The sequence below is a fragment of the Nicrophorus vespilloides genome, unplaced genomic scaffold (genome assembly GCF_001412225.1).
Source record: "Nicrophorus vespilloides isolate i.1.1-1 unplaced genomic scaffold, Nicve_v1.0, whole genome shotgun sequence".
Lineage (NCBI taxonomy): Eukaryota > Metazoa > Arthropoda > Insecta > Coleoptera > Silphidae > Nicrophorus > Nicrophorus vespilloides.
The window spans coordinates 152440-296618 of record NW_017100083.1 but is presented as its reverse complement, the minus strand read 5'-3'; the positions used below and the strand labels follow the sequence as shown (position 1 = coordinate 296618).

The 144179-nt window shown below is 30.8% G+C and overlaps 13 protein-coding genes across 14 annotated transcripts; 7 read left to right on the top strand and 6 right to left on the bottom strand.

Moving 5' to 3' along the window:
- The first annotated feature begins 16956 nt into the window (after positions 1-16956).
- Positions 16957-25589, top strand: LOC108567041 (calcium-activated chloride channel regulator 4-like). Its single transcript, XM_017927231.1, has 5 exons — positions 16957-17470; positions 21732-22011; positions 22077-22233; positions 22299-23818; positions 23886-25589. Exons 1-5 carry the CDS (start codon positions 17309-17311, stop codon positions 25319-25321), a joined length of 3555 nt encoding a protein of 1184 aa, XP_017782720.1. The 5' UTR covers positions 16957-17308; the 3' UTR covers positions 25322-25589.
- Positions 25590-25793: 204 nt separating this feature from the next.
- Positions 25794-27383, bottom strand: LOC108566987 (facilitated trehalose transporter Tret1-like). The gene is made up of 4 exons (XM_017927158.1): positions 27338-27383; positions 27169-27272; positions 26895-27113; positions 25794-26840 (listed from the first exon to the last, which is right to left on the bottom strand). The coding sequence occupies exons 1-4, from the start codon at positions 27381-27383 to the stop codon at positions 25794-25796; spliced, it is 1416 nt and encodes a 471-aa protein (XP_017782647.1).
- A 1939-nt stretch (positions 27384-29322) lies between these two features.
- LOC108567019 (facilitated trehalose transporter Tret1-like) lies at positions 29323-30944 on the bottom strand. Of its 2 annotated transcripts, XM_017927201.1 has the most exons (5): positions 30902-30944; positions 30743-30846; positions 30471-30689; positions 29887-30418; positions 29323-29832 (listed from the first exon to the last, which is right to left on the bottom strand). In XM_017927201.1, exons 1-5 carry the CDS (start codon positions 30924-30926, stop codon positions 29342-29344), a joined length of 1371 nt encoding a protein of 456 aa, XP_017782690.1. In that variant the 5' UTR covers positions 30927-30944; the 3' UTR covers positions 29323-29341. The 2 variants fall into 2 exon arrangements, with proteins under 2 accessions (XP_017782690.1, XP_017782691.1); XM_017927202.1 differs by lacking the exon at positions 30902-30944 and having other exon boundaries at positions 30745-30823.
- A 3124-nt stretch (positions 30945-34068) lies between these two features.
- LOC108566996 lies at positions 34069-36551 on the bottom strand. Its single transcript, XM_017927168.1, has 4 exons — positions 35938-36551; positions 35687-35883; positions 35551-35633; positions 34069-35493 (listed from the first exon to the last, which is right to left on the bottom strand). Exons 1-4 carry the CDS (start codon positions 36266-36268, stop codon positions 34269-34271), a joined length of 1836 nt encoding a protein of 611 aa, XP_017782657.1. The 5' UTR covers positions 36269-36551; the 3' UTR covers positions 34069-34268.
- A 662-nt stretch (positions 36552-37213) lies between these two features.
- LOC108566998 (DCN1-like protein 3) lies at positions 37214-39196 on the bottom strand. Its single transcript, XM_017927171.1, has 3 exons — positions 38868-39196; positions 38647-38814; positions 37214-38592 (listed from the first exon to the last, which is right to left on the bottom strand). Exons 2-3 carry the CDS (start codon positions 38723-38725, stop codon positions 37727-37729), a joined length of 945 nt encoding a protein of 314 aa, XP_017782660.1. The 5' UTR covers positions 38726-38814; positions 38868-39196; the 3' UTR covers positions 37214-37726.
- A 396-nt stretch (positions 39197-39592) lies between these two features.
- LOC108566986 lies at positions 39593-42801 on the top strand. The gene is made up of 12 exons (XM_017927157.1): positions 39593-39767; positions 39823-40118; positions 40174-40361; positions 40416-41027; positions 41079-41239; positions 41293-41479; positions 41535-41651; positions 41709-41921; positions 41972-42011; positions 42065-42407; positions 42463-42575; positions 42631-42801. Exons 1-12 carry the CDS (start codon positions 39593-39595, stop codon positions 42799-42801), a joined length of 2616 nt encoding a protein of 871 aa, XP_017782646.1.
- Positions 42802-43107: 306 nt separating this feature from the next.
- LOC108566999 (E3 ubiquitin-protein ligase RING1) lies at positions 43108-44487 on the top strand. The gene is made up of 2 exons (XM_017927172.1): positions 43108-43777; positions 43834-44487. The coding sequence occupies exons 1-2, from the start codon at positions 43250-43252 to the stop codon at positions 44437-44439; spliced, it is 1134 nt and encodes a 377-aa protein (XP_017782661.1). The 5' UTR covers positions 43108-43249; the 3' UTR covers positions 44440-44487.
- A 727-nt stretch (positions 44488-45214) lies between these two features.
- Positions 45215-45812, top strand: LOC108567017. Its single transcript, XM_017927199.1, has 2 exons — positions 45215-45346; positions 45403-45812. Exon 2 carries the CDS (start codon positions 45425-45427, stop codon positions 45791-45793), a length of 369 nt encoding a protein of 122 aa, XP_017782688.1. The 5' UTR covers positions 45215-45346; positions 45403-45424; the 3' UTR covers positions 45794-45812.
- A 9961-nt stretch (positions 45813-55773) lies between these two features.
- LOC108567009 lies at positions 55774-98644 on the top strand. Its single transcript, XM_017927188.1, has 2 exons — positions 55774-56056; positions 97750-98644. Exons 1-2 carry the CDS (start codon positions 56049-56051, stop codon positions 98336-98338), a joined length of 597 nt encoding a protein of 198 aa, XP_017782677.1. The 5' UTR covers positions 55774-56048; the 3' UTR covers positions 98339-98644.
- A 3560-nt stretch (positions 98645-102204) lies between these two features.
- Positions 102205-114901, top strand: LOC108567046 (cilia- and flagella-associated protein 57). Its single transcript, XM_017927241.1, has 10 exons — positions 102205-102416; positions 102466-102739; positions 110229-111287; positions 111335-111578; positions 111638-111780; positions 112788-113387; positions 113445-114137; positions 114194-114322; positions 114390-114633; positions 114809-114901. The coding sequence occupies exons 1-10, from the start codon at positions 102205-102207 to the stop codon at positions 114886-114888; spliced, it is 3678 nt and encodes a 1225-aa protein (XP_017782730.1). The 3' UTR covers positions 114889-114901.
- A 37-nt stretch (positions 114902-114938) lies between these two features.
- On the bottom strand, positions 114939-116124 carry LOC108567048 (ankyrin repeat domain-containing protein 40-like). Its single transcript, XM_017927244.1, has 3 exons — positions 115815-116124; positions 115443-115759; positions 114939-115385 (listed from the first exon to the last, which is right to left on the bottom strand). Exons 1-3 carry the CDS (start codon positions 115928-115930, stop codon positions 115078-115080), a joined length of 741 nt encoding a protein of 246 aa, XP_017782733.1. The 5' UTR covers positions 115931-116124; the 3' UTR covers positions 114939-115077.
- A 212-nt stretch (positions 116125-116336) lies between these two features.
- On the bottom strand, positions 116337-119060 carry LOC108567047 (ribosomal L1 domain-containing protein 1-like). The gene is made up of 3 exons (XM_017927243.1): positions 117910-119060; positions 117657-117854; positions 116337-117596 (listed from the first exon to the last, which is right to left on the bottom strand). The coding sequence occupies exons 1-3, from the start codon at positions 118973-118975 to the stop codon at positions 116374-116376; spliced, it is 2487 nt and encodes an 828-aa protein (XP_017782732.1). The 5' UTR covers positions 118976-119060; the 3' UTR covers positions 116337-116373.
- A 208-nt stretch (positions 119061-119268) lies between these two features.
- LOC108566985 lies at positions 119269-120321 on the top strand. The gene is made up of 5 exons (XM_017927156.1): positions 119269-119323; positions 119377-119538; positions 119590-119737; positions 119787-120130; positions 120186-120321. The coding sequence occupies exons 1-5, from the start codon at positions 119307-119309 to the stop codon at positions 120319-120321; spliced, it is 807 nt and encodes a 268-aa protein (XP_017782645.1). The 5' UTR covers positions 119269-119306.
- Positions 120322-144179: the final 23858 nt, after the last annotated feature.

Below are 144179 nucleotides of genomic sequence, written 5' to 3'. Positions count from 1 at the left end.
TTTTTATTGGCCGTGTACTGTTCGTAATCTACTTTTATTATTACTATACGATTGCATTGTGCATGTCGAAAAGTCTTTAATTCTTTGTACCAGTTTTCGCAGAGTTCAGATAAGACGCGTGTAATTGCATCCATTATCGAATTCATTACACATTCCGACTTATCCGAGACCTACTTAAAATCTACTAAAAATCTAAATACTACTTCCACATTTACATAAACACTTCATTTGAAAAAGATTATACATATTTGTATATACATATTTTAAAAGTTCAGACACTAATCTTTTTTTTACAATTTACATACTTTTTAGGTATTTTCCGAGGCAAATTTTTATATTTGATCAAACAATTTCAATTGAAATCGTTGAAGTATATCTATTTACTCAAATTTCAAATGTATCAATTATTGAGTGTTTTTCTGTATGATGGTGAAATATTTGATTTTTGGTGGTAAATCATTGACAATTACGTGATTTTTGTAAATTTGTAGATCCAAGTATTTTGATATTAGATTTACTTGTCAAAATAATATTTTTGTTTATCCCAAAATCGATTTTTAGATATTAGATTTTTTACTGCTAAATCTTCTACAAATGTATCAATTATTAAGTGTTTATTTTTGTATAATAGTGGATCTGATTTGAAAATTAGATGAAAGTATTGCAATGTTAGATTTTCTTATTAAAACTATATTGGTCTATCTTTTGCATCTATTTATTTTTATTGCTACATTATCTAAAAAAAAATGTTATGTGATTTACAACTGTAAATCACAGTTAGATTTGCTTGATAAAACAATATGTTTCCTTCATTTGCATCTATTTTTATATAATAACTTATTAGTGCTAAACCATCTACAAATGTATACATTATTATATGATTTTTTGAATGTTAGTAAATCGAAGAATTTTTGTGATATATTTGCATGTATCAACATATTTCTATCTTTTACATATATTTAGATATTAGATTCTGTTGTGACCTATTTGTATGGTATACTTTTCGAGTAAATATAAATACAAGTACATTTCTTTAAAGAACATTAAACATATTTTATACACTGTAAAACTTTATACAAAATAAATAATCATACTTCATCTAAAAAATAATATGCAAATAATGAACAAACATAAAATGTTTCCTAATATGAAAATAATATACAACAGACATTTATAAATGGACTAAAAACGTGAAAATCTTGTAGTCTTGTCACGTGCACGAAGTAATTGATTTGAGAAAAAAGCGCATGCTTTTCCTTTGTGTGATTTATTTTTTTCAAGAGGAAGACAGAATATATTGATGATGTGGGTGTTATTGAAATGTGCGAGGGGAGTTGCCAAGACACCTTTTCAAGTGAGTAAAAGACACGTATTTATGAAACTTGAATAGTAGTTGAGAATCATTGTATAGGAAGATGATCAAAGTGATTATTCATACACGAATTTGCCTTTTAAAAGAGGATTATTACAATTCAATATTCTTTTAATATAAAACGAAGACGATTTGCAAATTTCATTTTAATATATTTTTAGAATCTTAACATATTTAAAAAAAAAAATGAACAGAAAAATGTATTTCATTATTTAGTACACAGTAAGACCTCGATTAACGCTGTTTTATTATAACGCTCAGTTAGAGTTTGAGTAGACTTAGAAAAGCTCTAAATGTACCTATTTACTAAATGTTAATTTGATTTCGTTTAACATTTTTTCATTAGCAATTAATGCATTTTTTTCAAACTAAATAGAATACAAATGCTTATAGAATTATAAAAATAAAACGTACTTTGAATTTTTGTGAAATAAAAACAAATTTAAAGGATTTTATTCAAATTTTATTAAAAATAAACAAAAATTTAAAAAATCTACAATAATTGTAACAAAAGTTAACAAACAATTTTCCATACATTAAATTTATACTTTTTAAAATTAATAAATAAATCATTAATATAGAATATGAAAATATTGTTGTATGTTAATTTCTTATGATTTATTTTCTATGTAATCAATACATATTATAATACATTTTACTAAAACTGAAGTTAAAAGTCACGAAAATATCCTGTTTCTGGTTGATAAAAGCCATGAGTTATTGAGTTTTTGGCAGATTTATTGCTATGCTAACATAATATCTTTTTGTCACTTTACATAAAAGTCAGCTTCTGTTTGAACTGATAATATGCACCAAGTTTATTTATATAAATTTTAGTTGTATAAAATTAGATGGTTTGATGATGTAAACAAGTTTTGTTATGAGTACCTACGATCTTTCATTATTAAGAAATAAAGTGCAATACTTATTCTTAATAATTCTGCTATCATTTATTCTCTAAATGGTTTTTATATGACACAAAATTCGATTATGTAAATAGATGGAACCTTTCAAAAGAAGGGAATGTCTCGCTTCTTCATCTTCTCAGCAGATATTTGTTGATGGTTCATGAATAACAAAGGGCATGTTTGATCAGGAAATGATCCTTGAGAGGCTAATTCCTCTTTCCCATAACGCCCCAACTTCCTGCATTATTTATTACGTCTAATTTTTTCCTTGTTTGCTCGCATATCTTCCCCCACGTAGAATCCCCACGTCTTCCAATTTTTCCCAGCGTCTATGAGAGATAGTTCGGAGTATCGCGCGCGAGGGTGTAAATGAACACACACAATTTCTACCTACCTACAGAAACCGAAAACAGATTCCTCATACTGCTCATCCTTCCGCCTGCTCCTCAAAGCAGGTGGAATATATCAAGATTAAAGCTCGGTTCCGTCCCGAAATGAATCTACCATATGGGAGCCGCAAATGGACCCCTTCGGATTTTAATGTCGACGCCTTCATCTTCCGCTCTCCCTTCACAATTTTTTTAATCATGAAAAATTGGACATCCTAAATCGTCATTTTGTATACTTTGCAGATGGGACAGACGTCCCAATAATTGTTGACTTATTCCAACTATAAGTCATGAATTAAAGACAATACTGTAATCATATCTTACTTACACAAATTACAGTTTCTGCTGTTTCCAGATGAGTCCACAAACTAGTTGATTAATTCACATAATAATTCAACTACTAAAATTACAATTGCTAAGATAATTTGTGCATTAATATAAATAAAATCACTCATTAATAATTTTTGTCTTTGTCCGAAAAGTTCAATTAATTATTTTGTGATGTGAAGTTTTCTGGTAGCAATAAGGAAAGAGAAAGAAATGATGCTGCAAGATTTATTTAATTAGTGAGCACTAATTAAGTGTAAATTTTTACCGAAGCTTCCGTAGGGCGCGAGATTAAACCCATAAATAATATGAGACAAGGAAAGGAAGGAAAAAAGACGAGAAAAGAAGGCGCTCAACCCTCGTGCGAGGGCGAAACCGAAACTCGCATTTTTTATGCAGCACTAATTTCAGATTTGGCTTGAAATGGAATCGTTCCTTGTAGGTTTTTTTTCTTCCTTTTTTTTAATTCCTTCCATTTGGCCGAGACGGAAGTCCATGAAACCTATACCAAGTTCCAATGCAGATGTTTTATTATAATCGTTTCAAGGTATAATAGTTTTTTTTTCAAGTTCTTTGATTTTTTTTTACTAAACAAAAAATTCTTAGTTTTCCAAATTGATTAAGTATCACAGTTTGGTTTCAGGTGACTTTACGTATATTGTACAGATGTTTTTCTTTAATATTATTCCAAATTTAAACATAAAAAATAAACTTATTAATAAATGTTATTATAATAAATCATATAATGTTTTTTTCAGTTGAAAATTAAACTTTTGATATAAATTCAGGGATTTTAATTATTTTTTTTGTTTGTTTATCAAATTGTAAGACTGCAATAATTTCCATTACATAACTACTCATTAAATATATTTTGATAATTTTATTGTTAGTTCACTTTTTAGGTCATTAAAACGAAATTATGTGAACTTTGCAAACGTATTATTACGTAAAAATACGAAATACAAACCATGTTACAAGAGTTCTTTAGAATAAAATATTATAACAATTTTTCTACAATTATATAAACAAATATTTGTCTATCTTCTAGACATTTTCAAACTATTCAATAAATTTAAATAATTTCAATTTTTCTGTTTACTTTTTTAATCAAAGTTGATGTAAACTATGAAGTTATTAAGTCATTGACAAAATATTAATTTATATATTTTTTTTTAAATAATTGCAATTTTTTATTTTTTTAAAGTTAAAGTTTTATTTTGTTATATAACAATTTAAAAAGGATATGGCACAAACGCAGATGTTTTCTCAAGGATAAAATTCCACTTAAAAAAGTAAAAAAAATACAGCTTTCTTGCGAATCCTTGACTTTGGTGATATTGAATATCCGCGTCTGGTGTCAATGATGCTGTAAACAAACTCCAGATCCGCTGTGAAACGGAATCGTTTATCCTATATATATTTTTGTACAACCTCTTCGTCTTATTTTTAATGTTGAGACGGAAGTACGTGCAACTAATACGCGTTTTGATGCAGATGTTTTAGTTCTATTTTTTATTCCTCCCTCTTAAGAAAAGAGCTGATAACAAAAAAAATGGTTGAAAATGAACGAAGGTAGAAGAAGCAGGAAACTCGTTTAACCCACATACAGATTTTTTTTATCCCATTGTGGGGATAAATGAAAATTTATGGGTTTCCGTCCTCCGGTCGAGAGGTTTCCTTAAATCAGGTACCGAAAAAGAGAAAAATGAGCTAATTGGAACCATAGCAGAAATGTTTATTCAACACATTCATTAGTGTCGGCGCGACTCATTTGTTCTCGGAAACACCAACAAAACACATGTAACTAGATGTTCATTTTCAATACACTCTTTTGTTTCGTTTCCAAGAAAAAGCGGCACGCGACTGAAAACATTCCGAAAATTAAATATTGCATTCGCGTTTCCGAATTGAAAAACGTGCTCCTCTTTAACCCGGTTAACAGTTTAAAAATTCCACCTGTATTGATCATCAATTCGAAACAAACAAAAAAACTAACCTATTTCTTCCTCTGAATAAATAAAAGTAGCGTTTATTTTAAACTAATCCTCCGACTCTAAATGCTCCAATAAGACTGAAACAATGGGGTAATTACGTAAATACGAAATAAAAAAAAATAGAAGGCGCACAATTGCAACTGAGGTAATTACCACGGAGAGATCTCGAAATGCAAATCGCTTGTACAGTTAAATCAATTTGCATGTGTAACGTTCGGGGAAGTAATTGAATTAAAAGATCCTTGCTGTTACCTTTTTTTGCTTTCACCAAAGTCCTGGTTACTATTTAGCTTTCGGTTATGTCACGTAATTTATTCGACTAAAGAACGTGACTCCTTAGTGGTCCTCACGGATCAAAACATGTAGTATATCCGAATCCATCTTCAACGCACGTCGACGAAGAACAAAAATAGTCGCAACAACAAAAACGCATCTATTTTCCTCTTTCCCCATTCAGATTTTGTTTTTTTTATTTCTCATTTTGTTCTCCCTCTTCCGGTGGCGTGAGTCGGTGAAAAGGAATTCTTCTCCGAATCACTGCTATCACTTTATGCTTAGTCGTGTGAACTTGCAGAAACGCTCACGGACTTCCTCCTTCGAATCGCGAAGGGGGAGTTCTCACAAAACAAACACTTTGGGAAATTCGCTCGGTGCTTCGAATGCTGTTCTAACTGCAACCAGATGTTAGTTAACCCGAAGATCGAACTAATATACTTTGCTCAAAATATTGGTAAACGTTGGTATAATGCTATACACATACAAATATATCAGTCTTATCAATTGCCATTGGTTGTTATGAAATTCGAATGAAATTGACAACTGCTGTTAGTAGTTAGTACACCTGTAAATATGTCATTTGTATAACTCTTATATTGTTTAATATAGATACATCATAAATGTACATTAGTTATACCAATTACTTTTGATGGTAATGACATTTGACTGAAACTGATAGTTGACAACTACTGTTGGTTATATGACAAGTATAGTTGGTACACCTGTTACCAAAATATTACTAGTTGTCATGGAAATCGACTGAAACTGACAGATTTATTGATAACTTGTAGTTGGTACACCTTTTAGATGTTTATGTTCCATAATGTCCCATAGTTTGGATCTTTCGAAATTATCAAATTCTATTGGTTATCATGAAAACCTACTGCAATTACGAGTAATAGTTGATACATTTGACAGAAATGTATGTCTCATATATAGTGGATACAACATAAATACATATCAGGTCTACCAATTCCTATTGGTAGTCATGAAAACCGATTAAAACTGATAGCTGAAATACAAGCAATAGTTGGTACACCTGATGGTTATGTAATTCTTACATATTACATAGTATAGATGCAATATAACTAAAATACGCAGATCGTTTCTCAAGATTTCTGAAAGCAATCTGCTTCGATCTTTTAACCAACATGATGGTATCTTCGTTCGCCCTGGCCCATTTCTAGTCGTTATCATTCTTTATCTTGGATATTCAAACATCCCCAATTTCACAACAACTTGCAAGATTTCCAAAGTTCTCATTTGTTAACTGACAGTAATATATTTTTCTCTTAATTTGTTCTTTAGCTTTTCCAATTAAATTCTATACAGGTGATTTAAAAAACATAATTATTGCTATTTAGTTTTTATACTCTTGTAATAATATAAAATTAAAAACCATTTTACTAGTATATATTTTTATGTTTAAATTATTATCGATCTGTTTCGTTTTAAACCTTTCCTCTAAAACTTTACACAACACCGTACCATAAAAATATTTTACTTGCGATATTTTTATAACCAGCTTTAAAGTGCTTTTTTATTACTTATTGTTTTTTTTTAACTGCTGGACGTTTCAGCATTTAATCCGTACGTATTTTCCAATCGAAATGTTAGTTTCATATATTTTGCTTTAAAAAACTTCAAATTTTTATACTTGAGAATAAAACTTTATATTGATCCACTGAAATGAACTATAAAATGTTTCGAAATCGAAAAATGTATTTTAGATATAAACAAACTTTATTAACACATATTAAAATAATTCAAAATTTCATTTCAAACTAAATAAAAATAAGTTGGACCTGAACAAATAGAGACAGATGAAAGTAAACAAAACTGGTATTTGTGAGGGAGGAAAGGGCTGTCTGTTCATTTTGAGGGAAAAAAGGGCCCATTCTGCTTGGATCATAAACATTACTCTCGGACGTATTAATATCTTATCAGATGAATAGTACGTACGCAGCGAAACGGCTTGTTTGTCCAACGAAATTATATAGCCGAAAGGGCCTTAAATCCCTTGGCGTCGCCGCCCATCAGAAGCCGCCCTTTGTGTGGGGGATGCGAAGGGTGGGCGTCGCGAAATACCAATTCGCTCGGCAAATTGCTGAAATTTGTTTATCGCATAGTTCGAGTGCAGACGACAAAAGGGGGGAAGGACATATGCTTTCGAAACGCAAATTAGCCATTTTCAACCCCTTCGGCGCGTATCGCCACCCCGCAGCTCCCGACAACAAACAACGCACTTCCGATACGATCGACCCCAAATATCCCCCTTTCCTCTTCACGTATCCCTTATTAATTACCAACCAGATTAATATTTCATATACCCACTTTGCACTCGCTTTTTGGATAGGGGTTAAAAGCACCTGCCCCTTCGACACCCGAATTTATTCACTCATGTAAATTACAAAAAAAAATACTACCTACACCCTTCTATTAACACCAGAATATTTGCTAAATTAGAAATCAAACTAACGCTTTTATTATATAGAACTGCACACTAATCTATACTTGACAAGTAACTTCAAGTACTTGCAAACTTCACTCTTACTGAACATATTAAGTCTAATGTGTTCACTAAGTGCGAAGTCTAATAATTAAGAGACAATACTTAAAAATTACTTGAAGTCAGTAATAATATACTCTAATACAGTAGATATTATTTAATGTATTGATGAATTTGATAATTGTTCAATTTTTTTTAATTAATTAGTTAATTTTCTTTAAAAATAACTGAAATAATTAATATCACAAATATTCATATTTAATGTAAAAATTTGAATCCTTCTATTGATAATTATTTTAGAAACCAACATTAATTTCATTGTGTTAAATAGAAAGTTAATAGTTCGACTGAGCATATGTTATGAATTATTATTTTCCATACAATTTCATTTCTTGTTCAACATCCAATAACAATGGAAAAAGCTATGAAATAATAACCCATTTATAGACGTTTGTCACGTTTCTTGTTAACCTACTATTATTAACTGATATTTTATCATGAATTGGATTGTTTACATTTCTTACAATGAATATTAATCATTAATAATATTAATTGCAATAAACATACATGTTTATATTTTTTTGTTGTTTGTTGCAAAGATTCCTATTTTTTTATTTCATACTTTATAATTTGTAAAATATAAGTAAACATGTAAATTAATTTTTAATTAAGATAAAATTGTGAAAAATCTTTTTATTTTAAATTCTAATTAAAAAAAATAATTTTTCACAACTTTTTACTTTTTTTTACCAATGGTTAAAAAAATTGTCGTCTCCATTTTAAGGTAAAATATTTACAAAATAATGTTTTTATCGAAAAATTTATCAATTGTTTTCTTCAATAGATTCTAATATGTCTATTTTTATTCGATATTAAAGTTCCCGATTAATCCGGTTTCAAACAGTCCAGGATATTAGCAGAACCGATTAATTTTATACAAAAATTTAACTACTATCGACTTTAATAACAATAATTTGATTATATAATACTGTTATTTATTGAAGCTAAAATTATTTTTTATTTTCATTGTTTCAAGTTATTAATTAATTTTTATTATATAAATCTGAAAGAAACCATATTTCAATTTCATATATTATATTTATTTCTGTTCTTACAAAATCATGGACCAATTTTCATGACGAATTTCCAGTCATGTTTTTTTTTTCTGTTTTTTTTATGAGAAATCCTCGTTCGGGCGTAGATAACGAAAACGAAGGTACGGTCTGTGGGTGCGTGCGTAAAAAAAAATGGTATTTCCTTTTCCGGTCACCAGATAAGCGACCCGTCAATGGATTATACGCATAGTTCCGTCTAGGTTAGGTACACAAAAATAATAGAGGACAACCGGAACGGAACAATACCGGCGTCAATGAAAACAACGAAGGTCCTGGAAAAAAAAAGTTTGATAAACCTTGTTAACTTTCTCCGTGTTGGGACAGGTAATTTCCGTCTAGACCAGAATCCTCGACGCAGAATTAGCATAAGATAAATTTTGGTACTTTTCTTTCTTCTTCGTCTTCTGATCTATAAATAAGATTTGGATTTCTTAGGATAACGTTTTTTGTTCTAAATTTTCTAGTAAAAGTAGTAAATTTAAAACAATATTATTATAAATATCAGAATTTAAGTTTTATAAAAGCTATGTCAACTTGAAGACAAATTTTAAAATTTAATTTAAAAGAAATTGTAATGATTTATGTTTTTTTCAATTTTTTTTTCTATACTAAGAAATGAATGTACGGTGGAACCTCGCTTAACGAGCAAAATTAATTGTAAGAAAAACGAGCAACGTTTCGCATAACGAGTGACGATGAGAAGTCCCGGATTGTACGCCTCCTACATCATTTTTAAAACTTTTGTTCACATATTATGTGTATTTTTTAATATGTTTCACTATACGAGTCAAAATCCGGAAATTTAAACTTGTTAAGCGAGGTTTCATTGTACACGAAAAACACACATTGTAATTTACATCTGTTTAAAAGTAAATTACAATGGAAATTGAATGGGAAACTTTAAATGAAATAAACGCCGAGTATTAGAAAATTAAACATATGTAAATCACTGAAAATAAATAATAAAATTGTACATCTCGCAGCGAAGATAAACGCTATTTCCATATGCAAGCATAAGCATGAATGTAGTTCGTGCTCTGAAAGGGTTTTCGCTCCCCAAGGGCTCTCCGGCATTACCATTTCCTCTATTTACTTTAATCTCCACGTAGATGTCTTCCACGCAGATAAAATTAGAATATTACAAAACACAAAATACCTACACTCAAAATTAAAATGAAGATTACGTTTTTGTCCTGATGTATATTTTTTTGTTGGATTGTCGACAGGATTTTTCCGTAGACGAAGATTATGATTGAGATGACACGAACACAATTAAACGCCTTTATTAACGCCTTTACACCGAGGATAAATCGGATGTCACGCAACGGATTTTACTAATGAGACGACCGTTCATGTTCTTCGGTTCTCTTCACACTTTGTCTTCTTTTTCTTTCCTTTTGCTTGGACTTTATGTGAGGAAGAAAGGCTTGAAGAGAAGCGCAGCACGAAGAGATGTATTATATATTAAAAAAAAGGGAGGAAGGAAGAAGGCAGACATAGCACGTGTTCTTCATTAAACCAATTATTTGGAGACATGCTATTACAATCATATAGCATTTCACACTTCATTAAATAAAAAAAACTTTAGAAGAATTCAGTGATGATGTATTTTCATGTAATTGACCAATCAATTATGATTTTTTTCCTATTTACTTATATAATGAAGAAACAAAACTTGCATGAACATAATTTATTTTTCAGTAATTTTAACATGAATATTCCGTTATTAATTTATGATAAAATTGTATTAAAAAATAAATTTGATGAGAAAACCATCTTTGAAAAGATTTTATTACAATTTTATAGCTTTTTAATTTAAAAAAATTGTTACAAGTTGTTATTAAATTAATGATTAAAACAGTATTTTGAATATACGCTATAGCGATTATATAAGAGTTATGCTAAATAAATATTTTCAAACATATATTTACTATAATTTCAAAATGATTTTTTTTTTTCAAAATTTATAAAAATACAATGAGACAAACATTGAACATTTTCAAAATTTCTCTTAAAATTATACAATAAATTAAGTGAATACATAGAATTATGTAACAATTAAATAAAAACTTATGATTTATTAAAAAAAAATATTTCAGTTTCTTCAAAAAAAATGAAATACATTATAAAATGTATATTTTCTATACTTTCTTCCTTATTATATTTGTAATATTGAATGCAAAGTTTATGGTAAATAAATAAATTTAACTTTGCATAGTTTTTCAGTGATTTTAATTTGATTATTGTGATTATTTTGTTTGATAAATGAATCTAATATTAATGCGACGACATGAAAAAAAGATTGATATTTGTAGATGTCTGTGAAAAGTGAATTGAAATTTGTACAATGGATGATGGAAAAGCGTGGAATCGTATAATCCAGCAACGGACATTTGCTTTCAACGATTCCACATGGAGATGAGCAGGTGATTCGTCCGAAGGGAATGCCAGTATTATAATGAAGACGGCATATTCATAGGACGGAATCGGATGGAATTAATCGCTGGATAACATTTCAATTCGCAGTGAATTGCGTAACGGTGCGCGCGTTACGTGCTGCTGAATAGCGGACGGTCCCAATGGAGAAACGTGTCCAAGAATGAACTCTGCCACTCATCGAATTCCCATATTATTTATTACACAATTTATTCTCATTCCTACTTTTTTTTTTTTGTCCTCCATCGACGCCAGTGCTAATACCCAATGGTCACGAGTTAAACCATATCGAAGATAAAGAAGCTTAAATAATTGTCTTTCTTACAAATTTTTGCTTTCAAAAAACAGGCAAAATATGAAAAGGGTAATTTTGCGCACGTTTCTTGAAGGATGACCATATTTTCCGGTGGTTCATAAAAGCACTTAACTTTTTCTTTCCTGGATGGTTGGGACCTGAGTCAATGGGATTAACCTTCAAAATTGGATTCAGGTTTATGGCTATTGCATTCTTATGCAGATAGGTCCCAATTTTAATATCGTTCATCATCCTGAATGGATGCGAGCATTTGCATGCACAAAACACTCAGATCGTGTCCACCGATGCGTGCACACAAATTAAGTAATTCCCTGGCAATTGTTTTCGCTAGTTACGTAATTGGTGACGGTCTACTAATTTCTCTTGTTTATTTTTTTTTTGTTGTTTTTTTAACAACCGTTCATTACTACAAGATTTTTCGTCATTCGCAACTTCGTGCATTGATAATGAATTATTTATAAGATATTAATTAATTTATATCATTATTTAAAAAAAATATATGTGACGTACATCAGTGTAAATGTCATTTAGCTGTCATATTTAAATATGACACATGTCATTGTCAATAGTAGTTGATTTGTTAGTTTCTTTTACAACCTTTACGAAAAGCTGTTCATTTCCACGATATTTTTCCTTATTTACATCTTTCCGCCCAATGTTATTCAATTTATATGATTATTTAAAAAAATGATATGTAACGTACATGTGTCAAGTGTAAATGTCATTCAGCTGTCATATTTAAATATGACAGATGCCATTATCAATAGTAGTTGATTTGTTAGTTTCTTCTACAACTTTTACGAAAAGCTGTTCATATCCACGATATTTTTCCTTATTTACATTTTTCCGCCCAATGTTATTCAATTTATATGATTATTTAAAAAAATGATATGTGACGTACATGTGTCAAGTGTAAATGTCATTCAGCTGTCATATTTAAATATGATAGATGTCATTGTCAATAGTAGTTGATTTGATAGTTTCTTTTACAACATTTACAAAAAGCTGCTCATTTCTATAATATTTTTCCTCATTTACATCTTCGTGCATTGATAATAAATTATTTATAAGAAATTAATTAATTAATTAATTTAATTTTATTCAATTTATATGATTATTTAAAAAAAAAGATATGTGACGTACATGTGTCAAGTGAAAATGTCATTCAGCTGTCATATTTAAATATGATAGATGTAATTGTCAATAGTAGTTGATTTGTTAGTTTCTTTTACAACATTTACGAAAAGCTGCTCATTTCCATGATAGTTTCCTCATTTACATCTTCGTGCATTGATAATAAATTATTTATGAGAAATTAATTAAATAATTGAATTTAATTTGTATCTGTAATGCTTTACGCAAAAAATGACATGTGACGTACATGTGTCAAGTATAAATGTCAGTTAACTGTCAAATTTAGTTTGTAAATATTAAACTGTCATTTTTACAAAGTAAATTTAACAGTTTATGACTTGGTGTTAATGCAGCTTTATAGAACAAATATAAAATGTCTTATATAACTTTAATTTATTTCTTTTAAACAATAGTTGTTACACTAATCGTGACTCAATGATCTGTAATTGCGGTTCTTAAGATCTCCATTGAATGATAACATAAACGAGCAGAAAACCATTTAATTATCATTATTAACTTAACTTAATTCGATAATGTTTCTTATCCTATTTACTTGCTTTACAAAAATAAAGTAAGAATTGAGCAACGCACGAATTCGTCGAAAACCACTTCAAGCAGTTTAAAAATACTAAAAAATAAATACTACAAAAAAAAATTGCGAGGATGATGGTTTACAGCGCCAGTAAACTGAAGAAAAAAAACGAAGCGTTCGAGTGTTTATTGGTTCTTCAGGGATAGGGACATTTTTATGGCATTCCCAGAAGACCGTCTGGCATTCGTTTTCCTCTCCTCTTTTTATATTTCGGTCGCCTCCGCAGACGTCTTTCAGAGGAAACAGAGAGCCCCGAAAAGCGAAAGATTTACCGTCATGCGAAACGGGATCATGTGCGTAAATAAATACTCATATTTTTCAAGGCACATCCCTCAAGAAACAGTCGATGCTTTCCTATTATGCACAAGAGCAGACACTGTCTCCTTCAGTGGTTATCGTCTGCCAACGATAAAAGCTGGAGTCTGTGGATGATAGTACGCGCAAATATTTGGTTCTGCTTAGCCACCAAAGATGTGAACAAATTGAAGAAAAGGTTTTTCTTAAACATCCTCGACCCGATGACAGATTGGTATTACGCAAGAGGTCCGCTTAGGTAGCTTATTTATGTAAAGCGGTCTTCCCACAGCGAATCCCCACCCTTATTCGAGAACTGAGCAAACCGTTTTTGGGTCTTCGGATGTTTGTTTAGGTCGGACGATGATCCTTCGATTCCTCTTGTTCTGGTCATGCCTTTTTTCTCGATTGCCTCAATAAAGAAATTAACTAAAATAAACTCCAGTTTCGAGTGCGCGTTCGAGTGCAATTCAGCCAATTCAGTGAGGGTGATTTATTGTCCACTTGCATCCCCCATACGCAATGGGAAAATCCCACACGTTTCATTGAAAAAAAAACGAAGACAGAATGTTTTATTTATATAAAGAGAGATGAGGAAACGTCCTATTGTGTCGAGTGGAGAATCTAGATCAAATATAAATAAGTGAAGAGATTGAGCGCAAATAAAGAGAAGCGATGATAGTTGTAAACCAGTATTAGCTCAGAATATCACAAAATCAGGAAATGATTTTGTTCTATTATTAATTCATGTTTACTAATAGTTTCTTAATACTAAAATTACTAATTAATTTTTGAAACCAAACTAATCAAGAAATAACTTTTAAAAACTGAACTAGATATAAATTTGTGAATGGAAATATTGATATTTCTTTGAAAACAACGATGATAAACATACTTTGCATTTAATTATGGCATCACTTCCAAGAGCTAATTCCGTACACTTGTTTACTTGTTATCCTCACGACGATTGTGTTTATTCGCTTTTTTTCCTCACTTCGCATCGCCTCGCGAGAATCGAAATATTAATTCTCAATGTTAATGAGCAAATGCAATACAATCACGTATGACGAAGCGCGTCATGTTTTTACACCTAAGCGAACAGAGGACCTTGAAAATAGATGATTCAGGTATGCGAGGATACAAATTATAATTGAGAAATAGGAGGATGTATCATAATAAATGCAAATCAAATTTAGAGAATGTCTGTCTCACATTGTTTCCGTTTGAATAATTCAATTAAAAAAATATATTTAGTGTACACGAAAAGTTAATCAATTGTTTGTAGTTTTACTGCGTAGTTTTTTATCAGTTTCTTAGTTTGACATATAATGACAGCTGTCATTACGTAACCCACAGGTTGAGAACTGTTGATCTATCAAATTTTTCATTGAATAGTTATGTAGTTTATACGAAAATTTAAGATATTTTATATCCAAAAAAACTAAACATATTTTTTTTTCTAATGTAAGAAACAAGAAACTAAAATATTTAAGAAAGTATCCGGAAATTTAAAATTTGAAAGTAAAATGCAATTTGTAAAAAAAAAATATAGTGAAGATGCTTGTAATCTCAGAGATTGCGAGGTCAAACTACAAACGTGTAGCTTCTATTATATATTTTTTATTATTAGTTTTGAGATTTCGAATTTCATTTTAGAATTTTCACTTTTTTGAATAATTCATAATTGTTTTAAAAAAATAAAAAATACCTATTTTTTGTACTTTTGTAGTGAAACTGTTTGGAAGAATATGAATAATAAGGTCAATAGTTTATAAATTCCATGGAGTGATGCGCGATAACGTATAGTTATGAAATACGACGTTGAAATTAATGCAAGGAACAGGAACGAAGAGCATCTGCTTCTCGTGTCTCTAGTTTTTATGTATATACATTTTTTGTACCTAGAAAATGACTCCGATCTAATTAAAAAAATAAGAAACAAGTCTTTTCTGCTGTCTCCTATAAATCATTTGGAAATTTGGAATATTTCTTGTATATTTAAATATTTAGTTTAAATACTTTTAGTAACGGAAAATTTTAAATCTGGAATAAGAGTTTAAAGTATCTTTAGTTTTTATATGTATTTCTTTTAGCTCTGTTATAAATCATTAAGAAATTTGAAATATTTCAAATATATGTAAAATCATGTAATTATTCAAAAAATTTATAATTTTTGTATAATAAAAATATTCTAAATTTTAAGTGTAAAAAAATTTCCTTTAAAAACTTTGAAAAATCAATCTAAGAAATAGGGGTTTAAAATGTTCAGGTAACTGAATAATAGGGTGACATCTAGGTGGAAAACGCTGAATTTATTGAAATTTGATTTGTAATTTATTTAAGATGGAAACAAATTATTGTTCATATTGGAAAAATTGTTTTTGTATTTGAATTCAATTTATTTCGCAATGCATTTGCTTTGTAATTGTTTATAATTCAATGAAAGTTGGAATTTAACACTACTTACATCACAGGTGATGTGTGTTTATAAACATCGCTGTTATTCAATGTAATAATTTGTAATAGCAATGTTAGTAGAAACAAATACAAGGCTGCGTTGACCAAAGCATTACAAACAAACGCAACAGATTTGAATCAATCTTCATATTTGTTAGAAAAAATAATATTTTGTTCACGAACAAACTTTAAACATTCTTTATTAATTTTGCATATTTTTATAAAAATTTAAATCTTTGTTTTAAACCATTAAAATTGTTGTTTTTCTACGATTATAGTATTAATTGTTATTAATAACTTTAATTCGATGAATCAGCAAATGAATAATATCTTGATTGATAATAAGCAATGAATTTGTCAAAACATTTGCAAATATCAGAGATAATAACAAGAAAACTTTCAATGGAAAATGCAAAACTCGCGGAAGCGAGAAATGCGGATAAGTAAACATGGCTTAATGAAAACAAGCGATTCATCATCGATATGAGGAAGAGCTAAGGAACAACTTTCCGTGGATTTTCAATCGTTTTGCTTTTTTTCTTTTGCTACGGTAAATGTGTCTTCAATGGATTGAGAGCAAATAAACGCTCGAAGATGGGTTTAATTAATCGATTAGGCCGGTATTGAAAAGACCTGAAGAAGAAGTGTTTAAAATGCGCCTCGAGGAATGTTGATGGGTTTGGTGATGGGCCGTAATCGCCCGAAGCGGTCCTGATCCTTGCTACTGCAGTTACGTCGAGTGCGCGTGTGTATGTGAGGGTGTGTGTGTGTAGTATTGTTGGTAAGGTACGAAGTGGTGGGGATGGCGAACCGAGTCGTCCTCATCAACGCTAGAAGCTCTTCAGTTCAGCACAGAAACTGGTAGAGCGAACGTGCCTCCTCCTCTCTCTTTATACACCCACGCAACAACCAATCCGCACTCCCACGCAAACAAACACAGCATTTGTTGCAACAGTAGTCCCATCACCTTGGTTACAAAACATACGAATTAAATCGATAGCAAGAAAAGTGGTTCGGGTCAGTGGTAGTACTATTTAGATAGAAGCTTTTCGAACAAAGTATTTTTTACCAAGTGCTTCTCTCAGTGATCGTTTTACCGGAAGTTTTTTTTACCTCCAATTGGAGAGGGATGTGCCTTTAAAGTTTAGCAACTTATTGCGAAGGACTAAACGCGACGACGACATACAGGATGAAAGGATTCGGATTGATTTCGACGGTCATCCTCGTCGTTTCCGTCATCGGTGGGAACCGAGGACTGGAAATGAAGAACGGAGCCTACGAGGATTTCGTGGTCACGGTCTCTGAGTCCGTGCCGGTTACCGATTGCGAAGAGATCCTCAACAATCTCGAGGTGAGTTCAGAAAATCTGAAGGAAGCGATAAAAGCATAGCTTTTATCGATTCTTAATAGCCCGTACGACAAATCGTCTCCCAATCTGTAATTGACCTGAACCAGTTTGGTATTACCATCATCAATTAGTAAAGGATCGATCCCGTTTAACACCTGTGCTACCACTTACGCACCTTCTCAAATGGATCCACTTTAAACACAAAATGTGTGAGAATTCTTTAAGTTTTCAATACTCTGTTATACGCAAACACATATCGACATAAAGGTATTTTTGTACTCGAAACATACGCGAATCGAATACTTAAACGCTCGATCACCGATGCAATTCGCAACAATACAAATTTATTTGAATTTACATCATTTTTTATATTGGAAATGCTTTTAAAATAAAAATTGAAAACTCAACTATCCAAAGATTTTGTTGCATTATATTTCGCTGATTCTTCGTTTAAGTAATAAAAACAACTGCTTTTATTACTTAAACGAAGCATTTTACAAGAAGCTTCATCAGCAAGTTATTCAATAAATACGTTTAGTTCAAGTAGAATTTAAATTTAAAATAATTTCAATTTAAAAATTACAAACATTTTTATTAATTTTTAAAATTGTTTAATAAAAGATTTTGTAATATAAATGACTGTACGAAATAGTTTTAATTTTGAAAGAATCGAAAGTTAATATAAAATTGCGCTTGACAAAAATAGTTGCGGTTGAATTGATCGATGATCACCGATGATGCACAATTTGCAACAATAGCTTGTCCTTCGGAAGATTCCGCGTTACATCATAGTTTTAAACAGAGAATAAAAAGAGAAGGTTTCTGGTATCCTCGAGATTTGATTAAAGCATTTCATTTCTGAATCTGCTGTTGCTTGTTTTTATTGTTGTTGTTCTACTCGAATTAAAGAGAAACCAATTTCACAGTGATGACTTTCATCATCGATTCCGTTGCGGTCGCTTATAAATAATTAAAAAAAAAACAACAAAATTGTTCGATTCATCGTCCTTATTTCCGATTTTTCGGCGTTTGCGGCAAGAAGTAAATGGGTCGGAGGAGGAAGAGGCGAAGAAATCCATCGTCGTTGTCGTCCCGGTATGGTCTTTCATAGTGGACTTTCACGAAACCGTTAAGGCGTTTTTACCGATGCGTAAAGCGTGTCATCGTGATTCCAAGAGGCTCGCGCCCGTTGAATCCTAATGGGTTCTTCTTCTGCTATGACCGGGACGATCCACCTCGGGTCATAGTGCGAAGAAGAAGGCTCCTCTCCGCTTTGTTTCGGGGCTCGGCAATAAGAATGTGCTTCGTTGATGCTGAGGCGCTCACCTTTCTCGACACAGCCTGTAATCATAGCGAAGCGTGAGAAAATCATACAGAGGAGTACACATCTGAAGAGCAGACGGAGAAGAGGAGTTCCTCTTCTCGGTAGAGTCGTGACGCGCTAAAAACCGTACACATACACTACAGCACAGCACCTACTCAACCTTTTCTCTTCGAAAGACTAATTACCAACGCGCATCTTCTTGACGTTCACCTCTTATTACTAAAAGCTCACCTTTTAATTTATACTCCGATCATCGATAATATACAGCTCTTACGCAACCTCTAACCCTAACTGAAGCCCTCATCTCCTTCCAAAATTGATTGGGAAACTAACCTCCACGGAGATGCCTCCATTATTTGCGTAACACACTTCGACGCGCTTTCACGTTTCGGCATCCTCTATTCATCAATTGGCACACCTCAAATAAATAAACACGGAAAAGAAAGAGAGATTATTCATAGCCAATTCCAGCTAAACCTCATTACGAATACAATTTAACGTCGCAAGATATTTGCATATTGGAATAAACCCATTTTCGTAGAACATGATGTGTTTTATTGTAACAGATTTTTAACCATTTCTGGATTGAGTTTAATGCCGTTGCCATCCAAGGCTTCGAACGTACTTGGCCTCATCCAAATAAACACAGAAGTGGAGAGAAAAATAAAAGGAGACCGCGCAAGAACAACAAGCAAAAAAGGTTTAATCTAAACGTGGAAATTGTTTTATGAATTGATTTCTTAAATAAATATTAGGGGAATGATAAATACGAGCTGCGATTGCGTAAACATTTTGTTGAGACGTAAACATTTGAGCAACGGGAGCAGCTGTCGTCTCCCGAAGAGATAAAATTTGCAACTTTGTAATTCTCGCTATAATTTCGAAGCCGAGGCAAAAGATGCTGCTACACATTAAATATGTCGCTAATTGCATGAGATCACCGTTCCGTAACAAGAAAAACAAACAACGGAATACCCACCGTGCTTTTACGTCAGATCGGTAACAATGCTTTGATAATAAGTGTGTTGGAAGCAAATTGGTTACTAATCCTCGGACACGGACGATTATAACTATGTTGTTATCAGAAAGCGAACTGCTGCTGCAAGAAGTAAACGAGATTTATGTCGGTGTAGTTGATAATTCGGACGTTGTAATCTGTAGTAAGATGCATTAATAACGGATAATTAATGGCGCAATCCTATAAATACCAAAGACATGAACAATAAGCGTTTCTGTGGCCGAGCTGATAATCCCGAAGAGCGAACGACCTCTTTCTGTGGTCTCTTAATATTTCGAAATTCCAAAAGAAAAATATATTACCCAACTTGTTCCGAAGATTAGGCAGAACAAATTAGTGCTCCTTATCAAGTTGGATGCATAAGCGTATTCAAATCCACTTGATACGATTACGAAATGGAAGAAGAAAAAAAAAACAACTAAAAAATAATAAAATAAAGGAAGAAATATATGAAAAGCCCGAGGAGATTACTTTAAGCGGCTTTCAGAAATTGGAATCTGAAGAGGGCAGATGATCTGCGAGCATCTCACGATCTTCACTGGAAACGTGCGGCCTCAATTATTTCGGAACGATTTTTGTGTGATGCACGAGAAGAGTGCATTTTCAGCTTTATTTTGCTTATTCTTCATCCTTTTTTTTTTATTTCGTTCATTTTTTTAATCCTTCTTCTCTGGCTTGCAATGGTAAATGCCAAGGTTCGTGCATCTTCCACGGGATAATCGGTTATAAAAGAGAAAGGCGACTCATCCCACTATGTAAATGCAATTACACGCTCCTAAAAGGTCGGCAGTTGTAAGTGCTGCTACGAGAATCATCTTCCGTTATTAGCGTTAACAGTGTTTGTTTGTAGCGAAGAGCTTTCGCTCTTATCACACGACCACTTCAAATGCGGGTCTGATACCTTTATCAAATGGAAAATACACATTTCCAACTCGTTGCGTTGATGATAATTTTGTTGAGCGCTATGTGGAAGATGCGAGCATATGGCTTGGGGAAGAGACGGAAGGAATGCCTACAAGAGAGGTTCGCACATGGCGCGTAAAGCGAACCCGATGACATCTTTTAAACCGTTCTAAATTTATAAGTCTTCATATAAATACCATCCATCGGGAGAAGTAAATGCGAACAAAAAAAAACTGTGAGATGAAAATGTAAACCTATATATCGCGTTTCCATCAAAACCGTAGACCAGATGACGGGAGCTGCTGCTGCTAATTTTAATTAGTATTTTTAGTCCGGTCGCAATCTCTGCTGCGGCTGAAAGCTTTTCCGATATTAAAAAAATCGTCGACGAGGAACCCCCCTTTTACTTCCGCTGCAAACACTTTGACCGTCACGCTTTGGTGCATCCAAACCTACAATTGCCACGCACCGTAACTATTTCTGTTTTAATCTTGTACATTACAACAAAAAAACAGAAAGAAAACAGTAACTCACAGTGTGCAATGTATGCGAGTGGTATATAAATAAATTCGATTAGGCGTTGTAATTCAAGCCGGTAGGAAATCCGATGCGGGAGGAGCGAAGAAGAAACCTGGTGTTTCTAAAATCAATATTAGCATGAACCGGCTTATTTTCTTTTATTCTTTTTTAAATTTTCATATTCATAAATGCTAAGCTTTCTTTGCTTGCATTGTTTTCATTATAAAAGAGAAAATAATCAACGCGCATAAAATGTGTTTGTGTATATGTGCATGGGGTCATGGTGTAAACTTAACTGTACTCCGCGCGAAGAGATGCTGAGGAGACAGGTTTTCCAAAGACGTTTCTCTATTAATCGCTTGTTTTAAGCGCACAAACATCACCTTTGACGCAAACAAGAATTTTTCTTTCATGCAAGATTTAAAGTCCTGATTTCTTCTTTGTATGTTATTAGGTAAAATGAATTGTATTAATGGATTTTTTCTCTCTTTCTTTTGCAGGCAACCCTTACAAGTGCATCGAAATACCTGTTTTCCGCCCTCGACAGCCGCGCCTTTATTCGTTCGGCCACAGTGCTGCTTCCGGCTACCTGGCCCGACACTTGCGTGCCCTCCACGAAATGGGTCACTTCCGGTTCCGGCGAGACCAGCGATGTGACGGTCCAAGCTACCGGTCCGACTCGAGGACGCCTCTGGACACAACAATCTGCAGGATGCGGCATGAACGGCGATCAGATTTATCTGGGCTACGAAGCACTGGAGCAGAAGGACGATTCTCTGGGTATGTGGTTCAAAGAACAATGGAAGTTGGACATTGTTATTAATTTTATTCGCTTTCATTTGCAGCACGTTCTTTGGTGAAGGAGTTCGCGATGTACCGTTACGGCGTGTTCGAGGAGCAAGGATACTTCAACGATCCGATCTATCCGATCTGCTACAACGACGACTCCTCTCAAACCCTCAAAGTCAGCGGCTGCTCCGACCTCCCCATCTCCGACAATGGGTTAGTACAGAGAACCTTTCATTCTCTAGATTTGCGTACTAATTGTAATTGTTTTTTTTTTATAGAATTTGTGATGGATCTTCTAAGGATTACAACACCACCAAGATGGTCGACGAGAGGGCTAGGGTATCAATCATGTTTGCTCCAGAAGCCGAATCAGTTTCTCTATTCTGCGACACATTCAATCACGATTCCTACGCTCCAACTAAGCATAATCTGATGTGCGAGAGGAAAAGCACCTCCGAGGTGATCTTCAACCATTCGGACTTCTCCAGCGAGAACTTGGCTAATCACAGCAACAGCTACATCATAAACACCACGCCGCTGATCAACTACAAGAGACACAACATCACGCGCTTCGTGCTCGTCATAGAGAACTCCAAAGATATGGTGCAACGCGAATCCTGGGACTTTTTACGCAAAGCCATCAGGAAGTGGTCTTTTGAATTACCCGAAAACGTCGAAGCTGGATTGGTCATGACGAACGGAAGCGGTGCCACCAAGTTCTTAAATTTAGTCCAGATGAAACTGAACAACCGTGATCTATTCTCTTCCGCTATTCCGTACAATCCAATTGATTCCTCTCAAACGCCGTGTCTGCATTGCGGGATTAAAGAGGCGGTGGATATGCTGAATGCACAGAAATCGCCGGCTAGTAACGTTATCATCGTGATCGCACCAGGCATGAACTGGAACAACAATTTGAAAATTGCCACCGGGGAAGCGGCGGATGCGAAGATCAGGATTACTACCATCAATTATCCGGATTTGATACGCGACCAAAGCCTGGATTCACTCGCAAAATCCACTGGCGGTATATCGTACACTGTCATCGAAAACAAAGTCAACGTTGACAACAGCTTGCTGACAACGTATTTCCAGTTATCGAACGTACTCTACAATATAATCGAGAATTACTGCGATGACAATCTACCAATGGAAATACACAGAAGGGAGATCCGCAACGACAGGAATTCGATAACTGGAAGCTTTGTGTTGGATGAGAACATGGGCGAACCGGCCAGTCTGAAACTTTATACTCATAACAACGCCCGTCCGATGATCAAGAATTTGGTGTTGACCAGTCCAAGTCAAGAGGTTTTTAGCAGATACAGCGACAGCCAACTGACGTACAACGTTATGACTATCATTGCAAACATCTCCGAACCAGGCACCTGGACATACACCATCGAGCCGTACCCAGGAAATCCTCAACCACACATTCTTCAAGTGATGGCCACACCGAAATCAAAATTCGCAAAGATAGTACGCGCTCGATTCTGGACTTCTCCTAAAGCACCGTTGATCCTTTACGCCGAAATCAAACACGGAGATTACCCGGTTATGGGAGCGAAAGTGGAGGTGCTGGTCACCAAATCCGAAACGAATGGAACTATTATTTACAATGAAACCTTTGAACTTTTGGACACTGGAAGCGGAGATCCTGACATCACTAAAGGCGATGGTATTTATACAAGATACTTCAGCGCAACAGCAGGAGGCCCCGGACTTTACACATTCCAAGTTACAACCAGCGACAATGGAAACACCGCATACAGTTGGATGGAATCTTCAAGCAACGAAGGTAATAAACATATAATTTAAATCCAATTAACTGAGTATTAACGTTTTTTTTCTTATTTTGATTATAGAAGGAAAACCTTGTTGCGGCAGCACCATTCGCACTTCAAACGTCGAAACCATCAACCCGTTCCAACGCGTTTTACCTCCCAAAACTCTGGAAATTACGAGCCAGGATATTTTGGCTGCCAGCCAGGCCAACGTCGGTCGCATCGGAGATTTAAAAGTGCAAGTCGTTCCGGAAGATATGAAGGCTCGTCTATCCTGGACTTCCCCCGACATGGGTGGCCACAACGTCGCCAGATACGAAGTAAAGTACGCTTATTCTCTGAAGGACATCGTAGATGGTTTCGATACCGCAGCTATTGTTTGGGAAAAGAACCGTCAGCCGCTTTCCATCTTACCACCAGGGTCTGATACTCCCTTCACCATCGATATGTCTAACGAGAACGAGCTGTTGGATAAACCATTGTACTTTGCTGTTAGGGCTTATGCTCACGCAGATTCTAAACCTGGTGCAATCTCAAATTGGGTCCGTGTCTTGGTTCCATCTCCACCACCACCACCAACCGTTCCAACCAGTTTCACCACAAACGAATCCTCTTGGCCTTTCCAAGTTAACACTGGTATTTCCGAAAACACAGGACCAAGTATTTCGAAGAGCATGAGCTTCGGCATCGAGATTATCTTACCCATCGTTATCGGAATTATTTTCTTGATAATCATTCTCATCCTGTACTGTTACTTCTGCGTTGTTAAGAGGAAAGAAAGGAACGACCACAAATCGCAAAAGACTGACAAACTGAATTCGACTATTACCATCGTGCCTTCATCTCCAGCAAATATGCCCATAAATAACCAAGAGACTTACGCCGACGATTATCCAGATCACCACGCTGTTGGCATTCCGGTTAATAACTACGCGTACGAGGATGAGCCAAAGAAGAGGTATTCTCTGGTCCAGCAACAAGAGCAGCAGCTGATTGAAGAACTGAAGCAACAGCAGATCCAAAGAGACCAAATGAACGGAACGCCGAACAATTATGGAGCGTTGAGCGTCATCTCCAGCAACACTCTTCAACGTGGACACACCCTGAGTCCGTACAATTCATGGAGCGCCACACAGCTGCTCCACGAGCACGAACGTAGGCAGAGTCCGATGGAACATATGCTTCTTCAAGATGAACAACATCAGGATGCTCTATCACAGCTCGAACACATGTCCATCCATTTACCGCCCCAGCAAATTCCCCCAGAGCATTACATGCAAGGACACGTCCCACCACCAGTTCCTCCACTACCAGCCTTCAACCAGAACGGATACCCAGTGAACTACCAAATCTACGGCGTTCAGCAACCTCCTCAGCAACAACCAATCTATCAAACGATGCAACGCACCAACGAGACCATCATCACAGCTGCAGCTCCATTCAATCCCAGTCTTCAGGGATCCATGAGCTCCGTCAACAGCGGCGAGAAGAAGAGGCGAAACGTGACGATGGTCTAACATTACGTTTACGTTTCCGTCGACGAAACTTACTCAACTTATGTGTGACCTAAGGAGTAACTTATACAAATATCGTATCGATAATGATGACTAGTCATTGGATTCTAATTAATACTTAATTGATCAGAGAGCCAGTTCTTCGCATAATTACGCAGTTGTTAAATAAGACTGAAGATTTTTTTGTAATAAGTAATACGAGAGAGGACGTGCTTAATCATCTTGTAATATAAATATTTTTAAAAAGTTTTGTACATATTTAGAAGTTAATACGATGTATGTTTATTGAACGTAGATTAAGCTACTGTATATAAATCGATTTTATTTAAAATTTGTATAACAAATAAATGAAATAATCATTATTAATTATCTACTTTTTTTTTCCAATACCAACATTTCGCAAAATTAATATTATATAATAATAAGTGTCAATGCATTTGTATAACAAACAAAAACGTTATTGGAATAATACGTTTTAAACCTTCTCGTCACCATTTTTCTCTTCAACTTTCTTGATTTTGATGTTGTTGAATTGATCTTGGATTTCATCGAAGGTTTTACCTTTCGTCTCTGGTAACGCTAAAAGCACGAAAATTCCTCCAGCCACGCAGAAACCTGCGTAAATCCAGAAGATCGTGTACATACCGAAAGCTTGTTTCACCGGATTGAAAATCTTCGAGACTATGAATCCAAAGAAGGCACCTAAACACGAGGCTAAAGATACCGCAACTCCTTTCACGTTATCAGCAAACATCTCTCCTAGAAGAACGAATGGTAAATTCAAGATACCGAAGTTGCTCATCAAGAGGAAAAGGACCAATGCAGTGACCGGTAACCATCCCAGAGATTGAATATCCTCAGAATGTAAGTAATCTTGCAAGTAGAAGTACACTCCCTCTGATATTAAAGCGACAGCGCAACCAAAGGCTGATATTACAAGCATCGGTTTCCTGCCCAGCTTATCAACTATCAGAAACGCAAGAATACTTGCAGGTATTTGCACTGCACCAAAGATGATGCTCGAGTATTTAGGCTCCAAACTACTTTCTGATGAAGCGATGATATCTTGCATGTAGGAATCAATAGCAGCAGCGCCGCTCATCTGCTGCACCATTTTTAAACCAAGCATCAACAAGATGATCTTTCTGTGCTGCTTCTTTGTTAGGAACTCAACGAAACCAACACTTTCCTCATCCTTTTTTAGAGTAGTTTCAATTTCAAGCATTCTCTTCTCGATCTGAGATTCCTCCACGTTCTTAGCCGCCAATCGGTATAAAGCTTTCTTTGCATCATCCGGTTTACCGATCTTCATTAGGTGATAGGGTGATTCAGGCATAAAGGAGAAAGTTGAAAGAAATACTATAGGAATTGCGGCGCAAATCGAACTTATTACTGTGTAAGACACGAATGGTCCTACTGAGAGAACTATGAGAGAGCCTACAATCTTCATTAAATTGATGAATGTACCAAGTTTTCCTCTGATATCAGTATCTGCTATTTCGCCATTGTAAATTGAGCACGACTAAAAATTAAATAATTAAATTTCTTTTAATGTTAGTACTTCTAAAGCACTTACAGCTGTGATCATCGGAATACCAAAACCTGCAATTAATCTAGCTAAAAACAAGTACCACTTATCATTTGCAAAGATTATTAAAAACCAGGGAAAGAACAGAAATAGTCCGGAAATTTGCAATGTCCTTTTCCTTCCAATCTTCCACAGAAGTAACGCAACGAATGGTGGAGCTGGGAGTGCCGCCAGTAACAATACAGAGACCATCCAAGAAGCTTCCTCCTACAATTATAAACAACATATATATTTTTTTTTAAATTACAAATAAATAACTTACATCAGTCATGGTCACTCCAATTGGCGAATTTTCGCTGATCAGGTCATCTAAAATCGGTGATGGCCAATTCATGTAGATAGTTCCAGACATCACCCCAGTCGTGGCTAACAACAATAATTCCTTTTAGTTGTTTTTACAATATACACATCATTTCTTAAATTTAATTTACCAGTGAATGCAGACAAATACTGCATGTACCTAATATTGTCGAACATCTCTAACTCAATGCAACAACACTTGTGAATGATTTTAACGCATATGCTCTCACTCAATATATTGCCATGTCCGTTAATTTTTGCCAATAGATTAGATTGTGGACATTATCCAGTCCATACCGTTGAAAAATTAGAGATCAAACGTGAGAAAGATCATTATCATGCAGATGCTCAAATAACAATTACTGTATTATTCTTATTATTTGCCTTAAGTGCTTTGGATCACAAACACGTTTTCAGAACGAATTATGTTCGCAAAGCAAAGTATCATTTAGCTATGAAGATCAAAGATGTAAATATTGTTTTAAATCAGATTATATCCACTTAAATATCAATATTCAATCTCGTTTAAATTCCTTAGATAATGATTTAGTATCTTATTTTTTAACAAAATATCGAAATGTTTTGCAGTACAGGAAACAAAATATTTTTACATAAAACAATTCAATTTAAATTAAAATCGTTGAAAGAATGAAAAATATATTATTGTTTTGTATCAGTTTTATATACAATTTTCAAAATAAACATTATCGATAAATCAGACAGTGAATTAATTGATAATAATCAAAGATTACTAAATGGAATTCCAATTGAAATTATCAAATACTATTATATAGTTATTTATATAATACATAATAAATAGACTTAACTTTGAGAGATTTGTTTTTATATATATGTATGTATTTATGTATATTTTTTGTTTTAATTTATTTATTTTGAATACTAATGAAATATGATTTCAATTAATTTGATTAGATTTGTTTAAACAGTGCTGAATTTCTTCCAAAGTCTTGCTTTTAGTTTCAGGCAGACAAATGGAAACAAAAATTGTGCCAGCTACGCAAAATTCTGCGTAAATCCAAAATATCATAACAAGAAAGGCAAGGAAAATGGCAAAGCAAATACCAGCCGTCATAGCAATTCCTTTGACGTTGGAAGGATAAATTTCTCCGATAATGACGAATGGTTGTTTGATCCGATGTTGTTGGCAATTATAAACAAAACCATTATTGTTGTCGGAAGCCATGACAAGAACGACACGTCTTCATATTTGTAATCTTGTAGGAAGAAGTAAATGCCCTCAGATATTAGAACAATGGCGCTAGCAATACCAGATATAATGAACACTGGCTTCCTTCCTACTCTGTCTATTAACAATATAGCTAAAATGAAAAAAAATATTAATTTAGCAATCTATTTATTTTTAGGTTGTTTTTATTACCTGCTGGGAATTCGTCTGCACCGAAAATGATGCTGGAATATTCAGCTGAAAGACTGCTTCCAGTCGCTGAGATGATGTTCTGTTAATAGGCTTTAACGGCCATGTAACCGCTTATCTGCTGTATTGTCTTGATACCGATGGTAATCAGGATGAGTTTCCGGAACTGCTTTCCCCTGAAGAACTCTTTCAAGCTTAAACTATTTTCAGTTACGATGCTGTTCTCGATGTCCAGCAGCTTTTTCTCTATCACATCGCTATCCTGCTAACAACACAGCAGCTAATATCTTCAGCACTTTTCGAGCTTCGTCCTTTGTATATAAACTTCTATATAAACAAATTCTAATAAAATTCCACAATATACTATTTTGATTCTACAATTTTAATACTATATCTAAAATTGTTTATTTGTACTACAATCAAACATTACACGAAGATTATTAGGACGTTTTTTTTTAAATCTACATTCACTTAACTTCCAATATTCAATCTTGTTTGAATTCCTTAGATAATGTTAATAATTTGTAGAAAATATATTTTTAATATGTGTTTTTGTCGAGTAATTATATAAATCGTAAAGAAAATTCAAATGAAACATTGAATGTTTATTTTAGTATACATATAAATTATAGATAAACTTATTTTGAATTAGTACATAAATGAGAATTACTACTTTAATATAAAGCACAATGTAAAAATATACTAATGTAATACGTTTATAATAAAATGCATTTCAGATCTAAATTTTATGGATGTTGGAAGATTTTGATTTGTTTATACACTGCTGGATTTCATCTAAAGTCTTGCCTTTAGTTTCAGGCAAACAAATGGAAACAAAAATCGCACCAGCTACGCAGAATCCTGCGTAAATCCAGAAAATCGTGTAGATGCCCCAAGCTTCTGAGACTGGTGCGAAGAACTTGGTAACCAGAAAGGCAAGGATATTAGCGTAACAAGTTCCAACCGTCACAGCAATTCCTTTGATGTTGGAAGGATACAGTTCTCCGATGAGGACGTAAGGTAAGTTGATTATACCCAAGTTACTGGCGATTATGAACAAGACAATTGCCGTTGTCGGAAGCCATGACAAGTACGAGACGTCTTCCTTATTGTAGTCTTGGAGAAAAAAGTAAGTGCCTTCAGATATTAGTGCTATTGCGCTTGCAATGCACGACGTGATTAACATTGGCTTTCTTCCAGCTCTGTCTATTAAACTGGTTGTCAATATAGCTGTAATGAGAAAATATTAATTTGGCAAATTTATTATTATTGTGTCTTTAATACCTGCTGGGATTTCGACTGCGCCGAAAATGATGCTGGAATATTTAGCTGGAAGACTGCTTCCAGTCGACGAGATGATGGGTTGCAAATAGGATTTAACGGCCATGTAACCGCTCATCTGCTGCATGGTCTTTATACCAATGGTAATCAGGATGAGTTTCCGGAACTGCTTTCCCATGAAAAACTCCTTCAAACTTAATATATTTTCATTTATAATGCTATCCTCGATATTCAACAGCTTTTTCTCTATCACGCTGCTATCCGTGGTGTTAGCAGCAAATATCATTAGCGCTTTTCGGGCTTCGTCTTTTTTACCAGTCTTTATGAGGTAGTACGGTGATTCCGGGACAAATGCGAAGGTTATTGCTAAAAGCAACGGGAAAACCGCACAGAGTATTCCTAGTGATACGTAAGATACGAAAGGTCCAATGCCCAGTACTAAGCAATTGGCTATGACCTTCAGCCAGCTGAAAGTGGTGCCCAGTTTTCCTCGAATATCCGGATCGGACATTTCTCCATTATAAATGGATACAGTCTAAAATAGGTTTTTTTTAAATTATTACTCTTTTTTGTTTGGTGGTACTCACCGCTAAAGCCATAGTTGTTCCAGCGCCTCCAATGAATCTAGCTATGTATAGGAACCACACATTTTGCGCGAAAATGATCAATAACCACGGAAGGAAGAGTAACACCGATGAAATCAAAACAGTTGGTTTCCTGCCAAGTTTGTCGAGCATTAGCGAAAGGATTGGAGCTACTGAAATACCAGCTAATACATATATAGACACCACCCATGATAGCTCCTCCTAAAACTTGTTACGTTAGCCTGTCACTACCAAATGTTAGTATATTATAGTACACTGCTTAAGGGCTTCCCAATTGGCGAATCACCAGTTTGTAATAAAACTATAGCTGGTGAAGACCATGCAGTGTATGCAGTTATAGCCATGGTCGAGGTAGAACCTGAAATTATATCAGTTAAATTTCAACCAGATTACAGAGATGGCAATGGTAATACCGGCCATGGCGGCTGCCACCTGCATGTACCGAGTATTCTTCAACGATTCTAGCATTTCGGAAGCAGCACAAACTTTGAAAATGTTCTGTCTCGATTTTTGTTTATAAGCAAGCATAGATAAGATTTACGTTTATAAATAACATCAATGCAAGGAAATGTTTATATTGTTGTTATTATACCGAAAAAGGGACACAAATATACAATGAAGTGGGCTTATTTGTTGTGTAGTCATTCATCGAAAATCGATTTATAATGTTAATCGTGTCGAGGTCCAATTAATTAACGGCGATTTTGATCGTCGTAAAAAGATAGTAATCTAGGTATGTCACACTTATCGACATCGGTAAGTTCTGCGCAATGTTTTTTTTTTTTTGCAATTAGAACCCAATCAGGTTCCAAATTCCAGCAAACATTACCGAGCAATTTTTATATAAAAAATATTTGTATTTATTTGTTATGTTCCTTTTACACATTCCATGTAAAACGATGTAATTTCCTGTTGTATCTGGATTTATATCTTTAGTCAATTGTGCTCAGCAGAGATTGCGAACAATTAAAATAGTCATCTAACTCTTCCAAATAATACTTTTTTTTCATTGAAAATCTATTTTAAAGCGACGACCACTTCACGAAACTAGTACAGATTAAATTTCGACAAGTTTCGATGTAATCACATTATTTGAATAAAACAATTAAATACAACTTAATTTTATAGACCCAATGTCTAATAATATTTCACAATAAACTATACAATTAATACATTTAATTTTAGGTATTATCTTCAAAATTGATTATTTGTAGTTTAAAAAAAAACTTTATTACATTGATCTTGAAATAATAGTCAGTGGCGCATCATGACTTTGCGAGACCCTAAACGCAAACTGATTTTGAGGCCTATTGAACCTAGGATCTAAGTTACGTAATTTTCGTGTAATTAAGAAAGAACGTGAAAAGTCGTCGGATATCAACTAAACAGCAATTTTTAAGATAATCCTATTTTCCTATTTCTACACCTCATAGCAGACGACTCGACGACAGCACGAAGATGCCAATAGTTTAGTTGGAAAGGTGAGGTATTCAGCTTTAAATTGTATAGTCAATGATGTACTTATCTCAACAAATTGAATTGAGAATGAAAATAAAATGTTCAATTTCGATAACTTATAGTAGATGTACTGACCAAACCGCAATACCGGCAGTTAGCTCATTGAAAAGGTTATAGTTTTGTCTTTAATTTGCGTATTCGATGGTTTAATTAGCACGAGTGGTAATCGATTAATTTAAAAAAAACGTGAAGGAAGGTGTTGCAAAAAATAGTTAAATAAATAGTTATATAAATAGTTATATTTCATATATATTAGAAAATTTTAATTTACTGTTTTAAAGAATAATTCTTTCGCTTTCGTTTGCTATAACATACAATTAGTTTTGGTCAATTAATAATAAAGTTATTAAGCTTTAATGAGTTGGATTTTTTCGCGAATCAAAACGCAAGTCGACCCCCCTCCCTTGATTCTCGAAAATGCCAGAAAATTTCGATTTACATTAAGAGACTATGAGTAGTGAGGAGGTATCTAAGCTTCTAGCATCGGTCGTTTCTGATTGGTTGTAATTTGAAATTTACGTGTGAGAGCGAATTGTCATGTCGCAAGTTAAATTTAAAGGTTTTTATTGGATTTCCTGTTTATGCTACATTGGCCTGAATGCAAACTTAATGAACAACATGCTCCATTGCTTCCTTCTTCTATTTCTCTTCAGGAAAGTACTAATGGAACATGTAATCATCTATCACTAAAGTTTGTATTTAGAAAACATACAATTCTTCTTAAACTCCTTTTACAATAAACATACTGAATCAGTGTCTTCATATAAGAATGTGCATTAATCGTTAATAGACATAAGGTAAATAGTCAACTTGTAACAATCATTGGTACATTTTTTATTATTTTAGGTTGAGCTGATAGCAACAAACCTCTAATGTATAGTTGATGACCTCAAGTTCTCCAGAAAGTGGAAAGCATTCTTTACTAGCAGTTTTCATTTGCAAATAGTGGAAACCTTAACTGCTGAATGTGACCAAAAATGAACTATGAAATATGAACCTTGTAGTACCCATGATTCTATTGTTGCTTTGTACATGATCATTAGAGACTGCATAACATTTCTAAATGCTAGATTCATTGAAAATACTGGAAAAAAAAATTTTCTTCAAATCCCCAGATACAAGTATTTTATATAACTATCTATATTTTCACTTATTTTAATCTCTGTATATTGTAGATCAACATTCATGTTTAAGGTGCTTACGAAAATATAGGCCATTTTCGAAAACGTTGTTTTCCAAATTATCTAATACCAAAGTTTGATAATTAATTGTGACGAAGCTATGGTAGCTACAAACCGGTATTTACACTCATATTAATCTCTCTATATTCAACATTAGATCAACATTAATGTCCAAAACTCTTCTGAAATTTGGTGTATACGAAAATACAGGACATTTTCGAAGACGTTATTTTCCCAACTCATTTGTCTAATACCAAAGTTTGTTAATCAATTATGAAGACACCATTGCAGCTACAAATTAATATTTGCGCTCATTTTAATCCCTGTATATTCAAGATCAACATCAATGTATAACATTCTTCTGGGAGCTAATTTTTACGAAAATACAGGTCTAAGACGTTGTTTTTCTATTTGTCATTAAAGTTTATATGTATGTTTGGTTGCCTGTACTTTAGGAGCAAAATGAATATTCTTTTTTTGTGATAGTATCATCTGTTAGCAGTATTTCAAAGGTCTTAGTTCGGGCATTTTGGCGCTGCATAAAATCCACTTTAAAACCGTTCTAATTTAAATAAACAAACAGCGATTTTGAAGAAAATCCTAGATAATAATCATATAAATGTAATAGTGTACCTAATTACAATAATATTTTTGGGATAATCAATCAATTCGCAACAGCAATAAAACTGGAACTATCATTATAAAAACTTCTAATTTGAGAAATAAGTAAATTTTAAAAAGTATATTTCTTATTTATTTATTCATAAAACAATTTATAAGATAATACATTACACATATATTACATCAATATATTTATTTCAGTAGCTATATGAATGTAGAAAGTAGTAAAAAATATACATATATAACTAAAATGTTTTAAAATAAGAAATCATAAAATAGTCACAGCTTTTTTCCACAGAGATGAGCACGAAACATGTTTCAATCAATAAAATATGTAAAATTAATAACAAAAATAAAAATTCTTCTACGACGACTATAACAAATGAAGAATGAATGTCAATTCGACAATGTAACAAACATTTATCTTCATCTAATAAACATAAATCCGTCAGAATCCTTATTAGTCCATCCAAGGTTTCGTTAAATCGTCGATAACTTCTATCGGAATTTCCGACTCCCTTTGCATCAGATTTTTTCTGAAGCTAGTGACAACTTCATCATGTTCACCAAATATCGAAACCAGTATACTCTCTTTCGTAATAATCTTCTTTGGTGTTACTTTTGTTATTATTTCTGGTTTCACTTCATCGTTAATCTCTTCCAAGATTACCTCGTCTTCATCGGAGAAATCGTCGGATAGAAGTGGGGAAAACGGGAATAAATTTTGTAATTGTTCGAAAGGTTTACTCTTCTTATTGCTCATTTGTTTTTCTTTCGTTTCATTCAAATCTGTTCTTGACTCCTTGACTTTGTTCAAACATTTATCATTGTCCTCTTTAATCTCGAGCGACGAATCGAAATCTAATGGAGATAACTCTATGCATTCGAACAGTTCAGGGATACCTTTCAAAACCACCTTGTTATTCGCATCTTTGTTCTCAGAGCGTTTGACCTCAGGTTCGGCTTCTTTGAATGCGATAACCTCATCAGATGAATCAAAAATATCTTCATCTTGTTTCGCGTTATCCTCGGGCGCAGTCTCGAAAAAGTCTTTTACATCTAAAAGATTTTCTGTTTCTTCAACATCGCGATGTTCAACCTCTTTTGGGGGCGAACCCTCTCCAAAGAATTGTTTTATATCACCAAGTATAACTTTCAAATGACGTTTCTCATCAAATTCCTCCTGACTTCCAAATTCTTCCTCAAATTTCCTTTTGGACGATTGCTGCAATTTCGCGAAATCCTCCTCAAAATCCTCCTTGATACATTTGTGTAACTTATCGTGATAGTGCGCAATATCAGATGCGTGTCTCTTTAATCCCAGGGCTGGTTTCGATATTTTCTTGATTTCATCCAAAGTCCAATTGTTCGAAAACTCGTCAATAATCGTTTCATCGATGAAATCAACTAATTTTAAGTTACTTTCGTTCTGCGAGAAAGCATTACGTTTTTTGCTAGTCGATGCGATTTCTTCGGTATTCTTAACTGATTTACGTTTCTTCGCCTTCTTTTCTGCTTCAGTTTCCTGCGAAATTATATTGTTTTCTTCGCACCATTTGCGAATTGCATTTTTTCTCTTCACCAACTCCTCATCTGATGGTTTGGTGAAACCAAAAATCCATGTCAATCTCATCCATGTATCTGTATATGGTTCAACCAATTGAGATAACATTTCAGAGTCCTCCCTGAAATAAGAAAATCTTTGTAGAGAACGAATGATCATATACGAAAAAAAAACATACTTAGCGAAATCTGCAAATGGTACAGCTTTGCTAGGATCTACCCATTTCAACATTTTCCACAGTAATTTCTGATCACGATTTTTCTAAAAGAAATGAAATAAATTATATTTGAAGGCTAATTATACCACAAACTTACATATGGATTAATGGAAGTTAAGCCAATAGTGTAAAAACAAGTAAGTTTATTCATTACTCTTGATGTGATAACTGTATCCAAGTTCTCAACACAAATGAGGAAGAAATCATTTTCAGTGTAGTCTTGTAAATATTTTAAATCTCTCTCCAGCACCAAAATTACTTTCTTTTCTTGTTGTGCAAATAAATTGTGAGCATCTGAAACAAAATATTCATGTATTTTAAATCTTACATTCATAGGAGAATACTCACTGTGTTGTGTTAACTGAAAAACTTTTAATTTAGAGTATAATTTCAAGTAATAGAGCCATGTAAACCAGTTATCATTATGGCAAATAATTAATGAAGGTATATCATGATCTTTGGAAATGGAACAAAGCAATGCAGCCACTGGCATCTCAAAAATCATATCTTCACTGAGATTGAGAATAGCCCCATGCTGTTTTTTGCTAAAGGTATCAAATAAAAATCTGAGTGCAGGAAAATGGTATGGTTCAAAATGCATGACAACATCTTCTGGTACAAAATAAATGTTCTTGTCATAAGTATGAGACAAAATCATATCTCCACAATTGGGGTCCATGGCTGCACTGAGGGATAACAGAGGATACACTAAATGTTGAATTGATTGAACCGTGAGACAATGTACAAAGCCATTATTAAAAAGTATAAGATTTTCAAGTAGAAGAAGGCCATAAACACTGAGAAGCTTGTCTTGTAGAAATCACCATCTCTTTCCAAGTATCCGTGCATTTTAAACATTTACATCATTTCTGAATGCAACACCCACAGGAAAACAAACATCAGCTGTACCAAAGTCTAAATCTAGGTGTGACCCAGGGGGGTGTGACCGGTCGAAAACATTATCGATCTGCCAATATGTCATTCTAGTGATCTTGTGTATATTTGGTTGCAGTTGATTTCTAAGAAAAAAAATATAAATTATTACTGTATGTTGATATAAACTAAAATATTAATTTAAAATACATGTAATTACTATTTTTAAACAAAAAAGTTAAAGTTATTTAATAAAATTAACATATTTTAAAAATTGGTATACATTGTAGACTCATCTTAATAATAGTCTACAATTACAGCTGAAAATTATTAATTTATCAATAAAAAGTTAAGAAATCGTTTCGTAAAGCGAGATCTCATTTGCGTTATTTATTTATTTTTTGTGATAGTAAAATTTGAAAGAAAATCAATCCCAACTTTTGTTTTCAAAATTTGTTTTTTGGCAAAAATAACTATTGATATATATAATATAATTCTGTTCTATTACACAAATTTCTTAATATTTATTAAATTTAGATAGGAAATAAAGATACGTTTAGTATATCAATTATGTTAGAGAATCTATTATTTTCTGTTTTAATTTCCTAGTTATCAAAGAACTTAATGGATTTTTGTATTGAAAATGTTGAATATGACTCATTATATGAATTAAACAAGACGTGATAATTGTTAACAAGTTTTGTAAATTTGCATACGGTATAAATAAAACTAACACTATGATTTTAAAAATATTCATTCAATTCATTTTTCTCTGTTACTGCCTTCTTTTTGTTAGTTTTAGGTTTTACAATATCTCTTGTTTGTCTTGTCGGCATTACAAACTAAACAAAGCTACATCAACATAGACATAAAACAATCAAAACCAAAAGAAAAAAAAATAAACATAGTTGCTTTTCTGTCAGTACAGGTCTTTCTTCTTTTCGTCTTCGCCACCTTAGACAACTGCAATATCATCAAAGATATTTAGATTTCATCTTTTATACAATATATATATACTCAAATATTAAAATACATAGGCAGTTTTTATATATTTAAATTTTAATAATATAAATATTATATATTTCACTTAAAAATAAAAAAAAGGATTGCTACTACAAAAATTCTCTATGTTAAGATATTACAATTGATATAAAAGTCCTCTGTAGGGCATTTTTGTAGTGGCAAAAAAAAATAAATAGAAAGGAAAGAAGAACCAAAAAAAAATACACAGCTCTCAATATCAATCAGACGGTGGTGGGCGCAATCACTCGCAAAGACAGTCGTCTTTAGTTATAATTAGGCCTTCACAGTCCTTGTCCTTAGTCACATTCTGGTTGGCCTGGTCGTTTTCGAATTCGACAAAGTCGTCGAAAAGACTAGGCCATGCCTCGTTGTCGTCGTACGAGCTGAGATCGTCGCCAACGGTGTCGGAGAAGTTCAAGAACATGTTCCAGGTGTCCTTGGGAATTCCCCTATACTGTTCGTGTTTCTTGAGGAAGTTCAGCCAACGATCGAGGATAGGCGGTTCGCGCACTGTGAACACCAATCGCCAAAGTATCATTGCCACATCCATGGGCAGGATACGTTGGCCCTCCGCCGAATCCAAACCGAACTTGAATGTGAACCTGTAGAGATTCTTGAAGGATTCATCGTTACGCTCCACTTCGACCACGACCTCCGGCAATCGAGCTTGAAGGCTCTTTATGGAATCCGCGCGTAACTTCTTCATACCAGTCACAAACTCCTCACGCGTAAACCTACACATCTGTGCTGCTTCCAGCTTCCACGCCAGCAGCAGCACTTTGAACTCATCCGGAGACACTTGAAGGTCCTTGCACAATTGCTCAATACCATCAGCTAATATGCAATCATCCTCATCTTTGTACACATCAAACAAGGCATTCAACTTAACATCAGATGGTTTACTATCTGACAAACCCATGGGTGCTGATTTTGATTGACCCCTTCTCTGGTAAAACCTTATAGCTGCAGCTGGTGCACTATCAGACAATTGTGAAGAAGACAGATGATTGCCGTTGCTCAGCAGAGACTGCTCAGCTAGAGATACTTCTGCAACAGTGGGATTCAGCTGAACAACTGTAGCTGTGTATGGATGAGCTTCAGGCATTTCTAAAATTACATATTGTAAACATAGTAATTACAACCATCCAATATAGAGCATACCCTCTTTAGTGGCAGGTGGAGTATCGTTCTCGAGGGCCGTGGGACTGGGCTCCTTGAAGCAAGTTAAACAATTGCCCATTTGAGGGCCTCAGACTAATCCAACCCACTATTCGCGGAGATGCACAGGGTCCCACTAGCATTGCCCCAGTGCAAAATTCTCAAATGTCACTGCAAATTGTATGTAATTAATGATGGTAATGCACTAAAAATAGAACCCTTACAGTTGAATTGCATGTGTTGTGCAGCCAATCAACTGATCCGTCCACAACACGACAAAAAAGAAACAAAAGAATGAACCAAAAGAAAAACAAACTTTTGTCGTCTCGTCTCTGCTAATGCCACTGATATGTTATCATTTTTATCATTGAAATTTTTCCTGAGATAATGCGGTTCTGTGACTATTTGTAGTTTCCTAACGGTGCTACCGAATCGTCAACACCACTAATAGGTCGATCAATCCATTTGGAAAATGGAAATTCATTGGAAAACTTTCAGAATCATTTGACAAAACTACTCACAGCTGATCACACCACATCTGGGATCTGGGGTATTATTTATTTTTACCATCAAAGGTGCCAACTCTTCATTCAACTATCTATAATCCCGTAGATGGCGCCTAATTGTTAATTTAAAATGTGTAGGTATTCATGTTTATCAATGGTATTAAATTATTAATGAATTCCAATTGGATTGGATTAAATATACTTAGGAATACGTTTTCTTCTTAGTTATGGAAGGCTTTTCAAGATGTTAGGCTCAATTTCATTTTCAAATAAAGAAATAGTAAAGTATTATATAAATTATTGAATTTCATTAACTTACATCAACATACCATTGTTTATTAATATAATTTGAAATATAAACAAATGTATCTGTTGTCTTTAATTAGAATTGTCAAGAATTGTCAAGAGTTGTCTCTAGATTTATACATTTGCAGAAACACAAGATGAGCTATTACAGTACGGAACAATCGAAGATCAATTTCGTTCCAAATACAAGCGATTCGGAGTTCATGATCTTCGAGACGTTAGAACCGAGACCGAGTTTTATGTATACGACGCCCAAAATTCTAGCACCTGTTCATTGCTTCGACTACCAAATTCATGCCTTCGATATTGAAAGTACTTAAAGTTCTATATAAAAAATCTCGTAACTTTATTCCGTATCTTTTCATAGTCCTTAAGGAAGAATGGAAGGACGAGAGTTACACAAAACCTCGTGATTTTATCAGTCTGAAGATGAACGAGTTGGAGAAGACAGGATATTTAACGGATCGTTTAGTAGAAGTTTGCTCTGCAAAATTGGAAAGATCAGCCTTGCCCGGACAATTCATACTTAGCTATTGCAATATATCAAGAAAAGTAAAGATTAGTATTTCAAAATTTATAATTTTAAACACTTCTGTTTTCTCATTAGAATTTGGTGAACATAGACATTTTACGATACCATCAACATCTTCAATACTTGAACTTGTGTCGAAACGAACTGTATTCATTAAGCGCTCTAAGCTATCTCCATTTCTTAAAGTACTTAGATGTCTCGCATAACATAATAAGTGATTTATTGGATTTTAAACCACCACTGAACTTAATTTACGTAAATTTCTCGCATAACACTATAGAAAAGTTGCCGGATTTAACAGACTTTTGGTCTCTGGTCTATTTGGATGTCTCTCACAACGATATTTCCGTCATTGAAGGTTTAAAAAATTTAAAGTAAAATCTCTACTTGATTTATCCTACCCAAAATACATTATCTTGCACTTTCAGGTATTTAAATTACCTTGATTTATCCTACAACGCTATCAAATGTTTATCCAATTTGCCTGAGCGTAATTTGGAGAGGCTATGTATTGATCACAATTTAATTTCAAATTACACAGACGACATCTTCGGGGTGTACAGTTTGGTGCATGTATCTGTAGCGCATAATCGGTTGAGTTCGTTGAAGATGTTCGAAAGGATGACGCAACTGGAAACTTTGAACTTGCAAAAAAATGACATTGTAGATCTGATCGAATTGGCGAGCTTTAAGAAGCTTTCACATCTTCACAAATTGACGTTGAAAGGAAATCCGATTTGCAAGAGAACTAAATATAGGGAAATCTGTATCTACTTGGCGCCTTGTCTGAAGGTTTTGGATGAGGAAGTAATCGAAGTCAACGAGAAAGGATTCGTGGACTATTTATACACAAATTCGATGGTACGCGACGCTGGTTACGATCATGCTATGATGGAGATATTGTATCAATTGAACGTCCCTACTATAAACTCTTCGGTGGTTCCCGGTTACCAAAACCTAGCTTCTATTATAGTTTTGGTAGGACCATCCGGATCTAAAAAGAAAGCTGTTATTATGAATCTAGTTGAAAAGTTTCCAAAGTAATTGCAATACTATTTGCTTTTTATTTTATTATACTCATCTTTTTGAAGGTTTTTAAGAGTTGGGATAAGCTACACCACTCGTCCCAGATGCGACCACGAGGTCGACGGAAAAGATTACTTCTTTGTATCTGACGAGACTTACGAGCAGTTATTGCACGACGGAAAACTACTTTGTTCCACTTTGAAATACGGACACCATTTTGGAATTGGTAAATTTTTAAACATATTAAAATATATAAATGTATTTCCAATTATATTGAAGGCTACGATGAATTTAGCAAGATTTCAGAGCAGGCCGGAATCTTGATCTTCAACTGTGACGTGACTTGTGCGTTGCAGATTAGATCAAAGTTTCTTAATTGCAAACTGATTTTGGCCTTACCAAAAGATCCTGAAGTGCATAGAAATTGGTTAAGAGATAAGTTTTCTTGTGCACCGTGGATGGCCAGGTAGCTTCAACATCAATGATATCAATTAGTTAAGTAATAAGATTATCATTGACAGTTATATAAACGCTTTTATACTCAAGTATAAATCTATGAAGAGGAGTAAGATTGAAGATTTCGAAATGCAATTCTGCGCTTCTATAGTGGAAGATCTTCTAAAATTCTTGGATCAACCGTAAATAATAATCTCTGTCAACCTTATGTTCTTCAATGATTTTATTTTGTTGTTAAGATCGCCGGGTGAGACAAAAATTGAAAACGAGCAAGAGGAAAGTAATCATTTTGATCTGGAGGAAGATGAGGAGGAGTCAATATATGCGCATGAGGAAAAATTGCCTGGAGAAGAGCCTAAAGTAATAATTGATGATTTGGAAGAGATCTACTGTCCAAAATCTGTTAACACTTTAGGAAGCATGAGCAAAAGCCTAACGCAAACTGAAGCCAGGTGAATTTGTTTATATTAAAATTATTTATTCAACAATTATTTTTTTGTAGCAAAATGATTCCAATTTTGCGCACGAGCACAGAGAGATCCGTTAGTATGCATCATCATGAATCCAAATCAAATAAATGCTATTGAAATTTTAGATGAATTCATCTTTCTCCGTTTCCTTTTCGTCGATGTCCACTGAGCCGAACCAAAGTAGTTTAGAGCGTCAAAAACAAATTGAGGAGACATCCAAATGCGAAAATATTGAAGCGGCCGGATCATCCTCGAGTACAAAGAAGAAAATTTGTTTCGTTGATGATAAAAATGAAGATAAAAAAGGACCTCAGTACATTGCAGATGCAATGGCACCTTCTATATCCGAAATTAACGATATGCTCGTTACTTCCGAATACTTCAAGAAAACCGGGGCAAGTTCTCTAGTCGGTAAAAACGCTAGAGCCTATTTCGAATACCTGATCTGTGCAGAAAAGAGCAATCAAAGTAATATTATTATTAATTATTATAATCAAATAATTATGTTAAAGTTGTAATTTAGATTTCACGGACGACTGCGAAGTCTGCATGGATTTCTTTATGGAAGAGCAAATGCAGAAAAGAGATGTATACCTTCAGATGTATTTATTTAATCCAGGCTTGTATTTTGCTATTGTAAGTAGATGTTTATGCATATTTAAAGCATGTTTGAAGCTTATACTTGTTTCAGATTTACACGGACGACTTCGATGAAGCTATTCAAAAGATGCACAGCGTTTTAAAAACGTGCGTTGAAATGCAACGAAAGTATCACGATGAGGAACCGAAAGTCGTGCAGCATGGCTCATGCCCGGAAATATTGGATGCTAAAATTAAGCAGTTATATGCAATGCTTAAGTAAAATAACAATTGTTAATAATTCATAAACTTTTTATTAAAGCTATATGTTTTGTATATATCTGAAATGAAGAGAAACTAAATAATACAGAAGTTTTGGAAACACTGGTAGTTATACATTTTAATACATAGGCAACCATATATACGTTTATTAGGTTATTGATAATTTATAAGTAGGTTGTATATATTGTTAATCTAAAGTAATAAAAGTAATATTCTTAAAGTAAAAATATTAAATTTAGCAACTTTTAAATGAATAGATAATTTATTCAATATGTTGGTATTACTGTTCAGTAGATTAATTGTCAAAAGTTGTTTTCAGTTGTTTTTTTATGGTTGTTGTTGTGTCTGCTATTCTGTAGATATGTAATGTAGTTGATCGTAAATTCTTTAATTTTTCTTTAAGTTTAGTTGTGCAATTTCTGAAAGTGCAAGATTAGTTAATACTAAAGATGGCAAGTGCAGAACAAATTGGTCTGAACAAAACATGGGATCTGTCTTTGTACGAGATGCGTAGGGCTCCGCAGGAAGCAATAGTGGATAACACAGAAATAGCGGTGTCTCCAAGAAGCCTGCACAGTGAGCTCATGTGCCCAATCTGCCTTGACATGCTCAAGAAAACAATGACAACAAAAGAGTGCCTTCACAGATTCTGCTCAGAATGCATTATAACTGCACTGAGATCTGGTAACAAAGAGTGCCCAACATGTAGGAAGAAGTTAGTTTCAAAGAGATCCTTGAGACCAGATCCAAACTTTGATCTGCTCATCTCTAAGATCTATCCAAGCCGTGATGAATATGAAGCTCACCAAGAGAGAGTGCTGGCCAATATAAACAAAAATCACTCACAAGCTGCCTTGGTCAATTCAATCAATGAAGGGATGAAGTTGCAATCAGCTAATAGAAACAGATCTAAAAAAGGCAATGATGATCAAAGCAGTTCAGCAACAGTAACTTCTGAAACAAATCCTTCAGAGAATGTAATATTCTTTGTAGATGTCATTAATCATTTGTTAATTGATTTTATAATTTATAGCAAGGTTCTTCAAGTACTGCACCTGCAGCAAATACAACTCAAACGAGCGCAGCGCCTTCGAATTTGATTCCTGGAAGTCCAGCGCCTTCAGGACGAAGCACTCCTTCGCAACCTCCGAGTCCGGTTTCATCCAGTGTCAGCTCAATCAGCAAAGCGGGGAAAAGGACCAAAAGCGTCTTGACCTCGGAGAAAAGCGAGGAGAGCGAATCGTCGGAACGCACAGAACAAACTGACACTGAAGGTGAAGGTGCTTCTGAGCCATTGACGATTAATGAGATTGAGTTGGTCTTCAAGCCGCATCCCACCGAGATGGCCAGCGATAATCAACTGGTGAAGGCTCTGAAGGAGAACTCAGTGAGATACATCAAGACTACGGCAAACGCAACAGTGGATCATCTGCACAAATATTTGGCGATGCGCTTGACGTTGGATTTCCATTCTCAATCGCAATTGCCGCACAATCTACTGAATTTCTGCATTTACATTTCACCATCTACTGGACAGTACGTTCAGTTGAACGGGAATCAAAACCTGGGTCAGGTTAATGACAAATTCTGGAAGGTTAACAAACCTTTGGAGATGTTTTACTCCTGGAAGAAGAGTTGAAGAGGTCCGCACATACGGAAATATATTTTTTTATGTATTAGATTATGTAAGAATTTATTTGCTAATAGTTATATAGATTTATAGCAATAAATTTTATAATACAACATTTATTTGTCTGGTTTGCGGTTATAATAAAATAACAAAAATTGTTAATTAAATATGCAATAATTAAAAAAAATATAAAATAAACCAATGAAATGTACAAATTATATAACCTGTTAATATTTATGAGAAATTAAACTGAATGATATCCTTGAAAGTCTAGTTAGATGATAAATATGCAAATTTTTATTTATTTTTTATGTCGGTAATCGCAATGCAGTTCATAGAAGTTGCTTTTATTATTAAGTAATAATTGGGCTTTCAATTATCTTCTTTATTAACCACCACTGTTCTTACTTAGTTTATGAATATCAAGGATAGTTTCCGCCATTATAATTGGAACAGTTATAAAACTTCGTTAAAGGTAATATTGATTGAAGTAGATCTTAATAATATTATGGATTTGATAACAAATTAAGTATATAATAATATTATCTTTATTGGGGAAACCCAATAAAGATAATAAAGTTTAGAACACATCAAAGTCTGCATACAGACAACATAATCTGAGTTTCTTCTAATATTGACTGTAGTTCTGAAATGCTCATTGAGCTCTGATCAAATTGTAGTTCTGAAATGTTGTTTAAATAGTTCTTTTTTGAATTACCGAAGTATTGACTAACATATGCGATAGTAGCGCCACTAACGACAATAACAGATCACTACAGTATTCTTTCACCTGTCAAGACTATTTTCAACTATTCCAATATTTAGAAGAGCGATTTTTGAAAAAAAAAAAAATACAAACTACGCAATGTAAACAACGAAACCAAGTGTACTTATATAGCATATAATTTATTAATAGGTATAGTTAACTTGTCTTCTTTTTCATGCTTTAACATCAAGTATGTTTTGTTGCAGATAGTGTTAATGCCAAACCAAAATGTGTAAGTTCAGTCAGGAAGATTTGAGGAGGTTTAACGAGCGTTTAATGAACGCCCTGCAAAACGACGAATGCCGGAAATACTTCACAGAATTTATAAATAAACAACTGCTGAAGTACAGAAGGGCATTTAAAATTTGGACCATTGTATATGACTCGAAGAGTGAGGAGCCACACATCAATGTGTTGGAAAATATGGAACTCAAAGAATTGATGGATGCGTGCAGTTATTTAGATGGCAATGAGTGTGTTGAAGAGATTGAAACTAAGTCTGTCGAGTACTTAAACAAACTGCACAGGAAGTTCATGAAATTTATCAAGACAAAGAACAATACATTGCAATCAAATTGTAGCACATCTAGTCAATAAACATCACATTCTATCACAACTATTTTACAGTCCAGAATAATATATACATTTTTGAAGGAATAAACTATTTTATGTAATGTTTTATTTTAAAATACAATAAATTTATAATATGACATTTCAATAATTTTACTTGAGACTTGTTGGTTGCATATAGTTTACTATCATAATTACTTTATATTCCATGTAGTAAAGTTGCCGCCAGATGGCTGCGCCTGGAAATTGATGAAATATTGCATAATATTACTTATATAATCATGACATTCCAAGAATCTAAAAATATCATCTTTCATGAAATAGATTTAAAAAATATATAGAAATGCCTTGTCTACAAAATATGGTTGTAAGGTTGCATACTTACCGTTTTCATTTAAGTTGTATCATAGGAGGTGAAAACCTCTAGGAATAATGATTACATAATTTATTTAATTTTATAGAAAAACACAGGATTTTGTAACTAATTCTAGTATTGAGATGAAGAAGAAACAAATTAAATTATACAGTCCATTATAATAAATACAATTCAATTCAATTTCAATACAAAATACTTTTTATTAATGCTTAATTTTGAATATACAGGAAAAATTCAAATGGAATTTCAATAATCTTTGCATTTCTTCCAATATTACTTAATACTAGTTATATATACATATAATCATGACATCGAATTTCTTAACAATTATAGTTTATTAGAGAATTTTATAATCTTCGATTTTATAGACACGTTTGCAAAAGGCAATGACTGTTTCAATATTAGAAATGCATAAAGCTTGTACATTCTTTTATTATTTTACAATTTAGGTAGAAACGTTTAAATCTCATATTCAAACAGTTGATAATATATATATTTTAGCTTTGCAAATATAGTTTATATGTAAATATTAGTTATTGAGACTATCATCATACTATGATGAGCTATAGATAATTATAATGTTGTGGATACATTAATGCATTTGTTTGACAAGGGTATCAACGGCTTCTTGGAATCCAATTTGTAGCGTAGCTGTGAGGCGGAACTAATTCCAAGCGTGGTCACATCTCATAAATTCCGTCAGCTCCACCGCCCCCTAAGTATTAATGATACTAATCACGTCTAAAACATCACCCATGGACCACACACACATAATATATTTGAGAAAAAGCAAAACTTAGAAAAATCACAAACTGATCAAAATTCTAAAACTTCTAATACAAAATCTTAATTTTTAATTTAAATTTTTATTAATATAATCAATGGTTTCTACGAAATATCTTGTTAATAAAGATTTTGATGTAATCTTGAAGTTCCATTTGAAAATATGTTTATATCAATGAAATATGCTTTTCGAATTTACTAATATCAAAGATTAAAGTGGATTTTGTTATTTTTTTTATAATTATTTCAATAGGAACTTTGTAATAATATCAAAATTGTTAAATTTATGTATATTAATCTAGTATTAATTTTTATTTTTTAATAAAAAAAACAACTGGTACATTTTCGATAAGAACTTCGTAATTATGTCAAAATCGTTATAACTTTTATTAAGAAGATTTTTCTTATAAAATATAAGGAAATTAAGAAACATGCAAATTAAAAAAAAAAACATTTTGAAGTGTAAATATAAATCATATTCTTACATTTCTATCTAAAAAAACACTGTTAAAGACGTATAATTTATAGTCATAGGCCGGAGCAAGATTTATTTTCTTTCGGACGGTTAGCTTCAAGTATTTGTCGAATGTATTGTGCATCACGTTCTCGAGTCTCACTTTGTCTTACAAATTTATCACACGTTTCATATTCAACATAATATGACAAATTGTTTTCTATAAGTTCTAATACTTGTACGCATTTGTACAATTCTTCATCTACTGATTTAGGAAATAATTGATAATACTCTTCTACTGGTGTAGATTTAATGAATTTATACTTGCACGATTCCATCTTAATAGATTATTATATAATACACTAATATTTGTGTGCTCACCTTTTATACCAATTTCTTATCATAATCTTACTTATAATCACACATAATCTATTAGTCATAGTTAATAAAAAAATAATACAAAGTACATAGTCTCATCAAAATTCGAATCAACACAAAAAAAAACAAAATTAGACATTTCCATACAATAATATAATAATAAAACAAAAAGTTTACTTTTAAAGTTATTTTTTATTTGTATCTACATTTATTAATGGCAAATTTATGTGTGTTTTTTCTGATTAATTGTTATTGTTATAAGTGTATTGGAAATTGTATACAATGGGATTTTTTTTCCATAATCTTACATATTATACTTGAGTATATGATAAACCATATATTATATATATATATATTTTTAAATAATTATGATTAAGAGATAATAGTTTACAACAGTAGCGTTCATATCAAAATTGTGTTAATTTATTAATATAAATATAGGAGCACACATCGTTAGTGTATTCAGAATTAATCCAATTAAGATGAGCGGCAAGATACGAGTAGGTAAATCGACAACAATAGAAGAGCTTAAGGAAAAATTTTCCAATTGTCCAGAAGTGTTGAAAGTCGTGGATGTCTTAAAATCTGTGAGAAACGGAGAGTCATATCAAGAAAAATGGGAAAAATGTGATTTATTGGATAAATCAAAAATTACTTATAATCGTGAACAAGATGAAAGATACATAGTACAAATACTTGACATACAATGTAATATCCTTGTTGTAATATCCAACGGTAAGAATGGTATTTTACAAGGATAGTTTTATCTTTGAATTATATTTATATTTTTTTTATACATGTTAAATAAAATTTTGTATTATTGTCTAAATTTTACACATTCAGAGCTAATAAATAATAATTATTTTTAGTTAAGTGTATTTCTATAAATTTCTATTTTATTTTCATTAAATAAAAGTTTTATAAGAAAAAAATTGCCAATGATTTATGTTATAAAAAGTCTTATATAAATATGAAGAACTTATTATTTAATTTAATTAAAAAAAAAATTGTACTGCAATAAATGGTTTGCAAAAATATCTTGATTTAAGTTATAATGACGCTGACATAATTTTGGGGTTTTCATTAAAAATGTATCATTTGTTTAATTATAAACCTACTAACATTTATTTTATTCCAAAGTTCAAAAACATTTTAAGAAATTCAATCTTTGTATTTATCAAAAAAATATTTATGTGTGCGTACATTTGCTAATTGCTATTATTTATATGAGTCATTTTTCGTATTATAATTTAACTTAGATTACAAATTAGGAATAAAATTTGTTCATAAGAGCTGTTGTTGCTGAGAATCTGTAATTTTGTTCGGAAATATAAACGTTTTACATTATAGATTAATCTAGAACCGTACTTTTTCAATACAATCTTTACAAATAACTAATACAGATTTTTATAATTTACTTAATTTCTTAAATACATGCAATGGGATTTTGTTTGTTCATTAATCTTATAAATTTTAATCATTACGATTAATTGATTTTAAATCACAAACAAATAACATTCATATCAAAATTGTGATAATTAATTATTATAAAGAAGCGCATATTATAAGTGTAATAATATAATTAAAATGAGCGATAAGTGTCAAGTAACATATAATGGTTCACCAATAAAATTTTATGATTCTTTATTTTTCCCTCCAAGAAGGCGACAAGCGTGGAAGTGCGGACGTGTTTTAGATCTTATAATGAGAAAAAAGGTCCTTCCAGGGAGAAATATAAGATGTACCAAATTTTGTCACGATTAATTGGGGATCCACAAATTGATGCAGATTACTTATGGAAAAGAGAAGAAGCATATCGAATTTCATTAATTTCTCTCTAAGAAGAATTATTTATTAAATAAAACTCATATTTGTAGAAATTTTTGGCCATACCTGAAAATATTGGAAACCGCAAAGTTTTTGGTATAAAAACTAAAAAATCTGAATAATTTGCAAAGTTTAACATTTTAAAAATTAGTTGAGCCATATCAACATTTTTTAAGAGTCTCTTGTAATATTCTATTAAGTTTATGTAAGATATTATAAGGATTTATAGTATTAATTTTATGAAGAGAATAATTACTTAAATGTTATTTTTTTGTCTCTTATAATGCACGAATGTATATTTTATTTTCTGCTTTTCTTTTTTGTTAAATACGGAATGAATGGAATCTAGTGACCGAGTGCTAAGTGTCTTTAACACTTTCTTCTGTTTGATGAGGAAAAACACGATGCGAAGGAATAGGGGTGCCCTTTTATAAGGCTTATTGAGGGATCTGTGCGTTTCGGTTGGGGCAAACCAAGGAATATCAATTTACAAACCAAACGTTTCTTCGGTGCGGCCTCGGGCCAAGTGCACATATCCACTTGTTTACATAAGTTCTTCTTCGGGTATTTGATGATGTCTGCAGGCCGTGGGCGATCCCCGACGTCTGTAGATTTTTGCGTGGTCGCATTCGTAAATACTTATAGTTTTGTCTCACATAATTCTACTCTTTGATTACATCTCTTCTCCCCTCTAATAATCCTCCTTAGATCTTTCATCATGTTACAAGATTTTTTAATTTATTTATAATAAAATTCATCAGTGCAAAACAAATAATAATACTTTAATGTTTTTAACATTTTTTTTTCAGATTTTATTCTACTGAAGTAATTTCGATGAATTTCATGAAAATTCTGCATGTATTACAAATTTCTAATAATTCTAATTTATTTCATAATATAATTAATTTCCATAATAATCTTAAAACAATAAAAATTTCAAAATTTATGCCATAAATTTGACTTAGTTATAAATGTTAACATTTTTTCTTTCTCAGATTTAATTCTACTTTGAAATTTATGAAAATTATGCTTTTCAAAACATTTTTTAAATACTCCTCCTAGATCCTCCTTAGATCTTTCATAATGTTACAAGAATTTTTAATTTATTTATAATAAAATTCATCAGTGCAAAACAAATAATAATACTTTAATGTTTTTAACATTTTTTTTTTCAGATTTTATTCTACTGAAGTAATTTCGATGAATTTCATGAAAATTCTGCATTTATTACAAATTTCTAATAATTCTAATTTATTTCATAATATAATTAATTTCCATAATAATCTTAAAACAATAAAAATTTCAAAATTTATGCCATAAATTTGACTTTGTTATAAATGTTAACATTTTTCTTTCTCAAATTTAATTCTACTTTGAAATTTATGAAAATTAATTTTCAAATACAATAATTCTATTTTTTTCCATTATAATTATTTTCATATTTTAAGCAAGTTTTATATAACATAAAACAATGAAATCATCAATATCTAATCTGATATATATTTTAAAATTAAATACAAAAAACAAATTGATTATAAATAAACTGATTTCTATTTGTTATCAAATTGTTTTATAATTTTGTTAAATGAGTAAGAGCAAATAAATTCATTCAAATAATATAATATTTCTTAGATGTAAACCATGTGATGGGTGTTAAGAAAATAAAAAACGAAATATTGTGATGGAAACGTTCAGCAATCTCCTCACATGCACGTCAACACTATTCTTTTTTTGTACCTCGTCTTCGGTAAAACCATTAGCCAGCTAAAATCACCGCAATATGTGAGGATTTCTTTGAGTGGGAAATAAGGAACACGTTTCCTTTCACCGCTTCGATAGTATGAGTTTCCTGATCCATAAATGTCTTCAGAAATATTCCCATCATCTCTCATACAAATAAAACATAGAAAAACGGTTTCTCCATTCAAAAGACGTTTTATTTCTCTTGAAAAATGTTTTTTGTAAGAAATATATAGAAATTATTTAAATTAATCAAAAAATAATTAATGTTATTCAAATTTATTTATAATACTTGTAATAATTATTTTTTTATTAAGAATTAAAATGTGTGGATTTTATAAGTAAAATTTAGAAATAATGAAGCAAATGATTTATATTTAATGTTTTTTCTTTGATTCAATTAAATTCAACTTAATTCATTAATCATTTCAAGTAGAAATAAATCATTTGTATAGAAAGAGAATATGTCTTAAATTAATTGATGCTGTGTAAATATTGTGATTCGATTAGACTTAATTCGAGTTCCATTATATTTCCACCCTCCTTCTATGTATGCATTTTTTATATGTCTTCTGCTTTGCTTTTAAATGTAGAAACTGGTTAGGTGTTTTTTAATAAACACATATGTGGGGAAGGGGGATGAGAAACCGAGGATCAAAGTGTTTGCACTGATATAAACATATTAAGGGAGGGTGTGTACCATGAATTAGGTATGACCCTAAATAAGAATGGCATGTGTGCGTGTGCCGATACACACGCCACCCTTATTCGAAAAACCCTCCACACTCATTCGGATCGAAGCGAATCAATACATTTCATATTTTTTTCCCCGCTAGCTACATACTAAATAGTAATGACCTGTTCGACTCTAACAGCATCGAATTTCAAAGAGACAAGAAAAGTACAGGCTTTTACACTTCACAAAGACACGTTCAATATTTGATGTGCAATCGAAACTAATATTTCCACATTCCACTCAAAGTGCATTTACTTTTACTACATATATTGGTAGTAAAAGTAAATGTATATTTATTATTTAATAAAATACAAATTATCTTGTAATATTGGTATGATTGTATAATGATATATTTTAATTGAAATTTAATAGTGTCAAACATTATATACATATGACAGCAATGTGTCAAATTGCGATTGAAAAGGTTGTTAGCTAATGTTTCTACATTGCATTTCCTGTTACCACAGGATATTTACTACTTAGTATAACACATTGAAATTTTTATATATTTCGAAATAGTGGTATGATTCCATAATGCTAATTGAAACATACATATCTGTCAACTGTAAAAAATGTCAAATGTCAGCTGTCAGTAAAGTGTCAAATAGCATTTTTTGTTACTATCAATATACAAAATATTTAGTACTAAGTAAAATACTTTGGAATGTTGGTAGGAGTATATAATTCTGCATCCACTTTCTGATATACTTTGAATCTACATATCTGTAAATTGTCAACATTATATATACCTGTTAGTAAACACAATGACACATTCAATATTTGATGTGCAATCGAAACTAATATTTCCATATTCCACTAAAAGTGCATTTCCTTCTACTACCAATATATGGGATATTTACTATTTAGTAAAATACAATGGTCAATAGTCAAATAGTAATGTTCTTTGTAATATTGGTATTTTAATTGAAATTTAATAGTGTCAAAAATTATATAGATATGACAGCAATGTGCCAAATTGTGATTGTTAATTTATGTTTCTATATTCCATTGAAAGTGCATTTCCTGTTATTTCAGGATATTTAATAGTATAACACATTGAAATTACTATGTATTTAGAAATACTGGTAATATTCTATAATGCTAATTGAAACATACTTATCTGTCAACTGTCAAAAATATCAACTGCCAGAAAAGTGTCAAATAGCATTTTTTTGTTACTATCAATATACAAGATATTTAGTACTAAGTAAAATACATTGGCATAATATATGGAGTTGACTTAAATATCTTTACATATGTTGGTAGGAGTATATAATGATGCATCCACATTCTGCTTTACTTTGAACCTAAATATCTGTCAATTGTCAAAATTATATATAACTATAATCAACTAAAGTGTCAATTTTAAAGTGTAGTTAACTAATACATTCCACTGAAAAAGCATTTTCAGTTACTACCAATATGCTAGATCTTTACTACTTAGAAAAATAGAATACAAATCGATATGATTTAAATATTCTTATAATGGTACGTCCACACTATGCTTTATTCGAAACATACATATGTCAAACATTATATACATATGTCAGTAAGCGTCAAATTTCATTAAATTGAGAAGTATTTTTATTTATTATAAAATATATACTAAAAATAACTTAAACTAAATAAGTTAAATGTTTACAGGTCAAACTTATTTCTTTTTAAATTATAATCAAAATAAATTTAATTAATTACATGCATAAAAAATACGATTTTCAATGATTGAACCAATAAATGAATCATATCAAAAAATAATGTGTGACATCAACATTGAGAGGTCATAAGTCAAGATTTTAGAGAGAAATTAGAATATATTCTATTAACACAGAAACCATTAAATATTCTAGAATAGACAACAAACTTGAAAGTAGGAGACTTTCTTATTTATTCGCACCGAAATTTCCAATCTCAATTACGTTTTTTTTGTATTTCTTTAATTACTCTTTTGAATTTTATGGTTGTTCGAAAATATTGATAAAATATATTAATAAAAATACTTTTATAAGATTTTTGTATTTCTTTAATTACTCAATTGAATTTTATGGTTCTTCACATTGAATTGCTAAAATATATCAATAAAATTACTTTTATAAGATTTTGAAGTAGAATAAGAAAAAAATCTTACTATTATTGTGTTACATTTTATTTTCATACAATTTATTTAATTACGACAGATGTTCAACAGATTATACATTAATTTACTAAACATTGATTAAATTTATTATTAGTTATAATAATTTTCTTAGCGAATTTCTATTGAAAGTTGATCTGATTTATCTAAGATTAATGGAAGCATTATAATTTGATTATTTTGTATTTGTAATTAAATCATTTGGAGCAGAACTTTTAATTAAATATAAAAAAAAATGTGTCTATAAGTCGATATTAATAATTTATATATAATATTATTTTTATCAAATACAAAAAATATCATTTTTTTTCTTAATTATTTAACATTACTTGATTAATTATGTAATTACATTCCCTTAAATATATCTTTTCTAATTGAAAAATAAAACTTTACTTTTTATACAATGATTTATTGTAAAAAAATCTTTCTGTCCTGTATAAAATTATTTCACTTTAAATTATTGTCGAATCATTTGAGAAAAATGAGCAATAAAATATGTTCTACTTAGTACATGAATATGAATAAAAATTCGCAATTCATAAACTTTATTTATGATTCATTCTCTATATATAAAAAAAATAAACATCTTCAGCTATAAAAGATGCAATATAGTTCAGGAGAAGAGCCCAAACAAGAATAGCCACTTATTCGTCCCACGCTCAATTTACTTTTCGTCTCAAAAAAAAGAAGGTAATGCCATCATCAGCAACAACCACGAAACAAAAAAATAAAATAAAAAAGAAGATAGAACAACGATCCCCAGTCATAAAAGTCCCAAAATCCATTCCGTCCTCCACATCTTACAAGGATTTTATGGTTGAACGGGGGAATGTCCTAATTGGAAATCTGAAACTGTGTCTTTCTTCTCCGCATTTCATTCAAACTATGTTACGAAATAATTATTATCAATTCTGTTTTATGTAAAATAACTAAAAAATGTATACATATGAACACATAACGTTCATATAAAGTTAAAGATAAACAAATTTTAATACTGTATCATCCGTTATTTTATGAAATAACTAGTTATTTTATAATGACGTAATTTTATATAATAATTGGGCAATGTTATAGTATAAAAGTTAGTTTTAAAAGAATCATGAAATTTCTTAAATATTACATATAATATCGAATTTAAAAACTTGAAAGAACACTTTATACCGAATTCATCAAATATAAGGCAATACATTTATTATAATGAAAAAATAAATATATTAGATTTAATTAGTTTTAACTTTTGATGATTGATCATATGAACATTTTGAGCTGTGTTCTTTTTGAGTTTGGCTTCGATTGACTGCAGGAAAATTGTATTTTCCAAGTTCGCCTCGATCTTCTTTTGGTTTGTTATATGGCAACACACTGGTCCTCTTTGGACCTCCCAAAAAAATATTTCGCTGAAACGAGTTCTTGGTGAGCTGGCTGCGTTTGCCGGGATGGATACTCATGTCTGCGTGTGCTCGTATGTATACGTATGTATATGTTTGTGTGTACGTGCGTGGACATGTGAAGAGACTCCTCCAGTCCTTCTATTCATTCTGAAAAGAAGTAAAAGATCGACCGACAGGCAGCTTTGGTGGCTCAACACTCGCTGGTTTTATTCGGTCTTCGGCAGTCGCGCATGCCGCACGTGGTCCCTGGTCTTCACGTTAGTTTACACACACGTTACGTTAACGTTACTTTACGAAACGCCGCACTCTTGCTTCGCTCCCTTCGTTCCATCGGGGGTGTCCGTTCAACAATTTCCTTCCACGACGATTGGCGTATTATCGCTGACCTGTGTCTGTGCATCGATCAAACCACTAAACCACAACAGCTCTTTCACGATTTTTCGCATAGGGCAGTAACTCTTCGACCATGGATAGGTGAGTCCAATACTTCAGTTTTCTCGCACATGCACATATTTTTTGTATCCTATGCGAAGCACCAGAAACAAACAATTTTCATTTCCTTAAGAATTCCACGAAATATTTGCTCTATATAGAAAAATTTTGCAAAATCTAATTAGATACATTTATTAAGTGAATATTACTGTTTCTGCATTTAACTAATTTGAAATATTTTATCGAATCTTATATAACATTAATTTACTAACATCTTTTAGTTATTATGAAAGAAATATTTGTCCACTTCATAATCTATGAAGAAAATTGAAAAATTGGACAATTATTTTTTTCACATAAAAATGCAATTATTTTGAATGGAATTTTTCTACATCATTATTAGTAACATTACAAAAGTTTCTCACAGAAAATATTTTCATAAAATTTTCTTCATATCTTTGAATGAAGTTACAAATTTTCCATTCTGATTGTTTACAATAAGGTTTCCCTATATATTTGTTCCATAAAAATATTTTTTCAACAAGACAAATATTCTTACATTTGTTTTAACTAAAATAATCTAAATTCCTAATAAACTCTAATCAAGTTATAAAATAAATCTCGAATATTTTTTCAAACCTTTTACTTTTCTTAAAGATAAAAGATTTAGTTTTAAATACCTTTTGGAATTAACTACTTCCTATGTTGAAATTTAAACAAAATTTAGTAATAAAATTTAATTAACCGAAAAAAAATAATGATGAGTTAAAAACTTATCTACTTTGAAAGTGTTTATAGTAATTACAATGGAATAAATTTTACTTATAAAAATGAAATATTTCAGATTAAAATTTAACAAAAAATTACTTATATAATTAAGTTCTAATTAGAATATTTCAATTCAATATTGTTATTATTAATTTTCCTTTTTTTTAATATCTTAGAAGTTGTACTCAATTTTGAACCTGTACTCAATTTGTCCGGTTTCAATCAGTCCGGGATATTGGATAGAATATCCGCACTATTCGAGATATTTCTGTATTTTGCTTTAAAAGAAATTCTTGTCTTTATGCAGAAGTGACAAGATGCAGACGACTTAATCGCAAATTGATTATCGGGACAGCGCAACAAGCGAATACCTTCCTTAAGCCTCTTTAATTAAGTTCTGCTCAGGAAAATGCATAATAAATTTTAATTAGTTCACTTATGAAATTATAATCTTCGCTAATTACGCGCTCGCCGTACCCAATTAGAATATTCTTAATTAAGTTTCAATAAACCTGCGCCGTAATTAATCACAACTAAATGCGGAATGATTGGAACCCCGGCGCTTTATTAATGAAAAACGATTAAATTCGAGTTCATCTCTTCGGCATTTCGAAGTGCACGATAAAGCGCAGTACGCTATTAAATGTGAAGCTTCATGAGCTATGCAGATCTTTGGAATGTTTCTAAACATTAACTGAAAATCTCTTTACTGCCTCTTGTGTATAATCAATAGAGATTTAATTTTGTACCAAACAAAATAAAAATAATTATTTCTTATTAATTAGGGAAATTTGTAATAATAAGTTTTACTTGAAGAATTAGCAAAAAAATAAACTGGAATTCTACAGTTATATATTTCTTCGAGATTTATGAAAAATTATGAAAAGTCTTTGTTGGTAATCAAATTCATATTATATTTTATATAGTTTACAATAGTTTTAAGTTTGAACACTAATTTTCCTTCCTGGTAATTAAATTTTATATTTTATCGAATGAATGGCATTTAAATGTAAACATAAAGTTTTTAACTATTTTTCTTAAAGTTTAAATAAAAAAATAAAATTTAATTTAAGAAATAGCAAGAGATTCATCCATAAATACATATAAATTGGAACCCAAGAGCTTTATGTTTCCAAAGCATATTGATATGTGCTTCTCTATAAACTTTTTTAATACCCATTAAATTCCTAGCGAAACTAAATACTAAATAATTTTTTTTGTATAGTTTTCCCTTTTTCGAAATAAATTGTAATCATAGTAGAGGAATGAAGCTCAAAACTATTTTGTCCATTTCATTTTTTTTAGAGGTCTTTGTCATGTTACATAGCATGACAACACACCCCGTAATATTTTAATGAAATCGAAATTTCCCCACGAGATATTCGGGCTGTAGATGATAAGATACGTAACATCCGTTATGCAACAGTTCGTTTCTACTTATCACGATAAAAAAAAAAACTAGGGTGTATAATCATAAGAGTCGTAACACTTCTTAACATTCAATCGTATACAATAATAGCTAAATGATTTGAATTAAAAAAATAATAATCACAACAAAGAAATTGACAACAATCTGTCAAAATTGTGATATTTCTTCAATTTATAACTGACATATAATACTGTTACCACTTGACATTTTTTAAATATATATTATATAATTTTGACATTATACTGATTTTAGTGATTTTTTATTATATAATTTTAATTGGGTGGAATTATTCAATTGTGTTGGGAGTTTCGGACTTCTCATTTGCATCACAAGAGGGTGATAATGTATGCGCGTCAGTTTCAAAATATTGTAAATTGGCTGTCAGTAACCATGGTAAGCCAACAAGTATCTTTTTAATTGGCCTCCATTGACGGCGTTTTAGGAATACTAATGTCAAATAAATTGGTTTTGTGGTAATTTTCATTCATTTTTTATTAAAATACATTTTTATGAAATATGGATTTTTTTCTTATGTAATTTTCAATTAATTATTGTTTTTTACATTAATTCTATTATTTATTAAAATTTTACATTATGTAATTTGTGAAAAATATTTGTATTTTCATAAAATGGATGAATAATAATGATAATAGTGTTACTAACATTCTAATTATTACACTTCGTGTGGCGCCAACTTTTTGTTTAATTTGGTACTTTTCAAAAGTTAAGCAATGCCTGTTCTGGACACTACCTGAAATGATGATTTGGTATGAATTATATGGAATTATAAAGTAAATTGCAACATATTTATTTAATTATTGATTTTTACATTTGCATTAATTCTATTATTTATTAAAATTTTACATTATGTAATTTGTGAAAAATATTTGTATTTTCATAAAATGGATGAATAATATTGATAATTACTAAAATTCTAATTATTACACTTCGAGTGGCGCCAATTTGTTGTTTAATTTGGTACCTTTCAAAAGTTAAGCAATGCCTGTTCTGGACACTACCTGAAATGATGATTTGGTATAAATTATATGGAATTATAAATTAAATTGTAATATATTTAATACTTACTCTCCATCAATATAAACTGTATTTCTTCAAGTATACGACGCTCTTATTTTTTAGAACCTGCTTCTTTTACTTGCAAAAATACGGTAGTTCTTATAGATCTCATTTTCAGTTGTGAATCTTATATAATTTTATCTTTAACTCTATTATCAATGTAGATGGACATAACAGAATGTTAATTATTTAAAATACAATAAAAACATAAGTGTTCAAAATTTAAAATTGAAGTAATTCCATCGTTCAATTATATAACAAGGTGGAAATGGGAATTGGTGGATATTCTGTGAACGAACGACGATGTATTTCCCATAAAGCGCTGCGAACATCCTTTCCTTTCGTGCAATCGTGTGATGTAAACCGTTCCTAAAGCGAGATCCGATTTGTTGTTCCTCTTCGGTTCGATTAAGTTGATTACCGGCAATCTCGTCCCGTTGATGATCGGTTATGAAACGTGCAGTTCGATGATTCTGTGATTGGCGTCGACCTCTTTTTAACGACGATAAGAACCTTTAATCAAGTCATCATCAATTTATTGATTTGCATGAGGGGAGGCTCTTGCGAAGCCGTCTAACGGGAACACCAATTAGATGACAAGAGGCCAATATAATTAATACTGCTGGAAACGAAAACCCTTTTCGAATGTGAATCACATGTTAAAGAAACAGCAGATATTTTACATAATTATTGTGCTGAAGTTATTTTTCTTTTCAAGAATTTATAGTAACTGTATAAAATTGATTATAACATCTAAAATTCGTGGTAAAAAATCGAATATTGAAAAATTGAGAAAAAAAAACATTTTTTTTTTAATAAATCGATAATTGTATAACATTAAAACATTTTTAAAAGAATCGAATTAATCGAAAAATTGTGAAAATAAATTCTATTTTAAAAGCCATAAGGAAACGTTTATTCGATAATTATTTAACATTTCATAATTAAAAATCGGGAAAAACAATAATTAAGAAGTCAATAATTGCTTAAATGTCAATTAATTACAAATTACTACAAGATTTTTTTTACAAAAGTTAATATTAATATAATCCATGAATAGTTATTGAAAAATCTAATAGTAATATACAAATCGAATTACAGAAATACTTTTATTATATAGTTTACAAGATTATCTTTGACTTCAGCAATATAATCTGGTAATTGCGTAACAAAATTCTAAACTATTTTCGTACTAACGGGAAGAACAGTTCTAATGACATAATATGTAGTTAATTCTGTCTTTAATCGGTACTCAAGGAAGATAATAAATCTGCATTCTTGTAAAATGACTTGAAAAGGTAAACTTTAAATACCGAATTAAATAAGTATAGTTTATTGCTTATTAAAGAATGTAAAAAAAGGGGAAATAATTGAAATCATTATTTATATAATTATTATAATCAAAATTGTTATGATTTTAAATGAAATAAATGTAGTTTACAACATATAGAAGAAATAAAAGTAGATTCAATTTACAAAATCGTTATTTTTCTAATAATTTTAATAAATTTTGTTAGTATTTGAAAAAGAATAAGTCTGTTTTCTTTGTTGATTTTATAGTAATAAATAATAATAATCTTTATTGCATTAGTCGTACAAAAAAACGTATACAGAAATAAAAAGAGGATTTCTTAAAGGATTATTTCACAGGTTTTTAGATCTAAAAAGTTGTTTATGTATTACAAGTATTTTATTAATAGCAGACAATATCATGTACATCTAATCTACAATTCAATTAATTGATAAATTATAAGAAAAATAAAATTAACTGAAATTTATTGAATTATATGATTTATAGTGTTGATAAATGTAATACATAAAAAAATACAGGGAAAACACATATGTCGCTATCTAATCTAAGAATTGTTTCAAATCAAGTATAATCATTCAATTGGAAAAGAAAATACTGAGAAAAATATAATAAATATTAACTTGAAAATTTAGTTGATTCATTTATCATCATTATTTATATAATTTTTATAAACAAAATTGTTATTATTTTAAATGAACTAAATATAGTTTTTAACTTATAGAAGAAAGAAAAGTAGATTAATTTTACAAAATCGGTACTTTTGTAATAATTTTAATAAATTTTGTTATTATTTGAAAAAAATAAATCTGTTTCTTTATTGATTTTATAGAATTTTCAATAATTTAAAGTTAAAAAATCTTACTACTTAAAATGAGCTAAAACTTATTTATTAAAGGATTTTTTAGATCTAAAAAGTTATTTATGATTAGCAGACAATTATATCATGTACATCTAATCTACAATTCAATTCATTGTTAAATTATAAGAAAAATAAAATCAATTGAAATTTGTCCAATTATATGATTTATAATTTTGATAAATGTAATACATAAATAAATACAGGGAAAACACACATGTCACTATCTAATCTAAGAATTGTTTCAAATCAAGTATAATCATTCAATTGGAAAAGAAAATAATGAGAAAAACATAATAAATATTAACTTGAAAATTTACTTGATTCATTTATCATCATTATCATCATTATTTATATAATTTTTATAATCAAAATTGTTATTATTTTAAATGTCACTAAATGTAGTTTATAACTTATAGAAGAAATAAAAGTAGAATAATTTTACAAAATTGATACTTTTGTAATAATTTTAATAAATTTTGTTATTATTTGAAAAAAAAAAATAAGTTTGTTTTCTTTATTGATTCTATAATTCTATATGTATGAGATATAGAAAGGTATGTCCTTTTTATATTGTTCTAATATAGAGATTTCTGAAGAGATTGTATCAAATCTAAGCAACTAAAGACATCCAACATTACCTTGTTTAAGTATGTTGTGAGAAATAATAATTTAAAGTTAAACAACATAGATATTACTTGATAGATGATTTTAGTAAAATATTTTTTGTATGAAAATAATACGCATCTCAGAATTATGAGAATTTTTGAAAATAAATAAAAAATAAAATTTCTCTACGTAAAATGAGCTAAAACTGATTTTTTTTAAGGATTATTTCAATGGTATTTAGATCTTCAAAGTTGTTTATGCAATTTGGTTGTAAAGGATATATTTGTATAAAAGCCTGCAGGTAAAATAGACAAATATAGGAAATGCCAATTGGATCTAGTAAACGAGGTGAAATGTTGTTAATGATCGATGCGTTTATAGCATTTCACGGTGTTAAGTGTTAAAGGTGGGTTTTAATGCGTTCGTTATCTGCAGGACGATTGTTATGCGCGCTCTTCACGTGGCAGGTTGTTCACATGAGGATGCGGATGAGACTCATTCCCTTATTCCTCATCCTCATTTAATCGAATCCTCAGAATTTCTTCATCTCCTTTTATTTATATTTTTTTTCTCTTAAGTTCGCATCCCTTTAAGTCTGCCCTCGACTTTTAGTACGCCTCGTGTCATAAACAGCGGACTTAAGATTATGATATACATCCGTTTTTTTCGCCCGATTCTCACTCACTCAGACGCACAAACAGTGTTAAAAGCCTCGACCAGAAACACGAGTTTTCCAGACATCCTAATAACACAACGCCAACGAGAAGGCGCAAATTAACAACGTCTTCGTATTTCTCGTTTCCCCTCTTCGAACATGTTCTGTGTGTCCATCGACGATGGTTATCCGGTGTGAATTAAAAACCACCACAAATTCCTCCGACAACAAATCGGATTACGATTAATCTTTGGGGTGTTCCGTGCAGTGAGTCACCTCCCCCTTATAGGGAAACCTATTTATCGGATTTAGATTAAGAGAACCACAACAGCAGCACAGAAAAAAGAACCTAGTAGTAAAGAAAGAAGATGATGCAGTTTGATGATGAAGAACAAGAAGAAGAATAAACTAATGAGAACTGCGACCTTGGCGCGTAGGAATTACAACTCATTGTGGTATGAAGAAGGCATCTCTTGCGCATAAGAAAACACCAAAGAATACGTATAAAAAATAGCAACAACAACAACAAGATTGAAGAACAACGCAGCGTATTTTAAAGTTTGTTAGATTTGCGCCACTTGGAGTTCTTCCATCTTCTGCGATTCTTTTTTTTTTGTTTGTTCATCTTTGGTGGTGCAAATCGTTCAATTTAATGGTCTTTAAAATTATGACGCTGCCATAAATCCGTTGCGTACAGAGAGGCTCGGATTATGGTAAACTCGCTGGTTAAGTGAAATCGTGCAAGTAGAAAGAGATGCTTCGAATCCGTGATATTATATCAATTTATTTATAATATTAAGGCCTTAGGTGTGGAATTAAATCCTTCAAGTCTGCTTACTTACATCGCACGCACATCTCTGCAGCAATCGTTACGAAATCGCTGATAACATCACACCCGTCTCGTGAATATACTCATCTGGTGCATTCAATTTTTACACCGTTCGGGCTATGATGAAGATTGCTTTATAATTGGTGGTTTCTGTTGAGGTGCTTAATCAGCTCTAAACCGCTCGATTAGAGATCAAAGTAATATCCGAAGTGCATGAAATCAATTACGAAACTTTCTTCTTTTTTTTTACTCGACACGATTATTTTTTTTGGTTGGAATCAAGATATTTTTTATATTTTGATCCATCAATTACATAAGTTTTACTTATGGATAAATAATTTATCGAAAATTGGTCCTAAATTACCAAAACTGGACTAATTAAAAGACTTGGTTAACGACAAAAAAAGACGAAATTTTGTGAAATTTCTATACTGAAAACTTATGAAGTAAAGTATACAAATTTATAGTTATAAATCAAAGTTTGATATAATTCTAATATTATTTGGTTGGAATCAAGATAATTTTTATATTTTGATCCAACAATTACATAAGTTTTACTTATTGATAGATAATTTCTCGAAAATTGATCCTAATTTACCAAAACCGGACTAATCGAAGACTTTATAACCGCATTAAATAAACTGCACAAAGAAACAAGTCTTTTTCAAGATCAAAAAAGAAGAAATTTGGTTAAATTTTTATACTGAAAACATATGAAATAAATAAAGTATACAAATAAAGAATTCAAAGTTTGATATAATTCTATTATTATTTGGTTGGAATCAAGAAAATTTTTATAATTTGATGCATCAATTACATAATTTTTACTTAAAACCGGACTAATCGAGGACTTTAAGACTACATTAAAATAAACTGCACAAAAAATACTTGTTTAAAGACAAAATTTTGTGAAATTTTTATATAAAGTATACAAATTTTTAGTTACAAATAAAACTTTTATATAATTCTATTTAAATACTCCAAATGTCTATGTCTATAAAGATAACGAAAATATTGACTTTTTGATAAAATTTATAAACTTACAAATTTATATTTAGATTTAAAAGTTTTATATATTTCTTTTTTAAACAATAAAATATACAATAACAAATATATTGAATATTGATTTTTTTTTGGTGAAATTTGTCGAAAGAATCATACTGAAAACATGAAATAAAATATACATATTTATAGTTACAATTCAAAGTTTTACATAATTTGATGTAAAAATATTAGAATATACACATTACAATAAAAAAATAACAAAATTATGTGAATTTCTTAACATTTACTTTTATTTCTTATATAAACGTTTGTAATTAAATCTAACATAGAAAACATTCATTATTGTATTGTGTTTTTAGTATAGTAAAAATAGTATAAAAAAATAATTATATCAGATATTTTTCTATAAAAAAATATGTCAAATTATATCAAGTATTTTTAATCATGTATAGAATTCAATTCATTGATAAAATGAAAGAAAAATAAAATCAATTGAAATTTTTTGAATTATATTATTTATAAATGTAATACATAAATATTTACATGTCAGTATCTAATCTAAGAATTGTTTCATATAAAGTATAATCATTGAATTGGAAAATAAAGTAGCGAGAAAAACATAATAAATATGTACTTGGAAATTTACTTGATTCATTCAGTAAATTTTGTGATTTACGAATGAAATTAAGAAATTAGCCAAATACATCACGGTGAAGTTATCTGGAAGATCTTTGCATGTTCATGGTCAGAGCCTGCTGCCCATATGAATATGTGCGTGTGGTGTGTCTGATGGGTATCGGATTTCGTGCCACGTGACCGACTGAAGAAAATACCGAAGGATTACTCTCATCCAGAAATTGAGAGCGTATACCACGAAACGATTACAGTTTTACAGTTCATTTTTATAATTGAATTACTGTAAGAAACAACAACAATCATAATAAATAAAGATAAAGGAAAATATTGAAATTTACAGAATTTCAATGGGTTTCCCATTAATTTTCAGAATTTATTATACGCTAGAGGTGTTATTTAGTTATCTCAGATACTATTATGAAACCCGCAATCAGCGTCAAAGTTACACTATGTTTTAGTAACCATAAACACGCAGAAACTCTTTATTTATGAAAACAGATATCCGCAATGTTTATTAAATTATATAGTAAAATAAAAAACGTTTTCAATTCAACTTTATAGATTTTTTTTATTAAAGAATTACTAATACTTTGCTTATGTCTGTATGAAATTACAAAATTTAAAAGAAATATTGTTTATTTCATCATTAAAAAACAACATTTTTCTTTTGATTTTTTTTATTTGGAAACGAAGCAATTTGCTTTTCGTAATAATATTAACAATACTCTTATAACGAATTTCATTGTACCGAGTAAATTAAATTCAAAATTAACCATTGAATATTTCCAAAGATTTGCACATTACTTCCTCTCACATATTCCCAATTCTATTCATACTAGATAATTGTTATTTTACTGTACATATGTTTTTGTAAACCAAAAAATATTTGCCGACAAACAAAAGTTACCAATTTTTTTTTTTGTAAATTTCATTTGCGAACGAGATCAATTCAGAATTCGACGTTCGGAAATCGAGACACTTCAATTCGCGACGACCTAACAGTATTCCATTGTACGTTGTATAATTCAGTAGTTGAAAAGAACGTTTCTTCTGTTCAATTCACCTCCATCCTTGTCCTTCCTCCATTCCTTCAACATCTTTCATCTCGTTCACGCGTTCACGTTTTTGTTGCATCGGGGAGGAATTTCGGGGAATTAAAGAGTCGTCGGCCAAAAACCGACTTGATTTATAATTAATTCACACAAACGGTTACTTTTTAACAAGACTACTCTTTCATACGTTCTTCCAACAGACTAAAAAAAATAACCGAAAGAGAGAGAAAGAGAAAATACTGGTTTTATTGCATGATAACTATTACGAATTGATCCTTAAAACTAGTTTTACTTGTAACATTTTCTTTTTGTAACAATTAACCGATGATTTATTAATTAACAACTTCCTTTACACCACGGCAAATGGTAACATCCATTATTTGCAATTTATCTCGGCCTTTTTTTTAACAGCTCAATTTCCAAACCATTCTCTCACACATTTTTTTTTTGTTAAATTCGTAAATTTTAACTGTGAAACAACAGTGAAAGTGCGATTAAAGTAATTTAATCCCGAAAATTGAGACAATTATTTATTAACGAACATAATCATGGAATTCCAAGTCTATTTTTTTTTTATTTATTTTCTCATTATTTCTCAAGAACAAGGAAATTGTTAATTAAATATTATATACGAAATCTTACTCATTTTATTGTCCAGACAAAAATAAGTCTTTTTTTGTTCTTTGAAACACTTATTTCGTGCTTTGTAGTTATGTAAATTGGTTGCAAATGTAGGAGGTTATTGTTGGGAAAACCGCAATTAGATTAAATATGGTATTGACATTGGAAAGATGATACATGTCCAGACAAATTGCTGCAATCAATATCGAACAGATGTTTGGACGTAAATGAACGGAACGTGAATTCACACATTAGTTTAGTGGCGCAGCACGAAAGAAGAGGAAAATCCTCTAGGTTAATCATATTGATTGATTGATTCCGTTCAATATTTTACATTTCTAGCATTCCAACCTTGAGTCTCGTCGCTCCATCGATTAACACTAACAACCAGTTTTGTTGTTCAACTTTTTTTTGTTGTTGTAATTCTTCGGATACTTTGATTGCAAACAAGTAAAGCAATTTCAATAATTTATATTGAATTGTGTAAAAAAAAAACTTGGTTTATGTTACAGTAAGGTTATTTAAAATGTTATATGTTTGTCTAAGATATCCAATTATTAAAGAATTTCATTGTGAGAATTCAGTAAATAATCCTTTAATAATTGTAAAAAAAATGTTTCATGGAAATTTTAATTTAATTAGTTTTTAAATATTTATGGCCTTAATTTGGGAAATTGTAAAAGATATAATTAGATTGTTAATTAATTTTTATAACAAAATTTTAACGGAAATTTCATAATTTTTTAAATATTCACAGTCGTAATTTGAAAACATACAGAAGAAATAATTAGATTGTTAATAAGAAAATTCTACTGAAAATTTGAATTAATTACATAATTTTTATAAGAAAATGCTTATGAAAATGCACTTAATTTCATAATATTTACAGTCTTAATTTAGGAAACTGCAGCAACATTATTTATTTGAATTAATTACGTATATTTAAACTCATAATTTGGTAACGTACTGAAAACCTAATTATACTTTTAATTAGATTAACATTTATAAGAAAATTCTAATGAAAATTTTGCTTAATTAAATAATTTTTACAAGAAGATGCTTATGAAAAATGCACTTAATTTCATAATATTTACAGTATTAATTTAGGAAACTGCAGAAAAATGTTAATAAATTTGAATTAATTACATATATTTTAAACTCAAAATTTGGTAACGTTCTGAAAACCTAATTATACTAATTGTAATGGAAATTTCAATTACTTACATAATTTTTATACTAGAAGAACATCAATTTGAAATGATGTATCTTGTATATATTCAAATAAAAATGTAGCATTTGAAGTTTACATCTTAAAATCTTAAAATATCTTCAGTTTCATGAATATTAACGTCTAATTCATAAAACTGCAGATATTTTAAGACATCCGGCCGAAGCCGTCATAACATTTATGTAATTAAAAGGATTGCTATAAACTTGGTTCGTCTTTATTTGTGTGTTTAATGCGTTCCGAAGTTGGTCTGCAAATTAATTTTAGAAATGTATGAAAACAAAAACAAAAACTTTTACTGTTTAATAAACGAACCATATTCATTTGGGAATGTAACTAAAGTTAATTAGAATGCCTTTTTCTGATCATTCTTATATTTTTGACATATTTTTCCAATGCGGAAGATTGATGAGTTTCGTAAGTTCCCCCAAAGTCCTTTCATCAACAGCGATAAGATTTTGCCACCTCATCCAACTACCCCAAAAATTCAATTCTTCGAATCTTGATATTTTTTTTCATTATACTCAATCTCATGATTTGATTGATTTTAAAATTCTACCTAATAATTAATTTTTAAATTATTTTTTAATAAAAGTTGGAAAGTCTTATTTTTTAGTAATGTCTTATTACTGAATCATTTTCAATATTTTTTATTAATTTAGCAATTTTATACAATAATCATTCATACTCAATGTAAATTAATTAATTTCTAGTTAAGTGTAATAAATTTAAGAAATTTGAAGAATTACGTTATAAATTCAAATTAATATATATAACATTTCCATTTATGAAATATATAGAATATACAGAAGTATTGAAGAACAGAAATAGTCTTGTAATCATTTCTGATACTATCCACTCTTAATATCCAATTTATTTTCTAGTTACGTAATAAATAATAACAGGTTTTATCAATGCGAATCTCGTTATTAAAACGATATATTACATTAATATACAGGGTGATCACCTATTTAATTTAACTTAAATCATTGCTTCAGCATTTCCATGGTCAATCCAATATGCAAAAACCTCTAGCTAATTTGTATAAAATTAGAAAATATCAAGAACAAACTAAAATTTAATTGAGCAAAATAAATTCAACAAAATTAGTACACAAAATCTGTTTTTATACTTAAATGATATTTTTTTTCACTTTATATAGTCAAGTTTCTTTTAGTGCGTTTTATTTTTAACTTAGAGAAACTCCTCGATTTGTCCGGTTTCAAACATTTCGGGATATTGGCGGAACTGGACTATGTGAGGTATTATTATTATTATGTTTTATTACTGAATCATTTTTAGTTTTTAATTAGAAATTTAAGATTTTTTTTTAAATAAACATTGAACTTTTTTTTTATTATTTCTAAATGATAAAGTTTATTCACTGTCTCAAGTTTCTTTTAGTGCGCTTTGTTTCTAATTACTCCTCGATTTGTCCGGTTTTAAACACTTGGCCGATCTGGACTATGCGAGGTATTACTATATATTATTTAAGTTTTAACTGAAAGATTTCTGAAATATGAAGAAAGTTGAAACAGTACTAAAATCTGGAAGTAAAACTATAAGTTTTATTGTAATCCAGATAACAAATAAATAAAGATGCCATGATCGAAACAGAGAGCTTTTCTTTTCTATCCGTTTAACTGGCCGCGTCCCCTGATTGATTGTTTGTTACGTAAGTTTCCTTTTAGAGCTCTGCGCCGCTTGTGTTTTCATTGAAGAATCCGAGCGATAAACGTCCGTCTTCTTCCTCCGTCAGTCAACGGTGCTGACGTGCGGAATAGCTTTTTCTCCTATATGGAGAGAAAAAGGACCAGTTCCATCCACTAACCACTCCCTCCTCTTGGACACACACATACACACATTCATCCAATACAGTAAACGAATGCAGAAAATTATTTGGACAAGCTAATGAATTTTCCCGCGAGGCGCTCGAATTCGCAGAAGGAATGCAGCCAGTAAATCTTCAATTAATTAATCTACGTTTTTAATTGGGAACCGAGAGGAGAATGGAATCTGCATCAACGATTTACTCTTTGTTATTTCTCTCCCTCCAACGGAGAGGAGGACGGATTTGCAGGGCGCCTGCAAATCCGTCCTCTTCCACTTCTTCCGTTTCTCGGAAAATGAATAAAAAATAAATAAATAGAATGAGCGAGCATAATTATTGGAACGAATTCCTCGTTCATACGCACAGAGCATTGTTGTGAATAATTAAAACGCAACGGACCAGAGATAATGTAAGCCTACGTTGGACATGTCACATTAATTAATTAGAAATAGTCATTAAATTCTCTAATTGGGAAAAACGGAATTATTGATAAACTCTGCTTTTATGCATTCAGTTTTGTGATGGATAAAAATACGTTGGTGCAAAATGCTGCACGTCGTTATTTTCTTCCGATTTAAATTTCAAATATAATAGGGTTCGTTAAAAAAATGAGAAAACTCGGATTTCTATGTAATAATATACGAAAACAGACAGATTTGTTTTTGTAACCGGTATTTCCATATTTCTGACAATGTTATAAGTCAAGATATGACATTTTACACGTAATAGAGTAATAACTCGCATAGTGGGAATAATGGGTTCCGCTCGAACTATTTGAAACTGGACTAATCGATGTACTAAATAGATACAAATTGAAAATGAACCGCACAAAAAGAGACTTGACATTTGTCTATAAATAAAAGTTTTGTGTTCTAAATTTTTAGAATTTATTTTGTCCAATTAAAATTTAGTTTGTTTTGAAGTTTTCCAACCGGACTATAGCGAATCCGGACAAATCGAAGCTAAATATTGATGATTTTTTAAACTTTACAAATATTTTAACAACTTGTAATTTATATTTTTTACATTCATTTTTGGTTTAAAAAAATGAAGAACATTTAAGAAAATTATATAATTAAATAAAGTGGAAATAAATCTTGCCAAAAATTCATTCATTTTTTTTTATAAGTTATCATTAATTCAAATCAAATCTATAAAATTCTTCATAATTGTATGTCTTTCATATAACATAATTAAAATTTTACTAATAATAGAGATTTTTCTTGTAATTTAAGTAAAGTTTTGGAGCTTTTAAAGTTATTTTTTATGCCAATTATTCAACAAAGTTTTCAAGCTTTCATGCATATAATTTATAGATATTTATAGAAATTATGAAATGTATACAGTTTTTCAAAAAGATTGTATGATTTTAATAAGAATCGAACGTTATGATTCTTGGTATTATTATTATGATTGCATATTGTATTGTCTTACATAGTGAATACGAACCCTCCTGATTCTTCATCGTTAAATACGGCACTTGATTAATAACTGCGGATAGGGGAGAGGATGTAGGATGTGGGAGTAGTAGTAGAAGGAGGAGGAGACAACAAATGGGTCTGCACGGATCGAATATGAACCCACAAATCTATCAGATGGCCGAGGGGGAGAAGATAAATAATGGAGGAAACCATTGTCCTAGGTTACGTGCACTTCAAAGCACAGGAAAATGGCAATTCTTTTCGCCGCAGACGGCCGCATTGCGCTTTAGGTAATTGGAGGAAGCCATTACATTCCACTTCGAATCTGTGTTTCAATATCAATTTGGCTGGAAATTGCCTTTTCCTTCACGTTTATTTTGCTAGAAAAAATAAATCAGACAATATTTACTCTTATTTCAACCGAAATCATGTACAGTTTACGAACAGACTTTATAAAAATAGTTTAATTACTGATATGAAATAATCAAATGTATTTTTAAAAAAATGGCCAAAAATATATAAATTGTAGAATTCAACATCAGTTTTCAGAAATCAATTAATTATATATTGTTATAACTTACAGAATTGAAATAGTTGTGTAATTAAAAAAAAATCTATAATATAGATTCTATATTAATACAATAGAAGAATCAAATTAAATGTTGAACTTTAAAATTTATATAATACAGTCATACATCGTTTATTTTTTTACCTCTGTTAACAAAGCTTCAATTTAACGAAGTTTATAATTTTTAGCCTAACTTAACATTATTTTGTTCAATTCAAAACATTGATAATTGTTTTAATAATAATTAAACTATAATAATTTCATTTTTGAACTATACTGAAAAACGGATTGACCTTTAACTGGATATTTTTTAAATTATATACATAAAAAAGTCAATGTCAATGTATTTTTTTTTATTATATAAGAAGCTAAATACAATTAGAGTTTATTTACAGGTAAATTGAATACTTCATCACTTAATTGACATTGAAATTAGAAAGAAAAATGAAGAGGTTTATTAATGCTTTTATTAAATAAATGGAAATGAAAATTATTCTAACAGGTCAATGTACATTCTTTGAGCTCAAGAAAAAAATTATTTTTATTAGACCTGAATTTACTTTTAATTTTGTTTTATTGAAGAATTTGTTTCAAGGTCAGAAAACACGTCTCTTTGGAATTGATCATAGTTCATTCTTCTTTAATTTTTGGTACACTGTCATTGTCCATCGACTTGGCTGAAGGTCCATATGCTGAACCTCATTCATTTCACTGTACATCTGTGATGAACGATGGCCCTATTGCTGCAAGCACCGAGGGGTTCTCAGAAAGGGTCTGGATTTACCAGGTTTCGAACCGGCGCCCACAAAATCGTGGGTAGAGCGACTTCACCATTCGCCCTTAATTAATTCTGAAGATTTTTTTGTTATAATATTTAGTTTCCTCTTAAAGTTCAAATTAATGTTAAAAATATAATCTTAGTGATGATTTTGTTTTAAAGTTTTTGTAAGATAAATAAAACTTGAAAATATTAAAAAAAATATAGAGAATTACTTGATTCAATGTAAAGTACACAATTATATAAGACTATGATCCGAAATGAATAGACAGAAGTGTTAATGGGGCCAAAATACCGTAGCCGCTCTTCTATCAACTAAAACATTACGTAAAATGGTATAATTTAAAGCTCGTTAAGTAGAAAAAGAGTTTCGTTTGCAGTGTGAAGCAATATGGCAATTTTTAATTACCGAACGCATGCAGCGATAATGAAACGACGTTTTTCTCGTATTCTCTCATCTTCATTTCTGACACTTGGTCATCGACCTCATCGAAGTTTCGCTTCGAAGAAGCGGCACCACGGAGTTTCCATAAAGCGTAATTGAACGTAATGAATGAATGAATGGACGGAGTTTTTCGGCAGACGCTAATTACGTAATTTAAGATATCGATATAATAATGAAGCGTTATGGGAACAAGAAATGAAACAATGCTTAATTGGACTCTTCAAACACGCGATTAAATCGTGTACGACAAATGCGTTAAATGTCCTGGAAACTCTTCATTTCCTTTACTTTTTTTTTTGTTCTAGGAGTGAAAATGTAAAGAAATGTGGAAAACAAAGTGGTTTTAGAAGAATAAGCGGTTGATTCATGGCTGAGGCGGATGCCTGAACAAACTGGAAACATATTTATGTAGGGAGAAGAAGAAAAAGAAAATAAATGTGCTTGAGAAGATTTATCAAAATATTAACTTTGACTGTAAGCTTTATCTGTGTGATGCCCTTTTGCCGTTGTTATGCTAATGCTTATTCTTTTTTTTTGGAAAGGAAGAGCATGTGATGACCACAAACTACAACGTTTCCGGCGAGATCAGATACATTACAAAAAAAAAAAGAAATACCTCGCATAGTGCGGGTAAAAACGGAACAAAGATATTGTTCCGTTCCGTACTAATTGAGGACTTTAATCCGCACAGGAAGAGCCTTGATTGTGTAAAGCGAAAAATTTATGTACAAAAAATAATTTTGTGAACAATTTTTTTTGTTAAGGTTTGTTCAATTAAAATTTAGATTATTTTAAAATTTTCATACCGTACTATAGTGAATCTGAAGCCGCACTATGTGAAGTATGTAATTTAAAGTTATAAACATTATAGTTGGTCATTTTTCTTAAAAAAAACAGATTCTAATAAAATAACCGAAAAATTATAATATCTTCATAATTACTTGATATTACGTAAAGTTTTATACATCAGTAGTTGCTTAATTTCATCCCCTTTCACATTCACAAAAAATAACGGAAAAAATAATAAAATTGTATATTTTTCTAAAAATACAGTATGTTTTCTTATGTTTATTTATATCTGGCGCCTATGAAAGTGGAACTTGAATAAATTTGAATACATTATGAAGTTAGTTGGTAAATGCAGATCGATTAAAGAGCAGTAAACGTAAGTAAAAAAAAGTATATATATTTATATGAAAGAAGTGAACGAGAAGTTGAAAATATTTTTCAAGTTCGACATGTTGTCACGTGCGAGCAATAAGCACGTGCAGTCTTAAATGCGTAGCTTCCGAAGAAAACAAGTCGAAGAATAACGTACAAAATGAAAAGAACAAGCAGAAGTTTATTATTCTACCTACGTGTATTTACATATTTCCGAGTGTTGCTTCTTAATGTTTTTTTTTTTCGAAATCCTCTTCTAACAATGACATTGACGAAGGATGTGTCTCTCTTCGCGCACGCATATAAATTGCAAGTCGTTTATTGTGATCGGATAGGGATAAAAATACCTGAATCGCAATGAATCAACAAATAAAACATGTTTGCGTGCATTCACTTATGTAAACTGCGGTTAATCTTATTAATGATTTTTTTTACAAATATTCGAGTATAATACGCACTTTGATTTCACGTTTTTGGTATATAAGACGATCCGATTTTAAGCAAATAAGTATAAGAAAAATGTACAACGATTGATACAATTTGTGTGCATATTATTTTGTAAATATTTTGTAATACGCACCTTGATTTTACATTATTGGTATATAAGACGCTCAGATTTTAAGCACATAAGTAAAAGAAAAAAGGTACAAAGATTGATACAATTTGTCAATTTGTAAATATTAGAGTATAATACGCACTTTGATTTTACTTTTTCAGTATATAAAACGCTCCGATTTTAAGCAAATAAGTATAAGAAAAAGGTACAAAGATTGATACAATTTGTCAATTTGTAAATATTCGAGTATAATACGCACTTTGATTTTACGTTTTCAGTATATAAAACGCTCCGATTTTACGTTTTCAGTATATAAAAGTATATAAAATAAGAAAAAGGTACAAAGATTGATACAATTTGTGTGCATAATATTTTTGTAAATATTCGTGTATAATACGCACCTTGATTTTACATTATTGGTATATAAGACGCTGAGATTTTAAGCAAATAAGTATAATAAAAAAAGGTACAAAGATTGATACAATTTGTGCTCACAATATTCGAGTATAATACGCACTTTGATTTTACGTTTTCGGTATATAAGACGCTCCGATTTTAAACAAATAAGTATAAGAAAAAAGGTACAAATACAATTTATCAAGTTATGTGCATAATAATCTGTAAATATTCGTGTATAATACGCACCTTGATTTTACATTATTGATATATAAGACGCTCCGATTTTAAGCAAATAAGTATAAGAAAAAAAGTACAAAGATTGATACAATTTGTCAATTTGTTTGCATAATATTCTGTAAATATTCGAGTAAAATACGCACTTTAATTTTACGTTTTTTGTGTATAAGATTTTTATGCAAATATCTATAAGAAAAATAATGCAAGTAGAATTTTGATACAATTTCCAACTCTTTGTATCTTCAATAAGTTATTGATGATATTCGATTACAATAAACGATGGATTTTGATTATTAGTGATTATCGTATGTATTAGCTGATTAAGCGACGGAAGTCAATTAATAAATTATTTTTTTACTTAATCTATTTTTAGGGTGGTTTCAAACGGAAGCAAATAAACGAAGGTGAAAATCTCTGTATCAATTTACACATTTAGCGATGAGCTTCGGATGCAAATCGATCTTATAAATATGTATTTCGACGAAGAAGTGGACATCCTTTTGCAGCGCAGATAACTACTAATAATAACACTTTCACACAACAAGTTATATATTTATACACACATAATAAAACTTGATTAAAACATGATTAAAAAAAGAGAGAGAGAAGAGATGAATAAAAAAAAAGGGAATAACGAGAACTGAGGAAGAACGAAACCGAGCGACGTGTTGTTATTATATAACCAAGCACGCTGCGCCGTTTAGTTAATGATGATTCGATGCACCATTAGATATTGTATTCATCGGATGTATTACTGTTGTTTCTCTCTTTCTTTTCGTGTTTTGTGTACTTGTTTTATTTATTTTTGTTGTTTGTTTGTTTGTTAGTTCTCTCTTTCATTCTAAACCGGATAAGATCTTCGGGTATTGTGTGGATTATCGGGAAAAGGCAATGCGGGGATAATGACGCGAGTGTGTTTGAAAGTTAATTAAGTTGGAAAACATCAGTTGGAAGGTAATATTTATTGGCGGAGGCTCGTTTTAAGTGCACATGTGATGTGACCAATTCTAGTCGCTGCTCGGAGGGCCGCAGGGTCTCGGCATTACCATAAGGTCACTCTAGGTCATGTCTTTACATAAGCACATACACATGCAACTTGGCGAAAGATCCCCGTGCATGCTAGTAGAGGTTGTCCACTTCATTATAATGCTCACACATGCACCTCGCATTGCATTCCGCTTATTGTGATCGACCGTTCGGTTAATGTTATCACTGACCGTAGAATTGCTCTATCAATTTAATTGTTAAATAGAAATCAATAGAAATTTAAAAAAAAAACTTTATTCATTTGCATTTTTTTTATTAATTTAATTATTACTTAAAAGTTAATTAAGAAAAATTAAAATTTTGATTATGGTCATTAGCTACAATTAATATATTGATAATTTTTCAGTTTTTTGCTTCATTCTAAAAGATTTCCCAGAATCTATGAAATGCTAGATTTTTATAGTTCTAACTTGATTGATGACGAAAAAAGGTTTTTTTTCTAGTCAAGGCGACAAATCTCTGGGAATCAATGAAACATTATACTCCTTTTGTATTTTCCGACTCGACCTACAGCAGATATTTCCAAGAAAATATTATTTTTTCATTAGGTACTTAAACCTTTCTAATATAATGTAGTCTATTGTATATAGATTCTCATTTACATAATAATTTAGAAACTTTGTCCCTTATATTTTACTTTGCTTAACTTATTTGTTTATAATTTAAGTAAGTACAAATATTTTAAGTATAAATCCATATATTTATTTTACACTTGCAAAATATGCGTAAACATGTGAGTTATTGGTCTTATAATAGTAAAGATATATAGAAATACCTCGAACAGTCCGATTTTTGTTTCAAATTTATAAATTTAAAATTTGAATATTTTACATGAACAATATTTTATTGACAAAACAATTTTGAGTATGAAAACGAATGAAAAAATGAATTAACTTTATAATTGTTCCTAATGGAAAAGAACTGTAACAATTAGTATTAAATTGCTGTAATTAGTATATAAAATTATGTAATTAGTACACAACTAATTAAGTAAAGAATTTTTAAGTTATATTACATTTTTATATGCATTTTTCACAAATTTATGAAAACGTGAATATTATAGAAATCTTCGGGAAACTTTAATTAATAATGACAGTTCATCTTCAGTCTTAAAGTTTTATAAAGTAAATTATGTAACAAAATTCATAAAACAAATATACTACTAGCAAATCGCACAATACGAGGTATTTCTGAATATACTTGTTTTTTATATTTATTTTAGTGCAATGTCTGAAAATTAAGTAAAAACACATAAAATTGTGAGATTAAAACAATTAAAGTTTTAATCTTTGATTTTATTACATTTAGTTTTGTAATAATAAAGTATAATCTAAAACATTTATTGTGTAATGTATAAACAGACGTGTACGGAGCTTTGAACCATTTGTAAATGATTGAAAACTAGTAATAAAGTATACATTTATATATACAAGAAATATTCATTAATTGTGGAAATTCCAATTCATTGCATTTGATCTTTAAATTATAAAGTATAACTGAAATATTTATGAATACAAACTAAAATATTTATTAAAGTATATAATAGAATATGTTTTCAAATTCAATAAAACGGATAGTAAGAGTTATTGCAGAAAACATATGTTTATTTATATTCCTTTTAAAGCAATACATGAAAACCTATCGAGCTTTGATCTATTCATTAATCCACAAGTGATTGAAAACCATTATTTAGACTAAAAAAGATGTATACCTGTCAAAGCTTGTTGCCATATACATCTATTTATATAATACTTTCGGCCGTGCATTGTAATCAAATGTAAACTGATCACAGTAAAACGGCGTGCACAGTATTTCAGATTACAAGTTGATGATTATATGTGGTCATGTCGAGGTTTCGAAGCATATGTGCACATATATGTATGCAAGTAGTTGATGAAGAAGAAATGTGGAGGTACACCACCAACAAATGTTGAAAAAAAGAGGTTGAGGAGGAGTAGGAGGAAGGAAAGAGAACGAGCGTTGTGTGTGCTCAGCAGTCGTTCATCTCGTATGTTAATTCCGTCTACTCGCCATTCCCAAGTTGTCATTAAAAGGGGTATTTAAAGCGGCAAATGTTTATTTAATAAATTAGCACTCCGACACTCTCTTTCCCTCTTCAACCAAAGGCACTTTCAGCATTAGGTAAATACTTAATTAAACCACAAATCTCTTTCTCTTTCACTCAGCAAAGTCTCATACATACACGACATTTGCATATATATATATTTAAATTACCTAGAAATTTATTTATTCATGCACACTTTAAAACCTAACGTGTTTCATGCATTTTAACACTATTATTTATTATTTAATAACTGACTTATTATTAACAAGTGTTTGCATAGGAAATTTTGATTCGCAAAAGTTTTTTCTTCTAAATCAATCTTCTCCGGTCGTTTAATTAATGTCATTCCAAAACTCGATTTACTTCACATCATCTTATCTGCATAATCCGTGCATCAGTTCATAATGAAACGAGCGATATTTGTAACATTCAAAGTATTAAATCTCATTAATTCATATTGAGTTATTATTAGGATTACCTATATCTCTGTAATCAGTTACGTACACAAATTGGACTATTAATTTATAATTGAATTTATACATAACTTAATAAATACTGTTTTATTATTTCATGAGAAAATTTCAATTTTTATAAACTATGATATTCAATCAATTTATTAAATATATTAAAACATTAATTTTTAATTAAATTTCTGTCATATTTCCAATCAAAATTTATTTTTATTCCTTTACAATATAAAGATTTTTTCTTAATATTGTTTCAAAGATTTCTTACTAATTATCAAACTTTAATTATAAAAATTTTAAAATAATTAATTGTGAAATTTATCAAATTGTATTTCATGATTGTATTTATTTTAATTAATTAATAAATAATTAAATAAAAACTAAACTATAGAAGGAAATTGCATCAACATTTTTCTTATTGTTTTTCTAATACGGAAACTATTTATTATACGGCTGAAAAAAACTTATTAAAAAAGCAATTTCTTTATAGAAAAAGTCTTTGTTGTAATAACTTTTCCTCTTTAAACCGGAAACGAGAACTGGTAAACACTCCTTTAATTCTTCTCAACTTGATGTAATTATACGCCACATTACCACTTTATTCTCTCTTTGAGACACCTTTTTTTCTATATGTACCCTTGAAAGGTAACATAAAATAAGCTTCCTTGCTTTGAGTTATTCTACAAAATATTAAAAAAAACAATTTGATTAATACAAAAATGTTAAGATTGATGGATGGAGGTTTTTTTACAGGAAGTCGTAGTTTTCATTAATAATATTTTCTAGTTAGAGCTATTTTTTTCAATTAATTTTTTTTGTTTCAAAATGTATAATTAAATTATTTAAATAAATTTTAGTTACTTTTTGCATTAGTTGGTTTGCATTGGGAAAATTGTCAATTAATGATAAATTTTGTAGAAATAATACAATTTAGAAATCTTAGGAAATATAAATTTTTCTACTTGGATTTGTTGCTAAAATGATGTATCAACACTATTCGTAATTTGACATATGACTGACAGTTAGGTGTCTCAACTATTAGTAGAAATGTCAACTGTCAGTTTAGTTACGAATAATATTTGGTATGCTTAGCTGTCATTTATATGTCATGTTATTGGGTAAATGTGTAAACACTGTTAATTAGTGATAAATTATGAAGGAATGATACAATTTAATAAATTTTGTAGAAATAATACAATTTAGAAGTTTGAGGAATTATATTTTATTCTACTTGGATTTGTTGCTAAAATGATGTATCAACACTATTCGTAATTTGACATATAACTGACAGTTAGGTGTCTCAACTATTAGTAGAAATGTCAATTGTCAGTTTAGGTACGAATAATAGTTGCTATTCTTTGCTGTCATTTATTTCATGTTATTGTGTAAAAGTGTAAACATTGTTAATTAGTGGTAAATTATGAAGGAAAGATACGATTTAGAATCATGGGTCATTACGTGATATTTAATATTTTGTTAGTTTGTTTTGGGAAAATTGTCAATTAATGATAAATTTTGTAAAAATAATACAATTTAGAAGTCTGGGAAATTATATATTTTTCTACTTGGATTTGTTGCTAAAATGATGTATCAACACTATTCGTAATTTGACATATAACTGACAGTTAGGTGACTCAACTATTAGTAGAAATGTCAACTGTCAGTTTAGGTACGAATAATATTTGTTATGCTTAGCTGTCATATGTCATGTTATTGCGTAAAAGTGTAAACATTGTTAATTAGTGATAAATTATGAAGGAATGATACGATTTAGAATCGTGGGTCATTACGTGATATTTAATACATTTTCTATGTAAGCAATCAATTTTAGTTAATTTTTTGTTTTATATTGGGAAAATTGTCAATTAATGATACATTTTGTAGAAATAATACGTTTGTTGATAAAATGATGTATCAACACTATTGGTAATTTGACATATAACTGACAGTTAGGTGTCTCAACTATTAGTAGAAATGTCTACTGTCAATTTAGGTACGAATAATAGTTAGTATGCTTAGCTGTCATTTTTATGTTATGTTATTGCGTAAAAGTGTAAACATTCTTAATTAGTCATATATTATACGATTTAAAATCATGAGTCATTACGTGATATTTGTCTACTAGGATTTGTTGCTAATATGATGTATCAAAACACTGACAGATAACTGACAGTAAAAATGTCAACTGTCAGTTTAGTTACGAATAATATGCAGTGTTGGATTGTTATTCAATTTCTGGATTTATTGTGTTGGGTAATGCACATTAACATTACAGAAACACGTTGATATATTGAAAATAGTAATGAACGAGTGCATAAGTTTTAAGAAATGGTAATGTGGCAAGGATAAATGAGGAGATCTTTTACGGTAAAACAAAAGTGAGAATCATAGACGCGTCGCAAGGTGATAAATACGCGAAATGATATGTTATATGTGCGTTAGGTTATAAGCAGCTTACGTTAATATTTCAGTCATAAACTGTAATTGCATGCATAAATCTGGTGCAGAGTGGTTTAATGAGGTTTTTGCGTCTGGTCAGCGTGCTTTGCTATGTTTGTGTAAAAAAAAAAGAAAGTCTAGCTAAACACAGGTCGAAGAGGAAAAATAAGAGCAAATAGTGGACGAAGGAGCATCATCATCATCAGAGCTAAGCTTGTTAGGCGATATTTTAATTGAAAACAATTTCCTCGACGAGATGTGTATGATGCATAAGGCATTCATTCGGTCGTCCCAAATACGGAGCACACTCGCATTTCGATCGGCTTTTAATTAATTCCGTTACGCACAATAGCGTCGTTAATAACATCTCGACGTTGTACGAATCAATTTTTGTGAAGAAAAAAAAAATAAAAAGAAAAATCAAATCCAATTACTTCGATTAATATATTTGCCCGACGATAGAAGATGAGCTCGATTCCTTCGGCTCATCTGCAGTATCAAATTAACATAATTGTGGGTACAGTTAAGTTATTTATTGGGTGTTTGGAAAGACGTTGTGAGTGTGTGTGTTTTTTTTTGCCTTTCGGTTAATTGGTTTCGACATATAACCCACGCCGCAGGTTACCCATCTTCATCCTATTCAACTTCTTAAATACTAGATCACAAGATTAACACTCGCTACGAATCGTAATTATAGTAACGTTTTTCAACTCTTTTTTTTTAATTGCGATGCATTGTTAAGGAAATTTATCATTCAAATACGTATGGGTTTTGTTCAATGATGAATCCGAGATGCTATTAATATCATACAAAACGTATTCATTGCATGATGGAACTAAATTATATCATAAACCGTTTCATAAGTAATTCCAGTTTTTATTCAAATCAAATTATGGTTTTCATGAAAATTATTCACATTTAGCTTCACATTAAATATTAAATTAAAAACTATATCAGCTTTTTTTTCAGATTATTCTAGAAATGTGATTAAAATGATGCAGTGATTGAATTTGTGGGTCCTATACAATTATTTATTTGGAGAGCGCCGGCAAATTTGAATATGAGGTCCCCATATAATTTTAATTTTAGGGCCACAAATACGTTTTTGTCTTAGTTTTTCAAGTGTCTATAATGAAAACAACGTGTTTTTTTTGTATTCTGTGAGTCTTCTTGGCACTTTGATTGAATTTGTGGGTCCTAGTTAATTGTTTATTTGGTGAGCGCAGGCAAATTTGAATATGAGGTCCCGATAAAATTTTAATTTTAGGACCACAAAATACGTTTTTGTCTTAGTTTTTCAAGTGTCTATAATGAAAACAACATGTTTTTTTTTTGTATTCTGTGAGTCTTATTGGCACTTTGATTGAATTTGTGGGTCCTAGTTAATTATTTATTTGGTGAGGGCACGCAAAATTTGATTATGAGGGCCCCATAAAATTTTAATTTTAGGACCACAAAATACGTTTTTGTCTTAGTTTTTCAAGTGTCTATAATAACAAGAACAATTTTTTTGTATTCTGTGAGTCTTCTTGGCACTTTGATTCAATTTGTGGGTCCTAGTTAATTATTTATTTGATGAGCGCAGGCAAATTTGAATATGAGGTCCCCATAAAATTTTAATTTTAGGACCACAAAATACGTTTTTGTCTTAGTTTTTCAAGTGTCTATAATGAAAACATCATGGTTTTTGTATTCTATGAGTCTTCTTAGCCCGTGGGCCCTTGTGCACCGCATCTGCTAGCAGTTTGTACACCTGACTTACATTTTGTATCATTTCATTTATTGTGTTCATGTTGCTCTAAACTTCTAGAATGGATATAATATATTATTGAACTCTTTTAGAAGGAAATTGCTTTGATATAAAATCTTTACGGTCTATTTGAAAATGTATTTAGCAATTTAACAAATTTATAGCAATTGCAATTAGGCCTTAATTAAATTAAATTAAATTAAATTAGTTTTTAGTTTATATGCGGAAATTAAATTTTAATTGCATCTTTGCATCTCGGTTTGAGAACCACTGACCTAGAGTTGGCTTCTGCCAACGGTTATGGGAAAATGGATTTTTTTACGAATGAAAATAGTTGGATGCGGAAGTGGAGGAGCGACGTTTTTGTATTCTACTGTTCATCAATCTCTCTTTCTCCGTCTTGCCTAACACACCTTGTCTCCTTTCTTCCCTCTTCGCGGATTGTGGAAAAGCCCAACCCATCGGAATAACTGTTAGAGCGAGAGCGAGAGGGACCCGTTTAAAAGGAATCGATGCACTGCAGTACAGTTAGATTTACTTATTTGGATGCAGTACTTCTGCACTCGTGATCCCCGACAATAATTTTCCACGACCGTCGACAACTCTTAGCTTCGTTTCCACTTGGGAGGATGATGCACCACGAGATTCCCCTTCCTTCCTACAATCCAACCTGTGGGACAAATATCTTTCTAAACCGTGACTCATCCTCTGCATCATCAGATGGACCCTCTCATCCACTTTCACCACCGCAAGGGTCTGTCTCTCTCTCCTCCACAAAGCATGATTTCGTTACGTAATTAAAAGCGAATTATGTTTTACGACCATAAAGGAACGCTTTTCTCTTAGACAGGACAAAATTGAAATAATCGCTGTTAGGATTATTATTATCATTTCCAGCGAGGACCACACACTGGTTCAACGCATTTTACATTTCTCGTGTGTAATAAAAGCATATTAAAATTCTATCACAATAAATTCCGTCCACGGAATTCCTCCGGTCTGGACCTCGGCAAAAAGGAGTTCTCGTTTCAATTGGAAAACGACTTTCAGAATGGGAATGACACATCCTCGCGGTCGCTGTTATTTTAAATTATTTTTACCATTGTTCGTACAGCTTAAACATTCTGTCTTCCCATCACAATATAAACTGCAGCAAACTTCATTATAAGTTCTTTGGCTACGTCGACAACTTGTTCATATCGATGCCATTTTTTTTGCACTTCTTGTCTTTCGTTCTTTTTCCGTTTCGCTGCTCCTCCGACGTATTGTGTCTGCACTCGTTTCCAAGCTTCCGGAATTTCTTTCACTCCGCTGATCTCAGACCTATTCACTACAAACAAAATATAAAAAGAAAACTTACAGATTGAATCTGAAAGATTCAACTTAAAGCTATATTCACATCATGCTTTATATAAGACATTAATAACAGTCAAAACTACTATTGTAGCTGTCAGTTAAAACTAAGTTAATCGACAAGTAATTACTAAATCCAACCTAACTAACGTTTACAGAACAAAACTTACATTTTTCAATAATCAAATATTTAAAATATTGGTAATTATGTTGAATAATTGATCTACGATTGTATAATAGAAATTATATATCTTGTTCTTACTTCTTCTAAGACAATTACCATTTGACCATGCGTCTCCTTCTTCTATATGTGAAAGGATCGAAGATCTAACTGAAGCGATTGCAAGAATGTAAACAAAGCGCATAAAAAAACTGTTTCGGTCGCATTCCTCGTAGAAAGTGAATGGCATTGGAATTCACTGAATGAAACCAAGTTTACGTTTCTTGTGGTTAGCGCAAATTTATGAATGAAACGTTAATTCAATGATGTTGACTATTGCAAATCAATGCACGCACGTATAGAGATGCGATATAATGAAGTCCCCAGATGATAAATTCATTAATTATTGAATTAACAATTAATTTTAATTAAGCATTCATTGTTCGTGGATTTGTGGGAGAGATGAAGACAATGGATGGATGGATCAAGGTGTATTCCGAGCGGAGCGTGAAATGAAATAATTCCATGCCAGTTCTTCGCAATGCGAAAGGGAGAAAAAAAATTGGAAATGAAAATAAAACAAAGGGAAAATAAAGGGTAAAAAAATGGAAGGATCGAATCGACTGATTAATCTGGCGGTAAAAATGAATACGAACGTGCAGAGGAAAAAATAGAAGAAACAAAACTGCTCGCATGCAAATGGAAACGTCTCGAAGTCTCTAATAAAGAAGCATAATAAAATATAATACAGGTTTTCTCGCTGTAATATTAATAACGTCGGGTTTATTGATTATTCCAGGCGTAAGTGGAAGTAATCCAGAGAGAAAACTGCATTTATTATTTCATTATTATTAAAGCTCTGCATGTGTGTAAAATAAAATGAAAAGACAAAGAAAAGAAGATGTTTAAATCACATTTCCATAGCGTTTTGGAGCTATTTACAAACATCTTAATTTATAATACCGAGTCGCATTTTTGCACGAATATTCCTCTTTATATATTTGTTTTCTTTTGCTGCTTCTTCATCTCGCACATGATGCATAGCGTAATTACTTCCTTATGATGCTTAATGAAATATTTATAAAGTTTCGCTGAAAACTACAGGATGTAATTGATAACAATGTATTATAAATATTAATAGAAATGTAATTTTAATGAATGCTGTTTGATATTTTGCCATATTTGAAACGTATATAAAGAAACTTGAATTTATACCAAAGATCAATCTCCTGCATCAAGTCTTCTGTCATGTAATAAAATCAGATAACAAACGGATCAAATTGAGAGATATTCATTCATTCCATGTGAAATTTAATTTGAACTTCTAAAAAGTTGTTTTTGTTGACATTTTGTTAATTATATCAGAAGCAAACATTAAAAATTAGATGATAAAATTTCAATAAAAAAATAAACAATAGAATCTTATATAAACTAAGTTTTAAATTTTATTGTTTTATCAATTTTTCAAAATATTATTTATTAAATTTTGCTGTAAAGTTTAACATTGCTAATGAATTAGAAAAAACTAATAATGAAATTGTTAAATCTAAATAAATGAATGAAAATTTTACACTTTCTATTAAATTTATAAAAATTTAAAGTTTTAATTCACACAAATATAGAATAATTCAGTGTTTTTCAAACTTTTTGATTTGCCTCTGGCGACCCACACTTTAATAGACCCCACACAAAAATAGAAATAATTGTGATCTTATTAAATTGCTTATTGTGTAGAAAATAAAATAATTAACTTCTTTATTCTAAATATAAGAAAACAGTATTAAGATTGTCAGAAGTTATTGCAACTAAATTTCACAATTTTTTAGTCTGAATTCACAATGAAATTATTATTATACTAAAATCAATGTAAAAAATACAATTTATATCTGTTGTAATGTTATTTTGTTAATTGTATTTTTTTTTTTGAAGAAAAATTGATTTGAATATTACATAATTAATTCACTACTTAATAGAATTAGATTGAATTGAAATATTGTTAATTAATTTTAATTGCAATAATTATAAATAATATAAATAACTAAATACAAGACAACAATGTATACAAATATTGTATAATAATAGATAAAAACTGAAATTTCTTAGAAGTTCTAAATTCGACTTTTTTTGTAGTTTATAAAGAGTTATTCTTAAGAATGAATTTTGTAAGTGTAAATGAAACTAAAATAATAAATACAAAAAAAAAATAACGAAGGAAGTTGTACACATAAAATTCAGTTGAACTTGAGGATGGAGCGGATGTAGAAAATGAGTGTATGTGTGTGTATATAAAACTGGAATAAAATGTATTTATTTTCCGAATGTCGTCGGTTTCAAAGTTCACGGAACACTTGCATACATCAATTCCTCGTTGTATCCGCGCATTGTACATATGCATTCGAGTCGGTTATACGCGTCGTGCATGGATTTTCATGTATACGCAACAAACGAAATGAAGATGGAAACGTTTTTACAGTTACGCAACGTTTAAAAAAAACGTTTAAAACCCGACTCGGTTCTTGGATAGAAACGTTTTCCTCTCTTCACCTCACCTCAACACACGATCGTTTCCACCGTTCGTGGCAATTATTAATTTCGCAGATTAATATTCAAATTTCGCGCTCTTTCACGTGCACGATAATCCGCACACTCTTAATTCATTCGCACCATAAATCCACACAGTATTATCCATTCGATAAGGAAATAATCTTCTAAACTGCGGTAAAGGTATTCAAGTTTCATGCGCACCTGAACTTATACATATAGATTATATATTATATAAGTGTATGTATATGCATATCTATAGATGTATAAATAAGTGAATATTATAAAGTGCAACGTAATTTTCCATTCTGATGTATATCATTTCCAGTTGGCAGTTAAAACGTTCCATTGTTGGTGGTTCGGTTTCGCTTCGGACAAAAGTTTTTTTGTTGCGATTTTGCTATGCGATTTGCACACACTTCAGCGAATTGTTTGGTATTGTCGTAACTGGAGGTTATACCTTCTGCGCCAATGCGAAATATAAATTAACGCAGGTGCGAACTTCCCTTTAGATTTATTCTCGAAGCCAGAGGATTATGCACATCGGGTACATTGTTTCCACGCTTCTCATTTCCTATGCATTCATACATACAACAAAATCTTAAGATTTGTTATGCATGAAAGCATACTATAATAATTCAAAGATTTTGTTTTTTTATTGAATACCAATTTTGTTGAAATTAATAAAACTTTATCAATTTTCCAAATTTTGTATTGAAAAACCTTCATAATTCTATATACTTTAATAAAAGAATGAATGAAAAAAAATTTAGTAAAAAAATCCAATCTTGAATTTGTTATGTAAACAACAATAATTTACGTATACTCTCTATATATAAAAAAAGTTAATCTAACAAAACAGTAATTGAAGTTTCCATTAATCAAAATCACTATTAAGCTATCAAGTGGAACTGCTGCGATACCTGAGATTCGTTTATTCACATACTTGTTAAGTAATAAATAGAGATTTATTATTGAGTGTAGAATAGTATTGAGGATTATTAAAATAATGTGAATTGCCTTGAAGTTAAACCAATATTTTCTTTTCGGTAATAAATAACGAATGTTGGTAACCGAAAACGTTGCTCGGGGTGGATGAGTACCAATTAATCCTTCATAACAAACAACACCTTTTGGAATAGAGGAGTAGAAAATTGGTAAGAAGCAAGCTGTTATTACGTTAAGTTAATACAAAATAAGCAAAGGGTTTTTCTTTACCCTAATTATATTTAAACAACAAGATCTATACAAGATTTACGATCGTCTCAATAGAAACTATATGAATTATATTTCAGCGAATTATTAATGTTATAAAACAGATAATATATGATTTAAAGTGGATTTTGGATTTGTTTTGAAATCTGAGTCATATTTATTGTCTTACAATTACATATTTCAATAAAAAAAAATGTAATTTACTATAGTAAAAATTAAAATTATGTACATTTTAAACTATTTAAATACAGGTATCTCTCGATTAACTAATAACATTACACGAAATTATTTTCGTTTGTTTTCAAAAGTGAAAAATGCTATGACCAGAAAACGTTCTTCGTAAAGAAAATAAAGTTTGATTAAATAAACAGTCAACTTACATAAAAACTGAATTCCCAATATTAGTCTAAAGTTGATTGTTTTTGCTTTTTCTCCTTCATTTATCGATTGTCTATACAGAGTTCATCCATTTAACACTGATTGCTTAACATCTTCCTAAATCAAGGTCATTTACACTAAAAATATAGCGTTTCAATGTCGTAAACATCTTACAAAAATATTTAGTTGTTAATATTTTTGGCATGAAATTGAACTTGTTTAATTTTGTCTTTATTTTCTTTGTTTTTGTTGTTAATAAGTTTTTTCTAAATCTTTTACTGAATACTGATGACTTCATTAACATTTTCTTAACTTAATTTCTAATTTCTTGAATGTTAGTTTCTTCTTTTAGTACAAATCTCTGACCTTTTATTAGTAGAGGTAAAGTTAACCGGGGAATGAGGGTACTAAAATTAATTAGACTTTTTATCAAACTAAAACAAATCAAAGAAAAGGAAACCACTGAACGAAATAGTGTATGGTTTTAAGTGGTGGGACTGATAAGGTCTAATTAGTAGGTAGAAATAGGGTTTCATTGATAAATACAAATCTGACCGACAAATATTTTCCATTATTACATTAGATTAAATTAGTGTATGTCCTTTATTCTTTATGTATTGAGACTATAACAATTCTAACAATAACAGTCTTTTAATATCTTTAATTAAATAATTTATGAATGAGTTGAAATAATTGAATATTTATTAAAATATTCGATTTAAATATCTATATTTTATTCATTCCATAATAAATAATGAAAGTTTGAGTTGAAAAGTGTATGTTAAATTTATTCCTATCAAAATATATTGACGATAATTAAAGTAATTTGTACGTTAAACCAATATTTTCCTTTCGAAAAAAAATAAATAAATAACGAAAAATTTAATGAAAAATGACGTTAGGGGTGGAAGACCACCAATTAGTCCTTCATAGTAAACAACGTGGAAGATGAGCGGTAAGTGGTCATTACATAATAAAAAAAGGGGACCACATCACCCTTATTATATTTAAACAAGATCGGGTCAAGATTTACGGTCGATCGATAATCACCAAACGGAAGTACCGAACGCGTTACGTAAGCGGCCCTCGCGGCCACTTATTACGTCGGGCGTATTAGAGAGGTCGCTTTCGTAGATGACCGGAGGCGGGACATTCGAACTGAGAAGATCTACGACTTCGAAAAAGAAGAGCACACCGAAAATCCGAACCTCAACCTTACCATTAAACCTCCTCACTTAATAACAACCGTATGGAAGAGTTATTTGTTCTTCGCTGTTTGTCGAGCGGATCGCGTAGTAATGATGGTGATTCCATCAAGATAACTGTTCTTGCGTACATTAGCATATCCGAAAAGAGTTTAAACCCATCGCAAATTCTTGCTGAAATACACCCATCATTGCTATTATCATCATTTAGTTTTTTTGAAATTCCCTCCTTTTTTTATGTAATATAATTCGGATAATATACAGCGATAATTGCGCGGTTTTATACGTGTCTGGATCATTACGATCTATAAAACCAAGCCTCGATAACAGTTATTTTACTTATACTTTATGAAATTGATAAATTGCAGACTCGAAGTTCACGAAGCAACATCACTATTATCATCATCATCATAATCATCATTATTCTTTACTCAGATTTCACGATCTTCGGCAATCCTTTATTGCCTTCGTCTGCGACAAATCTAGCATGCAAATTTATCAAAATGTTTGTTTCTCTTTTTGTGTATACACATATATTATACTACATAAAGCACTTCGTCCTTTTTATATTTCAGTTACCTTCGTCCTTGTCGCTGCTAAATCTCTTGCAATTTCCCAATCGGCATTTAATCGCGCCGCAGTCCACTGTAATTTTCTGATTAAACATACCGACAAGTAAAACGAAGTAACAATTACGAACGGATGAAATTGTATTCCTGCGTTTATCAAAACCCTTGGCGTATGCAAATTATTAAATCCATTTTTCTTTTTTTATAGTCGTTTTCAGAATTCCCCAACGATCACTTCGCAATCGCGCCAAAATGATCATAAAAGTTTACTTGCAAAAAGAAACAAGAAAAATTAGAATTTATAACGTTAATTATTTGATACTTTTTTTTTTAATTTATTACTGGAAATTAGGAAATGCTGCAACTGCGACAGCAGGCTTATTAGAAAGGTCATAGTTTTATCTTTAATTTGCATATTTTATAATCATATTAACGAGCGTGGTTATCGAGTAATTAAATAAAACTTGAAGATGTGTAAATCGAAAAATTTAATACTCGAATTTGTTTGCTTGTTACAGGACTATAGGAAATACTGCAAAAACCATGGCTTATACAAATTATTAAATCCATGTTTTAATCGTTTTCTCCAGAATTTACCAACAATCACCTCGCAATTGCGCAAAATGATCGCAAAAGTTCACTTGCAAAAAGAAACAACAAAAATTAGAATTTATAACTTTAATTATTAGATACTTTTTTTAAGAAATTTATTACGGAAAATTAGGAAATGGCACAATTGTAAAGGTAGGCTCATTAGAAAGGTCATAGTTTTATCTTTAATATGCATACTTTGTAATCAAATTAGCGTGTGTGGTTATCGAGTAATTAAATAAAACTTGAAGATGTGTAAATCGAAAAATTTAATACTCAAATTTGAAAGCTTTTTATAAGAATATAAGAAATACTACAACTCTATATTAGGGATCATTGGAAAGGCTATAGTTTTATCTTTGATATACATATTTGACGGTCTAATAGGTATACGTAGTGTAAAGAATACCTCGCATAGTACGGTTCTACTAATGTGCAGCACTGTTTGAAACCGTACCAATCGAGGACTTTAAAAATAAACAACACAATAAGAGGCTTGACAACTTAAATGAGGTTGCTTCACATTTTTAATGGGTTGCAAAATGACAGCTGTCATCTTGTGTTAAAGCGAGCAATTGCTAAAATTGTCTTAAGAATTGTGTACAACTACGAACAAATATTAAGGAGAGAGAAACGCTGATCTGGATAATGAATATAAGATAATTGAATGATTGAGTCTTTATAAAGATCAATAAAATAAATGTAACAAATTAATTAAGTCCAATATCCATCGAAAATCATAATCACCTGTTAATACTGCTTCTATATACTCAATTATGATGCTGAACATATAACTTAACGAAATGGCATTCCTAATACATATATAATGGCGCACTAAAGTAGATGCAAATAGTAATTAGAACATTAAACTGAGCGTAATTACGTCGGCAATTAGGATAATGAGGAGGAGGCTGTCAAAAATGATGGCACCTATCATTTATTGGCAAAAAAGGGGAGATAATTAAATGTGAAGCGAGCGCCAAAAAAGAAATGAGACTGAAAATAGAAATTGTTAGGCGGATTATGAATTTTAATGTTTACCTGCAGCTGTACAAATTACGTTGATGACGATATTTATGTCGAAGAAAAATTACATAAACGACAATAATTGTTTGTGGAAGAAGTAAATTATTTCTTGCTTCAAGCTACTACCTAAAACTATTTGACAAATGTATTGCATATGGCGAGAATTATGTAGTAAATAATAATTTTATCTTTAATTTTAAAAAAATATATCAAAAAACTTGAAAATTCTTGATAAAAGTAATACAAATTAATGTGCCTCTAACTGTCAAATATAGTTAGAAAATTAATAATACAGATGTCGCCGTTTCAGTATCAATTGTCATTTTTTGTTTTGGAAATTACAAGTTTATATAATAATTTTGTTTGATAATTTATGCTACATATTACGCAATATTTGTCAACTTGATAAGAAAATATTTCAAATTGACAACTTGTACAAGTACACCTGATATTACCAAATATTCGACAACTTGATGAGCAAGTATTTCTAACCAATATTACAACATTAATACTATCACGTATTATAAGCATTAATTATGGAAATAATATTCATTTAGAGACATTTTTCTTTGTAGAATCTGGTGATCAGTATGATTTAATCTTAAAAAAAAGTTGTCTAAATACACTTTTCACGCTTTCAGAGATAAAAATCTGATTAAATTCCGATTCAAGTTCCAGCCCTAACGACACGACAAAGGCATCATAAATTCCATCCAGCTCATTAATTACGAGCCGACAATGACAGTTGAAGCGAGGCTAACCTGTTCATCTGTCAGAAGAGCAGAAGAGAAGAAACGTATGAAAGAATGGTAGAAAGAAAAAAACGAACGAGAGAAGCTTATCCAAAATAAATAATTATATGGTTCTTTATAGCCACCGGCCCATTTTGGATTGACACGAGCCGCCGTTTTATACATCCGAAAATTCACCGATCGTTGCGTAACATTGATCTGAATATTTGTAGTGGACGGAGCGCGCTCTGTAATTAATAAATTTCCTATTAGGCGAAACGCTAAATTAATTATTGGAGATGGCGTGTAATCATTCTAAACGCGGGATTAAAGAGCGACCGAACGGACTATAAATAATTTTACATAATTATCAACTGTAAACCATAATGTAATTCATTCAATAAACAAGGCATTCCTGTTTGTTTTCTTCTTTATTTTTGGCTTAAGATCGTTTTTAATTTATTAAGTATTTCTAGAATCATTTAATCAACAAGTTTTCTTACTTCACAGAAACTTTGTATGTCATTTTACATGTATCTAGTAATTAATTTAAAATTAATAAAAAATCTATCAACATTATTCCAATAGATATGATTAGATTAGTATTAGTTAATAGAAAAATATCTTGGAAAAGTTACCTTCAAATTGATTTCATAAAAGATAAGAAATAAGAAAATGTTCAAATAGATTATTAAATTAATTAAATAATGAACATCATTATTATAAATCTTATGTAAATTAGAGTATTATAACTATTAACTGTGAAATCCAAAAAGAAGACATAATTACTATTATTAAATCATTTAATTTTTTTTTCAGTCTACCGTTGATTTTCTCATCAAATAAATTATGTAATCAGAACTATAGTAAATTTGCATAGCTTGAGGTGTTTCCTTTATAATATCCCGATTTTCTCGATCCATTCAAACTGTTTAGTCTTGGTTCATTCTTCTCACGGCGGATGATGATGTTTTATTTTATTTTTATTAAATTCTCGATGGTAACGGTCAGTTCGAATGATGACCTTGCTCCGATCTATTACTTTTCGTAACATTTACTATTTCCGTGATTTATGTAACATTTTTTTAAATTTAGTTAACATTTTCGTAGTTGCTGTACTTATATTGTTGGTTTGTTGTGATAAGGAATATGTTGTGATACCAAGAATCGAAGTCTGAGTGCGTTATTTGGTTAAGACTTTAAGAGGTTTGCGAATTCTTTTCCATGACTCATGGATGAAATGCATGGATGCGGCTCCGGGAATTCTGCGCCTCAGGCAGCAGCTCAAATGCTTAAGAGCGTAAAGAGTAGAAATCTATTTGTTCGTGTCTCTTCGTTTTGCGGAAGAACATTTTATTGTTACTAAAGTGGTCTTATTTACTACTTAAGATCATTACGGTTATATAAAGTATATAGTCTAATTTGATAATAATAAACTAAGAAAACTTTTTTTAATGTTGCTTAGAAATACTTGTTCATCAAGTTGTCGAATATTTGGTAATATCAGGAAGTAGTATAAATTATCAAACAGAATTATTATATATTCATGATACAAATAATTGCATAAGTTGTCAATTAGAAATACGTAGTCATGAATTTGACAAATGTTAGATAATATGTAAAAATACTTGTACAAGTTGTCAATCAGATATTTAACAAATATTACGAAGGATGTAGGAATGCTTGTACAAGTTATCAATTAGAATTATTATGTAATCATGATACAAATATTTGCACAAGTTGTCAATTAGAAATACTTATTCATAAATTTGACAAATATAAGGAAGTATATTGGAATACTTGTACAAGTTGTCAATTAGATGTACTGGATTTATATAAGCAAATATCACGTTTAATCATAACGGAATATTACTAAACTGCATTAAAATCGTATTCCTATTAGATCTATCTAGAACATCTTCATAAATTTGATAATCCTGTACATGTATATCGTACATAACAAATCATAGACACCGAAGCCTCTCTAACCTGAGATTATCGACCATTCAATGTTCCATAGATATTAATTTATTGATGATTCGGAATCGTAACTCCTTTCGATTTATTATTATAGATGATCAATTCACTTCCTATATAATATTTAAAGTATAGTAGCAAAACTACTAACTTTTTATTGCAGTAAAATTGTAATTAAAAAAAATGTGTTTTAATGATGATGACTGGAATTTGCTTCAAAAACTTGTATCCCCTTCAGTACAAAATCAAAAAATGTTGCAGCCACTCTATTAGTCATAAGACATAAAAATGACAGTCAGATGACATCACAATAAACAATGACAGCTGTCATTACATAGCGTAGATAATATATATATGACAATACTTATTATCAAAAAAAAAGATAATTTCATGCTCATTTATTTTTTTTATATTTTTCCAATTAATTATATTGTAGATGTTCAAATCTTATTAAATAGTAATTTATTTTGATCGTTCTATAAAAATATCGCTTGTCAGCAAGGAATGTTTACTGTAAACGAAGAGAAGTCAATTCCTCCTTGGAGGATTGTAGACAACTCCTGCACATTTTATCCCTCACAAGAATTTCCGTAAAACAAACATAGCGGAGGTATACATCTTGAGGGGGAATTTCCGTTTGCTTATTTATTGAATTGCATCTGCGGCGACCGAACGTAGTAAACTCGGCTCCTGCGCGCCGTTTTTCATCCTGCCGACGAGAGAAAGAGAGTCCTTGGCAAAAATTATTGACTCCTTTCCCGGTCTTCGAAATAATTCATGGGAAATACACACATCCAAAGACGTATCATTCTCTTCTCTCTATCCTCGTATGTGTACAAATGTACGAGTATATAGCTACGTATGCGTAGCCAGATAGTTGTTTATTCAGTCTTGAGAAGGTTCTCATGTATATTTCTTTATTTACCTTACGTATTCACGCCGTTAACTTAAAATGCAAATGCAAGACGCAGCGAAAAAATAAAAGGAATGAAAGAACTAGCAGAACATGGTGGAATGGTTGGAAAATATGTGTGTAAGTAATACGAGTTCCAGAGCGCAAATTGCACCTAATGTTCTTTAATTGAGACGAGGGCATTCTCTTCGCTGCTAGTCTCTTTTGTATGTCAGCAGGAGAACTGTACATTCCTGCAAGCGCCGTGCACATCCTAAAGAGGATTTGATTGATTTCACTTTGTTATTAACAATTATTCATATTCATCTCTCGGACTAGGTTATTTTGGTCCATTGACTTCTCCATATCTTCATCAATATCCTTTTCACAATTACATTTTTAAAACTTATAATAATATCAACAATAATTTTCTTTTCTCGATTTTCAGTATTTGGATATTATCAAAAAATTAAGAAATTTTACAGCATTGTTTTTCAGATATTTGAGATTTATAAAAATTCATGAAATTTTCAGAACATGATAAAAATGCATGAAATTGATTGAAAATATTAAAATATATTTAATATTTATTCATAATACAATGGAAATAAAGTATATTAACATAGATTTTCATTACATAATTGATTTTCAGGTTTATAAAATTTCATGAAATTAGTGAAATATTGGAATATAACTTTTTTTATATTTATTCATAGTACAAAATAATATTAACATTGATTTTCATTACACAATTGATTTTCAGAACTTAATATTTATAAAATTTCATGAAATTTTCGGAACACGATAAAAATTAAAGAAATACAACATTTTTAAAACTACATCATATTAACATTAATTTTTATTACACAATTGATTTTCAGAACTAAAGATTTATAGAAATTCATAAAATTTTCAGAACATGATACAAATTCATGAAACTGATTGATAATACTGAAATATACAAATTGATTTGTGTTACAATTAACTTATTCAAGCAAATTCAGTTTTAATATTTTAAAATTCAGGAATTGTAACAAAATTAATTGAAAATATTTTAAGATTTATAGAAATTCATAAAATTTTCAGAACATGTTACAAATTCATGAAACTGATTTATAACACTGAAATACAAATTGATTTGTGTTACAATTAACTTATTCAAGCAAATTCAGTTTTAATACTTTAAAATTCAGGAATTGTAACAAAATTAATTGAAAATATTTTAAGATTTATAGAAATTCATAAAATTTTCAGAACATGTTACAAATTCATGAAACTGATTGATAATACTGAAATACAAATTGATTTGTGTTACAATTAACTTATTCAGGCAAATTCAGTTTTCATATTTTAAAATTCAGAAATTGTAACAAAATTAATTGAAAATATTTTAAGATTTATAGAAATTCATAAAATTTTCAGAAGATGCTACAAATTCATGAAACTGATTGATAACACTGAAATACAAATTGATTTGTGTTTCAATTAACTTATTCAGGCAAATTCAGTTTTAATATTTTAAAATTCAGGAATTGTAACAAAATTAATTGAAAATATTTTAAACTAAAATTTCGAATGCAAATGTAAATTACTTACAGATAACTAGACAAACCGTAAATGCATCAAAAGGATGGTGATTAAGTTGAAGAATCCGGCTGGGCATTAAATTATGCAATAATGTGCGGCGTGTGAATTTTGAGGAGAAACGAAACTGGTTAGAGTCTTGTAATTATTGCGGAATTTACGACGCTTTGTCGCACCATTTGAATATGCATGCGCGCATTTAATTACTTAATGCCATCAATAAAATGACGAATTCGACATTAATAGTGGTCCTTTTTTCCCGAATGTTTCAGATACGTTTTATTGGCTCTCTGCCTAGCAGGAATCTGCATCGGTCTGACGGAATGCAAATCCAAGAAGAACCACGATCTTCTCACCAAAATTGGACTGGCACGAGTCCGGGCACCGAACAGCCATTACAGGAAACGACTTGCGGACGAATCCAGGCACCACAGCAGATCCGACGATTCCCACATGTTCGTCATCAAGTTACCACCAAACCCGCATTACTACGTCCACAACAGACCCAACTCGTACATGGAACCAGAGAATAAAGTTCCAGTAGGTTTCAAGAGCAACGGAAAACCGGGAAAGATCTACCATTGGAATATACCTGTCATCAAGAAGATAGCCCAATCCAAAGCCAAATCGAGGAAGAGCGACGATTCGATGATTGTGGACATCAAGCATACAAACTGGAACGACGTTTTGGATAAACCCTTGACGAATCCTAGCAGCTACAAGAAACCCTCGTACTACGTTCCGGCGAAGCTGAAGAAGTCATCGTTCTTCAAGTACTTCCCAGGAAACGGAAAACCGAAATCCTTCTACGTGATCGAAAAGAACAAGAGGAAGGCGCATCGCCACAAGCTGCTCGATTGAAATGGCTAAATATATATAAATGTATACACTATTTAATGAAAGGAAATCGAAAAGACTTTGTGCAATACGAGTGCTGGTTATATATAAAAAATAAGAAAACATACAATATAAATATATTTTTGTGATTATATAACAATTTATCTGTTCTCCTTCTACAAGTTCGTTTTCGGCATATCAATTAACATAGGTTAAGACCTTTCCACACTGGAGGATCATTACATAACAAGAAATATATGATTACAACAAAAGCACGAACGATATTTGAAACAATGTAAATAAATTTGTAAAACTCGTCAACAATTCATAATTTCTTTTAATTACTACTTAAATATATTAAAATACTCTTAAACGTATTGAAAAAATGAATTTTATCATAAAAGCAAAGAAACTGATAGAAGCACTCGTGTCGATTCAATTTTGTTGTAAATACTTAACAAGTTCCTCCAGTGTGGAAAAGTATATTTATATACATTTGGGAAGGGTTTTTACCTCACAAAGCCATCCTTAAATGTAATTTTCTTTCTCTCTGTTAATATTATAACTATTATTTAAATTATTGATTTTGCACATCTGACTGATTTAATGGTAAATTCTTCATCACATTAGATTTTCTACCCAATTATTATTATTATTTTTATATATATAATGTTTTAATTTTTAACATTCTAACAATGATTAAGTATAATAAAAATTAGTGTTTTAGGTACTACGTCTTGTTATTTGAATCCCTTTTCTTCCCTTCATCGGTTTTTCCACGTTGTATGTGAGTCACGCGTTAGTCACGCCGTCGAAGATGAGGTTACATAATGCAAGAAAGCGTCGGAGCTTTCGCACCACACGTTTCGTAATAATATAATTGCGAAATTAGTGTCAGAGATCATTTTGCACTCGTAAAGCTGCCTTCGTGGAAACTCGCAATTAAGCTTGATTAAAAACGGGCTTTTGAGCGGAAAAACATTCGCCGCAGACGAATAAAGGCCTGCAAACGATTTAATTCTTTAAGTTAAGTGTCCGTTTTATTTGTTTGTCAATTTAAGTGAAATTAATGTGTAGCTTTTAAATACACAACCCTTAATGGTTTGGAATTAGTTTTAATTGATAACTTCGTATTTCCAGAAAATTTACAATTATAGTTTAAATTTTTTTAATCATTCGATTCATGATTCAATTGCTTTTATATTTTAATCAAATATACAAAAAATAGTTAATAGTTAATAAAATAAACGTATAGTATAAATATAACAATGATCGAAACATACTTAAATACAAATTATAATTTCTATTAAATTTTTAATAAATAAATATATTCTTTTCACAATAATTACATTAGTTTCTCTTCAATTGACAATTTTGGTAAAAGATACGTATATTATGAAACAAACGTATTTCGTATCATATTCACAATAAGTCTATTTTGTCTCTATTCATTTGGTAAATTTTATTAGTTTTACAACTTATTTATATACTTTTCATAATAATTTGAGTTTTTTTTCTCTTAAATTGCAAAATTGTACAAAAATTTACATACTAAATAATAAATGTGATGGATTTATTTATTGGATTTTAAAAAATGCTATTTCTTTTTGTCCCAATATTTTTTTTTAAATGAACCAAAAATACTTTCTATTTACATAATTTTCATGATAATTTAATGTTTGCTACCAGTTAATATATAAGAAATACTTATCCAATATACATAAAATTTATTTACAATAAAAGTAAACCTGAAAAATTTTTCTTAGCAAACAAAAATATTATTAATTTTTAATAAAGTTATACTTTCCCGGTGGATAGTTTACCATTATGATGATTAGATTTTTAATTTGTTGGTTGGCTGTCGTCTTGTATGTTAACTTCAGTAGTATATTCATGCTCTGCGATTCCACTATTTCCTTTCACTGTGAATCTGCTGCTATTCTTAACACTGTCATTGTCCATCGACTTGGCTTCAGGTCCATATGCTGAACCTCATTCATTTCACAGTTCATCTCTGATGAACAATGGCCCTATCACTGCAAGCAGCAAGAGGGTTCACAAAGGGACAGGATATGAACCTGTGCCCACTAGATCGTGGGTAGGATAACTTAATCATTCGGATATTAGTCGTCCATTTATAATTTATGTACAAAGAATTTTATCAAATTTCTGATAATTAATTTAATTACTATCTTTTTTATTAAAAGTTTTATAAAAAAAAATAAACTAACACATCAAAATTTTATTTGTTTTTATTTGTCAACAATAAAAATTCAACAAAATAACAAAATAATTTAACAAAAATAATGTATAGAAGGGAATGCGACCCTCATCTCGTGTTTGAGTTATAGCATATAAATCTTTTTCCACTCGCACTGCGGGTTCTCTCTGAATTACTTTCCTCCCCATTTGAACAAATTTCATACGTCGTTTAGCACTTGATGCCATATTTTAAAAACATCGCAAACAGAAATGTAGACAGAATTCGTACTATGTTATATAATTGAAAAAAAGCTTGTAAAATATGATTAATGTACTGTAAGAGAACAAGTTCATCCATTCATGTTTTTCAAACCAATAAAATTGCTTCAAATGTATAAAATTCTTTACATTTGTTACATTGAAAAATGAAGATTTTAACTTCAAAAGTAAGTATTTTCCTAAATATTTATTTATTCTTCAAGTGTGATTAACAAATCTATTTATTTTAAAAATATTAAATTAATTGTCACTTTTGTAACACCGTAAAATATGCACAAAATATGTAAACGTTGATTATTTAAAAGAAATCCAAAATTTGATAATTTTGTAATACATCATTATTTAATTAAATTTTCAATATAATTAATGAAAAATTTCATTGAAGATTGATAATAAACCTTGATTTTAATGAATTTAAACGATGAATAAAATTTTAATAAAAAGATCTTTTAATTCAAATTTCTATGCGCGTTTGTATGTAGGAAATGGTGACTAGTTAAAATATTTATTGTAATCTTGAACGTGGTTATCCAAGCATGGATTCGTTTAGAATGAAAAAAAAAATGTAATTTTAAATACCCAGAGAGCATTGAATAAACAAGATAATTGGTCTTATCCTGTTGTTTTTGTATATAAAAAAAAAACAATAATAAAAATACATAAGGTAAATAAATGTGTGATTCAATTCCGTTTTCTATTATTTAAAATTCTGGATAAAGTCATTAAATTTGTATTAACTCGGTTGCTCTTTCGTTTCGTTTCGAAGCGTTGCTTTATTTACATACGTCGACTGCACACACATGCACAAACCATGGCAATGGGTGGTCGTCTGGTTTTCATGGTTTGAGCGTGGAGAAAAGGATAAAATTACAAAATTGAATGGAATCAAAATGGAATTACACTGATCCCAGCTTTAATTGCTGGAGGATCGGGAAGCAATTACGATTTTCGATTTGAACAGACAAAAAATAATAAATAAAACGAGATGTATGTATGGGGTGGAAGAAGCCCTCGATGCGAAGGGAAAGAAGAAGAAAAAACTCCATCGGAGTGTAATAATAGAGGGAAGAAAGAGCGTTTGTTATGTCTAGCAAAAGAATGAAAAGAGGAAACTTTAGAATGCTATCATTTCCTTTCCGACTCGACGTCTTCCTGTTGTACTTTCCCCGTCTCGGAATATATTTTTTTTTCTTATACTTCCCAAACCCTCTTGCATTCGTGTGTCGTCTGCGAATTCGCATTTTTATTTGCCTTTAGTCGACGTTTGTGGGGATGAAGCCAGATTATAAGGGAAACGCATTTGTAATTTTATTTTTTAACTTCATTCTTTCATATGTTTATCGACCTAATTCGTCTCCTTGGTAACGTTGTTAGACGTTTTCTGTAAGACTAGTCAGTAGTTGTCAACGATGGCGACGGGCGTTCCCGCATTGCAACCTAGGTTGCTCCTAGGTTTACAAACCAGAGTACGTGGGAATGCCCATTACATCAGCGATGAGGAGGTCGTGTATCCGGTGGGAGGCGTCCTCTGCGTCCACAACATCAACCAGAAGAAGCAGAAGTTCATCAAGATGCCGGAAAAGGGGGCGAATATAAGCATCATTGCTGTTAGTCAGAACAGGTATACTTTTCGGATTATTGGATGCAGGTGGTGGGATTGATGGTGTTAGGAAGTTCGTTGCAGTTTGCGAGATTGGGGAGAAGCTCTCTGCGACGATTTACGATCCGTGGGTGTTTAAGAAGAAGAAACAGATTATTCTACCCACAGACAAGGAAGTTCAAGCCAAGGAAATCGTTGCTATTACATTCACTTATGACTCTAAGAATTTGGTGATAGTTACTGGAGAGCCGGAATGGTGCATGTATGTCTACAAAGTGGAGAAGGGTAAATTGGAAACTACATCCAGAGCAAATAATAGCAATGGTACTGGTACAGTTGTTCAAGTAAGTAAATCTATACATTGCCAAGTATTAATAAAATTACTTAAAAAGCATTTGGATTCTATGCACATACATTTTACAAGTTTAAATTATTGAACTTTTAAATTAAATATTGCTAAAATTAATTCATATTTTAAAAATTCTTTTTAAGTTTAATGAAATTCAATTATGAAGCAATGATTTCATCTTCAAAACTTAGTAATGTTAAGAAATGGATATACATTATATAATACAGTTTTACTATAACAAAATGCACTGATTTCGTAAAGAATATTAAAGACTAAAATTTTTGTTTTTTAAATGGAAAAAATATTTCAAATTTCAAAAGATAAATTTATGATACACATCTGGTCGTGTTACAATTACTAAAAGGAATTTCATGTTTTCATTTGATCATTTGCAAAGGTCAACAAATTGAACTTTTTTTAAATTTCAGAATAATTATTTTTTTGTTATCAATTTTGAATTTAATCATCAATTTTATTATATTTGTACAGTGATACCTCGTATAGTGCGGCATCAATTTTAGTTTGAAAATTAGAAAATTAGAAAAAATAAACATTAATTATAAAAAAAATAGTACATAAAATTACGTTTGCTTTAGGTTTATACCAGTTGTGGACAAACCGGGGTAAATTACGGTATTTGGGGTAAAAAGGGATTTTTTTGTAGGTAATAAGGACGTTTCGGAATTAATATTCTATGTATTGATAATGTTATGTAATTAAAAAAATAATTATTACAAAAGGCTATTTTGTCCTGAAATAACTTTTTAGATTTAGAAACAAAACTTGATTCAGAAATGATGTTATAAATATGTAAATGTTTTTTTTTTGCATAGACGAAAACTGTCGAAAGTTCAAAGTATAAATTATGTCCCGTTTTTGAAAAAAATAACCGTGCAAGAATAACAACAACAATAACAACAGTGGGAATTCTTATACGTATATTTTTGATGAGATCCATTCAACAAGTATAAGCATATTGTAAAAAAAAAATGTGATGTTACTCTTGTACGATTAATTACAATTCTTATGCCTGTTTTCGGGGTACTAATTATAGCGCATCATTCTGGGTCGTGACCGCAAAATTAAAAATGTGTATCCATCGAGGAATTATTCAGATTCTACTTGATGTTAAAAAATCCTGTTAGTTATTTTTTTTTCTCGACACATGGACATTTCTAATGGAATACTAATTTCGCCGATAGTATTTTTTAAATTACAGTTAGAATTCATGCACATCCAATATTTATTTGCAATCTGTTCTTTTCTCCACGCGCATTCGCATTCAAGAAATTCGTGATTGACCATTGATGGCATTACTAAATTACAACACAAATTATACGTTATTATCTTAATACGTAATTGTTGTTAATCAATAGATTAAGTACAGTAATTTTTATATGCAAATTCTTTTTATATATTTTTTTCTTATTTAAAATTGTTTATAACTGCTTTGAAGTTTACAGCTAAATGTAAAACAATATATGAAAATGACAATAATTATTATGTTTATTACTACAATTATCTAGACAATTTATAGTAAGAAAATGGGAAATTATAAATTAATAAAGTATTATTTGCAATGTTTGTAAAAGGGTGGTAAATATCAATTTAGATTGGATTAAGGATAATTCAAGTAGCAAATTGTGAATGATCGTATCACAGGATCAAAAAAGCTCTTAAACTCGTTCGATTTATATGATCGTTTTATCCCGTTTATCGTCGGATTTCTTATTTGTCAAGCAAGGGGTAGTGTATCTTGGAGAAGGAAGTTTTTGGTGTGCAGATAAAAAGCCATTGTCCTGTGTCCATTTCGCGTGTTTCCTTTTTCACCCCTATAGTGAATAGAAGAACAAAGCAAGTTACATAATAAACTATCAATAGACCATAAAGTTACGATAAAATGTTTGTTATAATGACTCAGTCTGCAAGTCGATAAGATCGTTGGATCATCCTTTCTCTCCTCAATATTATTATATAATGTCTTTTATCTATCTCAATTCACTCAATGTATATACAAATTTTTATGAAGTTCAATTTAATATTATTGCATATTACTTTGTTACTTCCTCGTTGTCTTCCATATTTAAACTAATTTTGTCTTTTTTTTAAGCAAAAACTTCTTTATACTTCTCATTATTATTACAAACTTTTTTACTTGCTCACTTCTTTCGTAATTTATACCAATTTTGGATACCTTTGAATATGAATATTTATGTATTTTAGCTCAACACTATTATATAATATTTTTTTTTTTATTTTCTCATTTCCTTTAATGTTTATACCATTTTGAATGAGAATCTGTATGTATTTACACTTAATATTATGATGTAATACTTTTTATACTTGCTTATTTATTTCAATGTTTATACCACTTTTGGATCCTCTTCAATACGTTTTATTATGGATTTTGGCTCAATTTTATTATCTAAATACAAATTTCTATGAATTTTGGCTCAATATTATTATAATATTGTACTTTCTTTTACTTGCTCACTTCTTTGTATGTTTTTACCACTTGTAGATCCACTAGGATACAAATCTTCATAAAGCTAAGCTCAATATTCTTATATAATACTTTTTGACTTAATCACTTGATTCCATATTTACTATGGATCTATTTTAATATGAAGTTCAGCTCAACATTTTTTAGTTGCTCACTTTCTTTCAATGTTTCTACAACCTATGGATTTTGATGGATACGTATTTTTATGAAGTTCATATTAATATTATGTTATTAATTCCACATTTTCTTCCATATTTATACCAATTATTTTTGAAGACAAAACTTTATGGTTCAATATTTTTACATAATTCTTTTTTTGCTTGTTCACTTCTTTCATTATTTATCATTTATTTATACCAATATTGATTCTACTTTTGGATCTTTTTGGGTACGATTTTTTTATAGAATAAGGTTTAATATTATGATAAATTATATTTCTGCTTGCTGATTTTATCAATGTTTATACCACTTTTAGATCCCCTTCGATGCGATTTTTATGGATTTTGACTCAATTTTACTATATAAGTACATTTCTAATTGCTTTCAAAATGTATACAACTTTTGGATTTTTTTTGATACAAGTTTCTATAGATTTTGGTTCAATATTATTACATAATAATTTCTTTTACTTGCTCACTTCTTTCCATGTTTTTATCACATTTAGATCCATTAGTATACAAATCTTCATAAAGCTTGGCTCAATATTTTTATAAAAATACTTTTTTACTTAATCACTTGTTTTCATATTAATTTCAGCTTAATATTATTATATAATATTTTATTTACTTGTTCACTTCCTTTAATAGTGATACAACTATTGTAAACAAATCATTATAGACGTGAATGCATCTGCACAGTTAATTTACTTTTGCATTTTTAATGTTGTTATTTCTTGAACGAGTGTTGCAAATCTACACCTAGATTCGAAGAAGTCGAGGAAACGAAAAATAGAGAGAGATAAAAAAAATAATGCAACTGGTGCGTGTCGCCGAAGACTGACTGGAATAATTGCAGATAGGTTTTAATTTGTATAATTATCAATGCTGCTGACGCACTGATGCCGTGCTCGATTCTTTCCACGTACAAACTTCTAAGGTAAAGAATCGGACAACAATTATTACGCTAAAACTATAAGTGTGTAAGGTTATTCACTTTGTTCTGTTTTGTATTACTCTGCTTACTAAACAATACTTAACATGTTAAGTAAATAAAAAAAAATTAAGCACACAATTGTTAACATTATTATGTAATGTTGTAATTGTATAATTATTATAGAATTATTGTCCGGATTGAGCAAAATAAAAAATATTTATTTATATAAAAATTATCAGTTTTTCAAGTGTCTTTTATAAAGTCCTCGAATAGTCCGGTTTCCAGCAGTGTTTGTTGTGTAATTTAAACAAAATCAATTAAAACTGTACAGTTAGAACTGCATTTAATTAAAACATTTAAATTTAGATTTGCATAATCAGTGAAAAAAAAATAAATTTTGTTAATAATTATGTCAACTATTTCAAACATTAGTATTTCCTATTTAAATTCAATAACGTACAATTTACCAAATTTATGCTGATGTAAAATTCTTCAGTTTTAAACCAAATTTAATTTAAATCAATTAAATAAATCCAGAATGTTCTTAATTTTCTTAAGTGTGTATGCTAATATGATAAGTCGATATTTTGACCTATTTTTTTTTTGTAAAATAAATCCTAATAATACTTTTTTTACTAAAAGTTATACATTTTAATTGCAAATGTTTATATTGTACTCGTTTTATTAATTTTGTGATCAAATACTTGTTTTCAATTTGATTCATAATTCTTAGTTTATAAAAAAACATCAGAAATTACATTTATTAATTAAAATGTCCATAAAATTTTAAATTGAAAAAAAAAACAAAGTAAAGATATTTTAATGAATTTATTCATAATTCTCAGTTAATAATAACGTGAAACATTCCATTTATAAATTAATATAAAATTATACTGTTTTATACAAAAAATCAATTTAAAACCAAGCAGAGACATTTTAATTAATTTTTCATTCGACTTTAGAAACAAAGCGAAATGCCAGCGCGTAGAAAGTCTAAATCTAAAAACAATGTAGTTCTTGTTCTTGTAGCCTATTAATATTTAGCACAATGAATCCAACGTTCTTCGTTCGTTTAGAAATTTTAATGAACCTGAAACACTGACTGACACAACCAGTTCAGTGTCTTCTTTAAATTTATTATTTTGTTTCTATTATTTTTATATGAATAATTCTTACATTAACAGTTCCAATAAAATTAATTAATTAATAAAAATTGAATGGAAATACACAAATTTTGTTTATTTGTAAAATAATTCTAAATCAAATCAAATTTATTTAATTCTAATGAAACAAAACGTGGATATGACTCAATTAAATAAGTAAATACGAAGTTCAATGCTTTCTTTAAATTTATTTTTTTGTTTCTGTTCCTATTAGTTTTATATGAATAATTCTTACATTAATTTTGATTTATTTCATTTAAACAGATTTTTGCGTTTATTTGATATAAATTGGGACAAAAATAAAAAAAATGTTCCAATAAAATAAATTAATTAATAAAAATTGAATGGAAATACACAAATTTTCTTTGTTTGTAAAATAATTCTAAATCAAATCATAATTATTTAATTCTAATGAAACAAAATGTGGATTTGACTGAATGAAATTAGCAATAAGTAAATCCGAAGTTCAATGCTTTCTTTAGATTTATTTTTTTTGTTTTTGTCCTATTAGTTTTATATGATTTCTTACATTTAAATTTTTGCTTTTATTTGATATAAATTGGGACAAAAATAACAAACAAAAATGTTTGTAATTGAATTAATTAAATCCGAATTTGTGGGTACGAAAACTGGGTGTGCATGGAACAGGTTTAGAACATTTTAATGAAGCGAAATGCAAAATCGTTGTACCATTTCATTGTTGCTTCTTTTTTATTTATTTAGTTAGAGCCCGTCCAAATTGCCAATAGTTTATTGATTGGTGGACGGGGATGAACATGTACATGTACATGTATAAAATCCGGACGGTCGTCGGATTGTCCTACCGCAATTTCAATTAAATTTAAAACAAAATTAAAGCCTCCTCCCTCCAGGCCATCCCGACGTCCGGGCGTGTCGGCATTTGCAAATTTCTCTCCAAAACAATTCCCCGTAATTTTGAACAATACTGTTTCCATGTTACCGCCATACACACCGACTGCATTGTTAATTGCGACATTTGCATTGAATGCAAATGCACAGAAAAACCGAAAACCTCCTCCTCTTCCTCATCCTCTTCTCCACCCAAAAGCACTCCGCGTGTCTGGATTGTCCACGCAACAAACTGCACGATAAACAAACGAATTCACATTGAATTCATAATAAAAACAAATATTTCATTGAAAAGCTTATTTATTTATCTTTAATTTGATTATTAATTTATATATGTGCCACGTTTGATTATTGAGAAATACTATATAATGTGAAGACATACATACATCAAAATTCTTAAATTTTGACAACTTAATACAAGCTAATTACAATAGTCATAATTAAATCAGTAGATGACTTGAACTATATATTCCTTTATCTTCAATTAGAGTGTTAATTTATAATTGTGTAATGTTCCGTTACTGAGAAAAACTATAAAACGTGAAGACACTACATTTTTCAAACATCATGCAATTGTTAAAATCGTACAGCTGATTACAAGCAAACGATAATAGTCACAAAGATCTCAGCAGATGCTTTGGAAAACCTATTCATTTATCTTTAATTAGAGAATTAATTTATTTTTATGTAATGTTTGGTTACTAAGAAAAATCATAATATGTGTAAGCACTGCATTTTCCAGTCTTTAAATTTTAATTACAGGAAAACTGTACAATACATCAATGTCTCAGTAGACTGATTGGAAAGTATTAATTAGAGAGTTAATTGATATTTGTGCGATGTATGCTTAACAATGAAAACGATAAACAGTTTGATTTTTAGAAAACTTACTCAGTTATGACGAAAACATAAAATGTGAATAAACTTTTCATTTTATAATTACGCAATAATTAGTATATGCATTATAAAATGTTAATTAATACTGTTTTGTTTTGTATTAGCATTTACGTTTCGAAGAATTTTCAATTATTTTTAACTTTTTATTCAAATTTCTAGAAAACTATCAATATTTTTCTACTATGTAACAAATCTATTTCTCTTTTATACATATGATATAACTGTAGAATAAAATTATATGAGAAACAAAGAGGATGAACCATTAAAACTTAATCAATTTAGCTTTGGTTTAATTTAACTGCAGCGCCTCGGAATTTTAATAACAATAATGAACAAGATTTTCCCTTCGCCGAGTGCATTAAATAAACCATAAACTTAGAGAGTTTGCTTTTCTAAATGTAGGAAGTAGCAGGTAATTGCGAATTGCAGCTGAAGCATCTGTCCAGTGGCACTTTTCTCCGCCGTTTTCCATTAATCTTTCAATAGGCGTGTAAGTTTCCACCTGATTTTCCGTTAGCAAATGGAGTGAAAATTGCTGCAGAAACCATAAATATTTAATTAAACTGTTTAAAATGTTTGACTTATCTTAAGAGCGTTGATTACTGGCTGCCCTCCCAGTCCACATCTTCGTGCCGACGAACGATGCAAATTATTTGCACGAACTCTCTCCTCTCCTTCTGCTGCTAATTTAATTTTCCAATAAAACAAAATAAAAAATCATTTAGTCAGAAAAACTAAGAATGAATTTAAATATTTATTGAATTAAGGTTTAGGTTTCTAGGAAGTTAATTTTAAAGATATATTAAACACAAGTGTTTGCATTTATCATGATTGAAGTAAGATTTCATAAGAATCACCCATTCAAGTACAATACTCAACATATGATGTTTAACTTAAGTACATATTCCTATATCTGAAAGTCATTGTAATTCCTATAACTGTTTTATATTTGATTTCAGATTGCTTGTAATCCAAATGATCCGAATCTCATTGTTTTGGTTGGAGCAAGTCTCTTCAGAAATCTGGCTTGTTCGGAAGGAAACTGGAGGCAGTACGGATTCAACAAAGCCGAGAACATGACATTCACTTGCGCTGCATGGATATCCCAAGATCGCATCCTCTGCGGAACTGTGGACAGCAAGATAATATTCTTCGAAAACGCCGATCTTAAGGCAATATTTCACATGAACGATCTACCTATGATGGTGTTGAAGCAAGCGGAGGAAGGCGGCTCCGCTGCGAATATGCTCGAAGGCGAACCGTCGACGGTGGTCGGAGGAGGCGGGGAACCCCTGGAGATATCCGCGATGGTCTCGATAAATAGGGGCTTCCTGTTTGCGTTCCCCAACGGAAATATACTGTTCTACGAGAAGGAGTCTCCGAATCGGTACAGGAAGAGAAACGTGTTCAGGATCCCCGACCATTCAATCGAACGCGGCGAGGAGGAGATTACAGAGATCTTCGAGGAGTTTGCCAACATTGATTTGACCACCGTCAACACGATCAGCATCAATGTGTCGGAAGATCGGTTCATTGCTACTTGTAACGAAACGCAGATCTACACTATGCGAATCTGGGGACCGGACTTTAGCACAGCCGGTGAACTCTTCATGTCTGAACTGGGATTTCCTTTGCATCATGGTCCGATCGGAGCAGCTGCGGTTTGCGCTTGGAAACCCATATTTATGACCACAGGCATGTGGGATCGTAGCTTGCGCGTCTGGAATTACGAGAATGAATCGCTGGAGTTGATCAAGAAGTACACTGAGGATATCTTCGGATGCAGCGTTCATCCAACAGGTTTATACGCCGTTGTGGGTTTCTCAGATAAACTTAGGTACTTGAAGATTCTCATCGATGACTTCGTCTGCGTGCGGGAGTATCCAATTAGAGCTTGCAAAATCTGTAAGTTCAGTACGCTGGGACATCTCTTTGCCGCGGTTAACGGGAACGTCATCCAGGTCTACTCCAGCATCACCTTCGAGCACATGTTCAACCTGAAAGGGCACAACGGATTAGTAAGGCTTCTACGTTTAACCAAACTTAAATTTATGATTTAATTTAGGTCACAGGACTCTCCTGGGTGCATGATGACTACAAGATCGCATCCTGCGGTACAGAAGGAGCCGTGTATGAGTGGCAGATCTCAACCACTCGCAGGATCTGCGAGACCTTCATCAAGTCATGCCAATTTGCCGACGTGGCAATAACCGCTGATGGTAAAACCAATTATTGCCTCGGTACAGACGGGAGAGTCCGGGAAATTGTCAATTCCAACGTCCAAGGCGATATCACGGTTACCGTTAATGGTAAATAAGCTTTTTGAATTGATCAATTAAGAAGGATTTATCAAAGATTCTCTACGTAGGTCTGGATGCTATCACTCTTGCAAACTCCGATGGAATGATCTTCGCCACTGGTAACAACGGTGTTCTTTACTCCGTTCAGATGCCATTCAATGATTCAAGCACTTTCAATGAGTACGTCGTCCACGCAAGCAAATGCAATGCTGTAAGTCCACTAATTGCTCTCACAGTTAAATTATGATTGATTTGTTAATGATTTGAAGCTATCAACAATCTTTGCAAGTATGGTTGGAAAACCATACCCATCACATTTCTCAAGCATTTCTTGAATATGATTTGTTCTATTGTATAAAATAGGCAGCTTAAAAGACATTTTGAATTTGAGATTTTTTTAACTTATGACCTGTGATGTAGTACACAATACAGTTTCTATATACATAAAAGTAAACTTAACTAATAAAACCGACTATATGTCTTATTGTACGCTACAATTTTACATATGTCAAGCAATAAAATGAGAAGGAAAGAAATATTATAATTTATACACTATTTCTTTTGTATATTTTTCCTCCAGTTGAAGCTGTATCCAATCCACTGGTGGTCCTATAACTTATATCTAATTATACAAGTCACTCGCAGTGACATCCGATATTCATAGATATCAGTTATATAAATTAGAATAAATGAATTAGAATTTTATACAACATTTATTTCAATCTTAATGTAGCTTATCTTCAAATTCTTTAATACTTTGCTTTTCCGATAGTTATGAAATGTATTTTTTAAATTTATTTATAATATTAGCTTGAAGTATGCAATAATGAAATTGGAACTTTTAAAGAAATTAATCAGATGTTGGGTGTACAGAAAGCATTATAGTATTGGATAAATTGGTGCAGTTGATTTATGTGAATGGTTATTATTCAATAAGGATGTAACTGGTGTGAGATACTGGAAAAGTTGCGTAGGCGAAAGAGGGAATGCTCTTTTAAGTGATGAAGACATCAGTCAATAAACGTGGGCAGAAAATTATGCGCAAAACATGTTTCTAAGGTAGTTGAGAATCCGGAGATTCATTTTTAACGAAGCTGAATTGAAATGAACAAAACATATCAATGATAGTAAAACAATTCGTTATTTATTTTTCTGTATTTATTTTAGATTTTAGTAGTAATTATGATAGCAATTAATATAAAATATTTTGTTAAATAGTTGAGGATAACATACGATGATAAATTTGTGGTGAGCACATCAAACAGTTGTGTTTGTCTGTGGAAGATCCTGAATGCAGAAGGAAAGCAAGTGAAACTGGACAAGGAGTTTTCACCTTCCACAGAGGTGATGATCGAACGTTGCGATTTGGTGGAGAAGATGGGTCTCATTAAAGATTTGCAAGTGCGAATGAACGAGCTGCAAACGGAACACGCTTACCAGATGAGACAGAACGAGGCTGCTCATAATGCAACCATCAAGGAAATCCATGAAGGCTATTGTCTGGCCATCGAGGAGCTCAAAGAGAAGAACGAGAATCTCGAGCAGGAGCACAACCAGGAGATAAGTAACATAAACTTGGAGATAAACAAGATGAAGAGCGGTCACGAAATGTTCGTGCAGAAGCTCGAGGCTAACTACAACGAGAAGCTCATCGTCGAGTATGATAAGTTCATGTTGCTCGAAGAGAAAATGGGAAGGATGAGAACGCGTTACGATAATCAGCTGGAGGATTTGGCGGAGGCGAAGAGGACTTCCGAGGAGACCATCACCAATAATTACGAGCAACAGCTACGCGAAAAAGAAGTCCATTTGGAAGAGGTATAATCAGTATCTTTGCAATTTGATATTGTGGCGATTAAATAATGTTATTTGTAGCTTGTTGAGAAAATCAATCAAACTGTGAAGGAGCACGACGCAATCACGCAGCAGATCGAAGACGATGCCGATCGTGAGATCTTCGAAATAAAGAGCCAATTTGAGAAAGAGCTTCGCGAGGAGCAGGATTTGAATGTGAAACTGCGCAGCGAAACTCAGGCTAGTAAAAAGAAGTTGCAGGCTTCGCAAAAGAACATCGACGATCTGAATCATACCGTGCACATGCACGAGATTGAGCAGCACAAGCTGAAGACGGTAATCTTTGGTTTGGAAGGTTCCATCGGTGATTTGCGTAAGGAGATTGTGGAAAGAGATTCGACAATTCAAGATAAAGAGAAACGAATTGCGGAATTGAAGCATAAGAATCAAGAGCTGGAGAAGTTCAAGTTCATATTGGAGTTTAAGATTGATGAGCTGAAGGCCCAAATTGAACCTAGAGATAGGACTATTCGGGAGCAAACTGAGCAAATCAACGATATGGTTAATGAGCTCGAAAACCTACAGAAAATCATCCTTAGTTTGGAGCTACAGTTAACCGAATTGAGGGAAAAACTGAAAGCCGCTGATAACGAAATTAAACGGGAAATTGTCAAGAATCGAGCGGCCAAAGCGAGCTTGAAAACGATCAAAACCGAAATCCATAACGCGAGTGGTTTATCCCAAGAAATACCCAAGTTACAAAAGGCTGTGCGGGTATTAAAAGGCTTCTCTGTTAATCTTACAAATGTTATAATTGCTTTCGTTTCAAGGAAATGTATCACAAGTACAATGCGGATAAGGATTTCGCCATCGCGCATGCTGAAGACAACGAGGCCAAGAAGGAATTCTTGAGGCAACGCGACTTCTTGGAGCGGACTGTTAAAGCGCTGAAATCGCAAGTGCGTATACTTCATTTACTGCTCGCTCTGTGTGAGGTCCATCTTTTTAATGCCTCTGATTTTTAAGGTCTCGAAAGCTCAAGTTTATAGCGGAGAGAACCTGCGATTGCTCGAACAGAACTCTCTGCTAATTACCGAGACAAACAATCTGAGGAGGAATTTGAAAGTCGAGCGAGGCAGCAACAAAAAGATGAACGCCCTCCTCGGATTGAGCAAACAATGCAGCCTCGCCGAATCCCAGAAGAAGTTGGACATGGCCGTTGCAACGAGAGAAGAGATTCGGAATGAATTCAGTGCTAAAATTGACGTGAGTACAAGTAGCATTAATTATTATAAATCAAATGATTCCTTAATCCTTAATGAAGATAAAACATAAGTATTGTTATGCGTCTATTTACTAAAAATTAAAATGATAGGGTTAATAGATAAACCAAAATGATTGTTGGTATAAATGATATTAATTTATTAATCACATTTTACAGGAAGATGAGAAATCCATCGCGATATTGCAAGATGAAAATACACGACTCCTCGAGAAAATTACCGAAGACAAGAATGAAGATTGACTTTATTATTCAAATCATCTCACTTTTTTAAATATATTTATATACGTATGTACAATTTACAAAATTTATTGTTCCTGTTCATTTTTGTACTAAGCAGTGCAGTTTTATAAATGTGTAGAAGCTCTCGTTTATTATCTCTGCTGCACTACAATACTTGTGAAATGTTGTTTTCAGTTTGTTTTCTCCTTTTCAGTACAAGATTTTCTGATCTTTGCAAGTGGATATGCTTTGATATGAGTTGTTCAGTTTATCAAGAGTAATCGGCGTCTTCAGCACGATTTCTAAGCATTGGAAATCCGTCAGCCTTTTCACATCGTTATCTTTTCTGAGCCTAGTATTTGGTAGCTTTCGAATCCTCTCAACTCGCGTCTCGGAAATCTCCAACTCTTCGCAACATATATGCAATAAAGTGGAATAGGTGAGTTTCCAACGCGGCATTTCGATTTCTATGAAATCCGGATCGGACGAACCGAAGACGCGCACCTTAAGTACTAAATCTGAAATCAAAAGATGTTGAGTAATGTGTGTTATTAGGAGTTATTTTTATAAATAACCATCAGTTTGAGATGGTAATGAAGTTGTTGGGAGTGATGTGAAATCATGCCTGGGCCTCAATTTAGGTGGAATCTCAACTTGTCCATTCAAAGGAGCATTCCTAATGTAATTTGGGACAAATTTAGTGCTGCTTTCTTCCTGATAGTAATTATTTGGAGTAATGGACTCTCCTAGCAGTGAAGCTATATTCTGATGGTTGCACACATTCACTGGTTTCTCTCCTTTATCATTCTCCAGTTTTGAATCAGCACCACTGTTTAACAGTACCCTAACAACATCTTCATTGCCTCTCCTACAAGCCCAGTGAAGAGCAGTCCTAAGAAATTTCATGATATATTTAATCAGTGAAAGAAAGGTTATGTTATAATTACCATCCATTCACTGGGTTTTTTGAATTAACATCAATGTTTTGAGCTATCAGAGCTTGCACAGCATCCAAATCTCCCATGCATGCTGCCTCTCTGAAGCGCTCTTCCAAATTAGCCATAATCCTATATTCTGTATACTACTTTTAGCACTGTGCAGAACATACTTCCACTATATGTGAACTATTGATCCTGCAATTCATTTAAATTTTGACATCTAGGGTCACCTGTAGTGCCTTATCTGAATCTTTGATACGCTCTACTATGCATTATTTAGTAAAAACGCAAAAGTCCATGTGCGCCTCGCGTAAAAGCAAGAAATAATAAATGCATTCCACTAAATCAAAAGACATTCTACGAGTTTGCGCTTTAACATTTGAAACTTAGATATTTTATTAAATCACAGTATTTGTAAACTGAACAGATAATTGTAACATAAAATGTTTAATACAACTAATTTCAAAATCGATACTGGACAAAGGAAGGTAATAGGAAAAAAAATATTGATCAACAGCAAGACTAAATGCATATAATCAAAATATATAATACACAAACTTAAACAAAATTAAACTACGTTCTTCTTCTTCTTGTTTTTGCCGGCAGGACTGTTCATCTTCTTTTGAGCACCATTAGCAGGCTTCACTTTTTCGGATCCGCTCTTTGTCAAAACCGTGGCGTCCTTTTCAGAATTCTTTCCTTTCTTACCAGCATTTTTATTATTCGCTACAGCTGGAACTGCCTCAACTGGCTTATTTTCAATCTGTTTTCCCTTCTTGATTTTTTTGGGTACATTAGTTGCTACGTTGGAAACTGCTTCACTCTCGACTTTCAATTTCTTCGCTTTTTGAACAATTTGTGCTTTCGGTGACATCAAAGTTTCTTCAGTTGCTTTTATTTTCTTCCCTTTACCCATCTTTTCAGCAACTTTCTCGATAATTTCTACTTTTGTTACTTCTTCATTAGCTCTCTTATTTTTCTTTCCTTTACCTTTAGGTTTTTCAGTAGTAACGTCACTCTTGACTTCTACTGGTTCTTCAATAAGTTTCGCATTCTTCTTGCCTTTACCTTTCGTTTTCTCAACAATCTCTTCACTCTTAGTTTCTACTACTACTTCAATGGGTTTCGTATTTTTTTTACCTTTACCTTTCGTTTTCTCAACAATCTCTTCATGCTTAGCTTCTGCTACTACTTCAATAGGTTTCACATTATTCTTGCCTTTACCTTTTGTTTTCTCAGCAACCACCTCACTCTTGGTTTCTACATTAGGTTTCAAGTTATTATTCTTGCCTTTACCATTCGTTTTCTCAGTGATAACCTCATTCTTAGTTTGAACAGTTTCTGCATTAGGTTTAAATTTTTTATTGCCTTTACCTTTTGGTTTCTCTGTGATCACTTCACTCTTGGTTTCTACAGTGGGTTTCATATTTTTGTTGCCTTTACCTTTTGGTTTCTCAGTGATTTCTTCATTTGCCTTTTGGGTAGTTTCTTCATTTGATTTCTTATTCTTCTTACCTTTGCCTTTTGGTTTCTCTGTAATATCTTCCTTTACAATTTCTGCAGTTTCCACAGAAGGTTTTTGAACCACCTTTCCTTTAGGCATTTCTGGAGTTACTTCATTTGATTTAACTCCTTCATTGGACTTCTTGGCTTGCTTGCCTTTAGGTTCAATGATTTCCTCATCTGCTCCAGTTTGCAATTGACGCTTATTTTTACCTTTTCCTTTCTTCTTCTTTTCAACAGGTAATGCTGCATCTACATCAACCTTCCTAATTTTGTTGGGAGCTTCATCTAAAAATGATACATTTTAACAATGACTAAATATAACTTCAAGTAATGTATATATCATACCTTCAACATCTTCCTCTTCTTCACAGTCCTCATCATCACCCAATGATTGTTCTTTTTTATTTCTAACAAGAATAACTTCACCATGTGGTTTGACAATAACTTCAGCATCAGTAAAGGTGGAGAGTTCACCTCTAACATCCTTACAGGCTTTAGGTAACTTACGTTTTACAACAGGTGTTACCACATCAGAGCTGTTAGCTACAAATCATATATAGTTAAAAATAAGTTTGTGTAAACAAAAGAAGTAACTTACCAAGACTCAAATACAGAGGTATAGAAACACCAGTTGGTGTCTTCACATACATATTCCTAATGTTATCATGGCCACCTGGGAACACAATATTCAATTCTCGAACAACATGGTGCAGATTCTCAATAATTTCTTGCTTCTTCATTAAATGATGACCAAATTCAATCAGGTAAGAATCCCTTCCATCACAAATTTTCAGAGGAACCATTTTCAATGATTTCTCCACTTGGTCCTTCAAGTTACTTGCTCTCATCCTTACCATTCTGGGCATTTTACCTTTCTTAATAAACACTGCTCTAAACATTGTCGAGAACTGATTTGAAATTGAAGCATCAACGAGGAAACTATCATACAAATCAACCAATCTTCTTTGATTCTCATATTCTGCATACTCAGTTGATGCTGTATAAAATGGCATAATGCACTTGATATTTGTAATATTGTGCATCTCAAAGATCTTCTCATAAAACTCAATGGTTTTATCAACATCCTTAGGTTTTTTGTAATCTTTCACTATGAAACAAATATCGCTGTTCGCATTCAACTTACCATGTTTCAATGTTATCCTCTTAATCATAGGATTTGCCTCAGGTACTTTAATGCATTTGATTTGCAACAAAAATCTTTCTTCCTGATCATCGAAAAGCTTAACTTTGTCATCATTTTCAAGAAGATGGAACAAACTATTGACTGCAGATTCAACAGTTTTGGAATCCAATGCAATACTGTTTGTGTTCTGCTCTACAACTTTTGTTGGACTATCAACAGTTACCTCAGCGGGTTTCTTCTTCTCTGGTGATTTAACTTTATTCTTATTCTTCTTTTTCTTTGTTTTCTCTTGAACAATCTCTTGAATATTCTTAGGAGCTTTTTCTAACTGATTCTGCAAATCCTTGGCTTTAACCAGATTTTTCACAATCTTCTTTGCCTTGTCTACATCCACAGTTTTCTCCTGTTTTGCTTTTTTAATAACAGATTTGACTCTGTTCTTTGGAGAATTCTTCTTTTCCGCAGTCTTTATGACATTGGGCTTCGCGGATTTTTCTAAGTTCTTCTTAACCTTTGCCATTGCAAATTTCGTTCAAATTTTAAAAACACACGTGTAGTCAATCAACTCAAACTGAGGTTAAGATTTGGTTTGGACGCTTACTTTGTAAACGTTATTATTATTTTCAAGTGTTACCAACTAATAAAACACTGAACTAAGTTTTGTAATATGTATATTTTTAAATAGTTTTTAACATCCATTTATATATTATACAATATTTGATAAATTACAAAGAATTCTTCAAAATAATATTAAATTTATTAAAAAAATAATTAATATTTTGAAAAGTAAACTTACGTATAAAGTTGCCTATAAGTAAAAGTTATAGGTTATATTTATTAGCTACTTAATAATGGATTATAAAGAATTGTAAGTTGTTTTTATTAATTAAAAGTAATCAAATTAATTATTAAATGTTGCAGGGCTTCTACAATTATACATGATCACAAATATCCAATAGTTAAATTCGAAATTGATAAAACTAAGCTGTTCAGATGTTCCAGATCTGATAAAGAAAATGCAATGTTTATAAACAAATTAAACAGTTTAAAGGCTGCTTTACGTTTATCCAGAGTTGAAAGGAGGTGAGTCTTGCAAAAACTTTTAAAATTGCATAAAAATATTGTCATTTACAGATGTGCTCGATGTAAAGCAAACTGGTTAAAAGATAAAAGGCTAGCCCATATGACACACCTTGTTGGTACAAAGTTCCAGACCATGGGTTTTGGCAACAAAGAAGGAAAATTCCTATACCCAGAAGAAATATTATTCCTCTTAGAATCTGTAATAATGACTGCACATAATTGTATGATTTTAAATAATATTCTTTTAGAACAGAGCTGAAGTGTTATTAAACAATATTCCAATGAACATGATGCAAGCTTACCAGGAACTGCTTAGTTCAGTAAAACAAGTGAAGATATATCAAGTTTATAGAGAACTAGTGTTTAAAGGTTTTAATCTAATCAAACATATGCCTTCATTAAAAATCAATGAAGTAGAGGATGTGAGGGAAGAATCTGAGAATAAAAGAATTAAATGTGATAAAGAAGAAACTAATGAAATGAATGAGGTTTTTCTTAGATTGCAAGAAACTGGTCCTAAACTTAATGAAAGGGTACTTAATAAAGAATGTGACTTTAAATTAGCCAATTCTCCTTTGAAAATACACGTGATGTGAGTATAATTCAATAGTGATTATTAAGAGATAATTGAAATTTTGTTTATTTAGGTTTAATAAAGAATTGGATTCGAAGATTGGATTTTACAATGATTCACAGAATAACATTTATTGTGGGATTGACCAGGAAATAACTTTCAACACATTCACCAATTTTCAAATACCATTTTTAGCCATTGAAAATTAAAAATGTATCTTATTCTACAATTTAAATAAATAATAATTTATTTTCCAATATTGAATTCAGTCTGTAAACATATCTATAAGTAAATATTTCTAACTGTTTATGTTAGAGTTACAATTAATGATGTAATAATATACATGTTTTGAATACAAAAATCATATCAGATTTAATGTTCGAATTGTGGAATTCATTCAATATTCCAGTCACATCTTCGACTAATAAAAGAGACCGGATCGACGGCATTATTAATTGATTTCCCGAAATTGGAAGTGTTGCATAACATTCACATTACACATGTTCTGTGTAGGATCAGAGGAGACATGCATTCGCTTTTTTTATTAGCATCTTGAGCGATGTCTTTTTATTGGACGGCATCGTAAATAAATCCATCATAAAAGTCCTTGATTGCATAACAGTACCAAATGAAATCCATCGTTTTTAGCAATCTAGAATTCCTCCAGTTGATCTTTGTTTATGTCACACACATATTATTATGTCATTAACATTACTTCTGATTTTGAAGCTAAATTATGTTCAAGAAGCTGCAAACAATATAATTCGCATTAATCACTTCCCAAACAATAAACGACGAAAGTCTTTTTATGATATTTACTTTTTTTTAAATCTAAATTGAGACAGAGAAAACGATGCGTGTGACATGAATAGCTGAAGAACAATTATTTTTGCACCGAATTCTTCACTAAACAGAAAATTACATTTTATAACCGCAATTTGTGGCGCAGTAAAAGAAAGCACTTAAATTCTTTCTCCGGTCTCGTCCTTGTTGTCCTCGTCCGGAGGATCCAAATGCATCGCAATCTACGAGTGCAACAGAGAAAGAAAACTATCTGTTCTCGACTCGTTATTATTATTACATCTTTTAATTGCCTCGTTAACGAAATTCAGTTAGCTATAAGCAAGAGCTGAAATAGGAATAGAGCAGAAAAAAAAGTATACTAACCGTCGGTAGAAAACCAAATCTATTACTATATAATAACACTCATTAAAAACTATATGCAATAGATTATATTAAAATATTTCATTGCTCTCTTTCTTTCTTTCTCTCTCTCTTTCTCTGTAAGCACATCTAAGGAAATTAGATTTGAAATTTAATAACGAGGCGAAACAACAGTCATTAAAAGCTAAGAGATATACAGAGAGAGAAATGGGATGACCTTTTATCCTGTTCTTCGATAACTTTGCTTTTATTTTCAACTAGGTTCTCTCCTCCGGCGGACAAAGAAAGACGTACCAAAGAAATTGCACTTTCTACGAGATCAAAACTATAATTATAAGATCAAACACATTTTGCTATCGATCTAATTGACTTACATTGCAAACGAGGGAAATTTCATATAACATTTTTTTTCTCTCTATTGTATTACCGTCAATTATATCCTTTTAAGTAGATTTCAAATCAGCATCTGCAATTCTTAAGATTTTAACTAGTTACCGATTATAAGGTTCTTCATAGACATGTGGATGTATGTAATTTTATACGTTGTTACTGTTGCATATCACAATACAGAATAGTGCGGTTTCAATCAGTCCGGATTCAATATACAGTGGAACCTCGCAAAACAAATTGTAAGAAAAATGACTCCAAAATGGAACGCATTATTGTATTGGGGAAAATTGTTTCATTATACGAGTAAAAATCCGGAAATTTTGGAACGGGTTATGCGAGGTTTCACTGTAGTCCGATTTGAAAATAGTATACAAAATTATTTATATTTCATACACAAATGATCGGTTTTTCCATTTATACAGTCAATAGGGTCGTATTAAGGTTATCGTGGGCCCTAGAATCCAGACCTCCTGCCCTCTTACCAGCATCTACTTACTTAACTTGACAACTAAATATGTATTCTTTAATCTTAAATCGAATATTTTTTTCGTGGGTCCCAAACATAACTGCAAATTCTCGTGGGTCCTATGCAATGTTATTAAGTCTCTTTGTGCCGTTTCTTTACTTTTTATTTAGTTCTTCGATTAGTCCTGTTTCAAGAAGTTACTTTTATATATTTTTTTTTTAAATATAGCAGAATTTTTAATAAATCCAAGATGAAAAATACAATTTGTTATGTAAAGAATGCGTGTTACGAAATGTATCGACCAGTGCGATCAAAAGTCGATTAAATCGATATTTAATTGGAATCGCGTGGAATAATAAATCTACGACTAATTAATGCTTAGGTTACCGAACATCCGAGCTGTGTATGCATTTGAAAGCCAATTTGATTCATATAAATCATTGGACGTAATTAAAGTGGACTCAACAAAGGTAATTAATTAATGAATGGGCTTCGATCTTCTCTTCTCGGAGCGTTTAGAAGAATCCGGATTAATTTCATAAGTATTCGTGTCAACTGGAATTATTGCCGACGGTGCAATAAATAAAATGGTTTTGTTGGTTCTCGTCCCAATTCCATTCCAAATCCGAGTTTACCATTAGACAAATAAACGGTAATTATTCTCAGATTTTCATTTCAAGTTTACTTGATTCGTTTATGCATTCGGATTGAGTGCAATATTAAAAGGACAACTAAAGTAGCGTCCACTCAACACGGACGCTTCGTGTTTATTTTCAGAAGACTCGTTAATAAATTACTTTCCGTGATTACGGTTTTCATGTTTATTAACTGCTAATTAAAGTATGCATTTTAATAATTATAATTTTATTAACATAATAAATTAATAAATTTTATTGATTATCGTCAAGTGGACGAGTGTACGGATTCTTTACAGGATAAATCATGGGAAAGTTTTTGAAATTTTCAATCAGGTTTATTGTGAACCGGACAGATCGAAGCCGCACTATTTGAGTTACTAAGTTTGTTGTTTTTAAAATATAACGCTTTTAATCGTGAAGGTGAAACAATTTGGTTTCATTAATTTTTATATGCAATTTCCTGTTAAAAATCACTTTTTGTCAATTTGAAAATTATCCAATTAAATTTAGATTTTCTACTTTTAATTGCAATAAAATATAATTTTCTTATGAGATCTCTAAATTCAATATTTGTCTGTGGTCCCAAATTCAAATTTCTCTGTGACCCTAAATTCAAATTTGATTGTGGTCCCTAGTAATAGTTCCTTGTGGTCCCCAAATCTTCAATCTATGTAATCAAAATAATCTTACAATTGCTGACAGTAATTCATCAATTCGAATTCTCTCTTTGCTTAGGATCACCAGAAATACTTTGAGAAACAAATAAAGTATTAAAACATAAGTTTACGAGCATTTAATTACCGATGATTTTAATGCTTGAAAACGAAATACAGACGAACGTAAAATATTCGTTCTGAAATTAACGGATGTGATATGTCCATAAATCATTGCTTAGTCTAGTCTGTTGTAGAGACGGCTAATCCAAATCTAATTCCTTCACTGCTCGCTTCAACCTGTTATCGCATCTATAATAAATCTTCGAGGCAAGAAATACTCTGTTCACGGTTTCATTTTTACATGTTTTGTCTTCAACTTGAGCAATAGAAGCATCGTGTAATTGGGAATTATTCTAGTTTTGCACTTAACAAGTAGTAGATATCATTGAAGGAGTAGTAGTAAATTTTATTGCATTTTCCTATGAATCACTTTTATGCGTTTATAATGAACGTCCATATGAAATTAGTATTATTTATTTTTAATTTGCCATTAAATATACATCATAATTTAATTTAAGGTATAATAACCTTGATTTACTTAGAAAAAAGTCATTTTTAGTCAAATTAATAATTTTAGATTTTAGTACAAAATATCTAGTAATTAAGTAAATAAAAAATGGAAGTAATACAAATCTAAAAGTAAGCTCACTGGAAAGGCCATAGTTTTATCTTTATTATACAAATTAGAGTATTAATTAACATGGGTAGTTAACCAGTAATTGAATAAAATGTAAAGACATGTTTTCATAAGAATATATATGAAAAAGTTCATTTTATTATTTTGTACATGTCTTTACATGAAACAAAAAAAATACATAAATGTATGTTGATTATTTAGATAATACGTAAATACATGTAAATCAAAATATAACTTTCTTCCGAGTTTATGGAAATTCCATGTATTGAGAACGAGATGAAAGTACCTGGACATTTTTCTTAGTACATAGTTATTTTTTTTTCGTTGTGTCTGTTAAAGTTTCAGTAATATTTCGAACGATTCACATCTCGAACTGCCAACTTCGAATTTGTTGCACGAACCCAAACCGAAAACCATAAATTACGCATTGTATGCAAATCGTGGAAGAACGCGAGACGTTTTTTTTTTGTACTATACACTTATGTATTTTTTTTTTCTCCTCCTTCTCCTTCTTATTCATACTTGCATTAATTTCGAGGATACACTATTATTTCCACTAATCTAATCCCCATCGGGGTCAATTTGCATGCAAAACTTATTCCCAGATCGTTGCATGCAAATTGAACACAATTCCACTTATGTGATTTTATGTTCTGACGCGTTCGTTTCTTTTTTGTTTTTTTTTTCGTACACTCTTCCTGCATGACTTTCAGTTTAATTTTGGCTACTTAAATTAAGTATAATTGATGTTTCAGATCGTTTCCTTCCATCCGAAAATCGTAATTAATAGCGTGAGATATATTAATAATCGTCATATCGTGAGTTACAGTTAAGAGGCAAAAATTTGGTTCAGTGAAAGTCCTCTTCGTACACTGTATTAATTACGATCGTAATTTCAAACCAATTAACTAAATAAAGGTTATAAGCAATTTTGAAAAGACAAAACAAATTTCTTTCTTTATTTTTTTTTATCATGAAATAATTAATGGCAGTTAATTTAAATGATATATTAGGTTAATTTTTGTATTTTTTGTAATAACTTCTTAGATATTATTTTTGATTAATATATCAATATTAATAATGAAAAATATTTTTGACACGACATTGATTTGTTAGGTAAATTGGTTGTCATGGAAACTAAACTGACAGATGCAATTGAATTTGTCATTTATGACGTTTATGTTTATATTATGTTAGCTCTTATTATTTTATACATGTTTATGAATCTAAGTCATTAAGATTTAGAACAAATACCACTTAGGAAGATCCCATAAATAATCATTGTGTAACGACTATTGTTAATGTTGTTAATGTTGTGCACAAACTCAAAGGTACAATCAATAATGACCTCTAATATGTACATCTGCCTAATTATTTAATTATTAGGGAAAGTTAGTTACTATCTTCCCTTATCAAATATTGTACTCCCACTATGCTAATTCACTACTATATAACAGGATGTTTATGTAATACCTAAAGTAATAGTCCTAGCTAGTCGCTAGTCCAAGTTAATTTTAGTCTTAGTGGAGAGTCCTCCCGAGTCCTAGTTAGACTCATAAAAACCCTTGTAACAAACCTAGCAACTGGAATCTAGACATAGAAATTATTAATCATTTTATAGTGATTAATAAAGTGTTTATTATTATAAACACTCTTATTTCTTTAATAATTCGTCTTATTTCTCGTAAAATACCAATTTATAAATTTCCAATGATTAATATACAATAATCACCAATCTGTATCAAAGTCGTCTTATCCATAATAGACTCTATGCTTAGGACCCACGAGAATTTTAAGGGGCCCACGAAAATTATCCGACGTTTTGTTATGTATAAACGTTATTGTTTATATTATGTTAGCTCTTATTATTTTATACATGTTTATGTATGTAAGTCATTAAGATTTAGAACAAATACCACTTAGGAAGATCCCGTAAATAATCATTGTGTAACGACTATTGTTAATGTTGTTAATGTTGTGCACAAACTCAAAGGTACAATCAATAATGACCTCTAATATGTACATCTGCCTAAATATTTAATTATTAGGGAAAGTTAGGTACTATCTTCTTTTACCAAATATTGTACTCCCACTATGCTAATTCACTACTATATAACAGGATGTTTATGTAATACCTAAAGTCCTAAAGAGTCAGTGTTAAAGTAATAGTCCTAGCTAGTCGCTAGTCCAAGTTAATTTTAGTCTTAGTGGAGAGTCCTCCCGAGTCCTAGTTAGACTCATAAAAACCCTTGTAACAAACCTAGCAACTGGAATCTAGACATAGAAATTATTAATCATTTTATAGTGATTAATAAAGTGTTTATTATTATAAAAACTCCAACTTTACCTCTAGCATTCCTTAAAAGCTCCACTAGGACTCCACAACGTCATAACTACGAGATATTCCACAGTGTCCAGAGATATTTGAATCCCGGGACACGACAGTTTATCATAATGTTTATTCATGAAATATATTTAAATTAGAATCTATTCAATTGGTTAATATAGCCTACGATAGCCTTAATACGTCTCTGATCTATTTATTATATAAATTAAACACGTTGCTTAACTTGTAAGAAAAATTATGGTAAAAATAATGAATTCTATATTTGTATGTTAAAAATCTACATTAAGAATGCATAATTCGAAATTACGTTCATAATTAATGCTACATTACTATTGTTTTATAACGGATTCAACGAGATTCGTACTGTATCTATGGATGATATCTCACGTACGAATTAAATGTAAGTGGAATAATATGAATTTTGGTAAATATTGTAATTAAAAGAAAATTTTCACTTTAAACGTTATTCTACTATTGTTCTCTAACGGATTCAAACGGTATATGTGAATATTCACAGTGGCGTAGCAATCAGAGGTTTAGGGAGTGAAGAGCATACGGGCCCACAAGCTAATGGATGCAAAAAAAGTTGTTTTTAATCATTGCCACTTGAAAACTATTTAACTGAGGTCCCAAATTGAAATATGATATGACCACCAAATGTAAATTTACAAAAAATAAGTTGTTTTTTTAATTGACAGTTAAAACCCGTTTCTCTAAGGTCCCAAATTAATATTTGATGGGACCCACACATTTTAATTAGTTTGAGTCTTGCCAACAAAAATTTGTCTGGGGCCCACAGAAAAATTAACTTCGGGTCTATGCACGTCTTGCTACATCACTTTATAACTTATATACAAATTAAAGGTAAAAATGAATGAATGAAATTAGGTTTGGCAAATAATGTAATTGAGACAAAAAAAAGGAACAACTCGAGGAGAGCATTAGAGTTTGTCTTGTAGACCGTGAAAATACTGGCATTATAATTATTATTAGTCAGTCACATTTCACTGGTTGCACATATTAATAGGATTTTCATTGATTTAGAAAACGATGCAAAGAGAGAAAAAAGAACGAACAATATTAAAAAAATAAAGTATAAACTTTCGCGTATTAAATGCTGCCGGAAACTTCACTTACTCTTTGTTCTATTTCGGTGTATTAAAATGTATATTTCAAGTGTAATTAACTTCTTGTGTAATTAAATCACGTTCGTGCAATTCACGTCTTTAAAGTATATGCAAACAATCGGTAACCTTGTGAAATGAAAGGACAATGAATTTAAGTTTTTTTCTTAAATTGTTGTTAATTAAATATTTAAATAATATATAAGTAATATTTGATTGAAAATCATCATGTACACATTTCACGTATCAAATGTATTAATCTTTTCTGGAAATGTTATTATGTAATTATATAATTTTAGGTAAGAAGCTCATAGACAGTCACGGATTAAATATAGTTGTGGCCCCTAAGCAAATTGTATTTAGAGGCCCCAAATAATAATTATTTTAAAGTGCTATAGGAAAATGTCTTGACTTGTGGGCCCCAATGGGCCCTTAGGTACGTGTCTCATTGACTCGATGGGTAATCTGCCATATTAAGAAAAGATTTCACAGGTGTATTGGTTGTCATGGAAACTAAAATGACAGATGTACTTGTATCTTGTTTTGACATAGAATACTTATGACAACTATATTTACCTTAAAATGACACATGCCTCGAACTGTGCGGATGCAGCAGTATAATATGTAAATAAAATTGATTTAATATTATTTGGTATATATATAAATGTACATATTTACTAGGAAGTAGTTAGTGATGAATAGCGGTAATAAAGATATATTCCAATTTTCGATTAAGCCGTAGAAATGAATATTGAAAGGCGAGAGCAAGCAAAAAGAGACGACGAATCGGACAGAAAGCAATAAATTACTTTACTTACGAAGCGGCGACAAAATATCGCAATTAGATGAAGTGAATTAATGCGCTGTAAATGCAAACTTTATTCCACATTTCATTGGTTTTTTATTGTCATCTCGTTATCATTGTAATTAAAGTGGTGGAAACGCGTTTGCAAATAAATGCATGTATAAATAAACGGAGCTGCGTATAAACGCGAATGCACATGTGGATATCTCTCGTTAATGAAGCAACGTTTAATATGAAATTACAGGTAATTGGCAAAAAGGACGAAGAGAGAAATGCTGACAAGGATGTTAACGAAAAGAAGGAGCACGTTTTATTTTGTTGGAATTGAGAAGAGAGCGCCGCAGAACCAATAATTTAATTTTCCACTTCATTAAAAACGAAAATAGAAAAACCCACGATTCTCTTCTTTTATTTATTTTTTTTTTGGTCTGCCTTTTCATCACGTACCGATCTTCCGAACAATTCATGTCAGTAGGTTAGAAAGCCTGGATCGACGAATCAATAACTCCGGGAAATAATCGAGATTCGATGAAACTATTTCTATACTTTTTACTAAATTACATGCAAATAAAACGTTACTTACAGTTTCTTTTCTGGACTTATTTCCGGACCAATCCTTATTAGACTGTAAAGCATTAATTAAAACGGCAATTATTCAAGAGTAATGAAGAATTTATTCTAAAAGTGAGTAGATTGAAATGGTAATTTCGCAATTTTTTTTTTCGCGAAATTCCTGAAATGGAGAAATCGCCTGATTAATCTTGCGTAATTGGCGTGGGAAGTGTTTCCTTTGATTGTCGCAGGTCAGAGTTTCATCCGGAAGTGGAGGAGGTTAAGAAAAAAAAAATATGTACTGAAAGAAGTGAAAAACTGGAGGTGCAAACGTTAAGGTTGTGGTCCCACATTACTCTTCAGATAAAAATATAATGCGAGATCTCCTTATGCTTTGCTTTAAGTTTCATTCTTTCTGTCTTCATATCTCGTTTGTAACAATACGTGGCTTATTAGTGGAACGCACTTCTTTCATGCTTAATGCCTCGTTAGGAAGACCTTTCTTTGGAGCTGGTAAAAATCTGAAATCATACGGATCTGACTTATCCTGAGAGTATTTTTTGCTGCCATTAACCTATTACATTTTCCACATTATTCTACTTGAAACATTTACAAAATTTCGAGATTTAACAATATTTTTCATGTATCATTTAGTGTACAATTTACAAATATTTTTCAAATTAATAATTAGTCAATTAAGAAATAGTTTTTTCTGTTATTTGTCTTTTTTTGTCCTCAATTAAAAAAAAATACAAAAGGAACCAGAATATTACCCTATGGGAATCCTGATTCAATTAGATTCAACCTATTATGCATTTCTTCAAATTTTAGTCATTTTTTTTAGTAATCAAGTCTAGATTATTGATAATTTTTTTTTCAATCATTAAAACTAACTAAAGGATGTACAAAAAATAATGATAAGCTAGTAATGAAAAATTAATTATGACATGACACTAAGTTGACAGTTGGTTGTCATATATTTTGCTGACATAGAACATTTAATTTTCATTTTACATATTTTTTTTAATAAATATGACATAATTACTTTGATAATAGATAAACACAATTTCGACAGTATATATAAAATTATGTAAAAAAAAATAACAATAAATGGGGAAATAATATATAATAATATATTGAAATGATTTTAGTTAAATTGTAAAAAAATATGTAACTTTCGAATTCTTTATAATTACAATGTCTTTTCTTATATAAAAACAAAAAAAATAATCCAAAAATATTGACCTTTTCTTAACTTACGTTTTAGTAAATTCTACATATTTTTTTTCAAGTCTATAATTTATTATTTTCTAGTTCATTTACACTAATTGACACGAAGATTCAAAACTAATTAAAAAAAACTTTATTTTTTTAAAATCACTTTATTTTTCTCAAAACATAATCAAGTCATTTATTATAGTAAATTGTAATTTCGTGAGACAGTCTTCCTGTCTTATAAGTACAAAAAAAATAAAATTTGTGTTTAATTAAAATAGTTTTATTTTATTTTATTAAATTTAGACCGGAAGATTGATTGTGATCTACATTAAAGTTCACTTATACTTTAAAAAAATAATTTCATTTTCGACCGGAAACCTATTAATATAAAATTTTGTATTGTTTTTGTTTTATATAATTGGTTTTGCAGATTAGTAATCAATAATTTATGAATTAAATAAGCAAACAGAGGATATAGATAGAATTATTTTTTTTTCTATTTCGATTTTCACTTAATCTTAAGTTCTCTTTGTTTTAAGTTAATTCTCATTTTAATTATTACATCTCTGTGTCTTGTTATACTTATACACGTAGCATTTCGTACGCCTATCTTTCTTTGTATATTTTTTTGAAGTTTCACAAGTTTCTAATGAATTTTACTCTTAATAGAAAAAAACCGTTGTTAAAATGTTGTTTTAAAAGAATGAAAGAAAGTAAACCTTCTTCCGCTGTCCATTTTTTACGTCATTTCAGGCCTTTGTACAATTTCACGTGTTAATAGCATATTAACTTTTTTCTTTCGCTCATTCACAGACACCAATTATTTCTGGTTGCGCCAGCCGATTCACAATTGGATTCACTAAAACAGAAGGAAAATAACGATAATAATTGAATAATCAATATGTATATATTTAAATACAAATTACATAAAAAAATTATAGTAATTATATAACAAATAAATTGATACTAATTATAAATATTTAAATAAGGTGAAACAATGAGAGAAAAAAAATGGAATTGCAAGAGCGACGCTACAGGGGGGTCGTCCGTTTTACATAACGTTTAAGTGACTTTGTATGTTGGCTGTGTTTCCTTTTACAGCCAAGAGATTAGATTCTCTTCTCTCTCCTCTATTTTTTTTTGTTCTTCTTCTCGTTCCTCCTGGTCCGGTTGCCTCCGGAGAAAACGTTCTTCGGCTCTTTCCTCTCTCTTTATATTCAAAACAACACGAAAATAGAAGTACAAAAATCATATGGAGATACCCCCTAACTGTATACAAATACTAACAAGCCGAGATTTCGAGATTGCCTCACGCACACTTTATTTATTCCCCTCCTATCTTCGCATACCTATCAAAATATTTTCATACCTTCGTTGCTGTTTTTTTTTTGTTGTTTGTTCTTCGTTTGTTGTTGTTCTTTTTTTTTGGCTCGCTTTCCTTTCTCGTTATTTATTCTGCTGTAACGGAGATTAGAATTTGCGTCTCATATCTAATTCATAAACCTCAAATGCACTGATAAACAGCATTGCAGGATTCTATGTGCCAACTTCTAATCGAAGTTTATGTACTTCAATGTAACTTATTATACTTGTCTATTGCCAAGTAATTTATCTGTACTTGAAAAGTATATGGACAGAGTTGTACTGTCGACTTGATGATAAGTAGTGTGTACGCACCTTAATATATTTCAACAAATATTGTCCCATAGTGACATAATATAGAATATTGTTTTGAATAAAATGAAGTTGATGTACAAGTCATATTCCCCAAATATCCAGCTTTTATATGCATCTTTTGGATCCATTTAATCTATTATAGTTTCCGAGAAAATCACTAAAATGTGAAAACACTGCTATTTTTACCTTAATTTTTCATTTTTTCGCTGATACGGCTTCCCCTTTGCATCAAAGCGATGAGCCAACTTCTAATCGATGTTTATGTACTTCAATGTAACTGAATATACTCGTCTCTTGCCAAGTAATTTATCTGTACTTGAAAAGTATATGGACAGAGTTGTACTTTCCACTTGATAATAAGTACTGTGTACGCAACTTGATATATTTCAACAAATATTGTCCCATAGTGTTTTGAATAAAATGAAGTTGATGTACAAGTCACATCATCAAACCACATCAAATACTCGCTACATTCCCCAAATATTCAGCTTTTATATGCATCTTTTGGATCCATTCAATCCATCATAGTTTCCGAGAAAATCATTAAAATGTGAAAACACTGTTATTTTTTAGCATGACACGGCTGCCTCTTTGTATCATAGCATCATAGCCTACATAAAAGTTAATATTTCATCTTATTATTAATTATTACTAAAAAACTATAATTATAAAACATAATTTTAATTAATGTTTTTGACAAAATTCATTTCATAGAAAAAGTATTAATTTTGTATGTCTCAATGTTAATTATTCTTTTTGCAAAAAAAAAATAAAGTCATGACTAGTGTGTACGCACCTTAATTAATTCAATTCAATTATTCACATTTTTCTCATAATTGAAATTAATATGAAACTAATTTTGAAGGAAAATTTGGTGAAAATATTTGCAGGATAACTGTTTAAGTTCTGTCCTCATTACTCGTTGTCTTTCCAAATTAGCAGTATGAGAAACTAGGGTTGTTTGTTCTTATTGACGACCTTCAATGTAAATTACTTATTCTCATGTTTTCAAGGTCATTATGAATAGATTCTCTTTTTTTCTAATTTACAGCCTTAAACATTTAAAATTATATAAATATTTTTACCAAAAATTTAAAGAATAATAATCAAGGCTACTGTGAAGTATACTTCCAATCGACCTGAATTATTGTGTAAATATTTTAAGAGAAATTCCATTATTTAAATGAATATTTTACAAATGCATACATATTTGTTTTCCACAATTGTTCCCTAATGAATATAATAAATAAGCTTATTAAAGTAAGCCACCTGGAAGTATGCTAGATTTATTACTAAGCCAATTAAAGTGAATAATTTAAATAGGACAGAGTGAAAAGTGCTTCCACTTTGTATTATATTTTTTTTTATTATTAATTTGTATCTCTTATTTATGTAAATACGTTTCTTTTCTTCGACCGTGGTTAAACCACCATTATGTAATACATCAGACGGTAATCTTTTCAGATGACGTCCGAAGCGTGAACAGAGCGATTAAAATACCTCATGGATTTAAGGGTAATTTATATATGTAAACATTTTCAATCCTAATTGAATGAACAAATTTATTATTTAACATTGTCTACCCTTTTTTTTTATATCAATTTAATATTATTTAAGTTTCTAAATAAAAATTAAGTTTGAAAATTTCCATTTTACAAATAAAATATTGAAAAATTTGAGAGTTAAACAGAAATAATTGAAAATGTATTTAAAACCTTATTAAAAGTGATTTTTAATAGAAAATAATTTGAAAAAATCTATGTTGAAATATTTCAAATTACATTTTATGCTTTAAAGATTTGTTACATTGTAAAGTATTACTTTGTAAGTAAAGAAATTGACCATTAGTGAATTTCTTACTAATTAAAAAATAAATAAAATAAAAAATTAGCAATTGAAGTGAAAATAGAAAAAGTTGTGAAATGCTTCATTATTACTTTTTATTTTGCTTTACGGACTAGAAAATTTAGCGTTTCGCAAAAAAAAAACGTACGAACGAAATCTAACAAAAAATTAAAATTCAACTCCAATTATGTACTGAAAACGTAACGCAAATAGACATGCTCGAAGCGCTGAGTAATTTATATTTCAATTAGTGTTAACGACTTGCATACATAATATTAATATATAAATATATATATATAAAAAAATATGTTTATACACATTATTGCTACTACTAAAAAATGCCCATTAAATTAATGCTGCTAATTAAATGTTGATTTCCAACGCCTTGTATTATTAACACTTAACATGTCAGATGTCATGCATACTTGCATTAAACGTGCACACTCCAATTAATAAGGAAATCCGTGTGAATTGACTAGGAAATGGTAAAAAAAATCAAATGTTTTCATGTCATATTTCGAATTATTCAGTTTTAATAAAATGTGATTAATTAATAAAGAAATTGGTGTAATACTTCGTATAGTGCGGGTAAATATTCCACATTGAAACCGGACTAATTGAAGTCCTTAAAACCATATAGAAATGAATTGCACAAAAAGAGTCTTGACTGTAAAATGAAAAACGATAATTTGCGTATAAAACAAATATTTACTGTACTAATTTTTCAAATTTATCTGTATTTAACTTTATTAAAATTTGGTTTCTTTATAAATTTTTCGATTGCAGTGGACACGCACTAATCGAAGCCGCACTATGTTAGGTATTGCTGTAGTCCAATTTAATAATCTTTTAAAAAAATCGATTAAATAATAATGAAATTGGTGTAAATTGAATTGCAACAAAAATTAAACAAATAGAAATATGATGTACAACAATACCTCGTATAGTGCGGGTAAATATTCCGCATTGAAAGCGGACTAATTGTGGTCCTTAAAACCATAGAGAAATGAATTGCACAAAAAGAGACTTGACTGTAAAACGAAAAAGGATAATTTACGTATAAAAAAAATATTTAGTGTACTAATTCTTAAAATTTATTTGTATTTAACTCAATTAAAATTTGGTTTCTTTATAAATTTTTCGATTATAATGGATACGCACTGATCGAAGCCGCACTATACGAGGTATTGATGTAGTCCAATTTAATAAGCTTTTAAAAAATCGATTAATGAATAATGAAATTGGTGTAACTTGAATTGTAACAAAAAAAACAAATAGAAATATGATGTACAGCAATACCTCGTATAGTGCGTGTAAATATTCCTCATTGAAAGCGGACTAATTGTGGTCCTTAAAACCATAGAGAAATGAATTGCACAAAAAGAGACTTGATTGTAAAACGAAAAAGGATAATTTACGTATAAAACAAATATTTACCGTACTAATTTTTCAAATTTATTTTTATTTAACTCAATTAAAATTTGGTTTCTTTATAAATTTTTCGATTGTAGTGTAGACGCACTGATCGAAGCCGCACTATACGAGGTATTGCTGTAGTTCAATTTAATAAGCTTTTAAAAAATCGATGAATTAATAATAAAATTGGTGTAAGTTGAATTGCAATAAAAAAATACAAATAGAAATATGATGTACAGCAATACCTCGTATAGGGCGGGTAAATATTCCGCATTGAAACCAGACTAATTGAGGTCCTTAAAACCATATAGAAATGAATTGCACAAAAAGAGACTTGACATCAATTTTTCGATTGTAGTGAATATGCATTAACGAAGCCGCACTATACGAGGTATTGGTGTAGTCCAATTTAATAAGCTTTTAAAATAATTGATTAATTAATAATGAAATCGTTGTGAATTGGACAAGAAAAACGAAATTACTTAAAAAACACATGTAGTGTTTCGAATTAATAAGCGCTTATAAAGGTGATGAACAAAATGTTTTCGTAGATGTATTCTAGCGGAAAACAAACAAAGAAAATGAAGCAATTAATGGAGTTTGAGCGTGTCATATTGTTGTTGAACCGGATGCTTCTAACGGATGAATTCGTATAGGTAAATACACTTAAGTTGATTTTGTTTTTGCTTTAATTATTCGTCCAGAAAGTGATTGTCTCAAAAAAAGTTTCCTCTCAATTTGTAGAATTTTTTATTGTAATTATTTTTCTAGAAAACTGTATAATGTTTTATCTAGACAATAAATCATATAAGACATACCAATTATGTTTCAGCATCATTGGATTACTTGAAAAATAATAATAGTTAGTGATAGAAATTTGTTCCTATAGAAATTCAGAGATAATTTAAATCTGTGTCTCTAAAACTTTTTGGTCTTCGACCTCCTTTTGCACTTAAAAAAATAAATTAAAGGACCCCGAAGAATGGGTATGTGTAGAAAAACGTCTATCATCCCTGGGGGGTCGCAACCCATACTGAGGATCTGTGATTTAAAGAATGATCGAGTATTAAGAAAGATTTCATTGATTTTTTTTATGATAGAAACAATGATTTTAGCTAACATTATTTGAATGAGTTTTTCATTAAAAAATTATAATAATATTTATAATTATCTTACTTTGAAAATCATTAAGATTTCTTTAATTATTCTTTGAGCATTTGATGAATGAATAATCTTTGAAATCAGGCGCTTTCTCTGAGAGACATGCGAAACATTCATATTTATGTTTTCGTATCTTTATTACGTTTACTGTTATATTTATGCTTAGATTAAGAGGATCCAAGTAAATCATATTAATCTGCAATTAGCTTAGAGATTAACGTTTAGTGTTTAATTCATGTCACAAACATATGGCATTCCAGTATAAAAATCCATTATATGGTCATTTCTTCTTAAGCAATGTCTTCACATATATACCACATAAATATAATTTAAATTTAAAAAAAACAACATTAATGGCATTTCATAATTAGGATAAAAATCAATAATTATTAGTTTTTGGGTAAATTGAAAATGTATTTTTCAAATGTAGAATGTAGATTTTGAATGAAATATTTACATTTTAAAAGTTATATTTCATTTGATTTATATGAGAATCTAATTTTGATTATGTAATAGTTTTAAAAAATATATGTTTTTGCTTATATGTGCCTTATTTTGGTTGCATTTACTAATAAAACAAAAATTTATTTTCAAAGTTAAAATTAAAAAAAAATCCAAAATTTATATTTTTTATCGGTGGGAATCGCAAGCCCGGCAACCGAAATACCGTCAATCAAAATCCCGACAACAATAATTCCGACTATCCATAATCTCAAATACAATTAGATTATTAATTATTGTTATTTATTATTAATAACAATTTAAAAGTGACTACGCTTTGATTCAGTCGGGATTATGGATATCGAGATTTTGATATAGTCGGGATTTCGAACGTCGGCATTTCGATACAGTCGGGATTTTGAACGTCGAATTATAACATTTGTTAATGAATTTTTAAGGTTACAATTTTTAAAATAAAATCTTTTTATTGAAATATTTTCCAAAAAGTAAATTTGTACAAAACTGTACAATTATGGGAATATATTAATTTCCATGCAAATATACACTTGAAACTGAACAGAATAAAAATTGAATAAACAAAAATTTCTTTTCCGCAAAACGGATTTCTCTTGTATACAAAAAGAATGTATACGTCGATTCTGGATCGATCGGAAGTGTCGAAACGTAATGCCCCTTAATTCTCATTTGGTCAAAAGTGAAATTCTTCGTCGGTTAATTACAAAGAATGCACGGATCCGGAAAGGACGAACTGTATTTGCCGCGGTAAAGAAAGAGATGGCTTTAATGAATTACAATCCAATGATTATTGTTGTCGATGGCTTCGATGTAGCGGAGTCTGCGGTCTTCTGCTGCGGTGTGCGTATATGTATGGCGCACACACAAACAGTGCAAGAACACCGCAAAGCCACAATTTATGCACTGACAAAATGTACTTTTTAACTCAATTTATTACGTGAAAATGTCGGTACGTACTCCTTCTCTGCTTCACTCCTCAACTGGTGCAAAGCGAAGAATTTTGATTGTACACTTGGCGAGGATAACGCGGTAATTACCGTTAAGCCCGAGGAAAACGAGGATACCACTGTTTGCTTATTGGGCGAAATGCAGGATAATTGCAATACAATGGGGCATGCAGATGTATGTTTCGTTTGGTAAATTGAAAATGCGTGAGGATGGAACGCATCTTCTGTCCCCCACACATATATACGCGGTCGCAGCCGTTCATTAGCAATGCTTGAAACTGCAGTGGGACCCTTTCCTCTTAGGCTTTTCTCGATGATCATCATCATCGTGAAGATGATGATGCTGTTGACCGGCAAGGTCGCGGCCTTCGCAACCTCCTGCACACACTCAAATACATCCTCAGTACACAAACAGATACACACTTCGTATTTCTTATTTGCAACAAAAAAAATCCTTGAACTCCTAATAACAACAATAAACACAAACACCGGATATCTTTAATTATTCCTTCTTCGCCCTTTAATCAACCGTGCCACAATCTATTTTAATACAAGAATTATATCTTCCACGATGTTGGTAATTTATATTTATTGACAACCTATAATTAATCTGATAGTCTTGATGTTTATAGAGGAGTCAGACGTATTAGCTAGTATATTCCCAACTACCCATTCAGTTGACATGTGTGATATATATTTATGTCACTTGTCAACTGTCAATTATTTGTCACTTGTCACCTGTCACTTGACAAGTACTTTCTTGTCATGCATAGTGTGCAAATATTATAAAGTTGTTAATTGTCATGTACTAATGCCATGTCCATCAAATTTTATATAAACGCAAATTTCTTCTAGTATAAAATAAATATTCAAGTACTTCTCAAGTACATCATAGCCTATGAAAACCTATTTATATTACAGATTACTTATTCTTTAAAATACTACATCCACAGTATACTTGACAATTAACATAAATGACAGGTAACAACTGTCAATTTCTGTCAACTGTCATTTCTGTCAATTATGTTTCTTGTGAATTACAGCTCATAAGTCTGTGTCATATTAATTAAAAAATCTTGTTGAAGTTATACCATTTCAATTTACTGAGACCAAATCTAATGTAATTCTAAAAAAAACTAAAGCATTTATAGTAAATGAGCGAAGTTCAGCGGTTGTGAATGGGGAAGACGCATTATGCAACAGCAAACGGAAGTCGGATAGTTTATTAGCGTTCAAGGCTGTCTAAACCAATGCTAATCTGATGCAGAGGCAAGGTTTTTAAGTGTTGTAATTAGGTAATGTGGAATTCAGCGAAATGTAATTCAGACGAGATCGGTCTCTAATTTGTCGGCTCTCGTTGCATTTGCACTCGCAGATTATATGAATCCACATGATTTCCTCGTTTCATTGAGATTTATTCCATTCCCCCTTTGGACGTGTCAATGAATATCCATTTGATAATATGAAATCATTTATACCTCATTTTTTATAATTACATAACTGTTTTGAACTAGAACTTGTTTTATAAGAATCAAAGCTTTTGCAATTTCAGATTACCTTACAGTATTTTTTATATATAAATATTATATGTTTGAATTTGAATACATTTTTTTTCATGTATTGACGCAAGGTATCAACTGTCATTTTGATCCAAACAGTAGGTAATGACAGCTGTCAATTTCAGTGACATAATGAGTAGATTGGTACACCAGATAACTATGTCATAATTAGACATAATTAAGTTTCATTGTCATTTCATAATTAATAATTTAAAGAAAGGAATTAAATGAAATATATTGAAGAAATGCAACGTTTATTTAATAGATGATTCGATAATTAACTGAAACTGTACATTTTCCTGCTTCGATTTTTCGTCAGCTGCTATTGAAGTCCTGATCAGTAAATAATGATAATACTAATACAGTATAAATGATTTTGCCACGTAACGTTAACTAATTTTATTGTTGCCGCATAACGGGCGGGAATTTCGAAAAGTAAACAAGCGTACTTTTGGCTTTGGCTAATTAATGGGAGTATTACGTATTTACAAGGAAAAACTTAAGCTCTCGAAGTTTATTAGCGGCAAGACAGATGTACAAATATTACCAACTCTCAACATCATCTTCACTCAACGGAAAATCGCTGTGATTTCGCCGACACGAAATTACCATCATATGATGGTCATCATATCATTAAATATATACGCGATTATTCAATATTGACTCGGAACTCCCAGGCCTGAATATATACTTTTTTTTATGTTGCATTATAATTCGAAGTTTCCAGTTCACATTATTATCGGCAATTAGATACTAACTAAACTGGATTACGTTTAGATAGGACGTAACGATATGCTCTAACTGTGCGAACTGCGACCAAAAAAGGTCTTGAATCTTGTTGATTCTTTTTTGGTTGTTGCTTGTTTCATTTTGCGAACGCTAACAGAAATTGGAGCCGGGGATCGTTAGAGGACTTTAATGAGATGGTGAAGAACAGTTGGTTGCTTTTCTTTTGCGGTGCTAAATCAAAGTGGACAATGGACACGTGCTTTTTATTGGCGTGTCCATCGGAGATTGGTGGCCGTCTCTCTTTTTTTGGTTTGGACCTATTCAAGGCACCAAATCCACCGTGAAGCATCACAATTAATCCAAATTCGGGTACTTTCGATTGATCCGTTGCGACATTCTTCTCTCGAGCGCGCTTGTTCTTTCTTCATCCTAATTTTCTTTTTCCTCAATTTACTCTAAATAAACGTTCCGAAGAGATGATCGGACACGACGATTTCAACTGGACCGCATTCTGCATGCAAATTCCGTTACTACTTTTAACGATCAACATCACTTGTCAATTGTTTGATTTTGTTTTAGATGCACGTCAATCTATGCTAATGCAATTAAATTCGTTTAAGAAACCCTTAAACTTAGACTTGTATACATTTATCAATATATTGGAATATCAAATATAACAATTTACATAATTTATTATAAATTTTTATTTACAAAGATAACGTTTTTAAATAAAAAAATTGTCTTTTTTTTTCAATTATTTCAGACAGAAAGTTTAATTTATTATAAGACAAAATTATTTATGTCGTGTCCCATGGATGGTTTTCTAGACACTGTGGGATATCTTCTTCTGTTATCTGTTTTTGGAGAATTAGGTTTGGTAAGTAACAAATTGAACTAGTTTTACTTGTTGTTTATTATTAAAATATTCTTCAAAGTGTTTGCTTATTTGTAGTTCTTCACCCAGTAGTTGTTTCTTTAGCGTATTTCCTATGACTATGTTGCATTCCATATTCTTATACTTTTTTGAAAAAAGACACGATTTGTAGGGTTTTATAAAAGTTTGTGCTTAAGCTATCAGAATTGATAAATCTTTAAAATATAAATAAGTAATGAGTTTCCATTGATCATGGAAGACTTTACATGTTCCCAGGTCTTATAGGAAGTATATTCCTGGAGAGTTTTCTATATGCATCAGAGTGTAGTTAGGATTCGTTCTCACACACCATATAATGATAAAGATTAGTCTGAAAATTTCAGAATTTCCATTCTTTATATATTTTCTTTATAAATTTTAATATTGCAATATATAAACAAAATTAACGTCGATAGTTTATCAAGATTATTATAAACTATTTGCAGAATTTTATATCCTTACAAATGCTTATGGTAAAAATATAAATTTTGTTCATAAAATTTATAATATTTTTGTTATGTTTCTTTAATACTATAAACTAAACAATGATAGTAAAATTAGAGAAAGTTTCGACAATTTCTTTATTTTTACCTAAATATATCTCATCATTTTTAATTTAACACTTTCAACAATGAATTTCTTTTCTTTCCGTTATTAACATGAAAGAAAAACTTTCGGATTTGAAATAAACAAGGAAACAAGAAAAAAACATTCCTCAAGGAAACAACATTAAATGTCAATTTTAGGTTGTAAATTTGTACACTAATGGATAAAGAAATACAGCAATACCTCGCATAGTGCGGCTAATCAGTTCAGCTAATATCCCGTACTGTTTAATACCGGACTAATCGACGAATTGCATATAAAGAGTAAAATTGTGCTACCTTTTTTTAAAGGAATTCATTCATGATTTTTTGATATTATTCACTTAATGTATCAATAACGTAATATTTCTTAATTAAATATATTTACGATTGATTTATTGAATTGGAAACGATTTGTCATATATAATATATGTTTGTAATTAAAATTTCTTTATTTTCTTGTAGCATTACGTTAAAATGTATCATTAATAACACTATTGAGATGCAATTTTTAAAAAGGTTGAAAAACACAGCTGAAATAAAGATTCTTACTTCTTTTTTGCGTATCGTTACGTTACAATTCGCTAAAGAGCAAGAAACACAAAGGAATAAAGAAAGCAGCGACAAAATGTGTGGAATTGCATCTCTCCGTCCGGTTTGTTTGTAGCGTGGCCAATATTATTTTTTCCTTCTTCTTATACCATTGATTTTGTTCATAGGAGGTATTTTGCGGTGGAATAATCAATCGATTTCGATATTGCTTGCTTAGATGGATTAAGGACGACACCGGTGTTGCTCTCGCGTTCAGCCATGTGTAAAACTCTTTATTTTCTCGATCTCTCGAATTGTGTTTCTTTAATTTCATTACCACCTGGTTTCGTGTAGTTATGTAGAGCGGAGAAGAATTTCCATTAAAAATTTTATGTTCTGCCCCGAAACCGGAAGCCTAACTGTGAGCTAGGTTAACCTATACACAAGATCAGGTCGAATCAATTTCACTAGATTCTTGAGGTTCCCAATTTTTGAACGATTAAGCTCATCTCTGCTCCAAATCCGGAATAATACGAGGATAATACTAACAACGACAACAAAAAGAGCAATGCGGTACTTGCTAACAATAACAACAATGAAGGTAATGACCAGAGATAGGCATCATCGTTCACGGGTCTTAAGTAGCGGACGCAGCGGGCTGAGGAAATAATTGGTGTCTATTTGTAAATTTTGGCCGAAGAAATTGAAATCCGTGTTAATTACTTGACGAATGAAAAAGAAGAAGAGGAAGAAATAAGAATAGAGAGAGACAGAAGAACGACAGAAAAGAGAAATTACTATTTACACGCTCCTATGCACATCGAAGGAGTAATTTTCGGAAAGTGCAATTTAAATTAATGCCCAGTTTTTACTTGGTTTCGTATTATCTATTGGCCTAGATTAGCTGAAATTACTGAAATTAAAAATTTAATAACAATGGGAATAGAAATAGAGAGAAAAAAACAGATCTCCCAATTTCCATTCATTCTTTATTAGTCCTGATTCGAGTAATTCGTCTCCATCCATATTGTTACTTTTTTTTTCCAATACCATTGGAAAGTGATTGGCTTCAACCTTTTCATCAATCGTAGCTTTCCCAAACTATCAATATTATCATCAATGCATAAAAATATATTTACTTTTTATAAACTAGTAAATAATTTAATTGCATCATTATATTTATTAAATCTAAATTTTGACAAAGAAAAATAATTTTTTAATTTGATATTTAAATCTTTTTTTTAGCATGAAAATATTATATATATAGAAGAAAGTATTGTTTTAATAGAAAATATAAAATATTGGATGTTTACATAAAAAACAATATAAGTATGTATATTATATTTTTTTGAACTTCACTACAAATTTTGTTCCATAATTTGTTTTAATTATTTTTTTTATAATTATTTATATATATTTTCATCTTATATATATTTGTTACGATTGAATTCATTTTACATTAATTCTTATGCGAAAAAAAATGTAAACTACAAATTTTGTTCGAAAACCGAGGTACTTTTTCATTTTGTAAAATACTTATAAAATAAAATAAGGATTGAATATATTTGTAAATTTTATTAATTGATATTGAAAACTATTTTTATTACAATTTGATTACAAGACAATATATTAAACAAAAAATTAATAATATTGTTAATGTAAAATGTAACTAATTGATATTGAAATATAATTTTCCAATTAATTAAAATACATGTTGATGACTGAAAATGGAATTGGCATCTGGTGAAGAATGTAGTCATTTCTAAATGTCGATTCTGAATTGCGCTCGTTAAAGAAAGAATGAAAGTAAAGGAACGCAGCAATTGAATTTCTCTGATGATCAATGGAATAATGAGGCAAACAACAAAACGCGAGCAATAATAATATGCGATACATGAAGAAGTTGTCGTCTTGTCGAATAATGACACCGCATACAAAAAAAAATATGACCGTACTTTCTAATTACACGTCGATATATCAGCAAAAAATTGCAAGAAGGAATTCAAAGCAAGAGTAAACAATAAATTATATTTGAAGAGAGATTGATTAATGTTTGATTGAGCAAGCTACAAATTGTTGATCTCTGATTGTATAAAATATGAAACATACATAAACCAAAAATGGAAGAAGAAAAAAATTATGTGCGTACTCCATTTTTCAATTTATTAATT

What these genes read in the sequence shown, in the direction of transcription:
- LOC108566999 (XM_017927172.1), top strand. Translation starts at nt 43,250, where the DNA reads ATGGCAAGTGCAGAACAAATTGGTCTGAACAAAACATGGGATCTGTCT. An exon ending in AAACAAATCCTTCAGAGAAT is followed by an intron (nt 43,778 to 43,833) that starts GTAATATTCTTT and finishes TATAATTTATAG; the next exon opens with CAAGGTTCTTCAAGTACTGC.
- LOC108566996 (XM_017927168.1), bottom strand. Translation starts at nt 36,268, where the DNA reads ATGGACCCCAATTGTGGAGATATGATTTTGTCTCATACTTATGACAAG. An exon ending in TAACTTCCATTAATCCATAT is followed by an intron (nt 35,634 to 35,686) that starts GTAAGTTTGTGG and finishes CATTTCTTTTAG; the next exon opens with AAAAATCGTGATCAGAAATT. An exon ending in CCATTTGCAGATTTCGCTAA is followed by an intron (nt 35,494 to 35,550) that starts GTATGTTTTTTT and finishes TTCTTATTTCAG; the next exon opens with GGAGGACTCTGAAATGTTAT.
- LOC108566998 (XM_017927171.1), bottom strand. Translation starts at nt 38,725, where the DNA reads ATGGGCAATTGTTTAACTTGCTTCAAGGAGCCCAGTCCCACGGCCCTC. An exon ending in TCCACCTGCCACTAAAGAGG is followed by an intron (nt 38,593 to 38,646) that starts GTATGCTCTATA and finishes ATGTAATTTTAG; the next exon opens with AAATGCCTGAAGCTCATCCA.
- LOC108567046 (XM_017927241.1), top strand. Translation starts at nt 102,205, where the DNA reads ATGGCGACGGGCGTTCCCGCATTGCAACCTAGGTTGCTCCTAGGTTTA. An exon ending in ACGCAAGCAAATGCAATGCT is followed by an intron (nt 111,781 to 112,787) that starts GTAAGTCCACTA and finishes TTTGTTAAATAG; the next exon opens with TTGAGGATAACATACGATGA. An exon ending in AAGAAGTCCATTTGGAAGAG is followed by an intron (nt 113,388 to 113,444) that starts GTATAATCAGTA and finishes TGTTATTTGTAG; the next exon opens with CTTGTTGAGAAAATCAATCA.
- LOC108566987 (XM_017927158.1), bottom strand. Translation starts at nt 27,383, where the DNA reads ATGTTCGACAATATTAGGTACATGCAGTATTTGTCTGCATTCACTG. An exon ending in GTATTTGTCTGCATTCACTG is followed by an intron (nt 27,273 to 27,337) that starts GTAAATTAAATT and finishes TATTGTTGTTAG; the next exon opens with CCACGACTGGGGTGATGTCT. An exon ending in TTGGAGTGACCATGACTGAT is followed by an intron (nt 27,114 to 27,168) that starts GTAAGTTATTTA and finishes TTATAATTGTAG; the next exon opens with GAGGAAGCTTCTTGGATGGT.
- LOC108567048 (XM_017927244.1), bottom strand. Translation starts at nt 115,930, where the DNA reads ATGGCTAATTTGGAAGAGCGCTTCAGAGAGGCAGCATGCATGGGAGAT. An exon ending in AAAAACCCAGTGAATGGATG is followed by an intron (nt 115,760 to 115,814) that starts GTAATTATAACA and finishes GAAATTTCTTAG; the next exon opens with GACTGCTCTTCACTGGGCTT. An exon ending in ATTACCATCTCAAACTGATG is followed by an intron (nt 115,386 to 115,442) that starts GTTATTTATAAA and finishes TTTTGATTTCAG; the next exon opens with ATTTAGTACTTAAGGTGCGC.
- LOC108567047 (XM_017927243.1), bottom strand. Translation starts at nt 118,975, where the DNA reads ATGGCAAAGGTTAAGAAGAACTTAGAAAAATCCGCGAAGCCCAATGTC. An exon ending in ACCTCTGTATTTGAGTCTTG is followed by an intron (nt 117,855 to 117,909) that starts GTAAGTTACTTC and finishes TATGATTTGTAG; the next exon opens with CTAACAGCTCTGATGTGGTA. An exon ending in AGAAGAGGAAGATGTTGAAG is followed by an intron (nt 117,597 to 117,656) that starts GTATGATATATA and finishes TATCATTTTTAG; the next exon opens with ATGAAGCTCCCAACAAAATT.
- LOC108566985 (XM_017927156.1), top strand. An exon ending in TTATCCAGAGTTGAAAGGAG is followed by an intron (nt 119,539 to 119,589) that starts GTGAGTCTTGCA and finishes TGTCATTTACAG; the next exon opens with ATGTGCTCGATGTAAAGCAA. An exon ending in CCTTTGAAAATACACGTGAT is followed by an intron (nt 120,131 to 120,185) that starts GTGAGTATAATT and finishes TTGTTTATTTAG; the next exon opens with GTTTAATAAAGAATTGGATT.
- LOC108567019 (XM_017927201.1), bottom strand. Translation starts at nt 30,926, where the DNA reads ATGCAGGTGGCAGCCGCCATGGCCG. An exon ending in GAACAACTATGGCTTTAGCG is followed by an intron (nt 30,419 to 30,470) that starts GTGAGTACCACC and finishes AACCTATTTTAG; the next exon opens with ACTGTATCCATTTATAATGG. An exon ending in CGCAGTCGAAATCCCAGCAG is followed by an intron (nt 29,833 to 29,886) that starts GTATTAAAGACA and finishes TTCTCATTACAG; the next exon opens with CTATATTGACAACCAGTTTA.
- LOC108566986 (XM_017927157.1), top strand. Translation starts at nt 39,593, where the DNA reads ATGAGCTATTACAGTACGGAACAATCGAAGATCAATTTCGTTCCAAAT. An exon ending in CTAGTTGAAAAGTTTCCAAA is followed by an intron (nt 41,028 to 41,078) that starts GTAATTGCAATA and finishes ATCTTTTTGAAG; the next exon opens with GTTTTTAAGAGTTGGGATAA. An exon ending in TGCAGAAAAGAGCAATCAAA is followed by an intron (nt 42,408 to 42,462) that starts GTAATATTATTA and finishes GTTGTAATTTAG; the next exon opens with ATTTCACGGACGACTGCGAA.
- LOC108567017 (XM_017927199.1), top strand. Translation starts at nt 45,425, where the DNA reads ATGTGTAAGTTCAGTCAGGAAGATTTGAGGAGGTTTAACGAGCGTTTA.
- LOC108567041 (XM_017927231.1), top strand. Translation starts at nt 17,309, where the DNA reads ATGAAAGGATTCGGATTGATTTCGACGGTCATCCTCGTCGTTTCCGTC. An exon ending in AGATCCTCAACAATCTCGAG is followed by an intron (nt 17,471 to 21,731) that starts GTGAGTTCAGAA and finishes TTTCTTTTGCAG; the next exon opens with GCAACCCTTACAAGTGCATC. An exon ending in GCAGAAGGACGATTCTCTGG is followed by an intron (nt 22,012 to 22,076) that starts GTATGTGGTTCA and finishes TTTCATTTGCAG; the next exon opens with CACGTTCTTTGGTGAAGGAG.